Source organism: Ranitomeya imitator, chromosome 7 (genome assembly GCF_032444005.1).
Source record: "Ranitomeya imitator isolate aRanImi1 chromosome 7, aRanImi1.pri, whole genome shotgun sequence".
Lineage (NCBI taxonomy): Eukaryota > Metazoa > Chordata > Amphibia > Anura > Dendrobatidae > Ranitomeya > Ranitomeya imitator.
The window spans coordinates 166342335-166486513 of record NC_091288.1 but is presented as its reverse complement, the minus strand read 5'-3'; the positions used below and the strand labels follow the sequence as shown (position 1 = coordinate 166486513).

The 144179-nt window shown below is 43.0% G+C and overlaps 1 protein-coding gene across 5 annotated transcripts; it reads left to right on the top strand.

The window, feature by feature from the left end:
- The first annotated feature begins 79597 nt into the window (after positions 1–79597).
- On the top strand, positions 79598–139040 carry LOC138645023 (lipopolysaccharide-induced tumor necrosis factor-alpha factor homolog). 5 transcript variants are annotated; one of them, XM_069734014.1, is made up of 9 exons: positions 79598–79708; positions 85183–85253; positions 94581–94640; positions 101211–101270; positions 105908–105964; positions 116809–116868; positions 117235–117261; positions 135683–135845; positions 138128–139040. In XM_069734014.1, exons 2-9 carry the CDS (start codon positions 85199–85201, stop codon positions 138234–138236), a joined length of 591 nt encoding a protein of 196 aa, XP_069590115.1. In that variant the 5' UTR covers positions 79598–79708; positions 85183–85198; the 3' UTR covers positions 138237–139040. The 5 variants fall into 5 exon arrangements, with proteins under 5 accessions (XP_069590115.1, XP_069590118.1, XP_069590117.1 ...); XM_069734017.1 differs by lacking the exon at positions 101211–101270; XM_069734016.1 differs by lacking the exon at positions 105908–105964 and having other exon boundaries at positions 138128–138381.
- Positions 139041–144179: the final 5139 nt, after the last annotated feature.

Below are 144179 nucleotides of genomic sequence, written 5' to 3'. Positions count from 1 at the left end.
AGCTGAAGCTTCTTCCTCGAACGGGTATCTTCTCTTAAATGCTGGCGGAAGTGACCCCTTTCTTTCGGGCTTCTTCCACTCCTTCATAATCAGAGACTTGATTTTCTCCACCACAGGAAAAACCCTTCGGGATTTACGGTCTATGCCCCTGAACATAATGTCCTGAATGGAGCATTCTGGCTGAGTCTCTTCAATCCCCATGGTGTTGTTGACAGCTTTCACCAGATGATTAATCCTATCTAATGATAGACATGTTCGGCTAGACTCTACGTCCTCTGAAGATGAAGATGATGGATGAGAATCCGAGCTCACACTATCGGAATCCATCTCTGATACAGGGGATGAACCTAGTATTCTCTTCTTGGATTGTTTCTTATGAGAACTGGATTTTAAGGAGTCCCTGATCTCCTGTCTGACCATGTCCCTAAGGGTAGACGTCAGGTCAGGGGCCTCCTCTTCGATTAAGTGCTGTATGCAGGATCTGCACAGCTTCTTTTTATGCCCATCTGGGAGAGGCTCTGTACAAACGGCACACTCCCTATGTTTAGCTTTGGAAGCACATTTTTTCCCCTAAATAAGGAGAGAGGGAATACAAGGAGGGACACCAATCAGAAAGCGTACTTTCACGTAGCTCACTTACCCATCCTTGAAGTAAACGGTACCGTGATCGGGGGGTCCTCTTTGGCCGGAGAATTCCTACGGCCCGAGGATTTGGTGGACCTCTGAGCAGCTTTAGCTCCACCAGCACGACTACTGCCACTGGAACGCCGCTGGGAGCTTCTCTGAGACTTTCCTGTTTGTGGCTGCTCCAAAGGCTGCTGCTGTTCACCGCACAGCTGCGGAGTTCCCTCCGGTGACTCCATTAGGAAATGGACAGGAGCCAGGATGGGCATCTGTGCGGCTCTTAAATACATCCCCCTGGGTACAACCCCCGGATGGGGGTCAGCAGGGCTTCCTCCAGGTGTCAACGATCGGTATTAACTACCGATAGGCTCTGGCCACTGCACGCCGTGCCCCACGCTGAGCGCCAAACTCCCTGCGGCCAGTATCCTCCCCCTGCCCCTGGGCGCCGCCATTAGCCGGCGAAAGAACGCTACCGCGCATGCGCGGCCGCGCCACCGCCCGGCGCCGCTCGCTGCGTCATCCGGACACGCCCCTTCCGGTCACAGCCGCGGCGCCGAGGGCAGACGCGCCGAACAGAGGACGGCAGCGTCCTCCGGCCAAGACGAACCACCAAGGCAGGAGTGGACAGACCCCAGAGGCCACGTAGACACGGCGGCGTATACTCACAAGGTAATGTGACACCTAGAAGCTAACCCCTTGGGGTTGCTTCCTCCTGCTCTCACCGACACTAACAGTCCCCCTGCCGTGTGGTGCTACCGGCCTCCTGACTAGGCCGAGGCAGGGGACCCCCGCTACCTGATCCGGCCTGTCAGGAGTGGGAAGACTTCTTTCTTCAACCTTCTTCAAAAAAGGTCTGCCTGAAGAGGTTCCACTGTCAGGGACAGGAAACCAACTGGCGGGGGAGTGAGGTGCCGCCCTTTTTATGTCTGAGGTTTCCTGTCCCTGAAGGGCGGATCCCCTCTCTCGTTGTGCTGTCATGGCGACTGAATAAACTTAGCTTCTGCTGGGAAGACAGGTCACAAGAACGATCCAGGAGTGAACTAGACCAATACTGGAACATTGACAGGTGGCATGGAGCAAAGATCTAAGTGGAGTTAAATAGAGCAGCCAGCTAACGAATTAACCTCGTCACCTGTGGAAGGAAACTCAGAAACACCCACCAGAGGAAGTCCATGGATAGAACCAGCCGAAGTACCATTCATGACCACAGGAGGGAGCCCGACAACAGAATTCACAACATTTTTCCAAGTACTACACCATGATTGATGCAGCTTCTGTTTTATTAAGTTCCCATACAACGTTAAATCACATTAGTAATAGGAAATCATAAGGGAGAGAACTAACTGTGCTGTCAGGATGGACACATTACAGGTAGATCTAATACCATTTTTTCCAGGACGTCCCGCCTGATAGCACTATGCAAAATACCAAAGTACTGCATTCTAGGGTGGGACCACTTCCTGGAGAACCTTCTTTCCAAAAGAAGTTTGTTAGCCTGACAATACGTACCTCCAATTTATAATTTTTACAAAAGGTATTCATGCTAGCCGAGCCCTGCAAATTTATTCTACTGAGGCCCCTTCTCACTCAGCCCAGGAGGTGGCGGAATACTCTAGTTGAGTGGGATTTTAATTCCCCCGGAGAGGAATCTTCTGTGATTGTAGGCTAGAGATATTGTGGACTTGATCCACCTAGCTATAGTGGACTTGGAAGCTTTCTTTCCCCCTTATTCCTGCCCCCGTATTTAACAGATAGGTTGGTATCCTGTCTCCAATCCAGTGTAGCCTTTATGTAACTAATGACAGCCTGTCTTACATCCAAGGAATGGAAGAGGTGTGCTTTTTGGTTCCTAGGGTGTTGACAAAAGGAGAGTAAGACTACTTCCCGATTTGTGCTCTGAGTAGAGAATACTTTTGGCAAAAAAGCTGGATCGAATCTAAGGATTATCCAAGATCTGAACATATGGATCCTGAACTGACAGGGCCTGTATCTCCCCCACTCTTTTGGTGGAGGGGATGGCTACTATGGACGAAATTTAAGTCCCATGGGGGCATTAATTTTATAGTGGGCCTTCACCTCTATATTGCACTAGTAAATCTGGCCATTCCTGGGTGGGAGGCTAGGGGATGGTCGAAGAAGTCAGTTTTGAGTGTTATTTGGACTTTTAATGTGCTTGGCCTTATTAGAGTATGAGCACACGTTCAGGATTTTTCGCGTTTGGCTGTTTTCCACAGAAAAATGCTAAAAAAAAAAAAAAAAAAAAAAAAATACATAAGCATCCCATCATTTTTAATGCATTCCGCAATTTTTGTGCACATGCTGCGTTTTTTTTTTCCGCGAAAAAAAAACAAAACATCACGGTAAAAAATGCAGCATGTTCATTAATTTTGTGGATTTTTGCGTTTTTGCTGCTATATTATTGCATTGGGAAGCTCTGGAAAAAAAATACGAAAAATCCGCAAAAAACACATGTGGATTTCCTGCGGAAAAAGTCCGGATTTGCTCAGGAAAATTTTGCACACTTTCCTGAACGTGTGCACATAGCCTTAAACCAAGCCTGTAGGATATCTAGTACTTTTGGGATATCTGGTTGGGAAGTGTCTATGGAATGGAACTGCCACATTCCAAACAAACTTTTCCAAGTTTTGTTATTAATTCCAAGGTGATCGGTTTTCTGCTTGCCTGGATTGTGGATATCACCGGATCTGAAAGACCCCGTGACCTTATGATGTTCTTTTCAGGATTCATGCCAACAGAAGAACTGGACCCCAATAAAATCAGATCTCTCGGGGGGGGGGGGGGGGGGGGGGAGAAAGTGAGGCAACCAACTTCTTTTTGGCCAAAAGGGAATTACCAGAAGCACTTTTGTCTGTTCTTCCCGAGAACCCTTGGGATTAAGGCTGGAGGAAAGGCGTATGGCAGAGTCTTGCTCCAAACCAGGTTTAAGGAGTCAATCCCTTTGGGGTTGTCCATGGGTTGAGGGAGTAAAACCTGCTGACCTTCAAATTATTTCTGGTTGCGAACAGGTCTATTTGAGGAAGTCCCCAGTGCCAACAACTGCTGGAACATCTCTCCTTTCAACTTCCACAAGGTAGGCCAGATCTTCTTGCTGCTTAGGTAGTCCACCACCCTGTTCCAAGATCCTTGCAGATAAATTGCTGAAATTGATAAAACCGTTCTTTCTGCCCAGGAAAAGATTCTTGAGGCTGTACTTCTGAAGAGTACAATGTCTTGTGCCTCCCTGGTGGCATTGAAATGATACTGCTGTCATGTTGTCCAACATGATCTTTAGGTGTCGATTTTCCAAAAATGGTCGGCTCTGTCTTACAAGCTTCACATACCGCACAAAGCTTCCTGTAATTTGAAGTCTGGGGCTGGATTTCTGAAGGTCAAACCCCCTGGAATATTTTTCCCCCAGATGGGCTCCCCATCCTTCTCTGCTTTCGTCTGTCACAGGGAGAAGAAATGCATGGAATACCCAACTACTGTAGAAGTTCTTGGGGGATGGTCCACCAGACCAGAAATTAGAATAGCCCTCTGAAGATCCCTCAAATGAAACTGGCCCCATCGGACACAGGGGATGCAAGATGTTTAGGAACTTCTTTGTCGTCCTGACCGATCAGCGGTTTCTTAGAACAGTAAGGAACAGAATTCAGCTGTTTTTATCTGCCTGCCGATAAAAAGGAAGTGCTCAACCGGGAGTCTAACAGAGCCCCCCGGAATATGTTCCTGGTTCCCGGCACCAAGTCTGACTGCTCTAGATTCAGGATACATCCTAGCGTGTCCACATGAATATTTCAATTTCAACACTAAGCTCTTCCACTGAGTCGGCCACCAGCAAGAAGTCCAGGTAGGGGACTATAACTATGCCAATTTTTCTTAGATGGGCTACGATCTTTGCAATCAGTTTTGTAAAGACCCGGGGGGCTGAGGCCAGATCAAAATGGAAGATACCGAAATTGGAAGTGGCATTTCTGGTTTTGAAGTTCTACTGCAAACCTTAGGAATTTCTGAGAGCAGGCATGTATTGGTACATGGTAATATGCACTTTTTAGGTCTGATGTGCATATAACCGCATTGTTTATTAGAGGGATCATTGTTTTTATAGACTCCATCCTGAATCTTTTGCATTTTAAAAGATAACTTAATAGCTTTAAAGTTTATTATAGTGCGGGATTCAACTGAGTGTTATCCTATGGTAAAGAGGATAGTTGTTATGATAAAGTAATTCAGTAACGCAATGGACATAGAGGTCAGAGCACATACAGTGACCTGACAATAACCCAAAAACATAGAACGAGCTCTGAGACGTGGGAACTCTGCTGACCGCAATCCCTAATCCTCTCCAACCACACTAGAGGCAGCCGTGGATTGCGCCTAACGCTACCTATGCAACTCGGCACAGCCTGAGAAACTAGCTAGCCTGAAGATAGAAAATAAGCCTACCTTGCCTCAGAGAAATACCCCAAAGGAAAAGGCAGCCCCCACATATAATGACTGAGTTAAGATGAAAAGACAAACGTAGAGATGAAATAGATTAGCAAAGTGAGGCCTGACTTTCTGAACAGAGCGAGGATAGGAAAGGTAACTTTGCGGTCAACACAAAACCCTACAAAAACCACGCAAAGGGGGCAAAAAGACCCTCCGTACCGAACTAACGGCACGGAGGTACACCCTCTGCGTCACAGAGCTTCCAGCAAGCAGAAAAAAAACAAATAGACAAGCTGGACAGAAAAAACAGCAAACAAAATAGGAAAGCAGAACTTAGCTATGCAGAGCAGCAGGCCACAGGAACGATCCAGGAGGAAACAGGTCCAATACTAGAACATTGACTGGAGGCCAGGATCAAAGCACTAGGTGGAGTTAAATAGAGCAGCACCTAACGACTTCACCAAATCACCTGAGGAAGGAAACTCAGAAGCCGCAGTACCACTTTCCTCCACCAACTGAAGCTCACAGAGAGAATCAGCCGAAGTACCACTTGTGACCACAGGAGGGAGCTCTGCCACAGAATTCACAACAGTACCCCCCCTTGAGGAGGGGTCACCGAACCCTCACCAGAGCCCCCAGGACGACCAGGATGAGCCATATGAAAGGCACGAACAAGATCGGGAGCATGGACATCAGAGGCAAAGATCCAGGAATTATCTTCCTGAGCATAACCCTTCCACTTAACCAGATACTGGAGCTTCCGTCTTGAAACACGAGAATCCAAAATCTTCTCCACAATATACTCCAACTCCCCCTCCACCAAAACCGGGGCAGGAGGATCAACAGATGGAACCATAGGTGCCACGTATCTCCGCAACAATGACCTATGGAATACGTTATGTATGGAAAAAGAATCTGGAAGGGTCAGACCAAAAGACACAGGATTAAGAACCTCAGAAATCCTATACGGACCAATGAAACGAGGTTTAAACTTAGGAGAGGAAACCTTCATAGGAATATGACGAGAAGATAACCAAGCCAAATCCCCAACACGAAGTCGGGAACCCACACAGCATCTGCGATTAGCGAAACGTTGAGCCTTCTCCTGGGACAAGGTCAAATTGTCCACTACATGAGTCCAAATCTGCTGCAACCTGTCCACCACAGTATCCACACCAGGACAGTCCGAAGACTCAACCTGTCCTGAAGAGAAACGAGGATGGAACCCAGAGTTGCAGAAAAACGGCAAAACCAAGGTAGCCGAGCTGGCCCGATTATTAAGGGCGAACTCAGCCAAAGGCAAAAAGGACACCCAGTCATCCTGATCAGCAGAAACAAAGCATCTCAGATATGTTTCCAAGGTCTGATTGGTTCGTTCGGTCTGGCCATTAGTCTGAGGATGGAAAGCCGAGGAAAAAGACAAGTCAATGCCCATCCTACCACAAAAGGCTCGCCAAAACCTCGAAACAAACTGGGAACCTCTGTCAGAAACGATATTCTCTGGAATGCCATGTAAACGAACCACATGCTGGAAGAACAATGGCACCAAATCAGAGGAGGAAGGTAATTTAGACAAGGGTACCAAATGGACCATCTTAGAGAAGCGATCACAGACCACCCAAATGACTGACATCTTTTGAGAGACGGGAAGATCAGAAATAAAATCCATAGAGATATGTGTCCAAGGCCTCTTCGGGACCGGCAAGGGCAAAAGCAACCCACTGGCACGAGAACAGCAGGGCTTAGCCCGAGCACAAATCCCACAGGACTGCACAAAAGAACGCACATCCCGCGACAGAGATGGCCACCAAAAGGATCTAGCCACTAACTCTCTGGTACCAAAGATTCCAGGATGACCAGCCAACACCGAACAATGAAGCTCAGAGATAACTTTATTGGTCCACCTATCAGGGACAAACAGTTTCTCCGCTGGGCAACGATCAGGTTTATTAGCCTGAAACTTTTGCAGACTTTTCAGAGATGTCGGCTGAGTCCAATCATGGATGGCTTGGACCTTAACAGGGTCCATCTCGATAGTAGAAGGGGAAAAGATGAACCCCAAAAATGAAACCTTCTGAACACCAAAGAGACACTTTGATCCCTTCACATACAAAGAATTAGCACGCAGGACCTGGAACACCGTTCTGACCTGCTTCACATGAGACTCCCAATCATCCGAGAAGATCAAAATGTCATCCAAGTATACAATCAGGAATTTATCCAGGTACTCTCGGAAGATGTCATGCATAAAGGACTGAAACACTGATGGAGCATTGGCAAGTCCGAATGACATTACTAGATACTCAAAATGGCCCTCAGGCGTATTAAATGCAGTTTTCCATTCATCGCCTCGCTTAATACGCACAAGATTATACGCACCACGAAGATCTATCTTGGTGAACCAACTAGCCCCCTTAATCCGAGCAAACAAATCAGATAACAATGGCAAGGGGTACTGAAATTTAACAGTGATCTTATTTAGAAGGCGGTAATCTATACAAGGTCTCAGTGAACCATCCTTCTTGGCTACAAAAAAAGAACCCTGCTCCTAATGGCGACGATGACGGGCGAATATGCCCCTTCTCCAAGGACTCCTTCACATAACTCCGCATAGCGGCGTGCTCAGGCACAGATAAATTAAACAGTCGACCTTTTGGGAATTTACTACCAGGAATCAAATCGATAGCACAATCACAATCCCTATGCGGAGGTAGGGTATCGGACTTGGGCTCATCAAATACATCCCGGTAATCAGACAAGAACTCTGGAACCTCAGAAGGGGTGGATGACGAAATAGTCAGAAATGGGACATCACAATGTACCCCCTGACAACCCCAGCTGGACACAGACATGGATTTCCAATCTAATACTGGATTATGGACTTGTAGCCATGGCAACCCCAACACGACCACATCATGCAGATTATGCAACACCAGAAAGCGAACAACCTCCTGATGTGCAGGAGCCATGCACATGGTCAGCTGGGTCCAGTACTGAGGCTTATTCTTGGCCAAAGGCGTAGCATCAATTCCTCTCAATGGAATAGGACACTGCAAGGGCTCCAAGAAAAACCCACAACACACCTAGCATACTCCAAGTCCATCAAATTCAGGGCAGCGCCTGAATCCACAAATGCCATGACAGAATACGATGACAAAGAGCAGATCAAGGTAACGGACAGAAGAAATTTTGACTGTACCGTACCAATGGTGGCAGACCTAGTGAACCGCTTAGTGCGCTTAGGACAATCAGAGATAGCATGAGTGGAATCACCACAGTAGAAACACAGCCCATTCAGACGTCTGTGTTCTTGCCGTTCAACTCTGGTCAAAGTCCTATCGCACTGCATAGGCTCAGGTTTGAGCTCAGGTAATACCGCCAAATGGTGCACAGATTAACGCTCACGCAAGCGTCGACCGATCTGAATGGCCAAAGACAGACTCATTCAGACCAGCAGGCATAGGAAATCCCACCATGACATCCTTAAGGGCTTCAGAGAGACCTTTTCTGAAAATAGCTGCGAGCGCACCATCATTCCATTGAGTGAGTACGGACCACTTTCTAAATTTCTGACAATATACCTCTATCTCATCCTGACCCTGACACAGAGCCAGCAAATTTCTCTCTGCCTGATCCACTGAATTAGGTTCATCGTACAGCAATCCGAGCGCCAGGAAAAACGCATCGATATTACTTAATGCAGGATCTCCTGACGCAAGAGAAAATGCCCAGTCCTGAGGGTCGCCACGTAAAAAAGAAATAATGATCCTAACTTGTTGAACTGGATCACCAGAGGAGCGAGGTTTCAAAGCCAGAAACAGTTTAAACTATTTTTGAAACTCAGAAATTTAGTTCTATCTCCAAAAAACAAATCAGGAATAGGAATTCTCGGTTCTAACATAGAATTCTGAACCACAAAGTCTTGAATATTTTGTACTCTTGCCGTGAGCTGATCCACACATGAAGACAGACCTTTAATGTCCATCGCTACACCTGTGTCCTGAACCACCCAAATGTCTAGGGGAAAAAAAAAAAAGGCAAAACACAGTGCAGAGAAAAAAAAATGGTCTCAGAACTTCTTTTTTCCCTCTATTGAGAATCATTAGTACTTTTGGCCTCCAGTACTGTTATGATAAAGTAATTCAGTACCGCAATGGACATAGAGGTCAGAGCACATACAGTGACCTGACAATAACCCAAAAACATAGAACGAGCTCTGAGACGTGGGAACTCTGCTGACCGCAATCCCTAATCCTCTCCAACCACACTAGAGGCAGCCGTAGATTGCGCCTAACGCTACCTATGCAACTCGGCACAGCCTGAGAAACTAGCTAGCCTGAAGATAGAAAATAAGCCTACCTTGCCTCAGAGAAATACCCCAAAGGAAAAAAGGTAGCCCCCACATATAATGACTGAGTTAAGATGAAAAGACAAACGTAGAGATGAAATAGATTTAGCAAAGTGAGGCCTGACTTTCTGAACAGAGCGAGGATAGGAAAGGTAACTTTGCGGTCAACACAAAACCCTACAAAAACCACGCAAAGGGGGCAAAAAGACCCTCCGTACCGAACTAACGGCACGGAGGTACACCCTCTGTTTTTTTTCTGCTTGCTGGAAGCTCTGGGACGCAAATAGACAAGCTGGACAGAAAAAACAGCAAACAAAATAGCAAAGCAGAACTTAGCTATGCAGAGCAGCAGGCCACAGGAATGATCCAGGAGGAAACAGGTCCAATACTAGAACATTGACTGGAGGCCAGGATCAAAGCACTAGGTGGAGTTAAATAGAGCAGCACCTAAAAACTTCACCACATCACCTGAGGAAGGAAACTCAGAAGCCGCTGTACCACTTTCCTCCACCAACGGAAGCTCACAGAGAGAGAATCAGCCGAAGTACCACTTGTGACCACAGGAGGGAGCTCTGCCACAGAATTCACAACAGATAGTAGTGACCACGGCCTTCCTCTACCTAGAGAGCTAGTACCATCACTCCTGCTTTTACTAGTTCTTTTGTGTGACCACATTAGGTGAACTGGCTGTTAGAAGGGGAGGATTTATTACAAATCTTTTGTGCAGTGGCCATATAAATATTATATATCCCTTCAAGTTGGTCTTAAATGTTCACAGGTTCAGGGATATGTCCTGCCAGTTTCCTGCAAACTGCTTGAGCCACCCCCTACATGACTGGCTTCATTGTCTCCTTGGGCCTGAACCCGAGCTGAAAAGGGGAGCTCTACCCTTACCCCCTTTATGGTAGCTCCACCTACCCAACTTCCCTTCCCCCCTATAGTCCTGTCTCTGGGAAGGACGGAATCTCTGAAAGAGCCAGGTAGTTTCAGCCCTATCTTCAAGAAACACCATTTTTTCATCTGAGGCCTTCTCCAAGATCTTATCTAATACTGTCCCAAATATTCTGAACCCGAAAAAGGGAAATGTAGCAAAGTTTGATCTTGGATTAGTTATTCCCTGACCAGGTCTTCATCCAAATGGCTCGACGGGTTGCATTAGATAAAGAATAAGTCCTAGCCGCGAATCTAACGGATTCTGTGGATGCATCCACCATAAAACCTGTGGCCAAATTTCATTAACGGGAGGGAGTTAAGATATCCTCCCTAGATGTCTTGTTGCTTAAGTGCTCCTCGAGCTGCTCAATCCACAAAAACATGGATCTGGCTATGAAGGTAGGGTCTATGTTAGTTTTCATCATCACCGCTGATTCCTCCCAGGCTTTTTAGAAGGCAGTCAGCCTTCCTGTCTATCAGCTCCCTAAGGCTTGAAAAGTCTACAAAAGGAATTGATGTCTTCTTAGCCACTTGATTATTTGGAAGAAATCCCTAAGATTGATGTACCAGTTACTAATGTCCTCAGGCTGGAAGGGTAAAAGAATCCTGAATTCACAGGGTTTGACCAGCCTTTTTTCTCACGTCTTCCCATTCTCCCAGGATTGTTGCACAGATATGGTTATTCACTGGAGAAACCCTATGCTTTTGGGATCTCACATTTCATCCTGGATTTTGAGCTTCCTCCACCTGCATATTCATTTTTGACCACATGTAGGAGCTTGTCAGTGTCAGAGGAGAAGGGATATCTTTTACTCTGTTCCAGGGGTTCTAAGATTATCGCTCCCTCTTCCTTCTGATCCAATCCTAGGAATTGTAGCTCCTCTTATGATCTTAACTCAATCTCCCATCTTGGTTTCTTAGCCCGTGGACCAGGTTAGGATGTCTGGAAAAGCGAGACTGGAGATAGAGGCCTGAACCTCCTCTCGAATCATGAATCTCATTATTGATAGGAACGTTGGCTGTTTATCCCCAATGATCTTATGGGAAGCAGTTTTGTGAAGGCTGCTCCACTAAGCTTCAAGCAATTTTATTCTGCAGATGGGGCATCTTTTAGAGTTCCTTGAGGCCTTGCCAGTCCTCTTGGCACCACAGACTGAAGTAACAAGGGTTCCAGTGTCCTAAAGTTGCAACAAGAAAAGGACACCCTAAAAACACAGCACAGATGGCGAGACAACACCTTCATCCCCTACTCACGACTGCCATGCTTTGCTCCTGAATGTCTGCCCTGCCTGCTTCTTCCATCCCTGTACAAATGTGTTAGCAGTGTAGCCCCCCAAGACAAAGGCAACACTTATATTACCTTGTCTTCTTGATCATCTATGTTCTACCATGGAATGCATGCTGTGCCTGGAAGCGAGGTGCTGGCGCGCCCAGTGTTGTCACCAGAAGTGCGCCTCTCCATCATGCCACGCGGTCTGCCAGGCACAGGCAGCACACTGCTGGCGAGTGCTGGAGCTGAGAGTCCCCCATTGGAGGGCTCCACTGGTTTGTGGCTGAGGAACCCTCTTTCGGGGGGTATCAGACGGGGACCTCTTGACAGAGGGAAGGAGAGGACAAACCGTCTGATCTCCCTGAGCACGTTCAGGTAATGGCACTCTTCTTCTGATGTCTCCTTTCTTGTCGGTCTTTACAGTGGACAGGAAAAACACTGAGGGAGGTTGGTGGATGGGCCTTTTCAACCCTCATGTGGTGATGTCCGACCTGCATGGTGCCGTCAGGAGGAACGTCCTGGAAAACTACTTTTGGAGGAACAGTGCAAATCTCAGGAGAAGCACCATTTTGGAGTTCACATTTTACAGGACTGGTTTGAGGTGCAAGATCATCATAACTCCCATAATAGACCCCGTTTTAAAAACTACACCCATCAATGAATTCATATTGCAAGCTTTTTTCTATCTACTGGATAACACAGCCCAAAAGATATATACAGGTGCGTCTCACAAAATTAGAATATCAATAAGTTAATGTATTTAATTTCTTCAATACAAAAAGTGAAACTCATTATATGGTCATTACAAAGAGTGATCTATTTCAAGTGTTTATTTCTGTTAAAATGTTGATGATTAGGGCTTACAGCCAATGAAAACTCAAAAGTCATTATCTCAGTAAATTAGATTAATAAATAAAACCTGCAAAGGCTTTAAGCGTTTAAAAGGGTCCCCTAGTCTCTTTCAATAGGCTTCACAATCATGGGAAAGACTGCTCACTTGACGGATGTCCAGAAGGCATTCATTGACACACTCCACAAGGAGGGTAAGCCACAAAAGATCATTGCTAAAGAAGCTGGCTGTTCACAGAGTGCTGTATCCAAGCATATTAATGGAAAGTTGAATGGAAGGAAAAAGTGTGGTAGATAAAGGTGAACAAGCAACCGGGATAATCGCAGCCTTGAAAGGATTGTTAAGAAAAGGCCATTCAAAAATTTGAGGGGAGATTCACAAGGAGTGGACTGCTGCTGGAGTCATTGCTTTGAGAGCCACCACACACAGACGTATCCAGGAAAAGGGCTACAAGTGTTGCATTCCTTGTGTCAAGCCACTCATGATCAATAAACAATGCCAGAAGCGTCTTACCTGGGCCAAAGAGAAAGAACTGGACTGTTGCTCAGTGGTCCAAGCTGTTTTCAGTTGAAATTAAATGTTACATTTAATTTGGAAATCAAAGTCCCAGAGGCTGGAGGAAGAGTGGAGAGGCCACAATCCAAGCTGCTTGAGGTCTAGTGTGGTTTCCACAATCAGTGATGGTTTGGGGAGCCATGTCATCTGCTGGTGTAGGTCCACTGTGTTTTATCAAGACCAAGACCACGCAGCAGTCTACCAGGAAATTTTAGAGCACTTCATGCTTCCCTCTGCCGAAAAGCTTTTTGGAGATGGAAATTTCATTTTCCAGCGGACTTGGCACCTGTCCACACTGCCAAAAGTACCAATACCTGGTTTAAAAGCAACAGTATCACTGCTTGATTAGCCAGCAAACTTGCCTGACCTTAACCCCATAGAGAGTCTATGGGGTATTGACAAGAGGAAGATAAGTGACACCAGAACCAACAATGCAGATGAGCTGAAGGCTGCTATCAAAGCAACCTGGGCTTCCATAACAGCTCAGCAGTGCCACAGACTGATCACCTCCATGCCACACCAGATTGATGCAGTAATTGATTCAAAAGGAGCCCCAGCTAAGTATGGAGTGCATTTACTGAACATACATTTCAGTAGGCCAACATTTCGGATTTTAAAATCGTTTTTCACGCTGGTGTTATAAAGTATTCTCATTTACTGAGATAATGACTTTTGGGTTGTCATTGGCTGTAAGCCACAATCATCAACACTAACAGAAATAAACACGTGAAATAGATCACTCTGTTTGTAATGACTAAATAATATTTGAGTTTCAGAAGCACCTGTAGTTTCTTTGGATACTAGGAGCTCATGAGTTCTATAAATCCCTATGCTGCGAGTGCCATCTAGTGGTATGGTATACAGCCAGAATATTACATCATGACAAAAGAGAACTCCACTAGCACAGTCCGAAGAAGATCTATACTGTATTCCAGTTAACATCAATTACAAATCAGCTGGATTAGACTTTAACACCTTTACAATCTTGGGGTGTTACTTTTTTTGCTCCCCGACTTCCCAGAGTCATAGCTTTTTTTTATTTTTCAGTCGAAATGTCTGTGTGAGGGTTTATTTTTTGCGGGACGAGTTGTACTTTTCGTCAGCACCATCGTTTTACCAGATCATGTACTGGAAAAAGGGGGAAAATTTTTTTTTTTTTTTTAAGCGCAGTAAACTTGCCATTTGACTGTTAGAAGCGGTGTCAAAATCTGCTTTTCTCATTATAATGGGAAGTTTCATGATTATGAAACTGCCATTACGATCCACTTTTGGTACATTGTTTTTTTGAAGCCTTTATGGTAAGGGGAATTGGTACCTGCATCCAGTTTTAAAGAACAAGGTTTACTGAAGTAGGGTGCACTGTTAGCACATAATGAACTCCGTGCCAGTAGATCCAAGACTGAATGTTTTGGTCAGGGTTCCCGAATACCCTAGCATGCAGTTGATGGTATAGCTCAGAGGTCCCCAACTCCAGTCCTCAAGGCCCACCAACAGGTCATGTTTTCAGGATGTCCTTTGCATTGCACAGGTGATGCAATTATTACCTGGGCAAGACTAAGGAAATCCTGAAAACATGACATGTTGGTGGGCCTTGAGGACTGGAGTTGGGGACCCCTGGTATAGCTTACCCAATCCGTATAGTCCGATTACTCATCTCGAGTTCCTTCTGGTATTGGATTTTCTAGTCCATGGTGGTTGCCTCCCGATTGAACATTTCAAATTCATGTGCAAGTGTGGTTTGAGGTTAATTGGGGCTGCTTGAGCAGGACTTTAGTGCTCGCTTATTTTACATAGGAGAGGCTACAGAAGTGCCCATGTCAAGATTACCGTATCTAATACTGAAGTTCAGAGAATTGGCAGATGGAAGTCGGGTTATTTTGCTACATATCTACATCCGGAGTTAATCACGTAAAGGGTTTTCCTTTCAATGTCTTCTCGTGTTTAGATCAAAAGAGGCCAGTTTGTTTTTTGGACCGTTCAGAGAGCAGAGTGTAGATCGGGTACAGAAACCCAGGTTTCGTCTAACCTTGGCAATTTTCTGAAAGGGCACTCCCAGTTTATATTGGTTGAATGCACTTTCTAAAGCCCTAAAATTTGGCAATGGGAAGAGGAACTAGGTTGGTTAAGGCACCTGTGATTTTGGTCATTCATGTAGGAGGGACTGACCTTTTTCTTTCGCATATTGGAACCAATTACACTAATAAGAACAAACTTTGAACTGTTTCTTTCCTGGAATGGATCACTGTGTTCCAAAATAAGTCCACTTCAAACTTGGCAAGGTACCCAGGCTCTCCTCCATTTTAGTTTAGGCATAATCCACCAAGGCGAAGATCCTTTGGTCATATGACCATGATGTCACCAATGGACCTTCTACGCTTTTGACATTGGAAACTATAGTGATAATGCAGGACTGGTAGTCTCTGCACTGCTTCTTGCCTGTAAAGGCTGGGGGCCTTTCGGGGCAATTGTCCCTTCAATGCCAGGCCTGTATTTAAAGGGAACCTGTCACCCCCAAAATCGATGGTGAGGTAAGCTCACAGTCATCAGGGGCTTATTTACAGCATTCTGTAATGCTGTAGATAAGCCCACGATGTTACCTGAAAGAGGTTAGATTATACTCACCCAAGGGCGGTCCCGCTGCTGGTCTGGTCAAATGGGTGTCTCAGGTCCGCTCCGGTGCCTCCTATCTTCATTCCATGACGTCCTCTTCTGGTGTTCACGCCACGGCTCCGGCGCAGGCGTACTTTGTCTGCCCTGTTGAGGGCAGAGCAAAGTACTGCAGTGCGCAGGGCCTCTGACCTTTCCGGCGCCTGCGCACTGCAGTACTTTGCTTTTCCCTCAACAGGGCAGACAAAGTACGCCTGCACCGGTGCCGCGGCGTGAAGACAAGAAGAGGACGTCATGGAATGAAGATGGGAGGCGCTGTACCGGACCTGAGACAGCCATCGGAGAGGGACTGCCCCTGGGTGAGTAATCTAAAAAGAAATCTTTTCTCCTCTTTCAGGTAACATCAGTGGCTTATCTACAGCATTACAGAATGCTGTAGAATATAATTACATATATACATACACGCTTATTTTACACTTTGTGTCTGACATTGTTTTATAAGCAGTCTGGACCAATAAATAATTTATAACAAATTTTCTGCCAGACCAGAACCTACAAACAGTCCACTATCAAACTGTCATTAGACAACATTCAACAGGTCACTTTTACTACACTACATAAATTTTGATATTAATCAAATAAAGGAATTATACATGATAGAGACAGCCAGCACTTACCATATTGACATGTTCCGGTCTCCACAACGCAAACTGGAACAGGTTGGTTATAAATTACGGCTGGGTGACATGGAGTGGCAATTGCAGAAATTGCTAAGCAAAAAATAAAAATATAGGAGGCTGAAAGATTGGGTTATTGTATGCATTAAAACCTGATGTAGTGAAGAACTTAGAAAATCTACAGTTAGAATAACCAAAGAAATTGGTGTATGATTAATAATATCTAGAAATATATTGGGGAGAACGTGTTGGGAATGTGGGGCATGCATCTTGGCTTCTTTGAACCAAGGCGGATGCCAAACAATTCACTGTTTTCGTATATCTGCAATTAACTGACAAGTCAAGTTCTCCATCTGATATTTTATTGAAGGATTTAGGTACATACAGTTATTAAACGCAGCCATACTTAAGATTATGTACTCCGTGCTTTTCCTCCTGACAGTCTTAAAAATGTGCGCTCCGCTCGGTCAATGTTTCAGGTTTAATTCATTAAGCAGACTGGAATACCAACATGAAAAGTCCTTTGAAAAATTTACCACAACAACGAAGGATCAGGCATGCTGAAATCCAACATGTTCCACTTTATCAACTGTTTGAAAGTGATCGTGTGAACTTCTCCATTTGAATTGCGTTTGAAAAGTACAGACAGCACTCAGACCAATGATCAAAGCTGCATGTGGGATAAAAAAAAAAAAAAAACACAGTACAGACCAAAAGTTTGGACACCCCTTCCTTCTCAAAGATTTTTCTGTATTTTGATGACTATGAAAATTGTACATTCAAACTGAAGGCATCAAAACTATGAATCACATGTGGAATGATACTTAAAAAGTGTCAAACAACTGAAAACGCAGCTTACTACGCATGTCTCCTAATTTACATGCGGGCTTACCTGTCCCGCCGCCCAAAGCCCGCATCCACAGCAGTTCTCACGATAACTTATCGCGAGAACTGCCATGCACGTGACCGGGGATTATCTCCGGTCACTAGTCTGGTTCTCACAAACAGCTGATCAGCTGATGGTGAGAACGCTGCAGTGTAGGTGATCGCTGGAGAGTTATCTCCAGCGATCATCTACAAAGCTCTGCTATGTCTGGATGTCAGGCATCCAGATGTAGCAGAGCCAGACTCGTCGTGGGACACTCGTTATTAAGGACTGCGTTGGACACAGGGAGTATACTGTTGGTTAATTATTTTTCTTTTTTTCCCAGGAGACGAGGGCATCGCTTGTATTACCAGTTCAATAAAAATGTGGCAAAAAGTGTGTGGTGTTTTATTTCATTAAAATACTTTATTCTGCATGTGTCTGCAGGAGAGTGATGGGGTGCTACGCCAGATGATCTGGCCTCCACAGTCACCAGACCTGAACCCAATCGAGATGGTTTGGGGTGAGCTGGACCGCAGAGTGAAGGCAAAAGGGCCAACAAGTGCTAAGCATCTCTGCGAACTCCTTCAAGATTGTTGGAAGGCCATTCCCGGTGACTACCTCTTGAAGCTCATCAAGAGAATGCCAAGAGTGTGCAAAGCAGTCATCAAAGCAAAAGGTGGTTACTTTGAAGAACCTAGAATATAAGACATATTGTCAGTTGTTTCACACTTTGCTAAGTATATAATTCCACATGTGTTAATTCATAGTTTTGATGCCTTCAGTGTGAATTTACAATTTTGTGACAGGTCCCCCGCTGTCAGCTTCCCGCACTGACTGTGAGCGCCGGCTGTAAAGAACAGCGGTGACGTCACTGCTGTGCTTTACGGCCGGCGCTGACACAGTGGGTGCAGGAAGCTGACGGCGGGGGACGTGACAGACACCGGAATGTGAGTATGTAGTGTTTTTTTTTTTTTTTTTTTCACTTTTACAATGGTAACCAGGGTAAATATCGGGTTACTAAGCGCAGCCCTGCGCTTAGTAACCCGAGGTTTACCCTGGTTACCCGGTGACTTCGGCATCGTTGGTCGCTGGAGAGCTGTTTGTGTGACAGCTCTCCAGCGACCACACAACGATCACGGCCAGGTCGTATCGCTGGTCGTGATCGTTGGAAAGTTGCTCTGTGTGAAGGTACCTTAAGGCCAACATCCTGAGTGACATCTCCCTTCCAGTATCTTACCAGTGACCTTCTCAAATAAAAAAAATCTACATTCGATTACAATAAAAACCAAAACAGATGACCGGCAGCCATGTATGCACATAGAAGTCAATCAAGCCTTAAAATAGGACATGCAATTCATTTTTGCAGTAATGTATTCGCTCTGTATTTTGGCATTAGAATATGGCCATGGAGGATGTGATAAAAAGGGAGTTTGAGGCATCAATATGGAGGTTCATACCAGTAGCTTAGCTACTGTGTATGGCAAAGGGGGTGATCACCCCGTGCCCTGAGGGGGCCCACCTGGAGATCTGCTACTGTAACTACATCGGCATGCACAGTGCACCCATACAGTTACACTTTGCAGAAGAGCAGGGTGACTCACTCTACCTGCACTGCCACATGACCGCTATGGGGCCCCTGAGCAGGAGTGAGGGCCCGTTGCCGGTATCGGACCCCCCGTCCATCATCGCAAGTTCAACGTTATCGGCTAGATGCCAATACAGTTGACCACATTGATGAGAGTGTGAGGGGTACGCTCACTCTTCCATCATTCCCCCTCTCAGCGACTGACACCACTGATGCAGACACTCACAGCGGGTGTGATGACATCATTACTTGGCGCCCCCTGTCCCGAGATGTGCAGGCGCTCGGAGCAGCTGGGAAATGAAGAGGAGAGGATTGTATTTTATTACTTTTTTTTTATGGAGTGCATTATACTATATAGAGTCTGCCTATGTGGAGTGCATTACACTATATAGAGTCTGCCTAAGGAGGGTGCATTATATGATATGGAGGCTAGCTAGGGGTTGTCATACAGTGTGGGAATTATAGTAAGGAGGCCATCAGTTTGGGGCTACTAAGGAGTCAGTATACTGTGTGGGTGGGAGCATCATACTGTGTATAGTAGAGCTGTACGGGGGGGGGGGGGGGACTCGAGACATTAAATGTAAAGTGGGCACTTATTGTTATAGGGGAACTCAGGTTACTGTGACTGTCAAAGGGGTACACAGGGCATTACTACTTTCCAGGGGACAAAATGTGGGCACCGTTTTCTAGGTCAGTTGCATACAGCATTACTATATTATAGAGGGTTGCTTTAAAATTTAGAGGGCGCAGTGAATCACACAATAGGTGCAGTAATACGGACACATACAGCAGCAGCATTGGGGTTTCAGCACGATGAGAAGGCTGTGCAGGTTGGGAATAGATGGTGATGGCTGAAAACATGAGATGTGAAATGTGTCGGTTTCAATTTCTGCACTCAAATCATTGCTAGAAGAAGTTGTCATGTTGGTCTGGGTCAGATTGAAAAGACAGGAAAAGTGAACGATTCTATCAGGAAAAAAAAAGTAATCAGAAAGTCAATATCTGTAACTGATGTAATCTTATATGTTTCGTAGGACTGGTACTGAATATGTGGCGGTAACATCAATGTTGGTCATTGTAAAGAGATGCTCAGTAACAGCACAGTGATTTGCGGAGGTTCTCCTACATACACTATTAGGCCGGGATCACACATACGCGTGATACGGCCTAGTCTCGCAGGTGAAATACCTCCTCTGGGGCCGGCACTTGGGAGCGAGCGTGCAGCTCCATGTATTGCTGTGCGGCTGCACGCTCTGCTCCGGAGTGCCGGCACCAGAGGAGGGATTTCCCCTGAAAGACTCGGCCGTATCTCGCCTATGTGTGATCCCGGCCTTATGGTGTTTCACCCAGTTGTAATCAAGGTTACCTGGTTAGGGGCCCACTCAGAAGTTTCCATCCCCCCCACCAAAAAAAAACAAAAAACTAAAACCCTAGCTATGCCTCTGGTTCATACAATACTAAATATATAATAAAACAAAATGTGAGGGCAATCTAATAATATATAAAGGTGTGTGTGTGTGTGTGTGTGTGTGTGTGTGTGTGTGTGTGTGTGTGTGTGTGTGTGTGTGTGTGTGTGTGTGTGTGTGTGTGTGTGTGTGTGTGTGTGTGTCCGGGATTGGCATCTGCACCGTCGCAGCTACAGCCACAAAATTTTGCAGTCACACGTCTGGACCCCGAGAGCGTCATAGGCTACGTTGTGAGGCGAAATTTTAACCCCGCGCATTCCAATTCACCAAACAATTTTGCCCCCATCTACATAACGGGGAAAAAGTGAAAGGAAAAGTGTTGGAGGCAAATTGACAGCTGCCAGATGTGAACAAGGGGGACTTAAAGAATGAGAGCGATGGTGCCAAAGAGTATATACCGTACAGTTGCTAAGGTGGGGCCCCGACATGGGATACTCACCACACATGGGGTTATGAACACACACACACAAAAGGCGCCAGCACATATTTCACCACACATACACCAACCTCGCCACATAAAAGTCGAAACACAAAAGTTGCCGCTCAAAACTCGCCACGCGCAAAACTCACCACATGCAAAACTAGGCTCACGCAAAACTCGCCACACATGCAAAACTTGCACACGTGGAAAAACTGCCACATGCAAAAGTTGCCTCACACAGAACTTACACATACTCAAAAGGCACCACACATAGAACTCGCCACGCGCAAAACTCGCCATGTGCAAAACTTGCTGCACACAACTTGCTACACTAACCTGTCACATGCAACTCGACACAAAAAGTTGCTACACACGTCGCCACACAAAACTCATCTAACAAAAGTCACTACATGCATGTCGCCACATGCAACTCAGCACACACAACTTGACACATGAAACTCGCCCTAAAACACACACAAGTCTGGTATTATCCTTCAAAAATAAAAATCTGATTAATAAGCAGACAAACTACAAGAGCAACAAATGTACCATATAGGAAATACGGCAGCTGTCAGTCACATGACCTGTCTATTATGTGTGAGCCAATATATACTGCCAGGGGGGAGGGCTTCCTGTTGGCTGGGGATTTATCAGGCTGCCAATTTAGTACTATATACAGGCGCTCATGCATCTTGATATCTCTGTGGCATTGATCCATGTCCCCTGATGAACCCCCAGGATCTTCACGGGGGGGGGGGGAAACGCGTCGGGCAGAATAGGGAGGACATCCCGGCAGGAGTCTTAACGGAGCTGGATGATCGCATCACCACCCACAACGCCTCTGGGCCGCAGATGAGTAGAAGCGTTGGATACAGTATTGAACTATGGGGTGTCTTGGGATAACTTTTTTAACCGGCTTTGATGGTCCTCTGTTTTTTCTTTTTGCTGGGATGTCTCTGGTATGAGGTGGGCCACTGTCCTCTTGAGAAATCTATTTATTTGGGAGTCATTGGACTGATTTTGGATTTATTTTCTGGACTATATTTATTATTATTTTTTTGCAAGTAAAAGTATACGGGATGGAGTGGCTCGCTGATATTTTATGGATAAACGAGACATTGGTATTTGTACTTATTGGGATGTGATTTTGGAATATTTCCCTGTAAGGGACTTTTTTCCTCTGGCAGACAACAATTTTGTGTTTTTTTGCTGTGTTTATTTTTTTCATTTTTTATTTTTGTAGTTTTTTTGATTTTTTATATTCCTTTCATTTTTTGGGGGGTATTTATACTGGATATGTCCCTTTTTGGGAAACATCATTGAATGTACAGAAGCACATGGTCACCCTGAAGTATATATATGAGATGGAGTGGCCCGCTGATATCTTTCTGGATTAAAGAGACATGGGTGTTATTTCTACCCCTTTGGCAGTGACATTTTCAAATATCCCTATTTAAGGGACTCTCTGATTCGACGGATTTTCTCTGTTTTTCTGCTATGTTTATTTTTTTGATTTTTTTTCTACTTTCATTTGTGTAGTGTTTTGATTTTTTATATTTCTTTCATTTTTTCTGGGGTGGATAGATTTGGCACATCTTTTTCAGGGAATATAGGGTCTATTTAGGGCTATTAGGGCCAGTCGTCGAGGAGCGGGGGCGCCTACCGCAGAAACTTAGGGTGCCAACCTCCGCTGTCAGGTAGGGATTGAGAATAGGCTACCAGACAGGGTAAGGTAGTTTGTATCTGACTTTCATGGGTTACAACTTGAAATACCTTTGTTGCATATATTGGAACAAACTTTTTTAGCTTTAAATATTAAAAGTTATATTTTAAGGATCCTTGTTGCGTTTTGGTTTTTTGGTTGTGCTCTAGGATCCTGATACTATTTGCTTTGAGTGGTTCTTCTGTTACTATATACAGGAGGCGATGACACAGGTATATACTATATACAGGAACAGATGACACAGGTTTATACTATATACAGAAGGAGATGACAGGTATATACAGGAGGATAGGACTTACAGGTATATACACTATATACAGGAGATGACACAGGTATATAGTATATATAGAAGAGATGACACAGGTATCTACTATATACAGGAGGAGATGACACAGGTATATACTATATAAAAGAGGAGATGACACAGGTATATAGAGGAGGAGATGACATACAGCAGGTATATACTATATACAGGGGAGATGACATACAGGTATATAATATATACAGGAGATGACATACAGGTATATACTATATATAGGAGGAGATGACATACAGGTATATAGTATATATAGAAGAGATGACAGGTATATACTATATACAGGAGGAGATGACAGGTATATAGAGGAGGAGATGACACAGCAGGTATATACTATATACAGGAGATGACATACAGGTATATACTATATATAGGAGGAGATGACATACAGGTATATACTATATATAGGAGGAGATGACATACAGGTATATAGTATATATAGAAGAGATGACAGGTATATACTATATACAGGAGGAGATGACACATAGGTATATAGGGGAGGAGATGACATACAGCAGGTATATACTATTTACATGGGAGATGACACAGGTATATACTATATACAAGAGAAGACATACAGGTGTATACTATATATAAGGGAGATGACAAACATGTATATACTAAGCTGTAAATGAGGGGTGTGAGGTGAAAATGAAAAGGTGTGAGTGCAAAATGAGAGGAGTGAGGGAAAATAGTGGAGTGATCGAAAAATGACAGATGTGAGGTCGAAATGACAAGTGTTAGGGGGGAATGAGAGGAGTGAGGGGGAAAATGAGAGGTGTAAGGGAGAAAATGAGAGGCATGATGGGAAAATAAGAGACGTGAGGTGCTATAACTAACCACAGATATTTACTATGCCCAGGCAACACCGGGCTCTTCAGCTAGTAGGAAAATAAAATTCAAGACATTAAGACCACATAAGAGCCAGTTTTAGTGAAAAATACAGTACACAAGGAGGAAGCAAGATACAGTATTACACATGCAGAAGATATATATATATATATATGTGTAAAGAAATGGTAAGAATTAGAGATCAATCACCAAGTTTAATACAAGTATGAGGACTTTTGGGGAGATTAGTCAGAGGCACAAATAAAACCTTTACAGATTCCACATGAAATTCACCAATACACCACTCCGCCATGCTTAGGGGCTAAGAAAAGAAAAAAAAAAATAGAATTATTCTTACCGTTAATTCGGTTTCTAGGAACCTTCCACGACGGCATATGGAGGTTGTCTCTTTGCCCTAATGGGGAACAGGAAACACAGGTTTAAAAGGACCTCCCACCTCCCACCTGCCAGTGACTTACAACTGAAACCATAGCACTGGTTTACCTTCTGAATCCCAGAACTAGTCCAGGAATATGTATCGGGTGGGAAATTAGTGCCGTCGTGGAAGGTTCCTAGAAACCGAATTAACGGTAAGAATAATTCTATTTTCTCTAGTCACCTTCCACGACGGCATATGGAGGAATACCAACTAATTTGGCACTAGGGAGGGACAACGGCCTGGAGAACTTTACGGCCGAAGACTAAGTCCTTATTGGACAATACATCTAATCTATAATGTTTAGAGAAGGTATGGAGTGAAGACCACATTGCTGCCCTGCAGATCTGCTCCGGGGATGCACCTGCTCTTTCTGCCCAGGAGACTGACGTAGATCTTGTTGAATGGGCCTTGATCCCTACTGGAGGTATTTTGTTTTGAGCAAGGTAGGCTTCCGTTATGGCTTTTTTCATGCATGTAGCAATGGTACTTTTAGCTACTTTTTTCCCCTTATTTTGCCCAGAGAGATGGACAAAGAGGTTATGATCGATTTTGAAAGCACGGGTCTGATCTAAGTATTGTAGCAGAATACGTCGGACATCCAGAGTGTTGAATCTTCTTTCTTCCGAGTTTGCAGGATTATGGCAAAAGGTCGGTAGAACAATCTCTTGGGAACGATGAAAATCAGACTACCTTCGGAAGAAAAGAAGGATCTAGACGAAGTACTATTGAGTCATCTCTCACTAGAAGATACGGCTCTCTTATAGATAAGGCTTGTAGTTCACCCACTTTTCTAGCTGAAGTTATGGCTACCAAAAACACAGTTTTATAGGCAAGATTTTGAAGAGAGCAGGAGGACAAAGGTTCAAAAGGCGGGCCTGTAAGACCTTGGAGCACCACATTAAGATCCCATGGGGGAACTATGATCTGTTTAAAAGGATTCATCCTAGTTGCTGATGTTAAGAACCTTTTGATCCAGCGATGACCTGCTAGATCTTGATCAAAAAAGGAGCTAAGTGCCGAGACCTGGACCTTGAGAGTACTGGGTCTAAGACCCATTTCTAAGCCTTTTTGTAAAAAATCTAAAATGTTAGGTATATTGGGCTTGAGAGGGTCTGGAAGGTTAGGCAAACAAAACGACGAAAACTTTTTCCAGATTTTGTTGTAGATGGCGTTGGTTACTGGCTTTCTCGATTTTTGGAGAGTAGCTATGACAGGGTCCGATAGCCCTTTTGCTTTAAAAACTTGGGCTTCAGTAACCACGCCGCTAAGTTCCATTTCTGAGGGTCTGCGTGGAGAATAGGACCCTGAGAGAGGAGATTGTTTTTTTAGAGGTAACATTACCGGTCCATCCACTTGTAGTTGGATGATCAAGTTGAACCAACTTCTTTTGGGCCAAAAAGGAGCTATCAGGATAGTCGGAGTTCATTCTATTCGTATCTTCCTTAGAACCTTTGCAAGGATTGGGATTGGCGGAAATGCATAGGCAAGCTGGAAGTGCCAATCTTGGACTAGGGCATTCACTCCTCTGGGATTGCCTCTTGGGTTCAAGGAAAAAAAGGTTTTGACTTGCGTTCTGGTGAGAGGCAAAGAGGTCGACCTCTGGAAGACCCCACTTTTGTACTAGCATGTTAAACGTTTGAAGATCCAGGCTCCATTCGCCAGGATGAATGTCCTGGCGACTCAGGTAGTCTGCTTGAATATTTGCAGTCCCTTTTAGGTGAATTGCCATCAGGGACAGTAAGTGTTTTTCGGCCCAATAAAAAATTCGAGCGGAGATCTTTTTCAAACTGAGGAATTTTGTACTGCCCTGGTGCTTGATATGAGCCACCGTGGTCATATTGTCTGAATAGATCTGGACATGTTGACCAGAAATCTGACGGCTTGCTGCTAACAGGGCCTCTTCCACAGCTTTGAGCTCTCTGAAATTTGATGATTTCTCGCTGATTGACTGGTTCCAAAGACCTTGGTAAGGAACATGATTTATTATGGCTCCCCAGCCCCTCCTGCTGGCATCTGTCTTGATCGTGGTTAGCGGAAGCTGAATCCAGCTCACACCCTTCAGGAGGTTTCTGGAATTCATCCACCATGTTAAGGATGCTTTCACTCGACCGGGTGTGTGAATCCTTTTTGTTAGAGTGCCAGGTCGACCATCCCACCTGTCTAGAATGTGGGTTTGGAGAATTCTTGAGTGAGCTTGAGCCCAAGCCACCGATTGTATGCAGGCTGTCATGGAGCCTAAGAGAGACATTCCTTCTCGAAGAGTAGGAAATCTCGTCTCCTTGGATCTTCTGACTTTTGCTACTAATGGTAGCCTGTGATCGTCTGGGAGAAAGGACATCTGTTTTGCTGAGTCCAGAACCACACCCAAGAACTTTCTGGTTTTTGAGGGTTGAAGCTGAGATTTTTTCATATTTGGAATCCAACCCAGAGACTTCAATATCTCCAAAGTGGTTGACACATGGGACATCAGGGTCATCTCGGTGGGGGCTACTATCAGGAGATCGTCCAGGTAGGGCACTATACAGACACCTTGACTCCGGATAAATGACACTGCCTCTGCCATGATTTTGGAGAATACTCTTGGTGCTGAGGAAATGCCGAAGGGAAGGACTCCAAACGGATAGTGCTCCACTCGATGACTCCCCTGTATCGCAAACCTGAGGTATTTTCTGTGTCTCGGGTGGATAGGAATGTGAAAATATGCATCCTTTAGGTCGATGGTTGCCATAAAGGAGTGATGTCCTATCAGAGGATTTGCAGATCTTACAGACTCCATCTTGAACTTGCGATATTTCACATGTTGGTTTAGACCTTTTAGGTTTATAATAATTCGTACATCCCCTGAGGGTTTGGGTACTAAGAGCAGCCGGGAATAATGTCCTTTTCCCTGTTCCAGATGTGGAACTGGGGAGATCACATTTGATTCCATAAGATCCCTGAGACCCAATGTCAACAAACTGTGATCTCTTGAAGTCGGAAGGGTAGTAACTTAGACCCTGAGGGGGGAAGAAATTAACTCTATCAATAGGCCCTCTTTGATGACATTGAGGACCCAGTGGGAACTGGTGATATTTTCCCACTGAGCTACATATTTTGAGAGTCTCCCCCCTACCGGGTCGGAGTCATTGCTTGTCCTGTTGGGACTGTTGCTGCTGCTGCTGGGGGACAAAAATATTTTTCCTTCTACCCTTTGCGTAACTCCACCTGCCGGTTTTGCCTTTCCCTCTTGCTTGAGGGGGCTGAGACTGTGGGGCACGAAAAAAACGTTTCCTCGGTTGTTTTTGCTCCGGGAGTGCCTTTTTCTTGTCAGTAGCCTTGTCAAGAATATCGTCTAAGGCTGGACCGAAAACATAATCTCCCTTAAAGGGTATAGCACACAACTTGGCCTTTGAGGTGATATCACCGCTCCAAATTTTAAGCCAGAGGGCTCTTCTAGCAGAGTTGTAATTGTGAAGAATCCTCAAAAGGGAGTGCTGTTCTTTTGGCGACTCTAGCCACCTGCACATCAACCTTAGGAATGTCCAATTTGATCATTTCACCCTCTAGAGCAGAGGTCCCCAACCCCAGTCCTCAAGGCTCACCAACAGGTCATGTTTTCAGGATTTCCTTTGCATTGCACAGGTGATGCAATTATTACCTGGGCAAGGCTAAGGAAATCCTGAAAACATGACCTGTTGGTGGGCCTTGAGGACTGGAGTTGGGGACCTCTGCTCTAGAGGAAATCTATGCTTCATGTCTGAAGGGGTACTGAGGCGTTTCTCAGGCTGTTCCCATTCCTGGTCAATTATACTAACAATGTTAGCGTGCACTGGAAACCCCACTCTCTTCTCCGATCTGAGCCCACCAAACATCTGATCCTGTACGGACTGTGGTCATATTCCTCTTCTAGGCCCATAGTATTACGGACAGCAGATACTAGATCCTCAATGTAATCTGAGGAAAAGAGGTATTTCCTGACCTCAGCTTTAGGTGATACAGGATCTTCCCAGCCCACAGATGAAGTATGGGAGAGGTCTGAATCAGAGTCCGATTCAACCACCTGAATTTTTCTCTTTTTAGCTGGGGAATGTGGTGGCGGAGGAGTAAAAGCTGCTAACGAAGATTGCACTTCCTGTTTTACTAAGGAGCGAATTTCATCCAGCAGAGATGGTTGCTCAGCTTTTACAATCCTGTCAGTACATGGCTGGCAGAGCTTTTTATCCCAGTTAAGAGGGAATTTAGTAGAACAGACCGGGCACTTCTTTTTAATAGCGGCTTTAGGGGCAGACTTTTCTCCCTGAAACGGAAAGGGAGAGAGGAGTGAGGACACTAAACCCCCTATAGGTACTACCTCCCGGATCCTATCCCTGCAAACACTCACTGTAGCAGGGGTAGCGCTGGGCTCCGCAGACGCAGGGCACAAGGAACCATCCATACTGGGGAAATAGCCTTACCTCAGTGGTGGTTCAGCAGGGTTTAAGAATGCTGTCCGCACCTGCCTCCAGCAATCAAAAGTTCCCCCTCCAGTATCCATGTGAGGGGACGCCATTAGTCCGACACGCCGGCCGGCGAACCCGGAAGTACCAGCTTCCAGAGGTACGAAGGACCGGAAGTGACGCGCAAGACCGCCGACGTCACTTCCGGAACGCCGCGCCGAAGGGGGAGAATGCCGGGAAGCTCATGGAGGAACCCGGCGAGGGATCCCAGGCCTGCTTTGCCCTCGTGGGGGCGCGGGAAGGCCGGGAGGGGGCCCCGAGGCACCTGCAAGCAGGACGACGGGAGCAGCAAAGGAGGAGGCGGAGCGCGACCATCAGCTGCCCGGCTCAGACAGGCAAAGCCTGCATAAAGGTACTGCAGTCGCCGGCCACTACAGCGCCTGGAGACCTCTCCCTGTCCCATGGGGAACAGGAAAGACACTGGGAGGTGGGAGGTCCTTTTAAACCTCTCTGTTTCCTGTTCCCCATTAGGTCAAAGAGAACCTCCATATGCAGTTGTGGAAGGTGACTAGAGAAAGTATGCCAACCACAATATGCACTTGCCTAGACACAGATCCCTTGAAATTAGGATAATGTGTACATTTTTATATCAAGGTCATGGACTGTGCACCACCGCTCAGGCAGCTTCTGCACAGGTGTCACATGAAAGCCCTAAAGGTACCAGGCCCCCAGATGCCCATTAAAAGGAGGCTGTTCCTAAAGAAGTAGAGTGAGTGAATGCGGTTTTGGATCACAGAACTTCTGACAACACAATCTACCGTAATAACAAATGAAATCCTCTAAGAGCAGCCTGCTTTGATGGGCATAAAAGGGGCCTGGTACCTAGGTTTTCAGGTGACCTTCTTCAGAGGCTACCCAAAAGAGGTGGTGAACCTTTTACGATCACACCATCAAAATTGACAAATCCACCAATTTGCATAGGTGGAAGCCGTATACCCGGGATGCTCATGTATGTGCCACCAAGACGCTGCATGTTGTGGCTTAGTATTTTTTACTAGTTCCCAAGTATAGAGAAGTGATGTTTTCGGCAATTTCTGTGACACTGCACTTCCAGAATTCTTGGAGTCTTTATAGCGGCTGGTAAGGGGTTGTATCTGAGTCATTTGTACCCCTGACCAACTGCATACATAACTATTCCTCCTACTTTTGTACGCTTGCTGGTTCACCTCTACTTTGCCCCATTTATCTGAGCATCTATTGTATATACCTGCTGTATGTGTATTACTACAATATTCTGCTACTCCATTGTGTATGCAATACACATTGCAGCAATCCAACAAGAAAACCTGGCTGTCCTACCTTGTCTTAAGGCATCTAGTGACCTTTTTTATCTCGTGTATTTTTGCATTTTTAGCTAAAACGGATGTATGAGTTAAGGAGGACTTATTCTATAACATTTTATTATCATCCTGACATTGAGTTTTTCCATGAGTGCCAATGAACATAATATGATGAGGCTTTGACTTGAAAAGCAATCCTTATAGAGGGCGTTATGGATGGTGTAAATAAATTAGATCAAAATCTGATATCACTCTGGAAACGTGGCAACATCTCCTCTCTGACCACATTATCAAAGTTATTTAGGAGGCAACAGAGACCAAATGTTCCCTGTGAGTTTTCTCTAGAAAAAAAAATGCTAATACGGTATTTGCAGAGAAGATAATTGCCACTGAGGAAGACTGGAAGACTTCAGTCCACATCAGGGACATCATATGGATATGAAATATTGCCAAGTCATATCGATAATCTGCCATCAACTAAATCGATAAATACATCTATGATCGGGGCAGGCATAATAGCTTTTGAGGGTTCAGGCGCCCGGATTCTACAGCATTGTACATTAAACCAATTATATTTTCAGCTATGTTTGGGGTGACTAGGATGGTGGAAATATGCTCGGAAATATGGTGTTTATACGATTCCACTAAGAGGTTGCTGGGGGAAAATATAACTAATTAGATTTCATGTCCTGGTCCAGCTTTCTTTGCATACAGTTAGCAATTCTCCTCTCACCTGACCAGGAAGAGGGTGGATGAGTAAATATTTTATCCAGAAAAAAAAGAAAACAAACAAACAAAAAAAAAAAAAAAAACAGGGTCAGAATATAGGAGGACAACTAGGTTTGTAGATCGGTCCAAAATTCTGAATTCTAATCATAAGAATGAACCCGCTGTTGTACGCGCTTAGCATATTGTCCGCTCACCCATCACAATAAGCTGACAAGTGTTCGAAAAGTTCGAAGCAGGTTCCCCCTTTACAGTCACAGCAAGCAAATTGTGTTCATGACAGATTGTTTATTAATCACTACAATTATTTGCTGGGTTTTAAGCAATAGATGACGTAGAACATCTTTAAGTTAAGACCGGTATATTTGGATAGCGCTTGCACTTCATTCTGGCAGGATTATCAGACAACCTACTGTAGCTCCCAATTCCAGCAAAAATGCGTGGCTTATGCTGCATTGGGAGCACAAAGTTAGTTTCTATACCACCAACCTGTTGTAGGAAGACTGAGGAGCATAGAGTTTGATTCATAAGATGGCATAAAGCCCTTAACATTGACAAAACACTCTTACCTTGTGACGTCACGTTGGGCACTGGCTGCAAGCAATATTGTGGGGTAGACTGGTATGGCGGAACTGTTGACATAAATTTACAGTAATTTAAAAGTTAAAAATTAGTTCATTGCCAACATTAAAACACTTAGTTAAAAAACAAAACAAAATCTGTGTGGCAAAGTCAATACATACACATAAGGTCCTTAGGTTCATAGGATGAACTCTGGATATCTACAGACTTTACAGTTTTCCACAATTTTCTCAACCGATGTAAGGGCATTTGTGTGCCGCTTGACATCTGACTAGCATGTAATATGGAAAGCTATCAACTAATGTTTTGTTGGTTCTAATCAAAAACAAAAGTGTGTGGGTTTAAATCATAAGATGGCGAACTATTGATTGTGGTCAACTAGGGTAGGATCAGTAATCATTTATGATCACTGTGCTCTCGCCTCAAACTCTTGAATGGAATTCTAAGGAGTCTTATCGCAAATCAGCACTGCATATTGCTTGTCTGTAGTAGAGATGAGCGAACCTATCTAGGTTCAGTTTACCGAACATGTTTACAGAACAGTTCGACAAACGTACCCAAATGCCATTAGATTCAATGGGAAACCAAACCAAAACGTATACACAACACTTTCCGGGTGACAAAAAGCTTCCCAAACAGCTAAAATTAGGGGTAGACACCATGAAACCTGGCAACAATTGACCCACAGTAGAATCTTTTATAATGGCACAGAAGCAGTCAGCCATGGGCAATGCATGAGCTAACAGGGTCTAGGACAGCATTTACAGCTTTGAATTGAAGTTTCAATTAAGAGGAGGTGGTTAAGGGAGCGATGTAAGGCTATGTGCACACGTTTAGGATTTCTTGCAGAAATTTCCTGAGCAAAACCGGACATTTTCTGCAAGAAATCGGCATGCGTTTTTCTCACGGTTTTTTGCACATTTTTCCGGAGGTTCCCAATGCAATAATATAGTGGGAAATCCGCAAAATTAATGAACATGCTGCATTTTTTACCGCAATGCGTTTTTTTCGCGGAAAAAAAAAAACCCATCATGTGCACAAAAAATTGCGGAATGCACTCTAAATGATGGGATGCATAATGTATGCGTTTTTTTCGCGTTTTATAGTGAAAAACAAAAAAAATCTGCAATGTGTGCACACAGCCTAAGACTTCTTTGCTGGGAACCCAGATACCTCATGCAAGAGCTCATTTTTTTTTTTAGTTTCCTAGCCACACTCAGGTAGAGTACTAATATTAGGAAAAAAAAAAAAATGTAAGGATAGTAATACTGGTAGATGATAAAGCATAAGTGCAAACCTGCCGGGCTGGGAACCATACTGCAACAGCCACCACACATAAAGGACACCCGACTTGGAATTAAAATATTTCCCAAAGTTAAGGGCAGACAACAGGAAACGTGGCATCAATTTACCTACAGTAGAAATTTGATAATGGCAAAGCAGAAATCAGCCATGTGCCATGAGTGAGGCATCATGGTCTGGGCCAGCATTTAGAGCCCGGAATTGAAGTTTCAATTAAGACGTAGTGGCTAAGGGAGCGGTGTAAGCCTTCTTATCTGGGACTCTCGATACCTTATGCAACATTTTTTTTTCCAGTCACACAGATGGCACAATCATCAGTTTCATACAGTACTAGTGGTACAAAATTGTAAGGAAAGTAACAAAGTAGTTGACTGAAAGTGAGTGCAGGCCTGCCTGTCTGGGAGCCCTACTTACACAGGCAACCCACCAGATGGAGGTGCAACTTGGAGTCTCCACATTTGAAAACATGGTTTGTAACATCAGCAGCAACAGCAGGCACAGAAGACACCAATGCAATAAACGCAAGATCAATACATGACACAATTTAGCCAGATGCTTCCCCGACCTGGAAAGGGATGCACGTATGCTGGGATATTGAAATACGCTTGTAGACATTCTGAAGAGTGGGTTTTCCCCAAGACAGCAGTTAGGCACAAAGTGTGCATCCCAGTTCTAGACATCCAACCCCAGGAACGTCAAGGCGTCATTGCAAAAAACAGTAGCAGAGTAAGTGGCATAAGCAATTTCTGTGAGTCGTTTAACACATTTATTTAGGTCAGCCAGTGCACCAGCAGAACAGAGTATAAGTCTTACATGTTGTGAACGATTGGTGAGGATAGTGCAGGAGTATCTGGAGCTCAATGCCAATGCAATCAAGGGAGGGTTATACCCTTTTGTGGTTTGGTCTTCAAAAATGGAAGAGTGACCTTAACTTTCAAGCCACGACAGGTGAGCTTTGTCATGTCCGGCAGCCAGCGTTCTCTCAGAACATGTCAACAGCACTGCTGGTTGTGTCCTGATGGATAAGCGCAACTGGCTGTCCCCTAAGAGTGAAGACCACCTAACTTTCATCTAAATTAACAAGTCTTAGATCACTGACTTTTGCACAAGGCAATTGTGTAAGGTTGCCTCGGCGTAGGGCCACCAAGTTGGCACAGTTATAGTACACGACCTTCCCTGGCTCCAGATTTAGTGGAGATAGCCATTGCTCTAATTAGGCCTGCATACCTGTCCACAACTCTTGAGCTATGTGACTGCAATCTCCAAGGAATATTAATTTAAACACTGCACGATTGCAGTGAGCCATGGCTGCTCAGTATGGAGAGATTGTATCTACACTGTTGGAATGAATTTCTGATTAAGTGAGAGGTTGAGGGCACAGGTGGAGGCGGCAGAAGCATCGGAGGAAGTGTTAGATACAGAAATTTGTCCTGCAAGTCTTGGGAATTTATCGACTTGTGGAGTAGCCCTTTAACGGCCTTTCCCCACAGCTACCAGAGTCACTTATTGCTCAGTCAGTGAGTTGTAACGCCCCTCTGCCCATGTTTGCTTGTCCAGGTGTCAGTGGTAAAATGCACCCTGGCAGACATTTTTTTCTGGGACCTGGTGAGGTTGTTGGTGACATACTGGTGTAGCACAGGCACAGCTTTCTTAGAAATGTAATGGTGACTGGGCAACTGGTACTGGAAACGGCGACGGCCATCAACTTTCTGAAACAGTCTATCCACTAGGTGGAAAAGCAATATTTCCATGACCAACAGATTGGAGATGGTGGAGTTCAAGCTGTTAGCTTTGGCATGTGTAGGAGGAAACAATCTTTTATGTAACCACAACTGTGGGACCGAGGGCTGGCTGCTGTGCTGAGACAGGGCAGAGTACAAGACAAACTGCTGTAATACGAGTGAGGTGCAGGTGGAGAGGTTATGGTGGATGGAGAAAGATGTGTTCGGTAACACAAAAGCAGCAGTCATGTCCACTTCCATAACAGCTGACAGGCTGTAACTAACCCCGACTGTAGGGGATAAACATGTGTAGTTTCTGCAGCTGGAGACTTGTGGGAGAAGACTTGGAATGGTGACGAAGGAGGAAGAAGCAGTAGATGGGGTTGATGGGATGGCTGGTGGTTGACGAGGTCTGCTAGTCTGCATTTAACCCTGCTGTTCTGTTCGGTCTGGGGAGACCTATTTTGAACTTTGGTATTTTTTGGGGTGTTCAAGATGCGGTTCTGAAACTTGTGGTTGATTGACTTAAATGAGGATGGGTCGGTCGGCCACGGGTTTCAGAGCCGCATCTTGAATATTTTAAAGAATATTGAAGTTCAAAGTCGGTCATTTTTGACCAACAGAACAGCAGGGTTAAGCTCAGTGAGATTCCCACACTAAGGCATGTTGATTGCACATGTGCCGGCTCATGCATGAAGTTATCAAGTTATTGCAATTTTTGCCTCAAAGTTTTTTTTTGTGTGCAAATTTGACAGATAACATGTGTTGGGTCAGCCTTTTCAGTCTTAAAAAACATGCAGGCTAGGCAACCCTTGCCGCCCCTTAAAACTGCAGACTCGCAACCAAGGCTGGTCACAGCCAGAGTTGGGGCTGAGGATGCAGTGCTTGTCGTGGTTGCATCACTTCATGTCTATGTGGAAAGCCGCAACAATCTCCTTATCTTCCTCCTCTGCTGAGTATCTGGCCCCCTGATTTGCCACTGAAACAGTTTTAGCATAAATAAGTTGGAGTAGCAAATAGAGCTTCCAGAGAATGACATACAGTTTTAGCACATTCTACTTCGATGCTGGAAGATTGATTTCACACAGAGCAGGATTTTATCTATTTAACTGCCAAGTTCGCTTTCAGCACCAGCACAGGAGCAACCCCTCTGCACTGTGACACAGATAATGGTGCCAGCAAAACAAGATGTCTGCTTTTTATATGGCCAGGGACATGTGACTTCGGCAGCCAATCACAGAGGACCTTGTGTCATGACATTGTGGATAGTTTCTGCTCCCCGATTGGCTGACAGAATCAACACACAAGGTTAAGGAGGAGGGGAGCACGCCACGCATCCAACCTCTCCACACCCCCTCCCCTCAGACACGTCTCCCCATCCCCCCACTTATCATACGGCACCTCTATCCTAGTCCAAGTAAGAAAAGCATTAGTAGAAACACAATGATTTACCAAACTGACAGAATTTTGCAGACTGAGTAAAAATGCTCATGAAAGCGAAAACTAATTTGAATGTGCTACGTTCATGCTGTATCTTAAATTGGCAAACGTTTTCCAAACACGTTCGCTCATCTCTAGTCAGTATGACTACTACATGCCATGTTACTTTTGGTACCTTTTATGACTTATCTTGAAATACACATTCACAATTGTAAGGTGGATTACTTGACACAAACCGTATTTAAGATCTATTGATATTCTGAAAACTTTAATATGTATTATAAAAAAGTTAAAAGTGGACGTCCACTTCTGGACAATGCCAGCTTAATCATTCCAGGCCCCCTTATAAAATAAAAACACTGAACAGTCACTTCCAGCAACCACACTTCTTGCAATTTTGGTGCTACTGTTCTCGGCAGGGACGTGACGAGACTTGTGTCATGAGCTCTTTATAATGACTAAGGACCATTCTACAGTATGTCTGAAACACCATTGTTTTTGCCTTGGTGCAATATTTTTAATGTACCTGGAACATTTAAAAGGTTTACTAATAAATTGGAGAAGTTTTATACTTAGCACGCTGAAGACTGCTGCAGGCTACAGAAGATTACATTTTGAACTGAGGGAAGGGCAACTAGAAAATGCTTTACCATCATCTTTATAGCCTTCTCCTGCTTTGTGGGCCTCAATTTCATTTTTCAGAACTAGTCAACTGCTTAGAAGAACCCATAACTGCTGTTTTTTGGCACAAGGTTAGAAGAGGCTAGGTTTTTACAAAGCTGGGGAATTTCCATCACCTGGACTGAAACCTTGGTCAAAAGTTATCTGAGTACATCAATTTTCAAGGTTGCCTAAACATTTACATCAACTCTTTTTCCTTTATGTAATTTTTAAAATGCAAAAGATGAAAAATAAAAATTAGACTTAATGGTAATTTGGTTTCTGATAACCCACCACGACAGCACACAGAAGGATGTCATCTCATCCTATTAGGGACAGGAAACACAAAAGAGGTCAAATAACACTGGAGAAAGGTGGTGGGACGAGCCATCACAAAGGGCCCCAATAGTACGAAAGCTTAAAATTATATTTATTATTACTGGATCCAAATAAAATAATTGAGCAAGGAGAGGCAATTACCCGTGCTGTTGTGGTGGGTTATCAGAAACCGAATTACTGGTGAGTCTGCATTCTATTTTCTCTAATAGCACACAGAAGGAATACCAAAGACTAATGCCTAGGGATGGAGAATCTTTCTCCCAAAAGACAAATTCTTAATTGATGTCAAGGCTGTAATGCTTGGAAAAGGTGTCGACTGGTGACTAGGAAGCAGCTCTGCTTGATGGAGAAGCTGGCTTTCTTAGCCCAGGAGACTGCTGCCATTCTGGTAGAATGAGATGTGAGCTTCTGTGGGAGGTGAGAGATTCTGGACCCAGTAGGCTTCAGTAGTCACCCTTTTTATCCAGTTGGCCATCGCAGTTTTGGAAGCTGTCTTCTCATTCTGGCCATAAATGAATACATTATTGTCTTTCCTCCACTGCCTTGTCTCCTGGAGATAATAAAAGGACCACTCCTTACGTCGAGAGTGCAATTCCTCCTTGTTCCTTGGGTTCCGGCAGAAGCAAGGTAGAACTATCTCATGAGATTTATTAAAGTTTGAGACTACCTTAGGTAGAAATGATGGGTCAAGATGGAGCACCAGTCGGTCTTCCAGTATCTTCAAGAATGGCTTGTTTATTGAGGGAGCCTGTAGTTCACCCACCCGTCTGTCTGTCATGATGCCACTTGGAAGGTCGCTTTCCAGGATAGTCTGTCTAGTCTTATTGATGGCAGAAGCTCAAATGGTGAATGCATCAACCCCTTTAGTATGATATTAAAAAGGTCCCATGGGGAACCAGATTGACCGGTCTGGGGTGTAGGCTAGAGGCTGCTGTCAAATCTTTTCACTCATCGATGTTCAGCCAAGCTCTGGTTAAAGTAAGAAGTCAAACGCCTCCACCTAAATTTTTAGGGTACTGGGTCTGAGACCCTTCTCAAGGCCTTATTGCAGGAAGTCCAGAATCTTGGTGACATTTGGTTGTCGAGGATCTGGCTGTTCAGTTGCACACTACGTCTTCCAGGTCTTGTGATATATGGTGTTTGTTACTGGCTTTCTACTTTTTTAAAGGGTCTTAATGACAGAGACCTTTGGCTTAAAAAAAAAAAAAAAAAAAAAAGAAAAATTCAAAAGCCAGGCTGCTAGACAAATTCTCGATGTCTGGATGGCAGATTGGTCCTCGGTCAAATCTCCTGCACAGGTGGAAGAATTAGGAGACGATCCACACACAGGCTGGTTATGGTGTGGATCCAGCTCCTTTTTGGCCAGGGTGGTGCTATCAAAAATACTCTCGTCTGCTCGATTCTTATCTTCTGCAGGAATCGAAGGAAAGGCATATGCCAGACTGAACTCCCACTGGTTGGCAAAGGCATCCACTGGCGAACAGATACACTTCTGGATTGCTCAGGAAGTTGGCCTTTATGTTGTCTGGTCTCCATATAAGAGGAGCAGCAAAGGATAGAAGATGTTCCACAGCCCAGGAGAATATTCTTGCTGAGATTAAAGGGAGGCATGAAGACCTGAAGGGTGATAGAGGTGGGCAACTGTAGTAATATTGTCTGAATAGACTTTTACATGGGTGTCTCGAATCAAAAGAGGTTGATGCCTTGATCATTTCTACCGCTTTCAATTTCCTGAAATTGGAAGACTGCCTGCTAACTTCAGCAGACTAGCAATGCTGGAAGGAGGTCTGGGAGACCATAGCTCCCCATCATCTTTTGCTGGCATCCACCTCTATGGTTATCAGTGGGACCTGGATCCAAGGGACTCCTTTGTTCAGGTTTTTTTGTTGCTTCACCAAGATAGAGAGGCTTTTATACAGGTAGATATTGAAATCTTCCTGTTCAGGGACTTTGGGGCTCTATCCCAATTTGTCAGAACATAGGTCTGAAGGGTTCTGATGTGTGCTTGAGTCCAGGCCATTGTTGGGATGCAGGACATCAGAGAGCCAGGGACTCACATTGCAAACCTCATGGACATTGATTTTCTACTCTGCAGGATGCTTATCCTTGATTTCAACTGGATCTGCTTCTGTCTTGGAAACAAGGATGTCTGTCTGCAATAATCCAGAAGAACTCCATAGGAGTGGAGCGCATATTCATTACTTTGATGAGCGGTACCATGTGACCGCTGAACACAGGAACAAGCTGCCGGCGCCAGAGACCATCGCATCGGAGAAGCAGGGACAGCGCCAGGAGGGGGCAAGTATGACGTGGGAGGGTGAGCAATGCGATATTTACCTGTCACTGCTCCACCGCTGGGCTCCGTCTTCCGTGTCCTCTGGTTGGGACGTTCAGGTCAGAGGGCGCGATGACATGGTTAGTGCGCCCCCTCTGCCCGAAAAGTTACTGCAGAGACCCGGAAGACAGCGGCGCATGGTGGTGGAACGGGGACAGGTGAATATCGCAAGTGCCAGGGGCCTGAGCGGCGAGTATGTAATTTTTTTTTCTTTTTTTAAATTGCAGCAGCATATGGGTATTATATGCTATGGAGCATCTTATGGGGCAATCAACCTTTGTGCAGCACTATATGGGGCATAATATGCTATGGAGCATCTTATGAGGGCCATCAACCTTTGTGCAGCATTATATGGGGCATATTTTAATATGGAGCATCTTATTGGGCCCATCATGAACTTTATGGAGCATTATATGGGGCTCCTGATTCAGTATGGATATTGAAAAAACACTTAACCTATGTTAATCAATCAATTTTACTTTTATTGGTATCTATTGTTATTTTTTAAATTAACCAGTAGCTGCTGCATTTCCCCCCTAGGCTTATACTCGTGTCATTAAGTTTTCCCATTTTTTTGTGGCAAAATTAGGGGTTTCTGCTTATACACAGGTCGGTTTATACTCTAGTATATACGGTACTTATAAGCAGGACAATTCCTCATCCAATCTAGAAGTTGGATTTTAAGAAATGCTCTCATTAAAGTTTTTATTCTCTTAATCTATTGAAATTATATAGCACTGTGCACTTGCAATTTCTCATTTTGCCTTTATACCCACTTAAGTCCTCTCTTTTCCATTAAGATATTTCATCACATGATAAAAAAAAAAAAAAAAAAAAAGGACTAGCTGAATGTTCTACGCTCTATGTAGAAACAGGAAGTCTCTTTTTCTTCACTGCATGAATCTTCACTGCAAACTTCCCAGGGTGGAGGGAACAACTGGGTCAGGAGTAGAGGGGAATGAGAAGTGAAAGGAAAAAAAAAAAAAAAAAAAAAACCCACATGACTTCCTGTTTCTACATAGAGCAGAAAAAAACAAAATCAACTGGGTAGAACAGAAACAGTGCTATATAATATGATGCCTGCAATAGAGGAAGAGGGCTTATTTAAAGGATACTAAAATCACTATGGATGGAAGTTATGATATCAAACCTGAGTATAGATATTAGACTAACATTTTATACCGTACCTGAAGCCTGATAGACAGGAGGGCCATTATCCATATTGGTTGTGCTAGGGATTTTTGGGTCAAACATCCTTGATCTTCATTAGCTGAGAATACTTAGTTTTTCACCTAATACAAAAATGTAATAGTGAAATTCTATATTAACATGTATAGTTTATGCAACAAATCCAAATCAAGAAAGTAGAGACAGGTCATTAATTATCTATCCACCTTGACCCCATGGTCAAAGGAGACAAACCAAAAACATTCTTAAGACAAGATCTCTGAATCTATTAATACTTTGTAAATATTGTAAACAGTAGCAATATGGTTTTGTTCAGATTACACCTGTCAATGCCAATGTAGTTTAATTAAGGGAATGGGTAAGGAGGAGGAGATATGGTGAGCAGCTGTCCCACCTCAACTTATCAGCTGCTCACAATTAGAGCTGGAGCCAACAAGACTGAACAACCGCTCTTTGTACTGTGAACTAGAGCATTACTCCAGATTTACAGTCATGGCCAAAAGTATTGACACCCCTGCAATTCTGTCAGAGAATACTCAGTTTCTTCCTGAAAATGACTGCAAACACAAAATTATTTGGTATTATCATCTTCATTTAATTTGTCTTAAATGAAAAAACACAAAAAGAATTGTCCTAAAGCCAAATTGGATATAATTCCACACCAAACATAAAAAAGGGGGTGGACAAAAGTATTGACACTGTTCGAAAAATCATGTGATGCTTCTCTAATTTGTGTAATTAACAGCACCTGTAACTTACCTGTGGCACCTAACAGGTGTTGGCAATAACTAAATCACACTTGCAGCCAGTTGACATGGATTAAAGTTGACTCAACCTCTGTCCTGTGTCCTTGTGTGTACCACATTGAGCATGGAGAAAAGAAAGAAGACCAAAGAACTGTCTGAGGACTTGAGAAACCAAATTGTGAGGAAGCATGAGCAATCTCAAGGCTACAAGTCCATCTCCAAAGACCTGAATGTTCCTGTGTCTACCGTGCGCAGTGTCATCAGGAAGTTTAAAGCCCATGGCGCTGTGGCTAACCTCCCCAGATGTGGATGGAAAAGAAAAATTGACAAGAGATTTCAATGCAAGATTTTGCGGATGTTGGATAAAGAACCTCGTCTAACATCCAAACAAGTTCAAGCTGCCCTGCAGTCCGAGGGTACAACAGTGTCAACCCATACTATCCGTCGGCGTCTGAATGAAAAGGGACTGTATGGTAGGAGACCCAGGAAGACCTCACTTCTTACCCCGAGACATAAAAAAGACAGGCTGGAGTTTGCCAAAACTTAACTGAAAAAGCCCAAAACGTTTTGGAAGAATGTTCTCTGGTCAGATGAGACAAAAAGTAGAGCTTTTTGGGCAAAGGCATCAACATAAAGTTTACAGGAGAAAAAAAAAAAGAGGCATTCAAAGAAAAGAACACGGTCCCTACAGTTAAACATGGCGGAGGTTCCCTGATGTTTGGGGGTTGCTTTGCTGCCTCTGGCACTGGACTGCTTGACCGTGTGCATGGCATTATGAAGTCTGAAGACTACCAACAAATTTTGCAGCATAATGTAGGGCCCAGTGTAAGAAAGCTGGGTCTCCCTCAGAGGTCATGGGTCTTCCAGCAGGACAATGACCCAAAACACTTCAAAAAGCACTAGAAAATGGTTTGAGAGAAAGCACTGGAGACTTCTAAGGTGGCCAGCAATGAGTCCAGACCTGAATTCCATAGAACACCTGTTGGAGAGATCTAAAAATGGCAGTTTGGAGAAGGCACCCTTCAAATATCAGGGACCTGGAGCAGTTTGCCAAAGAAGAACGGTCTAAAATTCCAGCAGAGCATTGTAAGAAACTAATTGATGGTTACCGGAAGCGGTTGGTCGCAGTTATTTTGGCTAAAGGTTGTGCAACCAAGTATTAGGCTGAGGGTGCCAATACTTTTTTCTGGCCAATTTTTGGAGTTGTGAGTGAAATGATCAATGTTTTGCTTTTTGCTTCATTCTCTTTTGTGTTTTTTCATTTAAGACAAATTAAATGAAGATAATAATACCAAATAATTTGTGTTTGCAATCGTTTTCAGGAAGAAACTGAGTATTATCTGACAGAATTGCAGGGGTGTCAATACTTTTGGCCATGACCACAGTCAGTGGTGCAACGTGATGTTGGTGGATGGTGCGAGACATGATGTCCCAGATGTGTTCAATTGGATTCAGGTCTGGGGAATAGGCAGGCCAGTCCATACCTTCAATGTCTTCATCTTGCAGGAACTGCTGACACTAACCACATGAGGTCTGGCATTGTCCTGCATTAAGAGGAACCCTGGCCCGTCTTCTGGTAGTGCCTCCAGCCTCTGAACATTACGCTGGCAGACACAGTAAACCTTCTTGCCAGATCTCACATTGATGTGCCATCCTGGATCAGCTGCACTACCTGAGCCACTTGTCTGGGTTGTAGAGTCCGTCACATGCTACCACGAATGTGAAAGCACAATCAACATTCAAAAGTGACCAAAACATCAACCAGAAAGCATTGGTACGGAGATGTGGTCTGTGGTCTCCACCCGCAGAACCACTCCTTTATTGAGTGAGTCTTGATTATTGCCAATAATTTCCATCTGTTGTCTATTCCATTTGCACAACAGCATGTGAAATTGTCAAACAGTGTTGCTTCCTAAGTGGACAGTTTGATTTACTTGGAGTTATATTCTGTTTAAGTGTTTTTTTTTGTTTTTTTTTAGCAGTGTATATCCCATCCTCTTTAATAAAAATTCTATATAAAACGGTTCCAGGAAATGACGTATTTCTCCCAGAAGATTTGTTGCAATTACATGTTTATTTCTTTTGTGTGCACTGGAACACACTCGCAAAAAAAAGCCGAGCCGGACTTTATTTCACAGTAAAACTCCAAAAATGGTCCAGACAAAATGGTTGGCATTGGATTGGAGTAAAAAAAAGGGAAGAAGCCAGCACTGCTTATGGTCAGAACGCAATAACTGAAGTGCAATTGCACATAAATTCTAACTGTATTTCAAATATGAGACATTTAGCAAACAATTGATCAATTCTTTGAGCTACCCCGCCACTTCACGGCAATCTCATAATGGGGCAGTATTGGATTGGAGTACAAGAAATAACTGCAATAAATTGCTTCCTATAACCATCAACAAGCTTCTTACACTTCTCAACTGAAATTTTGGACCACTCTTTTGCAAACTCACCTAGATCTCATATTTAAAAGTCGCCTTTCCCCAACAGCAATTTTTAAGACCTCTCCACAAGTGTTTAATGGGATTTACAGTAGATCCAAACTCGTTGCTCTCCACTTCAGGATTCTCCAGAACTTTTTGTTTCCACCAATGGGTGTATCTTGAAGCATGTTTGAAGTCATTGTCCTGCTGGAAGACTCATGACCTAGGATGCAGCCCCAGCTTTCTTACACTTGGCACTACAAAAGGGAACCAAAATCCTTTTGTAATTTTCAGATTTCATTATGCCTTGCACACAGTCAAAGCAGTAAAGCAACTCCAAGGCATCTTTGAGCCTCCACCATATTTTACTATAGGGACTGTGTTCTCTACTTTGTAGGCCTCACTCCATTTTCGGTACAACAGTAGAATGACGTTCCTAGCCGAAAAAGTCTATCTTGGTATCATCTGTTAAAGGACACATTTTCCAGAAGGATTTTGGCTTTGTAAATTTTGGAAAACTGCAGTCTAGCTTTATGCCTCTGTCATCAGTGGAGTCATCTTGGGTCTCTTGCGACCGTGTTTTATTTCATCTAAATGTCGATTGATAGTTTGCGCTGACAATGTAACATCCTGATCCTGAAGGATAGCTAGAATTTAATTTCGAACTTATCCATCATCAGGACTATCCTGCGTTGCAACAGTTCAATTTTTCTCTGCCATCCACGTCCAGGGAGATTAGTAACAGTGCGATGGGTTGTAAACTTCTTGATTATGTTGAGCACCATGAGCAAAGGAACATCAAGATATCTGGAGATGGACATAATAATAATAATCTTTATTTTTTATATAGCGCTAACATTCCGCAGCGCTTTACAGTTTGCACACATCATTATAACATTGAGATTGTTATATTTTTTGACAATTTTGGTTCTCAAGTCCTCAGTCAGTTCTTTTCTCATTTTGTTCTCCATGCTTAGTGTGGTGTCATGATCCCAATGGCAGGGGATCACAAAAAGGACAAGCACAGATACAAACAAGCTCTAGGGCGATGGAACCTGAGCTGACCGCGACCCTGAACCTAACACACAAATAAAAGTAGCCGGGGAACGTGCCTACGATGATCCTAGACGTCTCGCTCCAGCCGAAGATCTAACTTCCCCTATCAGAAGAAACACAGACCTCTCTTGCCTCCAGAGAAATACCCCACAGCAAATAGCAGCCCCCCACATATAATGACGGTGAAATGAGAGGAAAGCACATACGTAGTATGAAAACAGTTTCAGCAAAATGAGGCCCGCTAAAGCTAGATAGCAGAGGATACAAAAGTGAACTGCGCGGTCAGCGAAAAACCCTTCAAAAAACCATCCTGAAATTACTTGAACTCATGTGCCAACTCATGGTACATGAAAAGCAATTTCAGCCCACTAGAGCAACCAGCAGCAGAGAATCACATATCTGCAGGCTGGACTAAAAACCAAATTAAGCAAAACACAAAACAGGAAAATCCAAACTTAGCTTGTCCAGAAGGTTCTAGGAGCAGGGAGCAGAGGTAACAAGACACACTGGATACATTGATAACCGGCGAGGAAATGCCAGCAAAGCCAGGTTAAATAGGAAACTCCCATATGCTGATGGAACAGGTGGAACCCAGAAACCCAGGAAAGACAAGTCACCCAGTACCATCAGTAACCACCAGAGGGAGCCCAAAAACAGAACTCACAACAGTGTGGCACACACAATGCAAAAAAATGAATCAACTTCTCCCTTTTTATCTGGTTTAAGGTGTGATTTTCATATTGCCCACTCCTGTTACTTGCCACAGGTGAATTTATAGTAGTATCACATGCTTGAAACAGTTTTTTTTTTTACCCACAATTTTGGAGAGATTCCAACAATTTTGTCCTGCCCATTTTTGGGGTTTTGTGTGAAATGATGTCCAATCCCCCCCCCTCTTTTTTTCTGTGTTGTTCCAATACACACAAAAGGAAGTAAACGTGTAATTACAATATTTCCCTGGGAGAAATGCTTAATTTCTTCTGAAACAATTTAAAGGGTGCCAACACTTTTGGCCATGACCATGTATAATGATATAACAAATATCGTAGTTACTTACCAATAACGGTATTTCTCTGATCCCATGACGGCACTAACGAGAGAGAGGGATCCGCCCTCAGGGACAGGAAACCCACAGGTTAAAAAGGCGGGACCTCTCCTCCACCTCAGTTGGTTTACAGAGCCTTGCAGGGAATTTCTGCTGTAACTTAATTGGTTATTTTTACACAACAAAATATAACTGTACAACTTATATAAGCTCATATATATATATATATATATTTTTTTTTTATGCACACCTTAATTTATAAGTAGTGTGGACACCCATACGTGAAGGGAGGGAATATACAGGTGCCGTCATGGGATCAGAGAAATACCGTTATCGGTAAGTAACTACGATATTCTCTTACCCCATGACGGCACTAACGAGAGAATTTCAAAGAATGAAAGTTTTAGGGTGGGACTACTGCCTCAAGAACTCTCCTACCAAAAGTTAAGTCTGAGGGAGAAGATAGATTAAGCGGATAGTGCTTGAAGAATGTAGAGGGGGAAGACCAAGTGGCTGCTCTACATATTTGATCTATTGATGCTCCACCACGTTCAGCCCAAGAGGTTGCCACCGACCTGGTTGAATGGGCCTTAATTGTGTCCGGAGCTTGTTCTCCGGAAGAGGTATATGACATCTTGATGGCATCTCTTACCCACCTCGCCAACGTGGCTTTCTATGCCTTGTGACCCTTATTTGGTCCCTGAAAGCAGACAAACAGAGCCCTCCCTTTCCTACACTCCCTTGTGGCTGATAGTGTGTTAGACATCTCTTTACATCTAGAGTGTGTAGAGCCTCCTCTTTTTTGTTTTTTGGATTGGGGCAAAAAGATGGTAACACTATCTCTTGAGATCTGTGGAATTTTGACGCCACTTTGGGAAGGTAAGAAGGGTCAGTTTTGAGGACTACTCTGTCATCTAATATTTGTGTTAGAGGTGGGTAGGCTGATAAGGCCTGCAGATCACTAATCCTGCAAGCTGAGGTTAGGGCCACCAATAAACAGGTTTTCCAAGATATTTTTAGTGAAGCCTGAGATAAAGGTTCGAACGGCGCCTTAGTTAGTGCTGAAAGGACTAAGTTCAGGTCCCAGGGAGGAGCGGTGAGATGTATAACTGGTCTGGACCTAGTAGATGCTCTAATAAATCTTTTTACCCAGTGATTCCCCGCCAAATCCTGATTATAAAGGGCACCCAATGCTGCAATCTGAACTTTCAGGGTGTTTGTTGCCAGGCCTTTCTCTAATCCTTTTTGCAGAAATTCTAGAATTTCCTGGATTGGCATCTGATCTGATAGAGTAACTGCTGATGTGGATAGGAACTTTTTCCAGACCTTGCCGTATGCTTTGGTAGTTACAGGTTTTCTACTAGCCAGCAGGGTAGAAATTAGATTTGAAGAAAACCCCCTTTTTGTTAACAGTTCCCTTTCAAAAGCCAGGCCGTCATATGTAAACTTTTTATTTGTGGGTGATTCACTGGTCCTTGATGCAGGAGGTCTGGGATATCTGGGAGTACCCATGGATCCGCTATGGACATTAGGCGTAGCCATGGGAACCATACTCTTTTCAGCCAGAACGGGGCTATCAATATCACTTTGGCTCTGTCCTCCCTGATTTTTTTCAAGACTAAGGGAATTAGAGCTATCGGAGGAAACACATAAGCTAGATGGAATTTCCATGGAATTAACAACGCGTCTATAGCCACTGGACTCCCCCGAGGATCTATCGAGCAGAAGGCCTCCGTTTTCCGATTTTGATTGTTTGCAAATAGATCTATATCCGGGGCCCCCCAAAGATCCACTATGCGTTTGAATATTTTTGTATTTAACTCCCATTCCCCCTGTTTTAATTGGGTTCTGCTTAGAAAATCCGCAGTTTGATTTTCTGACCCTTTTATGTGAAGGGCTGTCAGGGAGGACAAGTTGGCTTCTGCTTGTGACATGATGAAATTTGTCACTTTCATTAGGGATTGAGACCTCGTCCCTCCCTGATGATTTAAATATGCTACTACCACCCTGTTGTCCATCAGTACTCTCACGTGGTGGGAACGGAGGGATGTTAAAAAATGATTGATGGCGTACTGAACTGCTAAAAGCTCCTTCATGTTTGAAGTAAGGTCTTTTTCTTCTGACCAAGGACCTTGGGCAATTTGCCTGTTTAGGTGGGCCCCCCACCCCCAAGGACTTGAGTCTGTGGTCAGGATTATCGAGACTGGCCATACCCATGGAACCCCCCTCCTGAGATTGGACGGGTCTGTCCACCAAGCTAAGGAAGTTTTTGTCCGAGAGGATATTTTTAATTGCTTTTCTAAATTTCCTCCTGCGTGGGATACTGCCTCTAGTATTTCCCACTGGAGATCTCTCGAGTGGCTCTGAGCCCACTGTACCGCGGGGATACAGGATGTCATCGACCCCAGTATGGACATGGCTCTCCTTAGAGTGATCAGAGGAGAGATACTCAACTGATTCACTAGATGTATCATGTTGGATACTTTTTCTTCCGGCAGACGACACTCTTGCTTTGTTGAGTCTATTACTATCCCCAAGTACAACTGTACTTGAGATGGGATAAGCCTGGATTTTTCCAGGTTCAAAAACCATCCTAGATTTGATAGGGCTACCATCACTCTGTCTAGTTGCTGGCTGCAATGTAGAGAGGAACTGCCCATCACTAGGAGGTCGTCCAGATAAGGCACAATCAATATGTTTTGTTCCCTTATATGGGTCATTACTTCCGCCATTAATTTTGTGAATACTCTCGGGGCAATGGCTAGACCAAACGGAAGAGCCCTGTATTGGTAATGTTTCAGTTCCCCTTGTATCATTACTGCAACCCTGAGATATTTCCGGAAATCCGGATGGATTGGCACATGATAGTATGCGTCCTTTAAGTCTATAACAGTCATGAAACAAGACGGGATAAGGGATCTGACACATGATTTTATTGTCTCCATTTTGAATTTTTCTATTACCAGGTATCTGTTTAGTTGTTTCAAATTTATAATTACTCTGAAAGTTCCGTCCGGCTTTGTTCGAAGAAAGAGCGGAGAATAAAACCCCTTTGTCTCTGCCTGTTGCGGAACTTCCTGCAAGACTTTCTTCTCCAGAAGACTGAGAACTTCTCTCTGGATACTCAGCTGCTCGATCTCTGACTTTCTTCGTGGTGTGACCACAAACTGATTGTGTGGCATTGAGTGAAAGATTAGTCTTAGGCCCGTCTTTATGATGTTTAGGGTCCAGGCACTTCCAGAAATTTTTTCCCAGGTTGGAAGAAAGTGGGTCAGTCTCCCTCCTACCTGGGGCACACCCTCATTGTGGCTGTTTTTTATTATCCGGCTTGTTGAACATGAAACCTCCTCTTTTGAATTTTCTGTCTTCCCACCCCTCCTTTTGGTTTTTTGGGGGGCGTCTTTGTGTGAACCTCCTTCCTCGAAAGGGCCGTCTATAAGATTGATTTAGGAATCCCGGAAAGGCTTTCTTTTTATCAACCGCTTTTTCGAGGACATCATCTAGGGTGGGACCGAACAAATATTCACCTTCACACGGAATGGAACACAACTTAGCTTTAGTTTGCAGGTCCCCCGGCCAGCACTTTAGCCATAGTGCTCTCCTAGCCGCATTTGAGAAGGAAGCCGATCTTGCCGTCAGTCTAACTGAGTCTATTGAGGCATCTGCTAAATACGCAGCGGCACCTCTCATCGCTGACACAGAGTCCAGTATAGACTCTCTCGGGGTTTTATTTTTTAATTGAGTCTCTAAATGATCCAGCCAGACCATTAGTGCTCTAGCTGTACACGTAGCAGCTATCCCGGGTTTTAGCCCCCCGCTGGCGGCCTCCCAGGACCCTTTTAGGAAGACATCGGCCTTTTTATCCATAGGATCCTTGAGGGTCCCCATATCTTCAAAAGGCAGAGCGAACTTTTTAGAGGCTTTCGCGATGGCGACGTCTAATTTTGGCGCTTTTCCCCATGAGGCGCAGGCTGGGTCATCAAATGGGTATTTCCTTTTGGGTGTTAATAGTACTTTTTTGTCTGGTCTTTTCCACTCCTTTTTTATAAGGGCTTGAATTTTTTCATTTAATGGGAACACTCTGTTCCCATTAACAGGGTCTGTTCCGCAGGACTGGCGCATAGCAAATGTGGTGCCAATATTCAAAAAGGGCTCTAAAAGTGAACCTGGAAATTATAGGCCAGTAAGTCTAACCTCTATTGTTGGTAAAATATTTGAAGGGTTTCTGAGGGATGTTATTCTGGATTATCTCAATGAGAATAACTGTTTAACTCCATATCAGCATGGGTTTATGAGAAATCGCTCCTGTCAAACCAATCTAATCAGTTTTTATGAAGAGGTAAGCTATAGACTGGACCACGGTGAGTCATTGGACGTGGTATATCTCGATTTTTCCAAAGCGTTTGATACCGTGCCGCACAAGAGGTTGGTACACAAAATGAGAATGCTTGGTCTGGGGGAAAATGTGTGTAAATGGGTTAGTAACTGGCTTAGTGATAGAAAGCAGAGGGTGGTTATAAATGGTATAGTCTCTAACTGGGTCGCTGTGACCAGTGGGGTACCGCAGGGGTCAGTATTGGGACCTGTTCTCTTCAACATATTCATTAATGATCTGGTAGAAGGTTTACACAGTAAAATATCGATATTTGCAGATGATACAAAACTATGTAAAGCAGTTAATACAAGAGAAGATAGTATTCTGCTACAGATGGATCTGGATAAGTTGGAAACTTGGGCTGAAAGGTGGCAGATGAGGTTTAACAATGATAAATGTAAGGTTATACACATGGGAAGAGGGAATCAATATCACCATTACACACTGAACGGGAAACCACTGGGTAAATCTGACAGGGAGAAGGACTTGGGGATCCTAGTTAATGATAAACTTACCTGGAGCAGCCAGTGCCAGGCAGCAGCTGCCAAGGCAAACAGGATCATGGGGTGCATTAAAAGAGGTCTGGATACACATGATGAGAGCATTATACTGCCTCTGTACAAATCCCTAGTTAGACCGCACATGGAGTACTGTGTCCAGTTTTGGGCACCGGTGCTCAGGAAGGATATAATGGAACTAGAGAGAGTACAAAGGAGGGCAACAAAATTAATAAAGGGGATGGGAGAACTACAATACCCAGATAGATTAGCGAAATTAGGATTATTTAGTCTAGAAAAAAGACGACTGAGGGGCGATCTAATAACCATGTATAAGTATATAAGGGGACAATACAAATATCTCGCTGAGGATCTGTTTATACCAAGGAAGGTGACGGGCACAAGGGGGCATTCTTTGCGTCTGGAGGAGAGAAGGTTTTTCCACCAACATAGAAGAGGATTCTTTACTGTTAGGGCAGTGAGAATCTGGAATTGCTTGCCTGAGGAGGTGGTGATGGCGAACTCAGTCGAGGGGTTCAAGAGAGGCCTGGATGTCTTCCTGGAGCAGAACAATATTGTATCATACAATTATTAGGTTCTGTAGAAGGACGTAGATCTGGGTATTTATTATGATGGAATATAGGCTGAACTGGATGGACAAATGTCTTTTTTCGGCCTTACTAACTATGTTACTATGTTACTCTGTACTTCTTTTGTTCCAGGCCACTAAACATAAGATCTTGTACAGATTTTTTGGAACGAGTGTCTGCCAGACCCATTGTCGCCCTAACCATTTTTACCAGCGCATCCGTTTCATCTATTGGGAAACAGTTGCGACCGCTTTCTGAAGATGCGGAGGAGGATGATGAAGCTGTAGAGCTATCAGAATCCTCACTCGAGCTATCTCCCTCGCTGGAGCTGTAATCTGGAGATTTTTCTTTATGTTTTCTTTTACGGTTTTTTACGCTTTTTAATGCGTCCGCTACTTGGGTTTTAATTAGATCTTTTAATTCAGATGTGAAACTTGGTGTCTCCTCATCAATGGTGTTCTTAATACATGGCGCACAGAGTTTTTTAACCCATGAATCCGGCAAATCAGCTGAACAAAGCGGGCATACTCTATTTTTACTTTTCCCCTGGCATTTCTTTCCCTAGGAAACAATAAACCCCTATTAGAATTTCCACTTTCACGGAGGTCACTTACCCTCCTAATGTGAGGAAGATACCGGTTGTGGCTTTGAGGATGCCTCCTCCAGTTGAACCACCGTCTCCCTCCTGGATCCACCAGAGCCTCTGCTACGCTGGGATCCTGAGCTGCTGCGCTGCGTGGGTTTTCTTGAAGAATGGCGCTCCTTCGGGTTCTTTGTCACAGGGGCCTGTGAAATTTCTTCCACCGACTGCTCTATTCCACTCATGGTGGTAATCTCTGAGCATCGGTATGCCCCTTTCCTTCCGGATATATACCGATGGAGCGGCGCCAGGCAACTTCCGGTTTACCCAGAGGTGCCCTGCGCCGCCCCGGAAGTGACCCCCGCGCCTGCGCAGTAAGTCGCCGGACCTCGCGCGCGCGCGCTCACTACTTGCCGGCTCACAGGAGGGACGGAGCTTCTGCAGCCACTGCTGCACCCTGCGTCCTGCCGCTTGTCGGTGACCGGCGTCACCACCCCCTGTGCGCCTCATGGACCGGCGGAGGAAACCTCCAGGTAGCCGCCGCTACCTATTACCGACCACTCCATTGAAACGAGAAGAGGCAGGCTCGGTCCTCTTCACTGCCTCCCCTCCGCGCATATCCACGAGGCCCGCCGACCCCGGAACGCGCCTTCAGGGAGGAATCCACCCGTGACCGTGGCAGGGCCCCCCGCTGCCTGAACTCGGCCCGATGGTCCCTGGACGGTAAGCTGTGGGTCCCCGTCGGGGACAGGAAACCGAACTGAGGTGGAGGAGAGGTCCCGCCTTTTTAACCTGTGGGTTTCCTGTCCCTGAGGGCGGATCCCTCTCTCTCGTTAGTGCCGTCATGGGGTAAGAGAAATACTTTTTTTTCCAATTAAAATCATTATTTATTGGAATGCTCTAAAAGTAGCAGTTAAACACTTTAGGCCACGACTAGGCTTTTAATGCTTGAAGCGCTTAGGGAAAAAAAGCGTCTTTGTTTTTCACTACCGTACTTTTATTTTTAGAGCATATCAATAAATATGTAAATAAGTTTTGTGGGCAGATGCTGCATACATACATACATACATACATACATACATACTGAATTGCTTCAACTGGGACCTGACCTTCTGTGAACCGCACCCATTGTGAAAAACTACACATTCTTGTGAGCTGATGTGATTCTGTGATTTTTTTATTTTTTTTTTTAAATACCTCCTGGAATTTGACAATTTTTTATTAATACGGTTATGTGCAGATTACGTGCATTTTTTCTGTCCAACGCAATATTATGGGGAAAATCCACATTAAACCCAGGATACCTGCAAGAACGCATGACATGTTGCAGATCAATCTGCTAGGTTTCAAAATTAAGAAAAAAAAAAACAAACAAACATCGGTTATGAGATTTCTAGAAATCCCGTCCACTTTGCTAGAACTGTAAGATGCTGTGTTTTTGATGCAGCAAAAAAAATATGCAGTCAAAAAACACACCAGAAGCTCAATGTGGGAATGTAGCCAGACATTGCTTTTTTTTTTTTTTTTTTTTTGCAGAGCAAAAACAGCAGTGTCAAAAATTCAAACTCAGGACTCATACTCACTTGCGAGAAACTCGGATGAGTCTCGCATGTTAATACCCAGCACTGCACCCGGCACTCAGATCGGAGTGTGCGACCGCATAGGAATACATGGAGCCGCACGCTCCGCTCCTGAGTGCCGGGTGCAGCCGTGCGACACTCATCCGAGTTTCTCGCAAGTGAGTGAGTATGAGCCCAAAAAGAAACTTACCCTAAATGAGTGCATTGAAATGCCACCCAAGCTAAATTAACCCCTTTCTGCCATCGGATGGGATAGTGCGTCCGATGGCAGAACCCCGCTTTGTTGTGGGTTCCAGCGGTGAGCCCACATCAAAGTCGGGACATGTCAGCTGTTTTGAACAGCTAACATGTGCCCGCAATAGGCACGGATGAAATCGCCTTTCGCCCGCACCAATTAACTAGTTAAATGCCACTGTCAAACTGACAGCAGCATTTAACAAACGTTTCTGGCCAGAAATGCGCGCACCAGTAACCTCATCACGTGATCGGCACGTCGGCATGACAACCAGAGGTCTCCTTATGACCTCTAAGGTTGTTGATGCCCGATTGCTGTGAGCACTCCCTGTGGTCAGCGCTCGTAGCATTGCAGTAATTCTACTACCTCTATGTAGCAGAGCCAATCAAGTTTTGCCAGCTTCTAGCCTCCCATGGAAACGATTGAAGCATGGCAAAAGTTTAAATAAATAAAACCTACATATATTTGGTATCGCTGTGTTCATTATCGCCCCATCTATCAAATAAAAAAAGGATTAACCTGATCGTTAAACGGCGTAGCGATAAAAAAAAAAAAAAAAAAAAAGGAAAAACTCTATAATTACGTTTTTTTGGTCACTGCAATATTGCATTAAAATGCAATAACGGGCGGTCAAAAGATCGTACCTGCACCAACATGGTATCATCATAAACCTCAGCTCAGCACGCAAATAATAAGCCCTCACCCATCCCCTGATCATGAAAAATGGAGACGCTACGAGTATCGGAAAATTGCTAATTTTTTTTCAAAACTTAAACCTAGACATGTTTGGGGTCTATGAACTCCTAATGACCTGGAGAATCATAATATCAGGTCAGTTTCAGCATTTTGTGAACCTAGCAAAAAAGCCAAACAGAAAAACAAGTGTGGGATTGCACTTTTTTTGCAACTTCACCACATTTGGAATTTTTTTTCCCACTTTCTAGTACACGACATGGTAAAACCAATGGTGTCGTTCAAAAGTACAACTTTTCCCGCAAAAAATAAGCTCTCACATGGCCATATTGACGGAAAAATAAAAAAAAAAAGTTATGGCTCTGGGAAGGAGGGGAGCGAAAAATGAAAAACCGGAAAAAGCTGGGGTCATGAAGGGGTTAATACATAGGGGGCAATAAAATCCAACAAAGCTTGCTTATGCGCTAAAAGGTCCATACAGACTCCAGGCTCAGAAATACGAGCTCTGTGTATAGGGCTCAGCCATAAGGATATATTCACATTGTGCAGTCAGTTTTTTTTTTTTTTGCTGCACATTTTGTAAAATTACAACAAAACCATGGGAATTTGCCTCAGTATCGTAAACATAACAGGAAGAGCTATTTTTCTGTACTGTGTGAATATAGTATAAGGCAATATTCAGTATTTGAGTAAAAACATCCAGGGCATCTGAAAAGACAAAATAAAAAGTGCAAATTTTCTTTGGTTTGATTGAAAAATACAACAAAGGAAAAATGGCCTACAGGTCTATTCAGGCGTGGTGGTTGGATCACAGTCCTCGTCATGAGGCCACACGCTGTAGAAGAGTTTGTCCCCCTCTTTTCTCTCCCCCAATATGGTTCTGGCCCAGATCAGGGACACAACCGCTTCATCTAATTCACTTTCATTAAACATTTGTTTCCACAATTCAATTTTGGAGAAATGTTCTAATTGCAGTAACAGCTAACCGCATGGTTTGTTCTTTCTTACCCCTCAAAAAAAGCCATAAAAACACAGAAAAACAAAACGCAGAGTGTCACAGTGTGCATCGATTGTTATGTGCAACTTAACAGGGGAGAAAGGATTTAAGCTACAAATGCTTGTTACAAGAGATTTAAATGTGATCTTTAATACCGGCAGCGGAGATCTGACTCCTTCAAAATGTAAGAACTTTTGATATTCTAGAATGCACGAGTGAAGGTAATTTACATTTTGAAGTCTCTTTTGAACAACTTTCTACAAGACCACATAAATAAAAAATGTAATCAAACCTTTATACTCAGGTCCCCTGATATTCTTGAGCCCAAATTTCTTCTAACTTGTAGGGCTTCTCACAGGTGTCTAGAAGGATACTGCTCAAGTCAATTAGCCAATGGTCAGATCCACACTTGTTTGGGTGATTTTGTGTTAACCCCTTAAGCACAGAGCCCTTTTGTAGGTTAATGACCGAGTCTCATTTTTTCAATCTGACTTGTGCCCCTTTATGGCCGTGTTCACACATTCAGTATTTGATCAGTATTTTACATCAGTATTTGTAAGCCAAAACCAGGAGTGGGTGATAAATACAGAAGTGGTGACATGTTTCTATTAGGCTATGTGCACACGTATTTTTCTGCGGATTTTTCCCCAGCGGATTTGAGAAATCCGCAGGTAAAAGGCACTGCATTTTACCTGCGGATTTACAGCGGATTTTATGCGGATTCCACCTGCGGTTTTACACCTGCGGATTCCTATTATGGAGCAGGTGTAAACCGCTGCGGAATCCGCACAAATACCCGCAGCGTTTCCGCGCGTTTTTTTCCACAGCATGTGCACTGCGGATTGCGTTTTCCATAGGTTTACATTGTACTGTAAACGCAAGGAAAGCTGCGGATCCGCAGCAAAATCCGCAACGTGTGCACATAGCCTTATACTTTCCCTCTGATTGTTCCACTTTTGATTTTGGCTTATAAATACTGATGCAAAATACTGACCAAATACTGAACGTGTGAACGTACCCTTTGAGGTAATAATAACTCTGGAATGCTTGGACGGCTCCCAGTGACCGTGAGAATGTTTTCTCATAACATATTGTACTTTATGATAGTTGTAAAATTAGTTCGATATGATGCGTTTATTTGTGAAAATATTTGAAATTTTGGTGAAAATTTTATGCCTTTAAACCAATGAGTTATGTCACAAAAAATAGCTAATGAATAACATTTCCCACATATTTACTTTACATCCACATAATATTTTAAACTTTAAAAAGTTAGAAGGGTTAAAAGTTGACCAGCAATTTCTAATTTTTCCAACAAAATTTACAAAACCATTCTTTTAGGGACCACATGACATTTCAAGTGACTTTGGGGGGTCTTTATGACAGAAAATACCCAAAAGTGACAACATATCAAAAACTGTACCCTACCAGGTGCTCAAAACCACAATCAAAAAGTTTAATGCAATATGGAAGGCTGAAACGAACATTTTTTTCACAAAAATTTTGCTTTACCCACACGTTTCATTTTCACAAGTGTAAGGCCGGCCTCACACTAGCGAGTTTTACGGGCGTATGAGAGGTGCAGGAAATAAAGATTGCATACGGTACAATGATTCTCTATGGCCCAGCTCCTATCTGCCGTATTTTACTGATCCGTATTATACGGTCTTCTACGGCCGTAGAAAATCGCAGCATGCTGCGTTTGTCACAGTATTGCGCAAAAAATACGCCAATGAAAGTCTATGGGGGCGAGAAAAATACGGATTACACACGGACCAACAGTGTGACTTGTGAGAAATACGCAGCGGTGTTCTATAGAAAAGCCGGCAATTCAGTGCGGTGCGGTGTACAGTAAAACCACACTGACAGGTTAGAATAGAATAGCTAAGATAATTGTCTACACATAGTATAGGGGTATATATATATATATATATATATATGTCAGTGAGACACATATATGTATATATATTTATATTTCATACAGCGCTAGATAGCTTAAAAGCCGGTAATTCAATTGCCGGCTTATCCTATCTCCTTCTCAAACCCCACATGATATGAGACATGGTTTACATACAGTAAACCATCTCATATCCCTTTTTTTGCATATTCCACACTACTAATGTTAGTAGTGTGTATGTGCAAAATTTGGGTGCTCTAGTTATTTAATTAAAGGGTTAAATCGCGGAAAAAATTAGCATGGGCTCCCACGCAATTTTCTCCGCCAGAATGGTAAAGTCAGTGAGTGATGGGGGTCGAGTTCCTGCCTCTGCACAGGGTGAATCTCGAGCCATCTCCGCTGCGGTCTCCCATTCTTCTCCTGCCGCAGTGGAGCCTGCTCAGCGGAGGCATCGGTCCCAGCGTCATGCTCAGTCTGACACTGTGCAAAGGCTTACTGCTGTCCTTCCAGCTTCTGCCATTGTGGCCAGTACTGGTCAGCAGCGAGCAGACGTCTTTGGGACTAAGTCCTACTTTTCCCCTTCTGAGCATGCCCAGGGTAAGATCTCTCATTGGAGATCAGGGGTCACATGCTCAGGTACTGCAGCAAATCCTATTGGTCCTCTAGGAAGGTCCTGAAGGACTTCAATGTCTGTGGCACGGCCATGCGCTAGTGTCAATTTAAGTACGAGCTCAGCGCCAGTGTGGTCATGTTTGTGTGTGTATTCAGGGACCCGGATGAAATAAGCCCCTAGAATGCTGGCACCTCCGGCGAGGAGTTTGGTGTGTGTGTATTAGGGACCCGGCTGAAATAAGCCCCTAGAATGCTGGCGCCTCCGGCGAGGAGTTTCATGTTTGTATTTGATTGCATGACCACCATCTGCTCTACTAAGTAGCTGTGTTCCTCTGTGAGCCAAACAGGGCACAGCTTTATTCTTTCTAACAGACTCTGTGAAGTAACAGAGTCTGTTTATACTGCTAAATAGTACCGCCATATCTAGCTGCAGGTGCTTTCCTGCACGGTGGATCCCGGGTTGCGAACGCACCAACTTCTCCTAATAAATATATATATTCAGTGCGTTCCGCCAACCCTAACAGTACACTAGCAGCAGGATCTGGCTAGTTATGGTGGACACACAGCAATCCTTGCGGTACATCCAGCAGCTGGAGGGTTGGTTGGCGGCTCTTGAGCGCACAACCTCAGCTGTGGACGTAACCGCAGTTACTGTTCAGGCTGCTAGCGTGGCTGCAGCAACCCTGTCCACTGCCACCCCTGTTCCGACTCTATCTCGCCTCCCGCTGTCAGAAAATTTTTCTGGTGATAGTAAATCTTGTAGGGGTTTCGTGAGCCAGTGCTCTACACATCTCGAGCTTCTGGCTGCACATTTCCCCACAGAGCGGGCTAAGGTGGGATTTATTGTGTCTCTCCTGTTGGACAGGGCGTTGGAGTGGGCTACGCCGCTCTGGTAGCGTGGCGATCTTGTGGTGCAGAGTGCTCCGTTGTTCCTGAGCACTCTGAAACAGGTCTTTTTAGGACCTTGTGTCACCCATGATTCTGCGCTCCAGCTGTTGGCATTGACTCAGGGCTCGTCCTTGGTCAGCCATTTTGCCGTCCACTTTTGCACCCTAGCATCTGAGCTGGAGTGGGTGGATAAAGCCCTTATTCCGATATTTTGGAGGGGGCTGGCTGACCACGTGAAGGACGCTCTGGCCACCAGGGAGATTCCCGCCACACTGGAGGAGTTAATAACTGTATCCACTCGTATTGACCTCTGTTTTCATGAGCGGAGGTTAGAGCGAGCCCAGTGTAGGCAGAAGTTTCGGCTGGCCCCCACCTTTGCCAAACCTTTGGAATCTCCCCTCCTGGTCCCTGAGTCACATGAGGCCATGGTAGGGTCATGAGCGGGATCTAAGTCCCGGACCGCTCGTGCACTCCAGGCTTGTCATGTTTGCCAGCAGTCAGGACATCTTGCCACCAGATGTCCTCAGTGGTCGAGGGAACGTCAGCATCTAGTGGTAGTAGGTGGAGGTACACTAGACACAGCGACGTTTGCCTCCAAATTGTCCTTTAAGGGGACAATTACTATAGGCTCATTTACCCACTCGGTAGAGCTCTGCGTGGATTCTGGGGCGGAGGGCAATTTTGTGTCTTCTGCCTTCGCCCAACGTCACGCAATTCCCCTGTTGATGTTAGCTCAACCAATAACCGTACGTGTGGTAAATGGGTCGACACTGCCCTCACAGATTACACACCAGACCATCCCTTTCACTCTGTTCTTGTCGCTGTCTCATCAGGAGATTATATCTCTGCTCGTCATTCCAGAAGGAATTGATTAGGTCCTGTTAGGGATGCCTTGCCTATGGTACCACTCTCCTCATATCGAATGGTCCACAGGCAGAATTTTGGGATGGAGTAAATCCTGTGAGGGTAGATGTCAGAGGGAGAGCGTTCAGGTTGCTACAACAGAGGTACCCGCAGATCTTTCCTCTCTGCCCAAGCAGTATTGGTCCTATGCTGACGTGTTCTCCAAAAGGGCTGCGGAGACCCTTCCGCCTCACCGCCCCTATGACTGTCCTATTGACCTCTTGCCTGGTGCTGAGCCTCCCCGGGGTCGAGTATATCCGTTATCTCTCCCGGAGACGGAGGCAATGTCTCAGTACATCCAGGAAAATCTGGTAAGAGGATTCATTAGAAAGTCAGTGTCATCTGCAGGGGCTGGGTTCTTCTTCGTGCAGAAGAAGAGTGGAGAACTACGTCCATGCATAGACTACAGGGGTCTTAACGCCATCACCGTTAAGAATAAATATCCTCTGCCCCTGATATCTGAGCTTTTTGATAGGCTTCAGGGAGCAAGGGTGTTTACTAAACTAGATCGGTGGGGTGCTTACAACCTGATTCACATCCGTGAGGGTGATGAATGGAAGACGGCTTTTAACACCAGGGATGGGCACTATGAGTATCTCGTGATGCCCTTTGAGTTCTGTAATGCCCCAGCCGTTTTCCAAGACTTTGTAAATGATATCTTCCAGGATATGCTCTCCACCTCGGTCGTAGTCTAACTGGATTATATTCTCATCTACTCTCCAGATATTGACTCCCACCGGAGAGATGTTTGCAGAGTCTTCGACCTCTTACGAACTAACTCCCTCTACGCCAAGTTGGAGAAATGTGTGTTTGAGCAGGAGTCTTTACCTTTCCTGGGCTATATCATCTCCGCCCAAGGATTGGCTATGGATCCGGCCAAACTACGGGCTGTGATGGACTGGCAAGAACCCCATTCCCTTAAAGTGGTGCAGTGCTTTATGGGGTTCATTAACTATTATCGCCAGTTCATTCCCCATTTCTCAACTTTGGTAGCCCCCTTGGTTGCCCTCACCAAGAAGGGAGCAAATCCCAAATTGTGGTCTGTGGAGGTATCCAAGGCTTTCACCTCTATTAAATCTCATTTTGCTAGCGCTCCCATTCTACATCGCCCCGATGTAGATAAGCCATTTATAATGGAGGTGGATGCCTCTCCCATTGATGCTGGAGCAGTCCTCTTCCAAAAGGATGCTCAAGGTCAGAAGCATCCTTACATCTTCTTTTCTAAGGCTGGTTTCACATTGGCGTTTTATGGGGTGCGTTTTTGCGGTAAAAAACGCAAAAAAATGCATGGTGAAAAAACGCATGTAAACGCGTGTAAACGCTGCATTTTTTTGACGCATGCGTTTTTGCATGTGGTGAAAAAAACGCGGCGTTTTGACGCGTTTACATGCGTTTTTACATGCGCTTGCATTTTTTAAACGCATGCTGAGAAATGTGTGACAGCTGCCAATCATCAAAATAAAGTAAAAAACCCACTATAAACAGAAATAGTTAGGGTTAGGGGTAGGGTTAGGGGTAGGGATCATAACCCTAACCCTAAAGGGATCCTACCCCTAACCCTACCCCTAACCCTAAGGGATCCTAACCCTAACCATAAAGGGATTAGGGTTAGGGTTAGGATCCCTTAGGGTTAGGGGTAGGGTTAGGATTAGGGGTAGGGTTAGGATCCCTTAGGGTTAGGGTTAGGATCCCTTAGGGTTAGGGTTAGAGGTAGGGTTAGGGGTAGGGTTAAGTTCCCTTTATCACCTTTATGTTGGGGGGTGGCATATCAGTGTGTTTTCTGGTTTTTTTAATAAAAAAAGCATGCGTTTTTTACCGCAAAAAACGCATGCACCAAAAAACGCATGCGTCCCCATTGACTCCAATGTATTTTTTGACCCAAAAAAACGCATGCGTTTTTTTTGGTCCAAAAAACGCTTCTAAAAATACTACAAGTAGCATTTCAGAAAATGAACGCATGCAGTAAAAAAACGCATGCGTCACAAAACGCGACCAAACGCGTACACAAAAAAACGCATGCGTTTCCAATGTTAAATATAGGGAAAAAAAACGCATGCATTTTTTGAAAAAAAACGCTGCAGACAAAAACGCAAGTGTGAAACCACCCTAAAACCTTCACATCAACGAAGAGGAATTATTCCATCGGGGACAGGGAGTTGCTAGCCTTTTCAGAGTGGAGACATGTCCTGGAAGGAGCTCGTTTTCCATTTCAAGTATACACAGACCACAAGAATTTGGATTATTTACAGACCGCCCAGCGGCTAAATTCTCGCCAGGCCAGATGGTCATTGTTCTTCTCTCGGTTCCATTTCACCCTCCATTTTCTTTCCGGGGAGAAGAACATTCGAGCCGACGCTCTCTCTCGCTCCGTTGTATCATCTGAGGAGGAGGAAGAGGAGCCTCAGCTTATTGTCCCTTCCGAGAGCCTGAGAACCGTGGCCCCGGTTTCGCTACAGTCTGTGCCTCCGGGCAAGACTTTTGTACCATCCAGTTTGCGTCCGGAGGTTTTGTCTTGGGCTCACTCATCTAGGGTGGGTGGACATTTTGGGACCAAAAGGATATCTGAGCTCCTGGCGAGGACATATTGGTGGCCGCATATGGCCCGCGATTTCGCAGACTATGTTCGGGCATGTGTCTCCTGCGCCAGGAACAAGTCTCCTCGTCAACGGCCAGCTGGGTTGCTTCATCCCCTGCCAGTGGCAGACAGACCCTGGGAGATGGTCGGGATGAATTTTGTGGTGGGCTTACCCAAGTCTCGTAGCTGCACCATTATTTGGGTTATCACCGACCATTTTTCCAAAATGGTGCACTTGGTGCCTCTTCCACGGCTACCTTCTGCACGGGCTCTGGCGGCGTTATCTATCAAACACATATTTTGCCTACATGGTATGCCGGACAAAATTGTCAGTGACCGGGTCCCTGGTTTGCATCTCGGTTCTGGAGAGAGCTTTGTCGCCTACTCAGCATTGAGTTGAATCTCTCTTCAGCTTATCATCCCGAGACGAATGGGTTGGTAGAGAGGGCCAACCAGACCTTGGTCACATATCTTCGACATTTTGTCTCAGCCAGGCAGGATGAATGGGCATCCTTGCTACCGTGGGCGGAGTTTGCGCTGAATAACGCCGTAGCCGACTCCGCCAGACAGACCCCATTCCTCCTAAACTATGGACAGCATCCGTGGGTACCTGTGCCTATGCCCGTGTCTTCTGCCGACTCCAGGGTGGCAAACTGGGCTGTGGAGGCGCGGGACACTTGGGACCACACTCAGGATGCCATTCGGGCCTCCAAGGAGAGAATGAGGTCCTCCGCCTATGCACATCGGTGCCCCGCTCCGACCTTTGCTCCTGGCGACTTAGTGTGGCTCTCCGGCCGTAACATCAGGTTGCAAGTTGAGTCCACTAGGTTTGCTCCTCACTACTTGGGCCCTTTCAAGGTCCTCGAACAGGTTAACCCAGTGGTCTACCGTCTGGCCCTTCCGCCACGTCTGGGTATCACCGACACCTTTCATGTGTCCCTCTTGAAGCCCGTATACATGTCCTGGTTTTCTGAGTCATCTGCTGGGACATCGGGTTCGTCTACAGACGATTATGAGGTGAATACTATTTTGGGGTGCAAGGCGGTACGTGGCCAAAAATGTTGTTTGGTGGACTGGAAGGGTTATGGTCCTGAGGACAGGTACTGGGAGCCTGCTTGGGAATATTCGGGCTCTGCAGCTAGTTTTGAATCTGACTATATCTACTCGAATAGACTATTTCAAACTCATTGCTTATTATGGCGTCGCTATATCGATGACGTTTTTTGTTTATGGCATGGTACTAATGAAAGTCTTCTAGAATTTTTCAGTGAAATTAATGGGGTTTGGCCTGAATTATCCTTTACACTTAACTTTGATAAACATGAGATAAACTATTTAGACACAAAAATCCTACAAGATCAAGATGGGAAACTTACATTGGACCTTTATACTAAGGCCACAGACTGTAACAATCTGTTATTTTATCAAAGCTGTCATCCCAAGGCCGTTAAGAAATCTATCCCTTTGTCCCAATTTGAGAGAGTTCGGAGAATAGTAAGTAATCCTGAAGTACGTAAACAACGTCTAGATGAAATGCAACAGAAGTTTATACAAAGGGGCTACCCACCGCGTCTTCTTCAGCAAGCTCAATTGAGACCACAATCATCCTCTAAATTGTCTATATCACAGAGGATAGCCTTTGTGCATACATTTCATCCATTCATGTACAAAGTACATAGAACAATTCGCAAACACTGGCCTATTCTTCGTGAGAGTTTTCCTAACATTCCAGAGTTCCAGGCTCCCTTTTTACCTTGTTTTAGAAGGCCTAAAAATCTCAAAAACAAGATAGTTAGGGCCAATATAGGGTCTTCTTTAACCCCTTCATGACCCAGCCTATTTTGACCTTAAAGACCTTGCCGTTTTTTGCAATTCTGACCAGTGTCCCTTTATGAGGTAATAACTCAGGAACGCTTCAATGGATCCTAGCGGTTCTGAGACTGTTTTTTCGTGACATATTGGGCTTCATGTTAGTGGTAAATTTAGGTCAATAAATTCTGTGTTTATTTGTGATAAAAACGGAAATTTGGCGAAAATTTTGAAAATTTCGCAATTTTCACATTTTGAATTTTTATTCTGTTAAACCAGAGAGTTATGTGACACAAAATAGTTAATAAATAACATTTCCCACATGTCTACTTTACATCAGCACAATTTTGGAAACAAAATTTTTTTTTGCTAGGAAGTTATAAGGGTTAAAATTTGACCAGCGATTTCTCATTTTTACAACGAAATTTACAAAACCATTTTTTTTAGGGACCACCTCACATTTGAAGTCAGTTTGAGGGGTCTATATGGCTGAAAATACCCAAAAGTGACACCATTCTAAAAACTGCACCCCTCAAGGTGCACAAAACCACATTCAAGAAGTTTATTAACCCTTCAGGTGCTTCACAGCAGCAGAAGCAACATGGAAGGAAAAAATGAACATTTAACTTTTTAGTCACAAAAATGATTTTTCAGCAACAATTTTTTTATTTTCCCAATGGTAAAAGGAGAAACTGAACCACGAAAGTTGTTGTCCAATTTGTCCTGAGTACGCTGATAACTCATATGTGGGGGTAAACCACTGTTTGGGCGCACGGCAGGGCTTGGAAGGGAAGGAGCGCCATTTGACTTTTTGAATGAAAAATTGGCTGCACTCTTTAGCGGACACCATGTCACGTTTGGAGAGTCCCCGTGTGCCTAAAAACTGGAGCTCCCCCACAAGTGACCCCATTTTGGAAACTAGACGCCCCAAGGAACTTATCTAGATGCATAGTGAGCCCTTTAAACCCCCAGGTGCTTCACAAATTGATCCGTAAAAATGAAAAAGTACTTTTTTTTCACAAAAAAATTCTTTTAGCCTCAATTTTTTCATTTTCACATGGACAACAGGATAAAATGGATCCTAAAATTTGTTGGACAATTTTTCCTGAGTACATTGATACCTCACATGTGGAGGTAAACCACTGTTTGGGCACATGGTAAGGCTCGGAAGGGAAGGAGCGCCATTTGACTTTTTGAATGAAAAATTATCTCCATCGTTAGCGGACACCATGTTGCATTTGGAGAGACCCTGTGTGCCTAAACATTGGAGCTCCCCCACAAGTGACCCCATTTTGGAAACTGGACCCCCCAAGGAACTTATCTAGATGCCTAGTGAGCACTTTAAACCCTCAGGTGCTTCACAAATTGATCCGTAAAAATGAAAAAGTACTTTTTTTTCACAAAAAATTTATTTTCGCCTCAATTTTTTCATTATCACATGGGCAATAGGATAAAATGGATCATAAAATTTGTTGAGCAATTTCTCCCGAGTACGCCGATACCTCACATGTGGGGGTAAACCACTGTTTGGGCACACGGCAGGGCTCGGAAGGGAAGGCGCGCCTTTTGACTTTTTGAATGGAAAATTAGCTCCAATTGTTAGCGGACACCATGTCGCGCTTGGAGAGCCCCTGTGTGCCTATGCATTGGAGCTCCCCCACAAGTGACCCCATTTTGGAAACTAGACCCCCCAAGGAACTTATCTAGATGCATACTGAGCACTTTAAACCCCCAGGTGCTTCACAGAAGTTTATAATGCAGAGCCATGAAAATAAAAAATAATTTTTCTTTTCTCAAAAATGATTTTTTAGCCTGGAATTTCCTATTTTGCCAATGGTAATAGGAGAAATTGGACCACAAATGTTGTTGTCCAGTTTGTCCTGAGTACGCAGATACCCCATATGTGGGGGTAAACCACTGTTTGGGCGCACGGCAGGGCTCAGAAGGGAAGGCACGCCATTTGGCTTTTTAAATGGAAAATTAGCTCCAATCATTAGCGGACACCATGTCGCATTTGGAGAGCCCCTGTGTGCCTAAACATTGGAGATCCCCCACAAATGACCCCATTTTGGAAACTAGACCCCCAAAGGAACTAATCTAGATGTGTGGTGAGCACTTTGAACCTTCAAGTGCTTCACAGAAGTTTATAACGCAGAGCCATGAAAATTTAAAAAAAAAATTCTTTTCTCAAAAATGATTTTTTAGCCCGCTATTTTTTATTTTCCCAAGGGTAACAGGAGAAATTTGACCCCAAAAGTTGTTGTCCAGTTTCTCCTGAGTACGCTGATACCCCATATGTGGTGGTAAACCACTGTTTAGGCACATGCTGGGGCTCGGAAGTGAAGTAGTGACGTTTTGAAATGCAGACTTTGATGGAATGCTCTGCGGGCGTCACGTTGCGTTTGCAGAGCCCCTGATGTGGCTAAACAGTAGAAACCCCCCACAAGTGACCCCATTTTGGAAACTAGACCCCGAAAGGAACTTATCTAGATGTGAGGTGAGCACTTTGAACCCCCAAGTGCTTCACAGAAGTTCATAACACAGAGCAGTGAAAATAATAAATACGTTTTCTTTGCTCAAAAATAATTATTTAGCCCAGAATTTTTTATTTTCCCAAGGGTTACAGGAGAAATTGGACCACAAAAGTTGTTGTCCAGTTTCTCCTGAGTACGCTGATACCCCATGTGTGGGGGTAAACCACTGTTTGGGCACACGTCGGGGCTCCGAAGGGAAGTAGTGACTTTTGAAATGCAGACTTTGATGGAATGGTCTGCGGGCGTCACGTTGCGTTTGCAGAGCCCCTGGTGTGCCTAAACAGTAGAAACCCCCCACAAGTGACCCCATTTTGGAAACTAGACCCCCAAAGGAACTTATCTAGATATGTGGTGAGCACTTTCAACCCCCAAGTGCTTTACAGAAGTTCATAACACAGAGCAGTGAAAATAATAAATACATTTTCTTTCCTCAAAAATAATTATTTAGCCCAGAATTTTTTATTTTCCCAAGGGTTACAGGAGAAATTGGACCACAAAAGTTGTTGTCCAGTTTCTCCTGAGTACGCTGATACCCCATGTGTGGGGGTAAACCACTGTTTGGGCACACGTCGGGGCTCAGAAGGGAAGTAGTGACTTTTGAAATGCAGACTTTGATGGAATGGTCTGCGGACGTCACGTTGCGTTTGCAGAGCCCCTGGTGTGCCTAAACAGTAGAAACCCCCCACAAGTGACCCCATTTTAGAAACTAGACCCCGCAAGGAACTTATCTAGATATGTGGTGAGCACTTTGAACTCCCAAGTGTTTCACAGACGTTTACAACGCAGAGCCGTGAAAATAAAAAATAATTTTTCTTTCCTCAAAAATGATGTTTTAGCAAGCATTTTTTTATTTTCACAAGGGTAACAGGAGAAATTGGACCCCAGTAATTGTTGCGCAGTTTGTCCTGAGTATGCTGGTACCCCATATGTGGGGGTAAACCACTGTTTGGGCTCACGTCGGGGCTCGGAATTGAGGGAGCACCATTTGACTTTATGAATACAAGATTGGCTGGAATCAATGGTGGCGCCATGTTGCGTTTGGAGACCCCTGATGTGCCTAAACAGTGGAAACCCCTCAATTCTAACTCCAACACTAACCCCAACACACCCCTAACCCTAATCCCAACTGTAGCCATAACCCTAATCACACCCCTAACCACAACCCTAATTCCAACCCTAACCCTAAGGCTATGTGCCCACGTTGCGGATTCGTGTGAGATTTTTCAGCATCATTTTTGAAAAATCCGCGGGTAAAGGGCACTGTGTTTTACCTGCAGATTTACCGTGGATTTCCAGTGTTTTTTGTGCGGATTTCACCTGTGGATTCCTATTGAGGAACAGGTGTAAAACGCTGCGGAATCCGCACAAAGAATTGACATGCTGCGGAAAATACAACGCAGCGTTTCCGCGCGGTATTTTCCGCACCATGGGCACAGCGGATTTGGTTTTCCATGGTTATGTAAACCTGATGGAACACTGCTGCGAATCCGCAGCGGCCAATCCGCTGCGGATCCGCAGCCAAATCCGCACCGTGTGCACATAGCCTAATTCTAAAGGTATGTGCACACGCTGCGGAAAACGCTGCAGATCCGCAGCAGTTTCCCATGAGTTTACAGTTCAATGTAAACCTATGGGAAACAAATATCGCTGTGCACATGCTGCGGAAAAACTGCACGGAAACGCAGCGGTTTACATTCCGCAGCATGTCCCTTCTTTCTGCGGATTCCACAGCGGTTTTACAACTGCTCCAATAGAAAATCGCAGTTGTAAAACCGCCGTGAAATGCGCAGAAAAACCGCGGTAAATCTGCGATAAATCCACAGCGGTTTAGCACTGCGGATTTATCAAATCCGCAGTGGAAAAATCCGCAGAGGAACAGAATACGTGTGCACATACCGAAACCCTAACCCTAACCCTACCCGTACCCCTAACCCTACCCTTAACCCTAACCCTACCCCTAACCCTAACCCTACCCCTAACCCTACCCCTAACCCTAACCCTACCCCTAACCCTACCCCTAACCCTAACCCTATTCTAACCTATTCTAGTGTAAAAAAAAAAAAAAATTCTTTATTTTTTTATTGTCCCTACCTATGGGGGTGACAAAAGGGGGGGGGGGTCATTTACTATTTTTTTTATTTTGATCACTGAGATAGGTTATATCTCAGTGATCAAAACTCACTTTGGAACGAATCTGCTGGCCGGCAGATTCGGCGGGCGCACTGCGCATGCGCCCGCCATTTTGGAAGATGGCGGCGCCCAGGAAAGAAGACGGACGGATCCCGGGAGGTAAGTATAAGGGGGGGGGAGATCAGGACACGGGGGGAGCGACAGAGCACGGGGGGGGTGGATCGGAGCATGGGGGGGTGGATCGGAACACGGGGGGGTGGATTGGAGCACGGGGTGGGGGATCGCTGTGCAGGGGGGTGGATCAGAGCACGGGGGGGGGAATCGGAGCATGGGGGGGATCGCTGTGCGGGGGGGGTGATCGGAGTGCGGGGGGGTTTGATTGGAGCACGGGGGGTGTGATTGGAGCACGGGGTGGGGGATCGCTGTGCAGGGGGGTGGATCGGAGCACGGGGGATCGTAGTGCGGGGGGGTGGATCGGAGTGCGGGGGGTTTGATTGGAGCACGGGGGTGTGATTGGAGCACAGGGGGAGTGGACAGGAGGACGGGGGAGCGGAGCACAGGACGGAGGGGAGCGGACCACAGATCGGGGGCTGGGGGGGCGATCGGTGGGGTGGGGTGGGGGCACATTAGTATTTCCAGCCATGGCCGATGATATTGCAGCATCGGCCATGGCTGGATTGTAATATTTCACCAGTTTTTTAGGTGAACTATTACAAATCGCTCTGATTGGCAGTTTCACTTTCAACAGCCAATCAGAGCAATCGTAGCCACGGGGGGGTGAAGCCACCCCCCCTGGGCTAAACTACCATTCCCCCTGTCCCTGCAGGCCGGGTGAAATGGGAGTTAACCCTTTCACCGGATCTGCAGGGACGCGATCTTTCTGTGACACAGCATATGCGTCACAGGTCGGATTGGCACCGACTTTCATGACGCATACGCTGTGTCACAGGTCGGGAAGGGGTTAATCATTCCAAAACAAACATTTCTTTCCACTCCTTGTACAGGGACATTTCCATGCTTACAATGCGCGAACGTTCTTAAAGGTCCCAAAATATCTCATCCGCTAACAGGGGCCGATATACCAATTACCGTTTTTTTACCTGTAATTCTAAATCCGTAGTGTATGCCATTAAGTGCCCCTGTGGTAAAGTTTATGTGGGTGAGACCACACAAGCGATCAAAGATCGCATATCTCATCATAAGTCGGACATACGCTGCCAAAAGAACCATCTTCCCATTCTGTATCATTTTAATTCATCAGGACACACAGTAGCTCAGTTGCGTTTCTTGGTGTTGGAACAGGTCAATCTCAACAGGAGAGGTGGTGGTTTAATCAAGAAATTATTAGAAAGAGAGGCATTTTGGATACATTCACTACAAAGCATGGAACCAAGGGGTTTGAACAGGGAATTTGATGTCACGGGCTTATTCTAATTAATATTCGGTTTCTAGAAATTTATTCTATTTAGGATTACCTCTCAGTTGGTATTTCATATTTCCCTGTGCCCCTTTAATAACATCCCATTTTTCTATTTATGATAATTTATATCTCTTATTTGTGAAGGTTATAGCATCCACAGATCCTGTATATTAATAATGCGTATCTATATTTTGATATTGCCATTGGTACTTTAATTCTTTAATTCTTTCTTTTGTCCCCATTCTGTATATATGACATGTTTTTGTTTTTCCTAGGCGACTACCTGATATACTAATTAGAGATAGTTACCTCCTGCCAGCTCCAGTGATGAAGAATCCGCCTCCTGCACCGCCTCTCTCCTTCTTGTTTGCGTTCCATTTGCGTCTCACAGAGCACTTCCCGATTACTCATTTCCGGCTTTCCCCTTAGAGCACCAGGACCGCACGCACTATACGTCAGAAGGGGACGGCGGTAGTGCGTTTCATTGGCGTCGCATGTACGCTGTCACGCATTGCACATTAGAAGGGGACAGTATATTTGCGTTCCACTTGCGTCTCAGGGACGCGGCCACGTCATCTTTACCACCCGGTTTTCGTCCCAGGCACTATATATACACGGACTTTTGCACCTTTCACTCATGGCGCCGTTTTCTTTTGGTCTCTCACCTGTTCTACATAGCGCTGGGTTCCGGGACGCACTTTCAGTTGCTGGTAAGCATTATATCTCACGCTCATGATACAGCGCTGTAGCGCCCTAGATATATCATTACACTAGTAAGTGTGTTTAAAATAATTTTTTTCCCGCGGCCATGGACTTTTACATAGGGTGTTCTTATTCACAGATATTATCTTGAAAATAAACCTATTCCTAGCTGACATTGGGGTAAGATTTTTTTCTAGTTTTTTTTTGTTACTAAATCATTTAGTTTCCTATATGAACCTCTTTGTGTCACTCAGTAGATTTACAGACTGTATCTCTATGGAGAAAGTCTCAGCAAGTGGTATCTTTCTAGCACAGTTTTAGGAGCAATTGTCAAGTTTTTCTGTTGTATCGGGTATTCTCGTTGGTGGTCCATATTCATTTTTGTTGTATCTATGATGTGTCTAATATGGATGTATTTTAATCTATATTATGTAACTGTTTTTTTCTTTTTGTACATTTCAGTCTGATGAAGGTCAATGTTATGACCGAAACGTTACTACTGTCTGCTTGGAAATATATTGCTTAATAAATCTGAATAATAAATAGACTCTTTGAGTGCCAAAAGCATATTTTTTGCTTATATATTTAAGGGAGTGGTTGCCCCCTTCTTTTGAGCACCACTAAATATAAAACCAAAAACACATGGGCTACTTGCACAGTGAACAAGTCTGTAGAAACCTGTTCACACCACCAAAGAACTTGAAGACACAAAAGCGCACAGAGAGGTCAAAAAATACTCTGTTGTAAAAAAGTCACAGTAAATAAGCAAGTGCTAGTCAAAAAATGAAAAAATACAGGGTATTTAGTTAATACGTTTTTTTGCAAAAAAAAGTATGTTAAGCTGCTCCCTGTGTGAACAGGGCTCAGAGAGAAAATATCCATGGATATATCCATGCAGAACTTGCAAGATGAAACAGCTACAATGCAAATGACCCACAGAGGAGTGGTGGACTCCCTAGTCTGAGCCCTGTTCACACAGGTACTATACCGATGATCAGGTTTTTAAATACATCAGATAGGGATTATATACATTAGACAGGACTGCTCTATTATGGATATACCTTGGCGATTGGTGGAGCAGCTTAACATACTTTTTTTGCAAAAAAACGTATTAACTAAATACCCTGTATTTTTTCATTTTTTGACTAGCACTTGCTTATTTACTGTGACTTTTTTACAACAGAGTATTTTTTGACCTCTCTGTGCGCTTTTGTGTCTTGCACCACTAAATATAAAGAGGAGTGACGTGTCATTACTATATTATAGGTCCTGGGAGCCTGCTGGGAATATTCAGGCTCTGCAGCTCATTGCTGCCTTCGAGCATGGTGGGGTCCAGGGGGGGGGGGGGCTGGGGGGTGGTATTGGTTAGGGGTCAAGTTCCTGCCACTGCACAGGGGGGATTCTCGAGCCATCTCCACTGCGGTCTCCCATTTTTCTCCCGCCGCAGTGGAGCCTGCTCAGCGAAAGCGTCAGTCCCAGCGTCATGCTCAGTCTCACACTGTGTGAAGGCTTACTGCTGTCCTTCCAGCTTCTGCCATTGTGGCCAGTACTGGTCAGCAGAGAGCAGACGTCTTTGGGACTAAGTCCTACTTTTCCCCTTCTGAGCATGCCCAGAGTAAGATCTCTCATTGGAGATCAGGGGTCACATGCTCAGGTACTGCAGCAAATCCTATTGGTCCTCTAGGAAGGTCCTGAAGGTCTTCAACGTCTGTGGCAGTATCTCATTGGTCCTTCTAGGAAGGCCCTGTACTTGCTGCAGCTATAAGAGGTGCGCGTGACCGCACGGCCATGCGCTTGTGTCAATTTAAGTACGAGCTCAGCGCCAGTGTGGTCATGTTTGTGTGTGTATTCAGGGACCCGGATGAAATAAGCCCCTAGAATGCTGGCACCTCCGGCGAGGAGTTTCATGTTTGTATTTGATTGCATGACCACCATCTGCTCTACTAAGTAGCTGTGTTCCTCCGTGAGCCAAACAGGGCACAGCGTTATCCTTTCTAACAGACTCTGTGAAGTAACAGAGTCTGTTTATACTGCTAAATAGTACCGCCATATCTAGCTGCAGGTGCTTTCTGGCACGGTGGATCCCAGGTTGCGAACACACCAACTTCTCCTAATAAATATATATATTCGGTGCATTCCGCCAACCCTACACTGAGGGCAGATATTAATACTTTTCAGAATATTTTCCCAGGCTCGAGTTCATATGAGGACATCCAGCAGAGGGCGCAACACCGCAACTCGAGGTAACTACAGGTCATTCACCTACATTCCATTCATTCGCTGGGTTTTTACAGGCAGGGGCGGCTGCATTAGCAGGCTTCTGCTTGTAAAATTAGTTAACCCTTTCAGATGGATTTACAGCGTGGGACGTGACTGATCATCGGAAGGTATGGAATTTTGTTGTTTGTTTGTTTTACATTTGTTCCAGGTGACAAGGGTCTTCAGGTGGATTACCAGTATAATAAAATATTACAACAACCTGTGTATTTATTTCATTAAAATTCTTTGTAATAATGTGTGTGTTTTTTTAACCATTTCATACTATTGGATTAATAATGGATAGGTGTCATAATTGACACCTCTCCATTATTAATCTGGCTTAATGTCACCTTACAACAGCAAGGTGACATTAACCCTTCATTACCCCATATCCCACCACTACACGGGAATGGGAAGAGAGTGGCCAAGTGCCAGAATAGGCACATCTTCCAGATGTGCCTTTTGTGGGGTGGCTGAGGGCAGATGTTTTTAGCCGGGGGGGGGCCAATAACCATGGACCCTCTCCAGGCTATTAATATCTGCACTCAGTCACTGGCTTTACTATTCTGGCGGAGAAAATTGCATGGGAGTCCACGCCAATTTTTTCCGTGATTTAACCCTTTAATTTAATAGCTAGAGCGCCCAAATTTTGTACATACACACTACTAACATTAGTAGTGTGGAATATGCAAAAAAAAGGGATATGAGATGGTTTACTGTATGTAAACCATGTCTCATATCATGTTGGGTTTGAGAATGAGATAGGAAAAGCCGGCAATTGAATTACCGGCTTTTAAGCTATCTGGCGCTGTATGATATATATATATATATATATATATATATATATATATATATATATATATGTGTCTCACTGACACATATATACAGTATATATGTTTTTATGATAATTTGAGCCCATGGATCCATTGTATGTCCATATGTCGGTTTTGTATGCCTGCGAGAAAATCTCGCAGTACGGATGCCATACGGATTACATACGGAGGATGCCATGCGCAAAATACGCTGACACACCCTGCCTACGGATGACTTACAGATCACTATTTTGGGGCCTTTTCTGCATATTAAGGCCGTAAATAACGGACCATATTTTTATACGCTGAGTATGAGGCCGGCCTAACAGAAGAAAATTGAACCTGAACTTTGTTATACAATTTCTCCTGAGAATGCTGATACCCCATATGGATATGAAAACTGTTTATACGCATGGCAGGGCTCAGAAGGGAAGGAGGACCGTTTGACTTTTTTAACACAAAAATGGCTGTAATCGAGAGCAGACACCATGTCGCATTTGGAGAGCTCTTGATGTGCCTAAACAGTGGAAACACCCCAAAAGTAAACTAGAAAAGTAGAAACTATTCATCTCAAGAAATGTATCTAAATGTGTGGTGAGCACCTTGAACCTCTAGGTGCTTCGTAGAAGATGATAATGCAGAGTTGTGAAAATAAAAAATCTATTTTACCTACAAAAATAATCCACATTTTTTTTATTTTACAAGGGTAACAGGAGAAAGTGGACCAAATGGAGTGCCATTTGACTTTTGGAGTGCAAAATGGTCTGAAATCAATAACGGATGTGCCATGTCACATTTAGAGAGTCCCTGATGTGCCTGAACACTGTGACTTCCCACAAGTGACCCCATTTTGCAAATTACATCTCTTCCTCTAGTGGTGTAGTGAACATTTTAAACCAAAAGGTATTTTACAGAATTGTATAACATTGGGCTGTTAAAATGAAAAGTTAAATTTTTTACCCTAAAATGTTTTTTTACACCCAAGCTTTTAATTTTCAAAAGATCTGACAGAAACAAAATGACCACAAAATTTGTTACACAATGTCAGCTGAGTACGCCAGTGCCCGATATTTGGTCAAAAACTACTTTTTTGGCACAGTGCAAAGCTCAGAAGGGAAGAAGTGCTATATTGGAGTACAGATTTTGATGGAATGATTTGCGAGTGCCATGTCCTTTTGGCAAAGACCCAAAAGTGTTAAAACAGCAGGACCCTCATAAGTTACAGCATTTTACAAACTACACCTCTTAATGATTTCATCTAGCGATGCAGTGATCAGGTTGACAAGACGTGTGTTTCACAAAATTTATACCATTGAGCGGTGAGGAAAAATAACATTTTTTACAACTATAATGTTGTTTTGGCCCCAAATTTTACATTTTCACAATGGGAAATAGGTAAAAATGACTACATTATTTAATACACAATTTTTTGTGAACGTGGCAATACCCCATATGTGGCTGTTTGGCAAGACTCGGGAGGGAAGGAGTGCTGGATTTCTTTTAGTGGGAGCCATGTCACTGTCACAACTCGGCTGTCATGTGACCCGGGAACAGGGACTCCTACCCTGTCCCTAACTCTAAGGGGCGCTCTAGCTCGCCCTATTCCCTGGGCTACTTCTGGAGCTGAAGATGCTGAGGCCACTAACCTTGCCTTATCTCCTGTATCTGCCCTCCGTTTGTTCCCTTCCTCCTCCCAGGGCAGAGGGGAGCAACCATGCACCACAGTACACCAACCAGATGAACAAGGACAACTGAAAATACCAAGCAAACAAATATTCACTCACATATAACAGAGGAATGCATCGGGGAGTAGAGGATTGGGAAAAACCAACGTTAGAGGAGGAAAGGGAATTGCCACACTAAAGGTACCGTCACACTAGACGATATCGCTAGCGATCCGTGACGTTGCAGCGTCCTCGCTAGCGATATCGTACAGTGTGACAGGCAGCAGCGATCAGGCCCCTGCTGTGCTGTCGCTGGTCGGGGAAGAAAGTCCAGAACTTTATTTGGTCGCTGGACTCCCCGTAGACATCGCTGAATCGGCGTGTGTGACACCGATTCAGCGATGTCTTCGCTGGTAACCAGGGTAAACATCAGGTTACTAAGCCCAGGGCCGCGCTTAGTAACCCGATGTTTACCCTGGTTACCATCGTTAAAGTAAAAAAAACAACCGCTACATACTTACCTTCCGCTGTCTGTCCTCGGCGCTCTGCTTCTCTGGTCTGGCTGTGAGCACAGCGGCCGGAAAGCAGAGCGGTGACGTCACCGCTCTGCTTTCCGGCTGCCCGGCGCTCACAGCCAGACCAGAGAAGCAGAGCGCAGAGGACAGACAGCGGTAGGTAAGTATGTAGCGTTTGTTTTTTTACTTTTTAGGATGGTAACCAGGGTAAACATCGGGTTACTAAGCGCGGCCCTGCGCTTAGTAACCCGATGTTTACCCTGGTTACCGGGGACCTCGGGATCGTTGGTCGCTGGAGAGCTGTCTGTGTGACAGCTCTCCAGCGACCAAACAGCGACGCTGCAGCGATCCGGATCGTTGTCGGTATCACTGCAGCGTCGCTTAGTGTGACGGTACCTTTACAAACCCTAGCAACTGTCACAGATAAATCCATCAAACTCCATCTCATATAACCACCAAATAACTCCTTCAAGCCATGCAGCATAAACTAGCTCCAACGATGTGTTTCAATCCGGACCCAGATTATTATGCGGACTTCTGACGCCTCTCTGTTGCGTTAACCCTGTGACTTTTCCAGAGCCTTTGTGACACCAGTAATATTTCTATTAACAGATAACGGACCTGACACCTTGATTTGTGGGTTGAGTAGAAGCTTTAATTGGTGTCATTTTGGAATAAAGAACATTTTGGATCACATTTATCCTGTACTATATGCTCAGCACTTACATTGGGGTTTCCATCTAAAGCTACAAAATACGTCATTCGGATGAAACGCCAAGGGATCCATTCCCTTATGAGGAAACAGAGTTACCCTGGAATCAACCTGGCCTCTGTTCAGTGGTGTCCTTCGTTTCAAAAGTGCACAAAACTGTGGTCAACCATGCTTTTATGCATGCCTAAAAAAATGGGCACTGCCAGATCATAGACCAGATGGCATTTACAGTGACTCCATCTGCTTCGTTATAGGGAATCTTCCACCAGGGGTTCCGTCTGAATCACGTATTTCAGAGATTTACACGGAAGCCTCGGTATAAGGCTGCCGTCACACTAGCAGTATTTAGTCAGTATTTTACACCAGTATTTGTAGCCAAAACCAGGAGTGGGTGATAAATACAGAAGTGGTGCATATGTTTCTATTATACTTTTCCTCTAATTGTTCCACTCCTGGTTTTGGCTTACAAATACTGATGTAAAATACAGACCAAATACTGCTAGTGTGACGGCAGCCTTAGTGCTCTGCGTAGAGCACAGGATAAATTTGAGCCCAGCCACACTGCAATCTTTGGGAGACAAAATGAAAAAATCAACAGCAGGTGAAGAATTCGTTTTATTTATTTTTCACACTATTCCTTGTGAAATCTAAGTGATTAGGCGACTTCATCATTTGGGTCGGTGCGATTACAGTGATAAAAGATTTATATCTTTTTTTATGTTTGGCTGCTATCACACACTAAAAGGTGCTTTTTTTTAAAAAAAAAAACAGTATTTGCATTTCATTAAGCGATAATTTCTTATATTTCTTCTGACAGAGTCATGTGAGGGTTTGCTTTTTTGCAGGGCAAGTCAACGTTTTTATTGATACTATTCTTGAGCACATGATATTTTTTGAGGGCTTTCTATTCCAATTTTTGGAAGCAGAATCAACAATAAACCAGCAACTTAGAGATTGTTTTTTATTTGTTTGTTGGCCTTTGTCTGATAAAAATGATAAGATACATTCTTCGGGTCAGTACAATTACAGTGATACCAAATGTTTATGATTTTTTTTATGTTTTTAATGCTTTTACAGAATAAAAATTATTTTATTGAAAAAAAATATTGTTTTTGCACTGCTTTATTATGAGAGCTGTAGCTTTTCTATTTTTACACTAATGGAGCTGTATGGCAGCTTGTTTTTTGCGGGGCAAGATGATGTTTTCGGAGATACAATTTTTATTTACATTTGTCATTTTGATTGCGTTTTATTCTACTTTTTTCGTAGCAATATGATGAAAAAACCACAGTTTTGCCACTTTTTTTTCATGACGTCCACTCTAGGAGTTAACGAGTGTGACAGCTTTATAGATCAGGTCGTTCCAGACGCAGCAATACCAAATATGTGTACTTTTTTTTTCTTCTTACAAATGCATATGTATAGGTATAATTTGTTTATTTCTTATTATTTTGTGATTTTTTTCATTTTTTTTTTAAAGTAAACGTTTTAAAAATATTTTACTTATTCCATCTATGGGATTTTCACTTTTTTCACTTTGATGGCTGGTAGAAAGCCGTGGACAGCATGAATCAGAGCCTAGATGTACGATGGCAACCAGGTATATTCTTCTAATAAAAAAGCTCTGACGTTTCAGAGAAAAAGTTATTTTACAGATCTGGCCGGGGACCATAGCTAGAGATGAGACTAAATGGATGATGCCCCTAGTCAACTCTTCCCAGTGCTGTTGCAGGTGATTGATAGGTCTCTCCCTCATATATACATAGCGAGGCACCTGTCATTCACCTGCTCCAGCAATGGCATTATTTAAATGCTGATGTTAGTAATTGACAGCAATAGGTTACACTTCAGCAATCGCATCATCTGTCTGAAGGCCTGTGCTTCATACAGCCCTTAGCAAACTATGATAGAAATGTAGGTCATGGGTTGATATGAGGTTAATCATGTTTCAAAATGGCAGCTGGGTATAATATAACAAGGATGACTAGTTGAAGGGGCAGGATCCTGGTGGCTTCTCCAGTTGATTTTCAGTACTCTCAGTATACTTTATTTTTGACTTTAACTCTTTTTACATGTTTGGCAAAAGATTGCAAAAACGTTTGATGTATATAAAATCACTTAGTAAGGGAGTACATTTACAAAAAAAAAACTGACTTTCTGAAAAGTTGGAAATTATGACTCAGGTGAAATCGTCTGGAAAGTCTAAACTGAACACAAAAAAAGTGGCTTTAATAAATATGCAAATGTAAAGATAAAAATGGCACAAATCAAAAGCTAGGTAAAAATATATATAACTACAGGGTGGGCCCTTTATATAGATACACCTGGGTGGGCCATTTATATGGATGCACCTTAATAAAATAGGAATGGTTGATGATATCAACTTCCTGTTTGTGGCACATTAGTATATGGGAGGGGAAAACTTTTCAAGATGGGTGGTGACCATGGCGGCCATTTTGAAGTCGGCCATTTTTAAATGCCATTTTTAAATCTATATATATAATTGTCTAAGGGTTTTTCCGTCTGTCTGTCTGTCTGTCTGTCTGTCTGTCCTGGAAATCCCGGCTCTCTGATTGGTCGAGGCCGCTAGGCCTCGACCAATCAGAGACCGGCACAGCATCGACGTAGAAATCCCGCGTCTCTGATTGGTCGAGGCCGCCAGGCCTCGACCAATCAGCAACGGGCACAGCGATGATGATGTCATAAAGGACGTAGAAATCCAGCGTCTGATTGGTCGAGGCCGCTAGGCCTCGACCAATCAGCAACGGGCACAGCGACGATGATGTCATAAAGGACGTAGACATCTCACGTTTCTGATTCAGCGACGGGCACAGTATCGACATAGATGTCATAATGGTTGCCATGGCGACGATGATGTCATAAAGGTTGCCTCGACCAATCAGCGACGGGCACAGTCTGCCGCGAATTCTGGAATCATCATTGTCCATATACTACGGGGACATGCATATTCTAGAATACCCGATGCGTTAGAATCGGGCCACAATCTAGTATCCATATAAATGGCCCACTCTGTATACAAGTAAAAGATGCAAAAGCAAGGATGAATTGGCCCCTTTATATCTGTTTTTATTAATTTCCTAGTCTCCGTTGCTACTTTAGAAGAGGAGGAGGCATGGGAGTAATTGCTGCGGATATTGATGAGAAAGTAGAGCCCTGCCGGTACTGTTGAGAAAGAGGAGGTACGGCAAAGAGAGAAGGGAACAGGGAAGGGCGAACCATTCAGGGAAAGAATAGGAGGCACGGAAGTTACTGCTTTATTTCACAGATGCCTTAGAGCAACAAGACAACTTACTGAAAACTCTATGCAAATTTACTTTCCCTTGCACTCCTCTTGTTTGACCTGTTTTCCATCGATACCACATTCCTTTGTTTTAAAGTTGAAGCTTTAGTTCACTGTTGCCACTACAAGAAACTACAGCAGCAAGAATTAGTCTTTGCAGGTATTCATATTGGGCTTTTCATGCGACTTACTTTGAAGACTTCAATTTTTGCTTTTTTAAAATTTAGTATTTATTTTGTTTGCCTTTGTTGAGGGGGTTTGGAAGACACAAATGCTTTTGTACTGATTGTTCCTAAATGTTGTTTTGTTATATGATAAAGCATATGGGAAACTAGGTGAGGGTTGAATCGTCTCTCTAATTTTGGTATGTACAAGCTCCTCTGCCCATTCTTAGGGTGTAGAAAGACTACCTTGCTTTAGTTTCTACTAGTTTATTTTAGTTGATTTCTTAAAGTAAGGGCCATTGTGAATACCTCTCCCATGATTTAACCTGTTATATCTGACAGAGCTTTATTAAATAATCTGTTATTATTTCTTTCCTTTTTGTGATTGATGGGGCTTGATTACATATTTAATGTAACAAAAATGCTAATTATTGGGATCAATACAATTTATAATGATGCTCAATGCTAAAGCGTTGGTGTTTTATTCCTTGTGGCTTACATGATCGATAAATATTATTTTAATAAGTGGCTTCCATATCATATTGTTGTTATATCACAGTAGTATTGCGGAATTTTCTGTAAATATGACTGCTCAGCTAATGGCTACAAATTGGATTCACGTTGTACTTGCCATGCAGGGGTAAGTTATCCCTACGGACAATTTGTAATTATCATGTTTCATTTGCAACACATTGCTGGGGTGATATGTTAAGATCAGTGTTTTTTTTGATAGGTCATGTTTTTCCTTTTCATATATTTTGGAATATTTTTTATGCCGGTCTTAATAAAAAGCCCCTTGGAGTGTGAGGTCCCTAATTTAGTAAGAGGTTAATGCTTCTTAGGCTACTTTCACACTGGCGTTTTTTTGAATACGTCGCAATGCGTCGTTTAGGGGAAAAAACGCATCCTGCAAAGTTGTTTGCAGGATGCGTTTTTGCCCCATAGAGTAACATTACCAATGCATTGCGACATATTGACACACGTCGCAACCGTCGTGCGACGGTTGCGCCGTGTTGTGGCAGACCGCCGGGAGCAAAAAACGTTAAATGTAACGTTTTTTGCTGCCGACAGACCGCTTTTTCCGACCGCGCATGCGCGGCCGGAACTCCACCCCCACCTCCCCGCACCTCACAATGGGGCAGCGGATGCGCCGGAGAAATGCATCCGCTGCACCCATTGTGCGGCGCATCAAACGCTAGCGTCAGAATCTCGGCCCGACGCAATGCGACGGGCCGAATCCAACGCTAGTGTGAAAGTAGCCTTAGTAAGCTGTGCATCTGCAGGAAAATCAGATCTAGATCAGCAGTGGATTGGAGTAGATTTGCACTACTGTATAGCAATTTTCATCAAATTCTAGAGTCATTTTTAGGATATTTGTCAGGCCATGTGTTGTCTGAAACCCTTACATTAAGCCCGATTCATTTTTTAGAAATATTTTGTAAGAGGGGGAAAATAGTAAAAAAAAAAGTGACTAATTAATAGACAAATATGGAATGAAGCAAAATGTACAGCTTTTTAAAGTTAGAAAACCGGGATAGGGTACAGTTTTATTTCTGCCAACTGCCAGGGCTCATTTGGATCAAAACTGGTAATGCAAGTCTATGGGTCCATGAAAAAAATCGAACCACACTCGAATTGCATCCATGTGCGATCCATTTTTCATGGACTGCCAGAATGGAAAAGGTTGAGAAGTTTTTTTAAAATTTCTACATGTTTCACAAAAGACACTCAAACCACATTCTGATCACACTCTCATCAAAGTCTGATCAGAATAATTTTTCCTCATAGTTGGAAAAATCAGAAGTGTGAGTGAGCCCTCCCCTCACAGTATAAGGTTTTAAAGGGGTTGCCTAGGTTTGGCACATCTTCACAATCCTCACATCATGCACAGCGCATGCTATTAGTACTCCATGGTGCCGATGCTGAGAGCAAGCAGTCATTTGAAGTATGCTATATGCACACGCCCGGCCACACTCTGACTAGACATGTGGTGCCTCACCAGATTCACTTGTATAGAGCAAAGCCTCACACGTCTAGTTGGAATGTGGTTACAGATATGCATGTTGCATACAGTCATATGAATGCCAATGTCTCGTCGCCTGCATGCTGTGCACGAGTAAATTGACTGCAGCCTTTTGTACTAAATCCGGACACCCCCCTTTAAGGCTGCTTTCACACTAGCGTTTTTTGTAATCCGTCGCAAACCATCGTTTTGGGCAAAAAATGGATCCTACAAATGTGCTCGCAGGATGCGTTTTTTGCCCATAGACTTGTATTAGGGACGGATCGTGACGGATGGCCACGCGTTGCGTCCGTCGTGCAACAGATCCGTCATATTTTGGCGGATCGTCGTCACGAAAAAACGTTCAAGGGAACGTTTTTTCGTACGTCGCGTCCATTTTCTACCGCGCATGTGCGGCCGCAACTCCGCCCCTTCCTCCCCGGACTTCAGAATGGGCAGCGGATGCGTTGAAAAACTGCATCCGCCGCCCACGTCGTGCACAAATTTTACAACGTGCGTCGGTACGTCGGCCCGACGCTTAGCGACGGACTCGTACTGACACAAGTGTGAAAGGAGAAATATAAAGCTAGGATCTTATCTCCATCTTGAGCATTGAATTTCTCCACAAAATTATTTTCCCTTTGTACTTAAAAATGATGATAATTTTGCCCACATCTTTTCCAGCACATGTTAGCTGATTTCAGCAGTTGGCATGAAAACCCGGGGTCTGCAGGAGACCCCTGTGCTTGTCATATCTGGATAGCTATGAGTGCCACCCAGTACTCTTAGCAAGTGAGCATTGTTGCAACACAGTAGTACGAGCGAACGGATGATCGCAGCTTCTAGACTCCCATGGAGACTATTGAAGCAAGAGTAAAGTAAAAAAAAAGTTTTTAAAAATATAAAAAAAATAAAAAATATTATAAACATTTAAATCACCCCCGATCCGCCACATTCAAAATAAAACAATAAAAAATAAAATACACATATTTGATATCGCCGGGTTCAGAATCGCCCGATCTATCAATATATAAAAAGAATTTATCTGATCGATAAACAGTGTAATGAGAAAAAAAAGTAAAAATGCCAGAATTACGTTTTTTTGGTCGCAACAAAATTGCATTAAAATGTAATAACGCGTGATCACAAGATCATATCTGGACCATAATGATATCAATAAAAGCATCAGCTCGGCGAGCAAGCAAATGAGCTCTCACCCAGCCCCAGATCACAAAAAATGGACAAGTTACGGATATTGGAAAATGGCACTTTTTTTTTTTAAACAAACTTTGGATTTTTTTTCCACCACTTAAATAAAACTTATACATATTTGGCATCTACAAACTCATAATGACCTGGGGAATCCTAATGGCAGGTCAGTTTCAGAATTTGGTGAACATGGTAAAAAAAGACCCAAAAACAATTGTGGTATAGCACTTTTTTGCAATTTCACAGCACTCGGAATTTTTTTCCCATTTTCGAGTATGCGACATGGTAAAACCAATGGTGTCGTTCAAAAGTACAACTCATCCCACAAAAAAACAAGCCCTCACATGGCCAATTTAACCAAAAAATAAAAAAGTTATGGCTCTGGGAAGAAGGGGAGCAAAAAATGAAAATGCTAAACTAAAAATATCTCTGGTCATTACGGAGTTAAATTAGGTAACTTTGGGGGTTTTTGTTTACATTTTTGTGTGCATTTTTTATTAAATGTGCTTTTATAGTGTTTTTGATGCTGCGCCTTTGTCTCTTTTTGGTGTATTCCTTTAAATAAAGCTGCTTTGTTTTTGATACTACCTGGTTTTTGGCTATGACAAAACCTTATTGATACACTTAGGCCGGCGTCACACTAGAGAGTTTTACGGACATATGAGAGGCGCAAAAACAACGCATTGCACACGGACAAATGTTTCTCTATGGGGCAGCTCCTATCTGCCGTATATTTCTCAGCTGTATTTTACGGGCTGAGAAAATCGCAGCATGCTGCGTTTGTCAGCGTATTGCGCAAAAAATCCGCCAATGAAAGTTAATGGGGGCGAGAAAAATACGGATTACACACGGACCATGCATGTGACTTGCGAGAAATACGCAGCGGTGTTCTGGAGAAAAGCCGGTAATTCAGTGCGGAGTACAGTAAAATCACACTGACAGGTTACAATAGAATAAAACAAATAAAGGTCTACACATAGAATAGGTATATATATATATATATATATATATATATATATATATATATATATATATCATAAACGCCGGTAATTTAATTACCGGCTTTTCCTATCTCCTTATCAAACCCGACAGGATATGAGAGATAGTTTACATACAGTAAACCTTTTCATATCCCTTTTTTTTTGCATATTCCTCACTACTAATGTTAGTAGTGTGTATGTGTAAAATTTGTGGGCTCTAGCTGTTAAAATAAAAGGTTCATTCAGGGAAAAAACTGGTGTGAGTTCCCGCGCAGTTTTCTCCGCCAGAGTGGGAAAGCCAGTGACTGAGGGCAGATATTAATAGCCTGGAGAGGGTCCACGGTTATTGGCCCCCCCCCCTGGCTAAAAACATCTGCCCCCAGCCACCCCAGAAAAGGCACATCTGGAAGATGCACCTATTCTGGCACTTGGCCACTCTCTTCCCATTCCCGTGTAGCGGTGGGATATGGGGTAATGAAGGGTTAATGCCACCTTGCTATTGTAAGGTGACATTAAGCCTAATTAATAATGGAGAGGTGTCAATAAGACACCTATCCATTATTAATCCAATAGTAGTAAATGGTTAACAAAACACACGCACATCAGGAAAAATGTATTTTATTGAAATAAAGACACAGGCTGTTGTAATAGTTTATTATACTCTTAATCCAAATGACAACCCTCGTTCTGTAAAAGAAAAAAAAGAAAAAAGCAACAATATCCCATACCGTTCCGCTGTTACAGTCATGTCCCACGCTGTAAATCCATCTGAAAGGGTTAAAAAAAATTACAGCCAGGAGCCTTTCTAATGCAGCTGTGCTCCTGACTGTAAAATCTGGGGTATTAATTGAGAGCTGGGGAACGTAGCATCGTAGACTTGCGGTGCTGCGCCCCCTGCTGGTATAAACTCATATGAACTCTAGAGTGAGAAAATATTCAGAAAAATTCCCACGTTCGAGTTCATATGAGGTTATGCCAGCAGGGGGGCAAAGCACCGCAAGTCTACAATGCTACATTCCCCTGCTTTCAATTCAATAGGGGATTATACAGGTGCTGTCCAACCAAGATAGCTTTTAAGAGATATTAGTTTTAAATTGTGTTCACCATAATTTACTCATCATTGGTCCTAGTAAAATCATATCGCTATTTTCTAACAATTTCATTATGTTCTATATCAATTATAAATAGTGCTAAGTGACATTATAAATTTGGGCTGATACTTTGCTATCTGTTACAATGGGATGACGATTTTTGAAAATCTTATTTTTCTTCCATGCAGATGAAAATAAATAATCATGTATGAGCATGGAAAGGGATACCCACCATCCGCTCCAGTCTACTCACAACCAGGTGGGTTTATCAGTCGTTACTATTTCCAGCATTTATTTCAGATCTAATATTTTACGCACATTTTTGGGTTAAGAAGGTGTGAATTGTGATAAAGTGTGTCCTCATTGGTTTTGCAGTCATAAAAGCCTATTTTGAATCAGAGACTAAACATTTTGGCTAGATGTCTGCAAATTGAGATTCTGGTTTGGCTTTTATCTTAAGTCATGTGACAAGGCTCGTTAAAGAGTCGACATTGACTGTTAGGATTGCTACTTCCAATAGGTGGCACTAAAGTTCTAGTCCTCTTCCTCTCTGAAGAGACAATTTGCATATTTCCCAGAGGAGCATTGCGGCTTTAAGTCTCCTCACCTCAACATGCTTAACATGTCACTCTCCACAAGGAGAAACGATACTTCTTGGATCCTGGCTAGATTTAAAAAAACTCTAATCAACATTCTTCCTGTTAGGGTTGGCGGAACGCACCGAATATATATATATATATATATATATATATATATACGTTCGCAACCCGGGGTCCACCGTGCAGGAGAGGAACCTGCTGCTGGCAAATGGCGGCACTATATGGCGGTATAAGCGAACTCTGTTAACTCCACAGAGTCGCTAGAAATAAGATGCAGTACCCTGTTAGCGTCACAGGGGAACACAGCTAACTGCTGAGCTGGAGGCAGTCAGTGGTCACGCACCCAGAAAAGCATACAAACACTCCTCCCCGGAGGAGCCGGTATTCTAGGGGCTTATTTCAGCCGGGTCCTTGAACACACACATACAGGCGTAACCACTATTAACAAGCTCATGACATGAGGTGATACTAGCGCATGGCCGTGTGGCCGTGCAAACCTTTTTTTAGCTGCAGCAGCTTCAGGACCTTCCTAGGGAACCAATGGAAGTTTGCTACAGTACCTGAGCAACTTCAGGACCTTCCTAGAGGACCAATGATAGCTGCTGCAGTACCTGAGCATGTGACTCCTGACCTCCAAAGAGAGGTCTTACCCTGGGCATGCTCAGTGTGTGCACAGCTGGACTTAGTCACAGAAAAGCCTGCTCGCCGCTGACCAATGCAGGCTGCAACAGCAGAGCCTGGAAAGGCAGCAGTAACCCTTTGCACAGTTTCATGCTGAGTGAGATGCTGGGACCGATGTCTCCGCTGAGCAGGCTCCACTGCGGCTGATGCAGAATGGGAGACCGCAGCAGACACGACTCAAGATTCCCCCTGTGCAGCGGCGGGAACTCAACTCCTAACACTTCCAACTTCAAGACACTCACGTTTCTAAGAAGCTGATATATGGAGGTAATTTTGCTGCATCTCCGAAAACTGAAGATCATCTTTAGTTTGTTTTTTGTTTTGTTTTTGTACTTACTGACAAAAAAATGATTGACAAGGTCAAAAGACAATTAATGGTGGTCTTCAAGGCAACTTTGTTAGTAGTCGAAGAAATATAGCACTGGTCCATTGGGGCTCAATCGGGAAGGGGACCAGTGTTATTTTCTAACAATCCTTCTACTGACTTTTAGACTGTATTTAAAGATTGAGCTCTCCTATCATGTCTGTTCTAACAAATATTGAAAATAGCAATACTGGAGACCTGTAGTTTGTTGTTGATGTAGTTTTGCTTTATTATGACGTAACAACAGTATATAAATGTCTCCTAGATGTCTTCTAAATGGTATCTTAAAGGTAATAAAAGCTAAACTTGGTAAATGGCTAGGTATGGGACCTCTAGAAAAAAGAGTGACTGATCAGAAAATTCAAAAGATCTCGCATCTTTATGCTCATTAAGATAAGCGTATAAACAATCCATGTGCTGTCCATGTGCACTACAGACTACGCACAAAGAGCACACGGACAGTCTCGATGTCAAAAATTGGAGCATGCATTCCCTTTTTGGTCCATTTATGAATCAGAAAAATGCATGCAACATAATGACAGCTCCTGCATGCGTTTGCAATACAGACACGCACACAAAGCTAGTAGATGCATCTTAAATTTGGGGTTGTGACTGTCCTGATTTCCAACACAGCCAACTAAACTCAACCTTAGGGGAAAAAGACAGAATGGAGGGTATTCTAGGCAGGATATTGTAGCAACATTGAGGTGTTATGGTTCCACATTTCAGTGTGTCTGGGATGCAGATACTGACAGCTCAGCCATCCAATCTGGTACAGGGGCAAGCTGCGCTTTCAGTATGTTGATTGATAGCTCCACTATTAAATCTGAGACTGGGAGGTGCTGGCTGTCTCCAAGTGTTCATTGTCCCAGGGTTACCCAGGCTGTTACTCCCAGACCTCTGCCAGATGTACATTCAGCTGCTGTGTGGTTTGTCTCTCGGTGCCTTGCATTCTGTTTGTAGATCTTTTGTTGACTGACTTTGGACCTCATTCTGACCATTCATCTGTTTAACCCCTTCTGCTCTAATCTGCTATCCACCTCGTATTCTGACCTCTGAACATTGCCTGACTACGCCTCTGTATCTTCTTTCTGTATTTGTACCTTTCTGGCTTCTTACCTCGGACTCCTTGACTATCCCATCTCATGACTTGGTCATGAGAAGTGACTTAGCGTCAAATGAAGCATATGTAGTGAGTGTATTAGGCAGGGCATCATAAGAGGAGAATAAATGATGATTGGCATAATTGAAGTAGATTTTTGGTTGCTAGCAATAAATATTGCAGAGTTTTCATCTATGAAGAATCCATCCATCCTAGATTTAAATCCATCCATCCTAGAGGGACTTTTTTTTTTCCTAGATTGGATAAATGTTTGGCCACGGATTAAAAAAGGTGAAATTAAGTTCATGACATTGGAAGTTCAAAGACTTCCAAATGCAGAAAAGAGATGTTCACTCCATAAATTCTTTACCAGAACCTACCCACAACTCCACAAAATGTGTAACATGTCTCCAGAATCACTCCACCGCATGAAACAAGAAGAGATGTAGTTGAGTATTTCGTTTTCTGTCCACAAGGAAACAAAGTGCCATCTCATGAAAACTTTATAAGCTAATTCTAAGGCGTTCACATTAACTGAGACTTTGGATATACACTGACAAGCAAAAGGGTAACAATGTTTTTAATGTTTGACCTTCAGGCTTCATATCTCACTATCCACTACAGCTTTGAACATGAAAGGTTGTTACTGTTCTGCTCCTGTGGTAGAAAAATACTTTTCTTCCTGTATACTTCAAAATACAACCTGTTCTGACATTCCCTAATAGCTCAGTGTGTTATTAGGTTGATTCCCAAGAAAAAGGTGACTGGTTTGTATTGAGTAACAGCCATGAAGACGATTTCCCAAGAAAAAAGAAATGGCATCACCCAGCTCATCGATAGCAGTCTTTTGTCGAAGAAAATTGACAAACTGCATCATGTGATTGCCATTACAATTGGAAGAATACAAAATGAAGTCCAGCCATCCATTTAAAAGCCAAGAGGTGGACATCAGGGCAACATATATGAGTCAACAAATCGGCCCATCACAAGATCTATCAGTTCTGGCGTGGAAAACACGACAGTGGAGGTGGCTCGTATGTTTCATAAAAGTGAGTTAACAGATGTCCGTGAAAGCACTGTGTGATGCATGTTACACGAGTCTGAAATGGTGGCCTGAAAAAAGGTGAAGAAGCTTCATCTTCAGTATCGTTATAACAAGTGTCAGCTTAAGTTTGCAAAAAAGTAAGAAAAGTGGACAGTAGAAGATTAGAAATGTGTGATTGGAGCAATGAGATGAACGTCAATAGACTAGGTCCTGATGGATGTAAATGGATCTGGAAGAAACAAGGGAAAAAAGGGCTCATGGATTGAGAAATTGAAGGAACTGTCCAGTTCAGTTGGTGAAGCCTGATGATATGGGATTACCGTATTTCACAGCCAAATGCTTTGGATACTTGACCAAGTATCATGTTTGGATCTGAAGGATTCAGGCAGTGTTGAAAGCCAAAAGTGGATTTACAAAATGCAAGCAAAATAATACAAATTAAAATTTAGATTTTTAAAAGCAAAATAGTAACAGTGCAGTGACATAACAAAAATATGCACAACTAATCATAATAGTTGCAAGTCAAATTTATGCATGAGATACCCAAGATGATTGTCTATAATATGATGGAAGTCTCACGTTCAAAGCTGCAGTGAATGGTGAGCTATGGAGCCTGAAAGACATTGTTACCCAATTATCAGTGTAGTTATCACATTTTGGCTCAGTTTTAAGGGTTACTGTTCTATACATTATCTTCATCCAATATGCAGACTTAGGTTTGCTAAGTATAGTGCTAGGGTTTGTAAGCAACTGGGGCAAATTGCATACTTGCAGTCAAGTGACCGACTTTTTTCACCATCAAAACTGGATAATCCTAACGGTGTGAGTAACTGGAGACTTTCATCGGAAGACTGGGCAACCCCTGTTAAGCTATTGGACTAACTGTATAATGAGTGCAAAGTCAGCGTAAGGAGACTTATAGGCTGAGTTGGAACTCTCCATGAAGATAAGTTTACCTTTTACACAAAAGATGGCTTGATCAACCTCCAATTTACATTGCAAAGAAGGTATTGGGTGCTTATTCTAATGGAGCAGTCCACATTACTCCTTACTTTGTCAGAAAATGAATATTGTATAAGGAAGTAGCACACCTGGAATAGGCACAAAATGGAATGTTTTTTGAATGCTTTTAATTTTCTACCCTCATTAAAAAAAAGTTAATACACCGCAGAGTGAAGAATAGCAACATTTAATGTAATGTACCCTTCATCAGGCTGAGAATAACGTATGTGTGGAATGCCTTTCTTAGAAGAAAAAATAATGCAGAATATCCTCTTGTACCAGTATAAGAAGCGATGGAATAACTGGTCTGTTTAAGGATTCAGAGAGAGAATGGAAATGACTGCTGTCCATAGGAGAAGGGACTCAGTGGTACAACATGAAGTGGTTATACTGTAGAGAAATGCGGTGTGAATGGAATGTGGATATTCTACTTTTTTTCTTCCAAAAAAGACTTGTGTATGTGGAAAACACATGCTCTATTCACGGTCTGACGAAGGGTACATTACTCGAAACGTTGCTATACTTCACTTTGTGGTATAATAACTTTTCTTTTGATATGAGGGTAGAAAATTAAAAGCATTAAATTAAATTTCCGCTTTGTGCCAATTCTTGTGTGCTATTCTGTTATACAATACTACATTTACCCTTTAGACTCCCTGTCAGAAGCCTCTCATTCAAATGCTAAGTCAGGCCAAGTCAACATAGGGAGACTTATAGGTTGACTTAGCACTCTAAAGGTACCTTCACACATAACGATATCGTTAACGATATCGTTGCTTTTTGTGATGTAGCAACGATATCGTTAAGGAAATCGTTATGTGTGACAGCGACCAACGATCAGGCCCCTGCTGGGAGATCGTTGGTCGCTGAACAAAGTCCAGAACTTTATTTCGTCACTGGATCTCCCTTGGACATCGCTGGATCAGCGTGTGTGACACCGATCCAGCGATGTCTTCACTGGTAACCAGGGTAAACATCGGGTTACTAAGCGCAGGGCCGCGCTTAGTAACCCGATGTTTACCCTGGTTACCAGCGTAAAAGTAAAAAAAAACAAACACTACATACTTACCTACCGCTGTCTGTCCCCGGCGCTCTGCTTCTCTGCACTCCTCCTGTACTGGCTGTGAGCGTCGGTCAGCCGGAAAGCAGAGCGGTGACGTCACCGCTCTGCTTTCCGGCCGCTGTGCTCACAGCCAGTACAGGAGGAGTGCAGAGAAGCAGAGCGCCGGGGACAGACAGCGGTAGGTAAGTATGTAGTGTTTTTTTTTTTTTTTACTTTTATGCTGGTAACCAGGGTAAACATCGGGTTACTAAGCGCGGCCCTGCGCTTAGTAACCTGATGTTTACCCTGGTTACCGGCATCGTTGGTCGCTGGAGAGCTGTCTGTGTGACAGCTCTCCAGCGACCAAACAGCGACGCTGCAGCGATCCGGATCGTTGTCGGTATCGCTGCAGCGTCGCTTAATGTGAAGGGGCCTTAAGCAAAGCTAAATATCACCCTTTAAATCCCCTGTCAGAAGCCCCTCTTATCTTAAATCATGAGGAAGGGCTTGGTGTAACGCGGTGTAACGCAGTCCGTTAATGCTGCCATTAAGCCCTATCTCAGATGCATCGCTAGCGCACGCCCAAAATGGGCGTGCGCTAGTGATGTGCCGTCATTGAGTGATGGATCCTGTGACATGGGCTGCAGCGTTTCCGGGTCCGTCACCACTAGCGCAGATAGAGCATCTGCTAGCTCTATCTGTGCTAGCGTGATCACATTTTGGCACTTGTGATAACACAGCCCGTTTAACGCATGTGTTGAATGGGTTGCATTAACGCAATGTGAACCTAGCCTTAGCCGTATACATGGGCATGCAGGTCATTGAATAAAGGGACACTTTGTTATCTGCGATACTATGACTTATTCCATAGAAATCCATATTTTGCTTATTTGTAAATGAGCTGTTCAGGACTATGGGCTGGGCACTGATCTGCATAAGACTCTGCTTCTATAGCTTATTTTAAATAAAAGGGGGGGGGTTATGTAGAACAGTGTATGACTATATCTGACACATCTGCAGGTTCTGCTCTGTGCTTGCTTCCGCTTCCATCTAACAGGCATCCAGTGTTCCAATAGTTTTGCATTGCAGCAGAGCTGTGAGAGCTGCAGCTGCTAACGTGTTTGGTATGAAACAAAGTTCAGTTCTACTGTTCTGTGCTGGTTACATATCTCACACTGGTAATAATGCCCCCTTTCATTTAAAATAAGCCCTGGAGGCAGATTCTCAGGGAGATTAGTGTCCCGCCCCATAGCCTGGACCAGCTAATTTACATAGAAGAAAAAAATGGATTTGTCAGGAATATATTGCATTTTTTGGACTATAAGATGGACCGGACCATAAGATGCACCACAAATTTTCAGAAGGAAAATAGGGAAAAAAAATTAATGTGTCAAATGAAATTATAGGCCAGTAAGCTTAAGCTCTACTGTGGGTAAAATCCTGGAGGGCATTCTAAGGGATGCTATACTGGAGTATCTGAGGAGGAATAACCTCATGACCCAATATCAACATGGGTTTACTAGGGACCGTTCCTGTCAGACAAATCTGATCAATTTTTATGAAGAGGTAAGTTTCGGACTGGACCAAGGGAACGCAGTGGACATAGGGAAGCCTACAGCCTGCACTGACCCCGCTGCCTCCTCATCACTACCGAAGCTACCGCCTCACCAACGCCGGAGCTCCTGCAACCCCTAACCTACTGTCTCCTTCCCCATAATCCTGTAGAATGTAAGCCCGCAAGGGCAGTGTTCTCGCCCCATCTGTATCAGTCCGTCACTGTTAGTTTGTTTACTGTAAGTGATATCTGTAACTTGTATGTAACCCCTTCTCATGTACAGCACCATGGAATCAATGGTGCTATAGAAATAAATAATAATAACAATAATAGTGTATATGGACTTTTCAAAAGCTTTTGATATCGTGCCACACAAACGGTTGATACATAAAATGAGAATAATGGGGATAGGGGAAAATATGTGTAAGTGGGTTAAGAGCTGGCTCAGGGATAGGAAACAAAGGGTGGTTATTAATGGAGCACACTCGGACTGGGTCACGGTTAGCAGTGGGGTATCACAGGGGTCAGTATTGGGCCCTCTTCTTTTTAACATATTTATTAATGATCTTGTAGGGGGCATACAGAGCAAAATTTCAATATTTGCAGATGACACTAAACTCTGCAGGGTAATCAATACAGAGGAGGAAAATTTTATATTACAGGATGATTTATGTAAACAAGAAGCTTGGGCTGATAAATGGCAAATGAGCTTTAATGGGGATAAATGTAAGGTCATGCACTTGGGTAGAAGTAATAAGATGTATAACTATGTGCTTAATTCTAAAACTCTGGGCAAAACCGTCAATGAAAAAGACCTGGGTGTATGGGAGGATGACAAACTCATATTTAATGTCAGGCAGCTGCTACAAAGGCAAATACAATAATGGGATGCATTAAAAGAGGCATAGATGCACATGAGGAGAACATAATTTTACCTCTATACAAGTCACTAGTGCGACCACACTTAGAATACTGTGCACAGTTCTGGTCTCCGGTGTATAAGAAAGACATAGCTGAACTGGAGCGGGTGCAGAGAAGAGCGACCAAGGTCATTAGAGGACTGGGGGGTCTGCAATAACAAGATAGGTTATTACACTTGGGGCTATTTAGTTTGGAAAAACGATGTCTAAGGGGTGATCTTATTTTAATGTATAAATATATGAGGGGACAGTACAAAGACCTTTCTGATGATCTTTTTAATCATAGACCTGAGACAGGGACAAGGGGGCATCCGCTACGTCTGGAGGAAAGAAGGTTTAAGCATAACAACAGATGCGGATTCTTTACTGTAAGGGCAGTGAGACTATGGAACTCTCTGCCGTATGATGTTGTAATGAGTGATTCATTACTTAAATTTAAGAGGGGACTGGATGCCTTTCTTGAAAAGTATAATGTTACAGGTTATATATATTAGATTTCTTGTTAGGGTGTTGATCCAGGGAACTAGTCTGATTGCCGTATGTGGAGTCGGGAATGAATTTTTTTTCCCCAATGTGGAGCTTACTCTTTGCCACATGGGTTTTTTTTTGCCTTCCTCTGGATCAACATGTTAGGGCATGTTAGGTTTGGCTATGGGTTGAACTAGATGGACTTAAAGTCTTCCTTCAACCTTAATAACTATGTTACTATGTTACTATGTAAATGGGGGTCTTTCTTACAGTCCGAATTCAATTTACTGAGGGGGGTAATCAGCAGCACTGGTGGAGCGTGGTCACAGGTGGTGTTCGGTGGTCCGGTGATATGACTCCCATCTCAGATTGGTGCAGCAGGTTTGGCAGTGCTCTGTGGTGCGGGGACGGCGCCGGCATTTTGTGCAAGCCCGGAGGCCCCCATACATCCATTGCTGCGATGCGGTGGCCTCTGGGAAATCCCATCCAAGGCTGGTTCGGCAGTGTTCTGTGGTTGCCAAGATCTCAATCTGAGCATGCGCCGTCCCCGCAGCCATTTTCCAGGAGGCCAATGCATCGCAGCAATGGATGTGTGGGGACCTCCACAAATTGCTGTTGGAGCCCCCCGCACCACAGAGCACCGCCGAAAGTGCCGCACCAGCCTGGGAAGGGAGTGTGATCATTGCCCTGCAGCGTCGGACTGGGACCGCCAGAGAATCGCCTGCTGCCACACTACTTGTAAGTATATTCTGACTATAAGACACACACCCATTTTAAATATCCCTTTCATTTTTGTTTTTTTTAACAGATTTTGGAGGAGCTCTTCCACCCCCACCACCATATGGAGTTGGAGGGGCAAAGCCCACAGGTATAGTGCAGTCATTACATGTACATACAGTATATGCATAATTTTTCTTTTGGTGTCCTGCACAGAATATGGCTCCCTAAACAAAACCCAATTTAGTGCTCTACCCTAATAATATATACAGTGGGGCAAAAAAGTATTTAGTCAGTCAGCAATAGTGCAAGTTCCACCAGTTAAAAAGATGAGAGGCGTCTGTAATTTACATCATAGGTAGACCTCAACTATGGGAGACAAACTGAGAAAAAAAAATCCAGAAAATCACATTGTCTGTTTTTTTAACAATTTATTTGCATATTATGGTGGAAAATAAGTATTTGGTCAGAAACAAAATTTCATCTCAATACTTTGTAATATATCCTTTGTTGGCAATGACAGAGGTCAAACGTTTTCTGTAAGTCTTCACAAGGTTGCCACACACTGTTGTTGGTATGTTGGCCCATTCCTCCATGCAGATCTCCTCTAGAGCAGTGATGTTTTTGGCTTTTCGCTTGGCAACACGGACTTTCAACTCCCTCCAAAGGTTTTCTATAGGGTTGAGATCTGGAGACTGGCTAGGCCACTCCAGGACCTTGAAATGCTTCTTACGAAGCCACTCCTTCGTTGCTCTGGCGGTGTGCTTTGGATCATTGTCATGTTGAAAGACCCAGCCACGTTTCATCTTCAATGCCCTTGCTGATGGAAGGAGGTTTGCACTCAAAATCTCACGATACATGGCCTCATTCATTCTTTCATGTACCCGGATCAGTCGTCCTGGCCCCTTTGCAGAGAAACAGCCCCAAAGCATGATGTTTCCACCACCATGCTTTACAGTAGCTATGGTGTTTGATGGATGCAACTCAGTATTCCTTTTCCTCCAAACACGACAAGTTGTGTTTCTACCAAACAGTTCCAGTTTGGTTTCATCAGACCATAGGACATTCTCCCAAAACTCCTCTGGATCATCCAAATGCTCTCTAGCAAACTTCAGACGGGCCCGGACATGTACTGGCTTAAGCAGTGGGACACGTCTGGCACTGCAGGATCTGAGTCCATGGTGGCGTAGTGTGTTACTTATGGTAGGCCTTGTTACATTGGTCCCAGCTCTCTGCAGTTCATTCACTAGGTCCCCCCGCGTGGTTCTGGGATTTTTGCTCACCGTTCTTGTGATCATTCTGACCCCACGGGGTGGGATTTTGCGTGGAGCCCCAGATCGAGGGAGATTATCAGTGGTCTTGTATGTCTTCCATTTTCTAATTATTGCTCCCACTGTTGATTTCTTCACTCCAAGCTGGTTGGCTATTGCAGTCTTCCCAGCCTGGTGCAGGGCTACAATTTTGTTTCTGGTGTCCTTTGACAGCTCTTTGGTCTTCACCATAGTGGAGTTTGGAGTCAGACTGTTTGAGGGTGTGCACAGGTGTCTTTTTATACTGATAACAAGTTTAAACAGGTGCCATTACTACAGGTAATGAGTGGAGGAAAGAGGAGACTCTTAAAGAAGAAGTTACAGGTCTGTGAGAGCCAGAAATCTTGATTGTTTGTTTCTGACCAAATACTTATTTTCCACCATAATATGCAAATAAATTGTTAAAAAACAGACAATGTGATTTTCTGGATTTTTTTTTTCTCAGTTTGTCTCCCATAGTTGAGGTCTACCTATGATGTAAATTACAGACGCCTCTCATCTTTTTAAGTGGTGGAACTTGCACTATTGCTGACTGACTAAATACTTTTTTGCCCCAGTGTATATTTGCTATAAATTTCCATAGATATGTATAAGGTTTTGCTGTAGGTCTGAATATCTTGGATCTCATAAGAATCATAAAAAAAAGAAAATTTTCCATGGCATTCAATAAGTAACATGGTGGGTGAAAATCTCTCCCATATATGTCATCATCTGCCATTGGCTCTGTCATTTGTATCAGGATTTTGGCGTAGTTTTTCATTTCAGCTATGGTGCATTAGTAAGCTGAAAAATGTATGCCACTACATGCTATACTTATAATGGCTTTATTCATATGTTTTGCTAAAGAAGCAGTTTTCACATCAATTTTTCTCAAAAATGCAAATTTTCCCTTTTTAAAGTCAAGAGGAAAAGAAATGAAGGCCACGCTGACAGCTAAACTTACATTCAAAACATTTTTCCAAAAATAATGTTTTTTAAATGAGTCAATATAATGTTCAAATCATGAAGAGTTAGAGTATTAATCACATTTTATTGGACAAATCTTCCAATGATAACAGTATTTTTTTTTTCAAAGATAATACAAACTCAAAATGCACTGAACCAGAATTTTATACACAACAGTTTCCAAACCTTTTATATGCTGCAAAGAACTGAAAATTGTAATTTCTTGAATTTGAAGCATTAACCCTTGTCAGGCTGCATAATTTTACAACCTTAACAGGCTGCATAGGTACAATTGTACCTTCACATATACCTCCACTGTGGGAAGACTTTACTTGGTTTCAGAAACTAAAGTTCATTCAGCTACAAATGTTATGATGATATCTATTGTTCAGTGTTGTTACTGGTCACTTATGTTGCTGTCAATTAAGTTAATTCAAACTGGGAGTGGCTTCTACTTGTCTTCCTGCCTCCCTCCTCTCATTAGCCATTTTGCTGTTCATCTCATTGCTGTGAGCACACATTTCTAGGCTTGTGAAGTCTTCAATTTCTTGGAAACGAAGGTAGGAAAGTCTCACAGCATCTAACAGCCAGTTATACCTTTATTCTCATTATGTGGGGACAGAACAGTCAAATTGTCTTTCAGCCTGGACTTGGCTTACATATATTTTGTATGAAACTTATCACTATAGGTATAATTTTTATACGAAAAATGGATAATAATTAGTATCTACATATTGTTTTACGATGTTTTATTTATATTCAGCACAAAATACGAAGCCAAAATTCATCTAGCAAGTCATCATGAGTGATAGTAATGCTGGATCTAGTTTCCGCCATAATCCAAGAAAACGTGTTTGCAGGTTAGTATAATTTTGTGAAAAGCCAATAATGTAGTATTTCGGAAAATTATTTATTTTACATTTTTTCATATTTACAGATTTACGTCTGACGAAATAATGCGAATGCTAGATGAATCTGATTCTGAGCATGAGGATGAACCATATGTTCCATCTGATGATGAAAACTATGTACCACAAGTGGATGTTACTGAAGAAGATTCAGACATTGAACAAGAAATGGTCATAGAGCATGAAAATGAATACGAATCAGACGAAAGTGTTGAGGATGATTCTGTGCCTCAAAGTGCAGGCGACATTTGGACTGCTAAGGATGAAACTCAATGGTGCAGTAATCCACTGCCAAATGCACAAACAAAATCTCGTAATGTCCTACGACAAAGAGGTGGCCCTGCAGCAATCAGCAACCTATATACAGCAAAAGAGCTATTCAAGTCCATCATGACTCCCGAGATGTGTGACATCATATTACGGGAAACGAATCGAAAGGCCAAGAGAGTTTGTGATGCTTACAACAACGAACTGGTACAACGTTTTCCTGATTCTTCCAAACGGCCACCACAAAAAACATTCAAGCAATTTACTGAAACTGAACTTCATGCATTTTTGGGCATACTGATTGCTGCTGGTGTGCACAGAGCCAACAAAGAGAATCTGGAGGAAATGTGGAATGTTGCTGCTCTGCCACGGGTATGCAGCGGCTAACGACACCGGGGACAGACAGTGGAGGTGGTCCAGGTGCTACTCCAGGATTGACCTTGGGTAGATGGCAGCTGACCCCTAGGAATGGGTAGCTGGGGGGGCCCAAAGGAAAGTCCAACAGTTGCAGGCAGGCACGGTGGCGTAGTGGTTAGCACAGCAGCCTTGCAGCGCTGGAGTCCTGGGTTCAAACCCCACCAAGGACAACATCTGCAAAGAGTTTGTATGTTCTCTCCGTGTTTGCGTGGGTTTCCTCCGGGCACTCCGGTTTCCTCCCACATTCCAAAGACATACTGATAGGGAATTTAGATTGTGAGCCCCATCTGGGACAGTGATGATAATGTGTGCTAAATGTAAAGCGCTGCGGAATATGTTAGCGCTATATAAAAATAAAGATTATTATTATTATTATTATTATACGTGCAGCCATGTCTCGTGACCGCTTCAAGATGATACTCAGATTTATCAGGTTTGACAACGAAAATACACGTGCAGAACGTGTGCAAACAGATAAAGCTGCACCAATACGGGACATCTGGACAATGCTGAACAGTAATCTGGAGAGAGCCTACAAGCCATATCATTGTATCACCGTCGACGAGCAATTATTTCCATTTAGAGGTCATACTAAATTTACCCAGTATATACCTTCAAAACCAGCTAAATATGGCATAAAGATTTTCTGGGCTTGTGACTCATCAAATGCCTACCCTTTACAAGGTCAGCTCTACACTGGGAAACCAACTGATGGTCCTCGACAAGTAAACATTGGAGAACGAACAGTATTGGACCTAGTGAGCTCGTATAAAGGCTCTGGAAGAAATGTCACCACCGATAACTTCTTTACAACCATGGAACTAGCTAAGGTATTGAACTCCTGGAACATGACACTAGTTGGTACAGTGAGAAAAAACAAAAGGTTCCTACCTAACAACATGCAGCCTGCCAAAGAAAGGCCTGTATACTCGACAAATTTTGCCTACAATCATGATGCAACAGTCTGTTCATATGTACCAAAGAAGAACAAATCAGTCGTGCTTCTATCATCTATGCACATGACGGGAGAAGTTGAAGAGACACTAGCAGCCAAGCCAGAGATAATAAAATACTACAACATAACAAAAGGTGGCGTTGATGTTATGGATAAAATGTTGGGAGAGTACTCTGTGAAACGACGAACATCACGTTGGACTTTGGCATTTTTCTACAATATGATTGATGTCAGTGGGTTAGCATCCTACATCATCTACAGAGAACACAATCCAAGCTTCAGGGCAAAGGATCAACGAAGAAAGTTCCTGAAAGATCTCGCAAATCAGCTGTGTATGATTGCAATTGAAGATCGTAGTACAAACAAAATGATAATGAGAAACCATTTTCTTCGAGGTGCAGTAGAAATGGTGCTTGGACGATGCATTGTGGTAGCATCGCAGCCAGCAGCTGGCCCCAAAATACCTCATGGTAGTCGTGGACCCTCCCCTGTTGTTGGTAGTTGCTATGTCTGCAGAGACCTGAGGCGAAAACAACGCAAGACTAGAAAGTCTTGTGTGGTTTGTGTGAAACCCATTTGCGATGAACACTCTGTAGCAAAGCCAACATGCATTACTTGCAAAGAAAATCAATAAAAAAAAGTTTCTTACATTTTCTTTTATAATGTAAATGAACAGTTTTTTACTTGTTTATAATAGTTAAATAGCATTATCATTAAAAAAAAATTTATGCTTTTTCCCTTGCATTATCTTCATTCAAAATATATGAGGTACATTTGTACCTATGCAGCTTGTTATGGATGCAAAAAGATCTCGACCCCTTATCTCGGAAGCGGGTGGAGATATTTTATTGAAATTTGGCCAATATATTCTGGACCAAAAATGTAGAGATGTCACGAAATTTCAGCCCTCTACGTCTTTTCAAAAAAAAGTTATTGCAATTTTAAAACGGAATAGTTACAATTGTACCTATTCAGCCGGATAAGGGTTAAGAGATCACATTTACTGAAATCAAAAGCATTTTCAAGTAAAAACATCGTAACAGGCCAAGTTGCATGTTAACATATGACCCATTCTTTGATATCATCTTCACAATTCTTGAATCCATTGATTTTTTTGGAGTCTTTGGATAGTCTCTCCTTGAATTTCTTTGCAGGATGTCAGAATAGCCTCCCAGAGCTGCTCTTTTGATGGGAACAGCCTCCTATACTTTGCAGAGGTCATTTACACACCTTCAGGAACCATAAAGGGGCCTGCTAGCATCGCTCCCCATGATTCCAGCCCAAACAGTCTGCCACCTCCTTACTGATATCACAGCCTTGTTGGGACATGGTGGCCATTCACCAACCATCCACTACGCCATCCTTCTGGACCATTCATGGCTGCACGGCCCTCATCACTAAACACAACTGTTTTAAAAATCTTGTGGATCCGGTTTGTTGAACTCCACAGGTTGCAGCAACGTTCAATACCTATTTGCTTCTTTGTAATGGTATTTTAGCATCTGATCTCTTAATTTGATTAATTTGCCTGGACAAAATCTTCGTCATTATGCCTTTATCTGCATGAACACATCTGTGCTCTGAATCAGCCACAAATGTTTTCTATGTACGGCGATAACGCTTAAATTTGTGTGAAATATCTTATGTTTTCATACCTTTTCTAAGGCATTCCTCTATTTGTAGAATTTATATTTTTTATTCCTAAATATTAAAGTCAGTGCTTTTTCTATCACGGTACTTTTTGCTGCAGAACTAAGAGGTAAAGGCCATCTGGACCTAATGATTTGTCTATTTTAGTGTTTTTGGGTAAAGTAGGTGACATTAAGTGGGAATTTATAGTATCCCCAAACATGTCCTCTCAGCATACATATCCCTAGTTGCCCTGTCTTCTGAAACATTTCATTTTTATTGTTTCTCAGATTTAGGAAGAGGATATCAAACCTCACCGCCTTCTGGATTTGGAGGGTTTCAACACCCAGGTAGAGCCTAATAGTTCCTTATTTGTTTGCTATTGTCATAATATACCACATTGTAGTCAAATATTAGAAATCAGTTGTGATGGTTTGGATTTGGGACTCGATCCGATAACCTTTTGCTGTGTGGTTTGTTTCCCTCTCTATTGAGCCACAGCCCACTTTGTCTTTGTCCAAATGATGATGGTTCTTTTGTCCTTGCTTACCTTTTCTTGGTTTGCTTCTTTTGAGTTGTTTTCTAGTTTCTCTTTTGGTTTTGTCCTATCACATTTTTGCATGGGCTTTATAAAATCATCTCATAATGACTTTCTTTCCTGGCTATACTTCTATGTAGATGGTGGTAGGAGTTCCATCTGCTCAACTAGGGACTATCTTGCTCGATTAAACCCATTTGCTTTTCCAATGGTCTGTCTGTGAGTCCTCCTTCCCACCACCCTTCCCTTTCTTTTATGTTTCTGGGTCAGGTTTTTTTTCCAGTCAGTCTGTTTATTTGTTGGTACTCTGAATTTATTATAATCTGTGTTTAGTTTCTTACTCTGGGTTCTTGTGTCTCACTTCATGCTCCACTTTTCCTTTGTAGGAGTTGGGTTGTGGCCTCCCCTCTGGTTCCTCAGGAGTAATGAGAAACCCCTGGACTACCTTTTAGGGAGCCGGATTTGAGGAGGTGTTTTGTAGTTGTGTGGTTAGGGACCTTCCTACTTTGTACAGGGACCAGATGGGTGCTGGTACATTGTCTATCTTTTCAAGTTCTTTCCTTCAACCATTAGTATGAGTGTGTGAATGTGTTCACAACATCAGTAACCAAAAATATCATACTGTGCCCATATAATATGCCGTACTGTAATCAAATCATATGCTATAACAAGCAGTCATAATACAGCAATATTGTGTCTTACTTTCCATAGATGTGGATAAATATTAATGCAGTTGTTACGGATATGATTCTATTTTATCTGAAAGGGGTTTTACCATGAACAAATGTAATTTTAATCAACATTTTAATCAATTCAACTTTGAATAATAAGTTCCATAATTGGATGTGTTTGAAAAAAATGTTCCTGTGCTGAGATAATCTTATAAATGTGCCCCTGCTGTGTACTGTGTAATGGCTGTGTCTGACAGTGCAAAAACATGGTCTGATCATACCACATCTCCAGGGCAGGGGAGGAAGCAAAACACAATCTGCAGACAGGACAGCAAAGGGTTCACTGATAATTCTTTCTTTGAGGTAAAATATTGATTAAAAACAGGCAGAGAAATGTTTTGCCCCACAAAAAGAAGCAGCTGTGATCCCATGCTGCCCTGTCTGTATACTCTTTTGCTTCCTCCCCTGCCCAGGAGCTGTGGTATATCAGATCATGTTCCTGCACTGTCAGACACAGCCATTACACAGTACACAGCAGGGGAACATTTATAAGATTATCTCAGTACAAGAACATTTTATTTTAAACATCCAATTGTGGAAATTATTTTTATTCCAAGATCTATTAGTTAAAATGTAATTTAGTTGTGAGAAAACCCCTTTAAGTATCGTTTTTTTGGCTACTCTTCTTTAAAATCTTGTTTTTTTCATACAGGTCTAGAATAAGCTTACCCCATAGGACCAAAGTCCATAGATACAGTGGGGCAAAAAAGTATTTAGTCAGTCAGCAATAGTGCAAGTTCCACCACTTAAAAAGATGAGAGGCGTCTGTAATTTACATCATAGGTAGACCTCAACTATGGGAGACAAATTGAGAAAAAAAAATCCAGAAAATCACATTGTCTGTTTTTTTAACAATTTATTTGCATATTATGGTGGAAAATAAGTATTTGGTCAGAAACAAAATTTCATCTCAATACTTTGTAATATATCCTTTGTTGGCAATGACAGAGGTCAAACGTTTTCTGTAAGTCTTCACAAGGTTGCCACACACTGTTGTTGGTATGTTGGCCCATTCCTCCATGTAGATCTCCTCTAGAACAGTGATGTTTTTGGCTTTTCGCTTGGCAACACGGACTTTCAACTCCCTCCAAAGGTTTTCTATAGGGTTGAGATCTGGAGACTGGCTAGGCCACTCCAGGACCTTGAAATGCTTCTTACGAAGCCACTCCTTCGTTGCCCTGGTGGTGTGCTTTGGATCATTGTCATGTTGAAAGACCCAACCACGTTTCATCTTCAATGCCCTTGCTGATGGAAGGAGGTTTGCACTCAAAATCTCACGATACATGGCCCCATTCATTCTTTCATGTACCCGGATCAGTCGTCCTGGCCCCTTTGCAGAGAAACAGCCCCAAAGCATGATGTTTCCACCACCATGCTTTACAGTAGGTATGGTGTTTGATGGATGCAACTCAGTATTCTTTTTCCTCCAAACACGACAAGTTGTGTTTCTACCAAACAGTTCCAGTTTGGTTTCATCAGACCATAGGACATTCTCCGAAAACTCCTCTGGATCATCCAAATGCTCTCTAGCAAACTTCAGACGGGCCCGGACATGTACTGGCTTAAGCAGTGGGTCACGTCTGGCACTGCAGGATCTGAGTCCATGGTGGCGTAGTGTGTTACTTATGGTAGGCCTTGTTACATTGGTCCCAGCTCTCTGCAGTTCATTCACTAGGTCCCCCCACGTGGTTCTGGGATTTTTGCTCACCGTTCTTGTGATCATTCTGACCCCACGGGGTGGGATTTTGCGTGGAGCCCCAGATCGAGGGAGATTATCAGTGGTCTTGTATGTCTTCCATTTTCTAATTATTGCTCCCACTGTTGATTTCTTCACTCCAAGCAGCTTGCCTATTGCAGATTCAGTCTTCCCAGCCTGGTGCAGGGCTACAATTTTGTTTCTGGTGTCCTTTGACAGCTCTTTGGTCTTCACCATAGTGGAGTTTGGAGTCAGACTGTTTGAGGGTGTGCACAGGTGTCTTTTTATACTGATAACAAGTTTAAACAGGTGCCATTACTACAGGTAATGAGTGGAGGAAAGAGGAGACTCTTAAAGAAGAAGTTACAGGTCTGTGAGAGCCAGAAATCTTGATTGTTTGTTTCTGACCAAATACTTATTTTCCACCATAATATGCAAATAAATTGTTAAAAAAACAGACAATGTGATTTTCTGGATTTTTTTTTTCTCAGTTTGTCTCACTTAGTTGAGGTCTACCTATGATGTAAATTACAGACGCCTCTCATCTTTTTAAGTGGTGGAACTTGCACTATTGCTGACTGACTAAATACTTTTTTGCCCCACTGTATAGTCCTACAAAATGGGTGTAGAATTATTTTTTGTTTGAGGGGAGTATAAAATAAAGATTTATTGAGTAAATATTCAATGCTGTATAACACTTGATAGTTTGACGTATCATAATTAGTGTTCCCATGTGATGAGCCATAAGATCTTGGACTATATTTCCATAATGGATCAAACTGTCTACTGTAAATGCACCTTGCTTTAGTCCTTTTGCTTATGTAATTAAAAAAATATATTTTTACTCTTTTGAAAATGGAATATGACTTATTGTAGATTGGTGTGGCTTAAAGGGACTCTGTCGACATAGAATGACTGTATAAACTATGTCCCACATTCATGAAGGGTCAATCAATTATATACACCTTCCCACCTGCTTGTTTTCTCCCAATCTCCTCATCCTCTTCTTTGATTGACAGCTCTGGCTTCATAGAGCCGGAGAAGGAAGAAGATAGATGGAAACCAAGCAGGTGGGAAGGTGATTTGAAATAATTGGCTGGTCATGGAGCACCGAGCGCCTGTGCAAGGTTTGAACAGACATCCTGTGCTGACAAAGTCCCTTTAAGATATACCAATATATTTAAAATTTGGATGCAAAAATTGGCCTAAAAGTAAGTGAACCAATAGGTGGAGTAAAGTTAGATCAAACAAACAATGAAACCATAGTTGTATCCAACAGGTAATTATGGAGGTTGGACCATGACATTTGTGCGCAGGAGGTTGTAGACCAGCACTCAGGGTCACTGTGGTGTCCTACTATGGAGTCCTCGGCAAGTTACATGGTTCCCTATTCAAAGCTGTATATAGTGACCCCATCCCACCGAAAGAAGGGAAGATGTGTTCTCTTACCAACGCTGTGTCCGAGACTATGTGTAAAAAGGTTCCCTAGCCATAAAGAAAACATCTAGCAATGACCTTTCTGTCTGCCAAGTACAGGAGCCTAATCGATCCTTCCTCTGCTTATCAGTATAAGGTGTTAATCATAAGTTAGTATTTTTTCATCAAAATTTGTAAGTCAAAACCAGAATAAGCTCCAAAATTCAGAAAAGTTGGGACTCTTTCAGTCATAGTTTCTTTCTATAAGTTCTACTCTTGATTTGGGCTAACATATAATACTGATGCAAAAACGTATTCATATCAAGTATGCCCCTGATGGAGCATTTGTGCTCCGTTTATGCTCTTTTATCATCTTTATATTCTTGTGCCCAGCTAAGGTTGACATGCCCACTATACAGGTCAAACTTACAGGAGGACCCAGGGATTTATACATTTTAGTGTTTTCGAGGCTGTACTGCATTGCTTCCTAGAATAAGATGGAGACATTTAATGGGAATTTTACAGCATCGCTAAACACGTCATGTCAGCATGAGTATCCCCTGTAGTCCAGTCTTCTTGAAATTGTCACTTTTATTTTTTATAAAGGAGTTGGAGGTTATCAAACTTCACCACCATATGCAGTTGGAGGGGCACAGAATCCAGGTATGTAATAATTATACCATATTGTACCAAAATAATAGTACTCAGTTCCCCATCATGCTCAGATAATGTACCACAAATTCAAATGATCATCTAAATATTAAGTCATAACGAACACAGATAACATGATATTCTTTGTCAAAATAAAATGCAATGCAGTGCACAAATAATAAACCAATTGTTACATGGACATAATGCTGTCTCATAATAAATCTTTGCAAAACAAGTATCCTTTTTGATCTGCCTTGAGTGAGTGACAAAGGCAGATCATGCTGCAGGCTTCAGCAAATATATTATACTTCAATGCTGGATTCACAGCCACATGGCTCAGTACTCTTATACTGAGCTGCTGCTGCTTCCGATTACAGAGAAGGAAGATCGGGATTCCTTTCTCTCTATGTGAGCTGTGTGATGGATATATCAGCAGCTAGTTTCCCCCCACTAATTAAGAGACAACGGAAACTCAGAGACGGAGCTTGTGGAGGAGAAAACTGGTGATAACAGCAGGACACATGTCATATAATTGCCAGAAATAGTGATATTTCTCATGTAAAAACATGACAGCTTATTTTTAAAAGTAACCTGAAAGACCTGGTCCACTTTAAATACAGGAATGCAAGACTATTTTCTACCTGGCTATCTATATGTTTTATATAGTTTTCAATTCTTTCAAGTTAGCCATAACTTTTTTTAATGTTTCCAAAAAATAACAAAATGAGGGCTTGATATTTGTGGGATGAGTAGTAGTTTTTAACAACACCACTTATGTTACCACACAATGAATTTAAAACTGGAACAAAAAATTGCAAGTAGGGTGAAATGGTAAAAAATAATAATAATTGCGCCAACAGTTTTTTAGCTTTGTTTTTACAACTTTCACTTGTGAAGTAAAAATAACCTGGCAACATGATTCCCCAGGTTGGTACATATACAGCCTCACCAAACTTAAGGCTTTATTTTTTTACATTTAAAAAAAAAAATTATTAACATAAAAAAAAAAAAGATTGTGTCACCATTTTCTGAGACCTATAACTTTTTGTTTTCCCGCCCACATGAACCTGATTGAGAGCTAGTTTTATACATTCTTAGCTGTGGTTTTTATTGATATAATTTTGGGGTACATAAATCATTTTGATTTCTTTTTTTTTGTATTTTTAGGGAAGTGCAGCGACTATACTGTAATTCTGATATTTTGTTTTTTTTCTCTTTGATGTTAACCATATGTTTTAACATAGATTGGACTTTTTTGCACATGGCAATACCAAATATGTTTATTTTTTTCATCTTTTCAGTTTATTTTTGATTGGGAAAAGGTGGTAATTAAAAGGGATGTCCACTACTAAGACAACCTCATCTTGATCAAAATGCTTGGCCCCCACAAAATAATAAAGCTTATACTCACCTCCCGTACCGACACTGTTCCCACAGTGTTGGCACTCACAGTCCCGGGGTTCTCATACGGTTGGTGTGACACGTGATGCCAGTGCCCAATCAGCGCTGGCATTACCAGCGCCATCTTCGAGCAAATCGAATATCGAAGAGGAAGTCCATGCTGCAGATGATCTCTGACTTCCTCTTCATACTCAAATAGACAGGAGGCGGTGTCAGTGATGCCAGTGCTGATTGGGCACCTGGCTCACGTGTCACAACAACAATGTGGGAGCCCCGGGAGACCGAGTGCCGACACCACGGGAACGGCACCAGCACAAGAGGCAAGTATAGGCTTTATTATTATATGGGGGCCAAGTGAAGGGTATGAAAAGAAGTTGTCCAAGTAGTGGACTAGAGATGGGCGGACACCTGTATGTTCAGGTTTGGCGGGTTCGTCCGAACAGTTACAAAATGTTCGGGTTCAGGTACCAGAACAGTGCCCGGTCCCCATTCACTTAAACATCCACTGTTTGCTATCATGTCATGTGCATGCGGAGATAACCTCGATGACGTCACCGCTGGTCACAGAGGCTGCGTTCTCAGCAGTTCAGTCACCAGTGGTTCTCAGCCTGGACAGTTGCATCGTGGCATCTGGGATATTTTCTGTCTTATAGACCCCTCAAAGTCACTTAAAATGTGATGTGGTCTCTAAAAAAAATGGTTTTGTAAATTTTGTTGGAAAAATGAGAAATCGCTGGTCAACTTTTATCCCTTATAACATCCTAACAAAAAAAATTACAGTGTGTTTCCAAAATTGTGCTGATATAAAGTTGACATGTGGGAAATATTATTTATTAACTATTTTGTGTGACATAACTCAGTGATTTAAGGGCACAAAAATTAAAAGTTTGAAAATTGCAAAATTTTCAAAATTTTTGCTAAATTTCCATTTTTTTTCATAAATAAACGCAAGTGATAGTGAAGAAATTTTACCACTAACATGAAGTTTAATATGTCGCAAAAAGGTCATTCCCAGTATCTCTGGGATCTGTTGACGCGTTCCATAGTTATAACGTTATAAAATGACAGTGGTCAGAATTGTAAAAATAGGCTTGGTCATTATGGACAAAATTGGTTCTGTCACTAAGGGGTGAACAGACAGAGCCTAAGATAAACACAAAATGAGCATATAACCTGTAGTAAGTAAGTGAATAGTCATAGTACATATAAATAAAACAGATTACTTAAAAAAGGCATAAATGCCATCCTACCGTGTACCCAATCTGGACAGTTAGTATCTCTTGTTGGTCATCTCACTATGTCTCAGCACACAGCAGACGTACAAGTAGATAAAGGCAGAGCAGGGCAGGGTCCCAACTGTGTGCCACCTATCCATGGAAATCTATATTAACAAAATGGATGACCCAAAATGCTAATGATATGCAAACAGGTTAGGGTGGATCGTTTGAAATTCAAATTTGCTAGGTACTCCAAATTTTCCCCCAAAATTGATTTGTGAATCACTATATAAATGAATAACACTGAGGTCTTCTGGGTATTTTGGTGCCATGTAAAAAAATAATATAGGACTACTACAACAAGGAAATGTGCAAAAAAATATATATATATTTATTTTTTACAATGTGCAGACTTTGTAAGTTAAATAGTTATTTTAAAATTTATGAATTATGGGGATTTATCTTTACAATATAAAAATTAATGTTTGCCCATCTCACAATGCAGGAATCACACTTTCTGTAACACACAAGCCTTGGATTCAAGATTTTGTTTTAGTATTAAAATTAGCACTGAAGGGTTTAACCCTTGTCAGGCTGCATAATTTTACAACCTTAACAGGCTGCATAGGTACAATTGTACCTTCACATATACCTCCACTGTGGGAAGACTTTACTTGGTTTCAGAAACTAAAGTTCATTCAGCTACAAATGTTATGCTGATATCTATTGTTCAGTGTTGTTACTGGTCACTTATGTTGCTGTCAATTAAGTTAATTCAAACTGGGAGTGGCTTCTACTTGTCTTCCTGCCTCCCTCCTCTCATTAGCCATTTTGCTGTTCATCTCATTGCTGTGAGCACACATTTCTAGGCTTGTGAAGTCTTCAATTTCTTGGAAACGAAGGTAGGAAAGTCTCACAGCATCTAACAGCCAGTTATACCTTTATTCTCATTATGTGGGGACAGAACAGTCAAATTGTCTTTCAGCCTGGACTTGGCTTACATATATTTTGTATGAAACTTATCACTATAGGTATAATTTTTATACGAAAAATGGATAATAATTAGTATCTACATATTGTTTTACGATGTTTTATTTATATTCAGCACAAAATACGAAGCCAAAATTCATCTAGCAAGTCATCATGAGTGATAGTAATGCTGGATCTAGTTTCCGCCATAATCCAAGAAAACGTGTTTGCAGGTTAGTATAATTTTGTGAAAAGCCAATAATGTAGTATTTCGGAAAATTATTTATTTTACATTTTTTCATATTTACAGATTTACGTCTGACGAAATAATGCGAATGCTAGAAGAATCTGATTCTGAGCATGAGGATGAACCATATGTTCCATCTGATGATGAAAACTATGTACCACAAGTGGATGTTACTGAAGAAGATTCAGACATTGAACAAGAAATGGTCATAGAGCATGAAAATGAATACGAATCAGACGAAAGTGTTGAGGATGATTCTGTGCCTCAAAGTGCAGGCGACATTTGGACTGCTAAGGATGAAACTCAATGGTGCAGTAATCCACTGCCAAATGCACAAACAAAATCTCGTAATGTCCTACGACAAAGAGGTGGCCCTGCAGCAATCAGCAACCTATATACAGCAAAAGAGCTATTCAAGTCCATCATGACTCCCGAGATGTGTGACATCATATTACGGGAAACGAATCGAAAGGCCAAGAGAGTTTGTGATGCTTACAACAACGAACTGGTACAACGTTTTCCTGATTCTTCCAAACGGCCACCACAAAAAACATTCAAGCAATTTACTGAAACTGAACTTCATGCATTTTTGGGCATACTGATTGCTGCTGGTGTGCACAGAGCCAACAAAGAGAATCTGGAGGAAATGTGGAATGTTGCTGCTCTGCCTCTTATACGTGCAGCCATGTCTCGTGACCGCTTCAAGATGATACTCAGATTTATCAGGTTTGACAACGAAAATACACGTGCAGAACGTGTGCAAACAGATAAAGCTGCACCAATACGGGACATCTGGACAATGCTGAACAGTAATCTGGAGAGAGCCTACAAGCCATATCATTGTATCACCGTCGACGAGCAATTATTTCCATTTAGAGGTCATACTAAATTTACCCAGTATATACCTTCAAAACCAGCTAAATATGGCATAAAGATTTTCTGGGCTTGTGACTCATCAAATGCCTACCCTTTACAAGGTCAGCTCTACACTGGGAAACCAACTGATGGTCCTCGACAAGTAAACATTGGAGAACGAACAGTATTGGACCTAGTGAGCTCGTATAAAGGCTCTGGAAGAAATGTCACCACCGATAACTTCTTTACAACCATGGAACTAGCTAAGGTATTGAACTCCTGGAACATGACACTAGTTGGTACAGTGAGAAAAAACAAAAGGTTCCTACCTAACAACATGCAGCCTGCCAAAGAAAGGCCTGTATACTCGACAAATTTTGCCTACAATCATGATGCAACAGTCTGTTCATATGTACCAAAGAAGAACAAATCAGTCGTGCTTCTATCATCTATGCACATGACGGGAGAAGTTGAAGAGACACTAGCAGCCAAGCCAGAGATAATAAAATACTACAACATAACAAAAGGTGGCGTTGATGTTATGGATAAAATTTTGGGAGAGTACACTGTGAAACGACGAACATCACGTTGGACTTTGGCATTTTTCTACAATATGATTGATGTCAGTGGGTTAGCATCCTACATCATCTACAGAGAACACAATCCAAGCTTCAGGGCAAAGGATCAACGAAGAAAGTTCCTGAAAGATCTCGCAAATCAGCTGTGTATGATTGCAATTGAAGATCGTAGTACAAACAAAATGATAATGAGAAACCATTTTCTTCGAGGTGCAGTAGAAATGGTGCTTGGACGATGCATTGTGGTAGCATCGCAGCCAGCAGCTGGCCCCAAAATACCTCATGGTAGTCGTGGACCCTCCCCTGTTGTTGGTAGTTGCTATGTCTGCAGAGACCTGAGGCGAAAACAACGCAAGACTAGAAAGTCTTGTGTGGTTTGTGTGAAACCCATTTGCGATGAACACTCTGTAGCAAAGCCAACATGCATTACTTGCAAAGAAAATCAATAAAAAAAAGTTTCTTACATTTTCTTTTATAATGTAAATGAACAGTTTTTTACTTGTTTATAATAGTTAAATAGCATTATCATTAAAAAAAAATTTATGCTTTTTCCCTTGCATTATCTTCATTCAAAATATATGAAGTACATTTGTACCTATGCAGCTTGTTATGGATGCAAAAAGATCTCGACCCCTTATCTCGGAAGCGGGTGGAGATATTTTATTGAAATTTGGCCAATATATTCTGGACCAAAAATGTAGAGATGTCACGAAATTTCAGCCCTCTACGTCTTTTCAAAAAAAAGTTATTGCAATTTTAAAACGGAATAGTTACAATTGTACCTATTCAGCCGGATAAGGGTTAATACTGCCCTATTTGTTTGCAGTGTGAGGAGAAAAAGAAAAAGTCTGTTATTAGATATATCACTTGAATCTTTGGATTATTATTCACAGAATGGACTTGCACTCCATTCACATTAGAACATTTTCTATTCCTATGTGAAATGAACTGTGCACTCTGACATACTATCCCTGCACTAGAAAATCCTACAGTGGTGCTGATTGGCTGAGTTTAATAGTCCACCCTGATTGGCTAGGCTACACCATGTGATGTGATAGCTGCATGGCATTGTGGGGAAGTCCACGCAGCCGCGCATGATGTCATTAGACTGCTCAATAAGATGTACCTAGCTTGTGAAATTGTATCAGGCATTTTTTTTTCTGGGCTGATCCTGTTGACTAAAACCACAGAATGTTTAAATTCACAGGGACCTTCAAATTTTAGGAGATTCTACTCAAAATCAATCCTCCTCGTATCAATCCGCTAATCTGTAATGCAAATCATGAAAAATACAAACAACATTTTCAAAACATCTCTACAGTATTTATTCAGTATTGAGTATGAGTGCCAAACACATCTCATGCTATCAATGAGGTTATTGATTGTTGTCTGAGGAATATTCTGCCAATTGGACATGCAAATAATTAAGATCCTCTGCTGGCAGCTCTCTTGGAAATTGCTAACCAACGGCGTTCTAGATGAGCTTGATGAGTGGGTCCCGAGAGGCTGCAAAGCATGGTAGCACACATAGGCCACTCAGGTTGCACATAGTAGCATGAGCAAGGTCTGGCCTGGTATTGTCGTGTTGAAAAATAGCTTTTGGGACACTTTCACACTTTCACTTGCACTCGCGAAAGCCTCTTCATGGCGTTGGCCACGTAGTCTCCAGACAAATCTAAGATTAACGCTGCACAAAAAATAAAAGTGGGACTCTTTGCTGTAAAGGAAAGCCCTCAATGCAAGCTTGCTCTGCACCATGATAGCTTTTGAGAGTAGTGGTGTGAGGTCAAAGAAAAACCTGTTACTGCACATCTGGCTCATTGCCCAATGCCAGGCAAACTCCTTCAGATGGTTTGAGAACACACTGTTTTATGACTTAGACCGGGGTCACACTTGCGAGTGCCATGCGAGAAACTCGCACGAGTCTTTTGCATCAATACCCGACACTCCCGCCGGCACTCGGGACCAGAGCGTTCAGCTGCATATATTTCTATGCAGCCACACTATCCGGTCTCGAGTGCCAGCGGCAGTGTCAGGTGTTGATGCGAGAGACTCGTGCAAGTTTCTCGCATGGCACTCGCAAGTGTGACCCCGTCCTTACGCTTGCTATGTGTTGTCTAATTTCACTTGCAATTGCAAAAAAAAAAGAGCAATTCCACAATATGTTTTCTTTTTTTGTATTTACCATGTTCACTATATGGTAAACCTGACCTGGCAATATAAATTCTCCAGCTCAGTATGATTATGCAGATAACAAACATGTACAGTTTTATTTTTTATTTAAGTGGTGAAAACAAATTCAGAAATTTGTATGAAAAAAGTTTTTGCGTTTGTCGCCATTTTCTGAGACCAGTAACGTTCTAATGTTTAGTGATCAAGGGCTGAGTGAAGGCTTATTTTTTGCTCCCCAAACTGACGTTTTTATTGATACCATTTTTAGGTAGACTCAATATTTTGATCGACTGTTAATACATTTTATTGCAAAACGTAATTCTGGCATTTTAATTTTTTTTTCTCGTTGCGCCGTTTGCCGATCAGATTAATTTACTTTATATTTTGATAGATCAGAGATTTCTGAAGTCAGAGATACCAAGTATGTGTATTTTTCATTTTTTTTATTGTTCTATTTTTAATGGGGCCAAAGGAGGATGATTTAAAATTTTGTTTTTCTTTTCTTTTTTAATACTTTTTTCACTTGTTACTGTATTTAATAATCCCCTTATGAGGCTTGAAGCAGCGATCGTCTGATAGCCTGTGCTATACATAGCAGTGCTTCAGCCTGGATCTCGGATTCAGCTGAAGCTGTTCAAGGTGTCTAATAAATCAACCATACAGTGCAGCGAATGATGCGGGCTCAGCGCCAGAGCCAGCATCAAAGGCAGGGATAACAATGATGACTAAAATATGCATAATTGATCGTGAAGAGGTTAATAACCTCATTAATAGTGTGCATTTCTGCACTTGGCCCTCATACTCAATACTGAATAAATCGAAATATTTTGAAAATGTTACTTTCCATTTTATCATATTTTGTATATTGTGAAGACGCCTATCAATCCTATGATTTCCATTACCTTTCCTTCTTGGTGTTGCAATTTTAATGTTGAGATGTACATATTTAATAGACTAGAATATAGTGTTCAGTGCACACATGGCTAAAAAAGCAAACAATCAACAGCAACGGAATAAAGAAACCAGCAGGGAACCAGAAATCATTGAACCGGAGTGGTGGGATTGACTGTAGCAAGTAAAGCAAACAAAGATCAGCAGGGAGCACCGGAGCTTCGATGCTGGGGTGATGGCGATCTTACTTGTTAGCATAGATTCTCTCATTATTTCAGAACATTTCTCCCATTTGTCCAATTTGCCTGCTGAACTTGAAAAACTCCTTTCAGATCTTGAGTCAAATTATGAGATAGAACTAAGAACTGTAGTTAAAGGGAACCAGTCACTAGTTTTGGCCGATATAAGATACAGCCATCACCTTTCAGGGCTGATATATAGCATTCCATAATGCTGTATATAAGCCCCAAATCCGACCTGTAAGAAAAGAAAAATAACTTTTATTATACTCACCTGCGGGGTGGTCTGGTATGAGGGGTGTCGGTCTTCTTGGTCCGGCGCTTCCCATCTTCTTGTGATGCCGTCCTCCTGCTTGCTTCATGTGGATGACACATCCCTGCATCATCCACACAGTCTCCTCTACACCATGCTCCTGCCCAGGCGTACTTATCTGCCCTGTTGAGGGCAGAGCAAAGTACTGCAGTGCGCAGGCGCCGGGAAAGGTCAGAGAGGCCCACCGCCTGCGCATTGCAGTACTTTGCTCTGCCCTCAACAGGGCAGGTAAGTACGCCAGCGCAGGAGCGCTGTGCCGAGGAGATGCAGGGTCACGTCATCCAAAAGAAGCAAGCAGGAGGGCAGCATCACAAGAAGATGGGAAGCGCCGGACCAAGAAGACCGACACCCCTCATACCAGACCGCCCCACTGGTGAGTATAATAAAAGTTATTTTTCTTCTCTTACAGAATTATAGAATGCTGTAGATAAGCCCTGAAAGGAGGTGGCCATAACTGGTATCGGCCAAACCTGGTGACTGGTTCCCTTTAAAAATAGAATTATTGCTGGGTTTCCAGAACATTTCTAAAAAGATTTCTAGAACGTTCCATTTAAATCAAGCATTAAACCAACAGTGAGCTCTAAGAGATAATTATTAGTGATGAGCGAACATGCTTGGATAAGGTGTAATCCCAGCATGCCTGGGTGTTATCCGAGTGTCTTCGGCGTGCTCGAATAATTATGTTTGAGTCCCCGCAGCTGCGTGTGTCGTGAGTGTTCGACAGCCTGTTCGACAGCCTGTTTTTTAGGTAATCCCTGCATGTGATGTGCCTTGTGAACAGCCGTGAGACATGCAGGCGCGGGGCCTCGAACATATCATTCGAGCATGCTGAAGACCTTGAGTTAGCCCCGCGTATGCTCAGATAGCACCTTATCCAAGAACGTTCGCTCATCACAAACAATTATATAAGGACAAGGAGTTGTGTGTAGGAGTCTGTATAGCGGCAGTGAGCAGATAAGTATCCCTTGTCATCCTTCATTTTAATATGTTACATGGCTGGAGAAGCTTATAAAATTTCATCATCGTATGGAGATGGAGGGGCGCAGCTCCGTGTATAGTGCAATAATTACTTGTACATATATAATCTGATTCTTTTCTAAATTTAGTATTAAGTAATGTACACAACAGTAGAAGGCCAGGTTCTGGCAGGCCATCACATGTGACAACGGGTGTTGTCGCCTCCTCCTAATTCATTCATTATTCTGCAACCTACCAAAGATGGACCAGAATAGTGCACGCTGCGATTGGTGACATCAATATCCAGCGGAATGTGCACTTGCACATTGGTTAATACAGTAAATACTATATGGGTAGAAATATTTGAACACCTACATATTCCACCTACAGGGGCTTTTTAACATCTGATTCTAAATCCATAGCCATTAATGTGGAATAAAAACAGGCTGTGCTTTACTCACCCTCCCTGGGCACAGCGCCGAATCTCCGATGTCTGTCATTGCCTGCAGTGCTGACAGCGGCGCACATGCCAATATCTCGGGCAGAGCTACTGACAGCCTGCAGGGCCAACAATGTGACCTCAGCGCTGCAGACAATAACAGACACCAGGATCAGTGGCAGTCATTCACAACTGGAACCAGGGAGGGTAGGAAAACACAGGATTAATCCAGGAACCAGAAATCCCATCCCCTTTAGAATGCTATTGTTGCTACACAATGTGTCTACAATTACACCAGACCCTGCAGGTTGTGATGGGTAAAGGTTGATTTTTACATACAGTAAGATTGGGGGTCGTATATTAAGTGTAAGAAATGATCCAACAATTTTACAGGAATAAATTAAACTTCTATATATTTGTTTTTTTTTTTTAAAACATGGATGGTACGAGCGATTAGTCCGTTATAATGCTTAGCGGTGCTGCTAGGCTATATCTACTGATAATTTAGGAATGAATACCCCATTAACTTTGGATTGTTATAAGGTTGTGCTAAACTTTCCTTTTGGTTTTCTATATAGGCGTTGGAGGAGCTTATCCACCCCCACCATCATACGGACTTGGAGGGGTACAGCCATTAGGTATGGTGCAATAATTACCTGCACATACACGAAGGTTTTTTTTTTTTTTAAAGAGAACCTGTCTTGAATATAGAAATAAAATAAAAATTAATAAAGACTTGAATATAAAAATATCAATCATAGGACATATAAAGCGTATAGAGAACATCATATGTCATCATTTCACAAATAATGCAGTACACAAGGTCTTCACAATACACCATACTAAGCAATAATAACAAGGCATACAGTACTCTGCCATGATGGGAATATATTAACATTTATATGACTTTGATGCCATCTCATATTCAGTTAATCCTCACATGTCGGTGTATTAATTCCTTGTTTGCAGTCTTCTTTAAACTGTTGTATATATTTTTTATACAGGTGTTGGAGGAGGGCCACAGACCACAGGTAAAGTAAAATAACTACAGTACATCTACATGTATGAACCATTTTAACACATAAGATTGTAGTTTACACTTAGTAATCCAGAGTGACCATCTTGCGTTAGTCCTAAAAAAAAATTAGATCCAAAAAGAATCATCACTGGGACTAAAAACGCTTCCATAAAGTGAAATGCCATTGCAAACAAACAATTAACCAAAAGTTGGTTATAAAGTAAAGTATTGTATGTAAGGACAAGGATAAAGTCCCCTGCCGAGCTGTGTGCAGTAGGCTGTATTGTGGTACTGTAAGGAGATGGACATATTGCCATTTCCCCCTTGAAGACATAAATAATGTAAAGTCTGATATTGTGATGTGGTGTATTGTAATGTTTTGCACAATAGTGTTGGGAAGCTGATTTCTGTCCAGCGAAAGAGTAAGTAAGGTAAGACATAGTTACGTGTTGGGACTAGCCCATAGAAGGAGGGGTTAAGTAACAGGATCAGAGAGGACTTCCCGGTAGTGACTCAGACAGGGGCTTACTTTCAGCTAGAGCAGACATTTGATCTGAATGCTCAGCAAGACCACATGCAGTGGGTGGTCTGTGGCAAGAGAGAGAGAGAAGATCGGGACAGAGGTAGCGTGATCCTGAGGAACGAACACAGAGAGTTACAGAGATGAAGGATAGAGAGAAGGACAGTGACAGCTCAGAGGACTGACCAGAGAGCAGAGTGACCAAGCGAGAACAGTCTGGAGAAAATACATCTAACACTAGTGCAGCGCCCCAGAGACCTGGTCTTTGCAGTATGACACTCTGCCGCTAAGGGGAGTGATGGTACGTCTGATGGCACTGAAGGAATTCTACTGACCAGGTATCACCAGCACACATTACACTTCACACTGCGGCCACTAGGGGGAGAAAAAGGCTTTATTTATTGGGCCACTCCTCACACTGGTAAAACTAGGGGTTGGATAGGAAGTTAGTCAGAAGCTGACTGGGTTGGATTCAAGCAACATCCCGTGGCAGGGGGTGTTGCAGGGAGAAGATTCAGGGGGGTGCCTGTCAGGCGTGGGAACCTGGCAGGTACCTAGCGCACAGAACAGAACGTTAAGGAACCGCGTCTGCACTACCCGCGGCGGTATCCTAAGAAAGAGACACAAAGCGAAGGATATTGTGGAACAGTGAGAAACGAGATCAAGCACAAAGGAGAGCCAGTAGGAGTCGTGCCCCGAGAATGGCAACATCCTACTGAGGCGCGTAGCCAGTGGCCGGAACACCGAGGAAGTAACTGACTCCATGCCTTACTTCAAACTCCACAGGACAGTTAATTATAGGTTGGCTGTCTACCTTAAATTTCCTACAAAGACATAGGGGGCAACGCGTGGAGAGGGGCGTCTCTAGGGTCCCGGAAGAGCTCCGAGCCTTCCCGTCATACGGGTGCGTCTGTTGTGAGTTCTGTTTTTGGGCTCCCTCTGGTGGTTACTGATGGTACTGGGTGACTTGTGTTCTCTGCGGTCTCTGGTGTCCACCTGTTCCATCAGGTTATGGGAGTTTCCTATTTAACCTGGCTTTTTTGTCATTTCCTCGCCGACTATCAATGTAATCAGCGTGTCTTTTTACCTCTGCTCCCTGCATCTGTTATCTTCAGGACAAGCTAAGTTTTGATTTTCCTGTTCCACGTTTTGCTTAATTTTTGTCTCAGTCCAGCTTTCAGATATGTGATTCCTTGCTGCTGGTTGCTCTAGTGGGCTGAAATTACTCCTCATGTTCCATGAGTTGCCACATGAGTTCAAGTAATTTCAGGATGGTTTTTTTGAAGGGTTTTTCGCTGACCGCGCAGTTCACTTTTGTATCCTCTGCTATCTAGCTTTAGCGGGCCTCATTTTTGCTGATTCTATTTTCATAACTACGTATGTGCTTTCCTCTCATTTCACCGTTATTACATGTGGGGGGCTGCTATTTCTGTGGGGTGTTTCTCTGGAGGCAAGTGAGGTCTGTGTTTCTTCTAATAGGGGAAGTTAATCCTTCGGCTGGCGCGAGACGTCTAGGAATCATCGTAGGCACGTTCCCCGGCTACTGCTAGTTGTGTGTTTAGGTTCAGGATCGCGGTCAGCTCAGGTTCCATCACCCTAGAGCTTGTTTTGTTTTTGTGCTTGTCCTTTTGTGATCCCCTGCCATTGGGATCATGACAGTATAGCCGGCCTGAAAAAATTGGTCATCGTTTTGGCTGAAGTAGGAGGAAAAGTAGTCTGAGGAAGTTTTTTTTTTTTTTTCCCCTCCTCAGTGTTTGCTGCCTAGCCTTAATTGCAGCTTGACTGCTTCTTTCCTCCTCTTAATCCTTGAATGGCTCTGACCTCAGCTGTTTATCATGGACGTCCAGAGTTTGGCTTCCAGCCTGAATAATCTTGCTGCTAAGGTTCAAAATATACAAGATTTTGTTGTACATACGCCTATGTCTGAACCTAGAATTCCTGTCCCAGAGTTTTTTTCTGGAGACAGATCTAATTTTCTGAATTTTAGGAACAATTGCAAGTTGTTGCTTTCCTTGAAATCTCGCTCCTCTGGAGACCCTGCTCAGCAGGTCAAGATTGTTATATCTTTCCTGCGGGGTGACCCTCAGAATTGGGCATTTGCATTGGCACCAGGGGATCCTGCGTTGCTTAATGTGTATGCAATTTTTCTGGCATTGGGTTTGCTCTATGAGGAACCTAACCTAGAGATTCAGGCTGAAAAAGCTTTATTGGCTCTCTCTCAGGGGCAAGATGAAGCAGAAATATATTGTCAGAAATTTCGGAAATGGTCGGTGCTTACTCAGTGGAATGAGTGCGCTCTGGCTGCAAAATTCAGAGATGGCCTTTCTGAGGCCATTAAAGATGTTATGGTGGGGTTCCCGGCGCCTACAGGTCTGAATGAGTCCATGACTATGGCTATTCAGATTGATCAGCGTTTACGGGAGCGCAAACCTGTGCACCATTTGGCGGTGTCTTCTGAACAGGCACCTGAGATAATGCAATGTGATAGAATTCAGTCCAGAAGTGAACGGCAAAATTATAGGCGGAAAAATGGATTGTGTTTTTATTGTGGTGATTCAGCTCATGTTATATCAGCATGCTCTAAACGCACAAAAAAGGTTGATAAGTCTGTTGCCATTGGTACTTTACAGTCTAAGTTCATTCTGTCTGTGACGCTGATTTGTTCATTATCATCCATTTCCGTCGATGCCTATGTGGATTCAGGCGCTGCCCTGAGTCTTATGGATTGGTCATTTGCCAATCGCTGTGGGTTTAGTCTGGAACCTCTGGAAGTTCCTATTCCTTTGAAAGGAATTGACTCTACACCTTTGGCTATGAATAAACCTCAGTACTGGACACAAGTGACCATGCATATGACTCCCGTTCATCAGGAGGTGATTCGCTTCCTGGTACTGTATAATTTACATGATGTCTTAGTGCTTGGTCTGCCATGGTTACAAACTCATAACCCAGTCCTGGACTGGAAAACAATGTCTGTGTTAAGCTGGGGATGTCAGGGGGTTCATGATGATGCATCTCCGATTTCTATCGCTTCATCTACTCCTTCTGAGGTTCCGGTATTTTTGTCTGATTATCGGGAGGTTTTTGAGGAGCCTAAGCTCAGTTCGCTTCCTCCTCACAGGGATTGCGATTGTGCTATAGATTTGATTCCTGGCAGTAAATTCCCTAAAGGTCGTTTGTTCAATCTGTCAGTGCCAGAGCATACTGCTATGCGGAATTATGTTAAGGAGTCCTTGGAAAAGGGACATATCCGTCCATCTTCGTCCCCTTTGGGAGCAGGTTTTTTTTTTGTGGCCAAAAAAGATGGTTCCTTGAGGCCTTGCATAGATTATCGTCTTTTGAATAAGATTACAGTCAAATATCAGTATCCTTTGCCATTGTTGACTGATTTGTTCGCTCGCATTAAGGGGGCTAAATGGTTCACTAAGATTGATCTTCGGGGTGCGTATAATCTTGTGCAGATAAGGCAGGGTGATGAGTGGAAAACCGCATTTAATACGCCTGAGGGCCATTTCGAGTATTTGGTGATGCCTTTTGGACTTTCTAATGCTCCTTCTGTCTTCCAGTCTTTTATGCACGATATTTTCCGTGATCTGGATAAATTTATTATCGTGTATTTGGATGATGTTTTGGTATTTTCTGATGACTGGGAGTCTCATGTTCAGCAGGTCAGGAAGGTGTTTCAGGTCCTGCGGGCCAATTCTTTGTTTGTAAAGAGTTCTAAATGTCTCTTTGGAGTCCAGAAGATTTCTTTTTTGGGGTATATTTTTTCCCCTTCTACTATTGAGATGGATCCCGTCAAGGTTCAGGCTATTTGTGACTGGACACAGCCTACATCTCTTAAGAGTCTACAGAAGTTCTTGGGCTTTGCTAATTTTTATCGTCGCTTCATAACTAATTTTTCTAGTGTTGTTAAGCCTTTGACGGATTTGACTAAAAAGGGTGCTGATGTTACTGATTGGTCTCCTGCGGCTGTGGAGGCCTTTCAGGAACTTAAGCGCCGGTTTTCTTCTGCTCCTGTGTTGCGTCAGCCAGATACGTCGCTTCCTTTTCAGGTTGAGGTTGATGCTTCCGAGATCGGAGCGGGGGCGGTTTTGTCACAGAGAAGCTCCGATGGCTCAGTGATGAAGCCATGTGCGTTCTTTTCTAGAAAATTTTCGCCCGCTGAACGGAATTATGATGTTGGTAATCGGGAGCTTTTGGCCATGAAGTGGGCATTTGAGGAGTGGCGTCATTGGCTTGAGGGTGCTAGACATCGTGTGGTGGTCTTGACTGATCACAAAAATCTGATGTACCTTGAGTCTGCCAAGCGTCTGAATCCTAGACAGGCTCGTTGGTCACTGTTTTTCTCCCGTTTCAATTTTGTGGTTTCATACCTGCCAGGTTCAAAGAATGTGAAGGCGGATGCTCTTTCTAGGAGCTTTGTGCCTGACTCCCCTGGAAATTCTGAGCCCACTGGTATCCTTAGGGATGGGGTGATTTTGTCGGCTGTCTCCCCAGACTTGCGACGTGCTTTGCAGGAGTTTCAGGCGGATAAACCTGATCGTTGTCCGCCGGAAAGACTGTTTGTTCCGGATAATTGGACCAGTAGAGTCATCTCCGAGGTCCATTCTTCTGTGTTGGCAGGTCATCCTGGAATATTTGGTACTAGAGACTTGGTGGCCAGGTCTTTTTGGTGGCCTTCCTTGTCGAGGGATGTGCGTTCTTTCGTGCAGTCTTGTGGAGTTTGCGCTCGGGCTAAGCCTTGCTGTTCTCGGGCCAGTGGATTGTTGTCACCTTTGCCTATCCCGAAGAGGCCTTGGACGCACATTTCCATGGACTTTATTTCGGATCTCCCTGTCTCTCAAAAAATGTCCGTCATATGGGTTGTGTGTGACCGCTTTTCTAAGATGGTTCATCTGGTACCCTTGCCTAAGTTACCTTCCTCCTCTGAGTTGGTCCCTCTGTTTTTTCAAAACGTGGTCCGTTTGCATGGCATTCCGGAGAACATCGTTTCTGACAGGGGATCCCAGTTTGTGTCTAGATTTTGGCGGACGTTCTGTGCTAAGATGGGCATTGATTTGTCCTTTTCGTCTGCATTCCATCCCCAGACGAATGGCCAGACGGAACGAACTAATCAGACTTTAGAAACTTATTTAAGGTGTTTTGTTTCTGCTGATCAAGATGACTGGGTTTCCTTTTTGCCGCTTGCCGAGTTTGCCCTTAATAATCGGGCTAGTTCTGCTACCTTGGTTTCTCCTTTCTTTTGTAATTCGGGGTTTCATCCTCGTTTTTCCTCTGGTCAGGTGGAGCCTTCTGATTGTCCTGGAGTGGACATGGTGGTGGATAGGTTGCATCGGATTTGGAGTCATGTGGTGGACAATTTGAAGTTGTCCCAGGAGAGGGCTCAGCAGTTTGCTAATCGCCGTCACCGCGTGGGTCCTCGCCTTCTTGTTGGGGACTTGGTGTGGTTGTCTTCTCGTTTTGTTCCTATGAAGGTCTCTTCTCCTAAGTTCAAGCCTCGGTTCATCGGTCCCTATAGGATCTTGGAAATTCTTAACCCTGTGTTGTTTCGTTTGGATCTCCCGGCATCGTTTGCTATTCATAATGTGTTCCATCGGTCGTTGTTGCGGAAGTATGAGGTACCGGTCGTTCCTTTGCTTGAGCCTCCTGCTCCGGTGCTGGTGGAGGGTGAATTGGAGTATGTTGTGGAGAAGATCTTGGATTCTCGTGTTTCCAGACGGAAACTCCAGTATTTGGTCAAGTGGAAGGGTTATGGTCAGGAGGATAATTCTTGGGTGATTGCCTCTGATGTTCATGCTGCCGATTTGGTCCGTGCTTTTCATAGGGCTCATCCTGGTCGCCCTGGTGGTTCTCGTGAGGGTTCGGTGACCCCTCCTTAAGGGGGGGGTACTGTTGTGAGTTCTGTTTTTGGGCTCCCTCTGGTGGTTACTGATGGTACTGGGTGACTTGTGTTCTCTGCGGTCTCTGGTGTCCACCTGTTCCATCAGGTTATGGGAGTTTCCTATTTAACCTGGCTTTTTTGTCATTTCCTCGCCGGCTATCAATGTAATCAGCGTGTCTTTTTACCTCTGCTCCCTGCGTCTGTTATCTTCAGGACAAGCTAAGTTTTGATTTTCCTGTTCCACATTTTGCTTAATTTTTGTCTTAGTCCAGCTTTCAGATATGTGATTCCTTGCTGCTGGTTGCTCTAGTGGGCTGAAATTACTCCTCATGTTCCATGAGTTGCCACATGAGTTCAAGTAATTTCAGGATGGTTTTTTTGAAGGGTTTTTCGCTGACCGCGCAGTTCACTTTTGTATCCTCTGCTATCTAGCTTTAGCGGGCCTCATTTTTGCTGATTCTATTTTCATAACTACGTATGTGCTTTCCTCTCATTTCACCGTTATTACATGTGGGGGGCTGCTATTTCTGTGGGGTGTTTCTCTGGAGGCAAGTGAGGTCTGTGTTTCTTCTAATAGGGGAAGTTAATCCTTCGGCTGGCGCGAGACGTCTAGGAATCATCGTAGGCACGTTCCCCGGCTACTGCTAGTTGTGTGTTTAGGTTCAGGATCGCGGTCAGCTCAGGTTCCATCACCCTAGAGCTTGTTTTGTTTTTGTGCTTGTCCTTTTGTGATCCCCTGCCATTGGGATCATGACATGCGTCCTAGCCATAACATACCTGGGGGACGAGAAACTAGTAACATCTGGGATGAAATAGAAAGAAAGAGAAAGAACTAGAAAGAACGAACGAACGAACTAGAACAGAAGTTGTGAGGACTATACCGAATGCTCAGCAGGGTAGCACTACAACACACAGGCGCTATTGGTAGGCAACGATTTCCACCTGTAAAGGGAACTCTGGATGTGCCATCGGACCGGCCGGTCTCAGACAGCCCTGTTAACTGTGCTCTGGATTGAGGATCCTGAAGTCTTCAGTAAAGAGGTAAAGAGACTGCAACCCTGTGTCCTCTTTATTGTCTGCACCTCAAACCATCACCATCCACCTTACTGGGAAGCCCTGGGGACATACTGCACCTGTGAGAAGCTATACCATCTAGCTGCCATTCCATCACCCCAGCGGACCCCAAGCAGCATCGGTCACCCTGACCGAACACCACAGGTGGCGTCACGAAACCTTGACAGACTCCTATCACCTTTTATTGGACGCCCCTTAGCAGGGTCACGGACAGGGTCCAGCCACCATGACAACCCCAGAACTGAGACAGAAAGGACCGGTACCGAGTAACCTGTGGCCCTGTGTCTGGGGGCGCTCCACTAAGGCCCAGAGTAGCTTACAGCTCTTAAAGGTAACTGGCCAGGATGGAATAGAACATGTGATGAACTGAGAGTACAGTAAGCATCAGAGAGCTTAAGAGTCAGGCCATATTGGCAAACACTCTTATCTACGAGGACATTCAGATGTGGAACTGCAGGAAATGACTTTCACGGACTGTACTGTGGTGCTAGGCTGGTTGGTGGTGAAAAAAATGAGACCAGTGGAGGCAGGAATGTGTGAGGTTGAGGAAATAACAAGACTGTGTATTAACCCCTTAATCCCATATGATGTACTATCCCATCGAGGTGACCTGGGACTTAATTCCCATGGACAGGATAGTACATCATAGGCGATCGGCTGCGCTCACAGAGGGAGCGCATCCGATCGCGCCTGGTGTCAGCTGACTATCGCAACTGACATCCGGCACCGTCATAGACCGCTCCTGGCACATTAACCTTCGGCACACTGCGATCAAACATGATCGCAGTGTTCCGGCAGCATAGGGAAGCATCGCGCAGGGAGGGGGCTCCCTGCGTGCTTCCCTGAGACCCTCAGAGCAAGTGCTTACAAGCATCCCTGCTGTGCCGGTCAGATCACTGATCTAACACAGTGCTCTACAAAGTGTCAGATCAGCAATCTGACCCTATAGCATGATGCCCCCCCGGGGCAATGTTATAAAGTAAAAAAAAAATATTCACATATGTAAAAAGAAAAAATTTCCTAAATAAAGAAAAAAAAATTGTTCCGATAAATACATTTCTTTATCTAAAAAACAAACAAACAATAAAAGTACACATAATTAGTATCGCCGCGTCCGTAACGACCCGACCTATAAAACTGTCGCACTAGTTAAACCATTCAGTGATCACTCTAAAAAAAAAGAAAAAAAAAAACAAGGCAAAAAACAGCTTTATTATCATACCGCTGAACAAAACGTGGAATAACACATGATCAAAAATATGGATATAAATAACCATGGTACCGATGAAAACGTCATCTTGTCCTGCAAAAAACGAGCCGTGATACAGCATCATCAGTAAAAAAATAAAAAAGTTATAGTCCTCAGAATAAAGCGATGCAAAAATAATTATTTTTTATATAAAAAGCGCCAAAACATAAAAAATGATATAAATGAGGTATCGCTGCAATCGTACTGACCCGAAGAATAAAAAGGCTTTGTCAATTTTACCAAATGTGGAACGGTATAAACGTCCCCCAAAAAAGAAATTCATGAATAGCTGGCTTTGGTCATTCTGCCTCACCAAAATCGGAATAAAAAGTGATCAAAAAATGTCACATGCCCGAAATTGGTACCAATGAAAATGTCAACTCGTCCCACAAAAAACAACACCTCACATGACTCTGTGGACCAAAATATGGAAAAATTATAGCTCTCAAAATGTGGAGACACAAAAACTATTTTTTGCAATAAAAAGCATCTTTTAGTGTGTGACAGCTGCCTATCACAAAAATCTGCTAAAAAACCCGCTATAAAAGTAAATCAAATCCCCCATCATTACCCCATTAGTTAGGGAAAAATAATAAAATTAAAAAAATGTATTGATTTCCATTTGTCCATTAGGGTTAGGGTTGGGGCTAGGGTTAGGGTTGGGGCTTGGGTTGGGCTAGGGTTAGGGCTAGGGCTAAGGTTAGGGTTGATGATAGGGTTAGGGTTGGGGCTAGGGTTGGGGTTAGGGCTACAGTTAGGGTTGGGGCTAAAGTTAGGGTTAGGGCTAAAGTTAGGGTTAGAGTTGGGGCTAAAGTTAGGGTTTGGATTACATTTACGGTTGGGATTAGGGTTAGGGGTGTGTCAGGGTTGGGATTAGGGTTGGGGTGTGTTGGAGTTAGGGGTGTGGTTAGGGTTGGGATTAGGGTTAGGGGGTCTGTTGGGGCTAGGGGTGTGTTGGGGTTAGTGGTGTGGTTGTGGTTAGGGGCATGTTCGGGTTAGGGGTGTGGTTAGGGTTATTGGTAGAGTTGGGATTAGGGTTAGAGGTGTGTTTGAGTTAGGGTTTCAGTTAGAATTGGGGGCTTTCACTGTTTAGGCACATCAAGGGCTCTCCAAACGTGACATGGAGTCCGATCTCAATTCCAGCCAATTCTGCGTTGAAAAAGTAAAACAGTGCTCCTTCCCTTCCGAGCTCTCCCATGCGCCCAAACAGGGGTTTACCCTAACATTTGGGGTATCAGCGTATTCAGGACTAATTGGACAACTTTTGGGGTCCAATTTATCTTGTTACCCTTGGGAAAAAAATTATTATTTATTTTCATGGCTCTGTGTTATAAACTGTAGTGAAACACTTTGGGGTTCAAAGTTCTCACAAAACATCTAGATAAGTTCCTTGGGGGGTCTATTTTCCAATATGGGGTCACTTGTGGGGGTTTTCTACTGTTTAGGTACATTAGGGGCTCTGCAAACGCAATGTGATGCCTGCAGACCATTCCATCTAAGTCTGGATTCCAAACGGCGCTCTTTCCCTTCCGAGCTCTGCCATGCGCCCAAACAGTGGTTCCCCCCCACATATGGGGTATCAGCGTACTCAGGAAAAATTGGACAACAACTTTTGGGGTCCAATTTCTCCTGCTTGTCTTGGGAAAATACAAAACTGGGGTATAAAAATAATTTTTGTGAAAAAAAAAAGAATTTTTATTTTCACGGCTCTGCGTTATAAACTGTAGTGACTTGGGGGATCAAAGCTCTCACAACACATCTAGATACGTTCCTTAGGGGGTCTACTTTCCAAAATGGTGTCACCTGTGGAGGGTTTCAATGCTTAGGCACATCAAGGGCTCTCCAAACGCAACATGGCGTCCCATCTCACTTCCAGTGAATTTTGCATTGAAAAGTCAAATGGCGCTCCTTCCTTTCCGAGCTCTGCCATGCACCCAAACAGTGGTATACCCCCACATATGGGGTATTAGCGCACTCAGGGCAAATTTCACAACAATGTTTGGGGTCTAATTTCTTCTATTACCCTTCAGAAAATAAAAACTTGGGGGTGAAAAGATCATTTTTGTGAAAAAATATTATTTTTTATTTTTACGGCTCTGCATTATAAACTTCTGTGAAGCACTTGGTGGGTCAAAGTGCTCACCACACATCTAGATAAGTTCCTTAGGGGGTCTACTTTCCAAAATGGTGTCACTTGTGGAGGGTTTCAATGTTTAGGCACAGCAGGGGCTCTCCAAACGCAACATGGCGTCCCATCTCAATTCCAGTCAATTTTGCATTGAAAAGTCAAACGGCGCTCATTCCCTTCCGAGCTCTGCCATGCGCCCAAACAGTGGTTTACCCCCACATATTGGGTATCGGCGTACTCAGGACAAATTGTACAACAACTTTTGGGGTCCATTTTCTCCTGTTACCCTTGGTAAAATAAAACAAACTGGAGCTGAAATTTTTTGTGAAAAAAGTTAAATGTTCGGTTTTTTTTTTAAACATTCCAAAAATTCCTGTGAAACACCTGAAGGGATAATAAACTTCTTGAATGTGGTTTTGAGCACCTTGAGGTGTGCAGTTCTTAGAATGGTGTCACACTTGGTTATTTTCTATCACATATACCCCTCAAAATGACTTCAAATGTGATGTGGTCCCTAATAAAAATGGTGTTGTAAAAATGAGACTTTTAACCCTTATAACTCCCTAAAAAAAAATTGGGTTCCAAAATTGTACTCATGTAAAGTAGACATGTGGTAAATGTTACTTATTAAGTATTTTATGTGACATACATATGTGATTTAAGGGCATAAAAATTCAAAGTTGGAAAATTGCAAATTTTTCAAAATTTTGCCAATTTTCTGTTTTTTTTCACAAATAAATACAGGTAATATCAAAGAAAATTTACCACCATCATGAAGTACAATATGTCACGAGAAAACTTTGTCAGAATCATCAAGATCCGTTGAAGCTTTCCAGAGTTATAACCTCATAAAGGGACAGTGGTCAGAATTGTAAAAAAAAATTGGCCTGGTCATTAACGTGCAAACAACCCTTGGGGGTTAAGCGGTTAAAATGCTCTGTATTAATGGATAAAACTGCGTGAAGTTGTGTACATTTTAAACCGGAGTTGTCCGGTTTAAGATGACATATCTGCACTTATTCCATGCGACTGCAGACTTGAGAATCCTCTCAGCGCACACTGCTCGCCGTAAGAATTGTCAGCTGTCAGCATCGGGAACAGCGGCCACGTGCCCGCAAGTATGCGGTATGCAAACCCCTGGCCAGAACCTGACTAAACTGTTTCCAGCCTTGTGCAATATACTAACATTGAGCGTGCCAAATACAGTCTAGTCAGGTTCTGGCTAGGAGTTTCTATAATGCATACTTGAGGTCATGTGATCGCTGTTCCCAGCACTGACACCGGAGAATCCTCACAGGTCTAAGTGCATGCACTGGTAGGATTCACAAGTGTGCAGTCACACATAGTGACTGCAGACTTGTCATTTTAGACCAGACAACACCTTTAACCCTTTCAAAATATATAAGGTACTTATATTTGTTGATAATGAAAAACGTCCTCAATTGTAGACATTGTTCTAATAAATGTCAAGGTCGGCTCGTGACTTTGTCCAAGTTTTTAAATTTGACCCTTTGTGTATTTGAGTTTGACATCCATGGTCTAAAACAACTAGTAACATAGTAACATAGTTAGTAAGGCCGAAAAAAGACATTTGTCCATCCAGTTCAGCCTATATTCCATCATAATAAATCCCCAGATCTACGTCCTTCTACAGAACCTAATAATTGTATGATACAATATTGTTCTGCTCCAGGAAGACATCCAGGCCTCTCTTGAACCCCTCGACTGAGTTCGCCATCACCACCTCCTCAGGCAAGCAATTCCAGATTCTCACTGCCCTAACAGTAAAGAATCCTCTTCTATGTTGGTGGAAAAACCTTCTCTCCTCCAGACGCAAAGAATGCCCCCTTGTGCCCGTCACCTTCCTTGGTATAAACAGATCCTCAGCGAGATATTTGTATTGTCCCCTTATATACTTATACATGGTTATTAGATCGCCCCTCAGTCGTCTTTTTTCTAGACTAAATAATCCTAATTTCGCTAATCTATCTGGGTATTGTAGTTCTCCCATCCCCTTTATTAATTTTGTTGCCCTCCTTTGTACTCTCTCTAGTTCCATTATATCCTTCATGAGCACCGGTGCCCAAAACTGGACACAGTACTCCATGTGCGGTCTAACTAGGGATTTGTACAGAGGCAGTATAATGCTCTCATCATGTGTATCCAGACCTCTTTTAATGCACCCCATGATCCTGTTTGCCTTGGCAGCTGCTGCCTGGCACTGGCTGCTCCAGGTAAGTTTATCATTAACTAGGATCCCCAAGTCCTTCTCCCTGTCAGATTTACCCAGTGGTTTCCCATTCAGTGTGTAATGGTGATATTGATTCCTTCTTCCCATGTGTATAACCTTACATTTATCATTGTTAAACCTCATCTGCCACCTTTCAGCCCAAGTTTCCAACTTATCCAGATCCATCTGTAGCAGAATACTATCTTCTCTTGTATTAACTGCTTTACATAGTTTTGTATCATCTGCAAATATCGATATTTTACTGTGTAAACCCTCTACCAGATCATTAATGAATATGTTGAAGAGAACAGGTCCCAATACCGACCCCTGCGGAACCCCACTGGTCACAGCGACCCAGTTAGAGACTATACCATTTATAACCACCCTCTGCTTTCTATCACTAAGCCAGTTACTAACCCATTTACACACATTTTCCCCCAGACCAAGCATTCTCATTTTGTGTACCAACCTCTTGTGCGGCACGGTATCAAACGCTTTGGAAAAATCCTACTCCTACTTATCCAGATATGAAAGACTTTATCTTCTAACACTGGGGGAGGGGGGAATTGGATTGGCCAAAATAGGAAACACAGAGGAAGATAATGGTAAGATATAAGAACATACCATGAATACAACAGGCAAGAGTGGCCCGAATCGTGCGGAGTAGCTGTCAAGGGGATATTTACAAAGCTTTGCTCGATACCAACCATTGCATTCCTATTATCATTCCTAAACTAGTCCAAGATTCTAGACAGGTAAGAGGCTATATAATGAGATCTGAAATCAGGCAAGGCTATAACCCCTGAGGACTTTGAATTATAAATTATGGTTTAGCTGATATGGGAGAGTTTACCAGACCGTATGAACTTGGTTTGGACCGAAATAAGAATCCTGAAGAAGGACATGGGGACAGCAACTAGGAGGGCTTGAAAGATATACAAAATCCGCCAGAGAATGTTCATTTTAAAGAATGTGCTTCTAGCAGAGAGAGCTTGAGAGGGAAGTGAGACTGCATTCACAGAGAAGCACCACAGAGCAGCAGCATAGGCGCCACCAAGTGGTGAGAGAGTGGTCAAACAAGCCGAGTCAAAAAAGAACAATAGGAAGAAGTACTAAAGGGTTCAGCAATACATGTGGTCAGGAGCAAGCCAGGAGGTTCAGCAACGGTCAGAAGTGGATAAGACGAAGGCAGAAGAGAGTTCGAATACAAGCCAAGTCAGAAGCCAGAGATTCAAAACTGAAACACAGGGAAACGCTGGGAAAAGGGCAGATAGAGCGAGTCAACAGATACGGGACAAGTCAGGGATCACAGCAGGACAAACCAAGAGCTACCAGAGTCAGGTTCACATGCCGAAGGCAGAACTATAGCTGACACCGCCAGCAGGATGCATGAGAGCTAAATAGCAAACCTGAACCCAGAATGAGGCAGAGCAAAGTTAACCGTTGACATGATCCGCCTGTTAAAAGGGCAGACAGGATTAAACCCTGGAACGGATCATGACACATCCTTAATCCATCTTGAACAGCTCTCGTGTACTGAGTGGAGGAATTTAGGGAAATTAAGGGAGTATGTCAAATCTATGTCTCTCGGTAATAGTATATTTAGATATTTTATTGCTGAATTGGCCATTTTGAGCTTTTAGGGGCACCAAGATAGATGGGGATGTGTTGATGTTCAGGGTCTCTGATTTGGAGAAGTGGATTTTAAATTAGATAGGCCTTTGTATGCATGGAGTTCTGCCATTAAATTTGGGAGTGAAGTGGCCAGGTTATTGTTGAAAAAAGCAGATTGTCTGCATAGGCCGCAATCTTGCAATGAGACCCTCGAATACAAGGGCCATTATGTTCCTGTTGGTACGAATCCTTCTGAGGAAAGGCTCCAGTGTGAGTATGAAAATTAAAGGAGATAATGGGAATCCTTGATCCGTACCATTGCATATAACGAACTCCTGAGATAAGACCCTATTCACCTTTATGCTGGCTGTCGGCTTTGTGTATAGGGCGGATATCCTAAATAGCATGTTAGATTTTAGGCCTACACCTGAAATTGTCTGACATTGAGTAGAGATGATTTTGTCCATAGTAAAAGAAGCGATATACAATGGGAATGTGAGAAATTGTTTTATAAAGTTAGAGGACAATGTAGTTATCCTGCGTATCTGAGATAAGTATTCCTACATTTGCATGGGCATCAGTGGCCTACTGATTGGGTTTCTCTGTTGCTTATTGTTGTTTCTCTGTGTTTGCAATGTCTCTCTTTTATTCCTCTCCTCCTCCCTCCTTCCCACCATATCATTGATCAGATTTATGCTCACCTCAGGTTGAGGGTAGTTGAATTTAGTGTGATTTAGGAGAATCGGGCATATTTTAGGGGCATAAAAGAAGTGAAGAGTTAGGTGGTTGTTAGTAGATGTGAAGATTGTTAAACTAGTAAGGCAGTAGATGGCAGTCTTGTGCTGTGAATAGATCAAAATAGACAATAATGTAGAATTTCCTCTTCTGGAAAATATGACCCGGAGGAAGCATGCTGAAGAAATACATTGTAGTCATGTCCCATGCAGAGTCTGTAAGGGACAGGATTTGCTGGAGGTTACTTCTGAGTCCTGATATACCCTTCTACAGTACCCCTGAGTGTGAGTGTTTTGTGGGGGTTTGCTGCTTACCCCTTTTCAAGCCACAAGTGTTATGATGGAATGGGGACCTTAAATTCATGTGAGCAGGGAGACCAACAAGAGATTTCACATGTCTGTACTTTATGTCCTTATATGGTCCATTTTTTAAGGACTGCAAATATGGACATACGCACAGCTATTGTATTCAATGGTTGTGTGCACTTGTCAGGTTTTTCACACATACTGTGTGTGAAAAGCAACAGATGTCCTTATTTTTGTGCAGCATGGAAAAAAGCGTGTATCATCCATGTGCCATGTACTGGCGCCTGGGAAAAAGCTGTACAATAACCTCTGTTACCAGGTGCCGGGTGCTGAAGGGAGCTCTGATCATTGTTGCCTGGTCTTCCTGAGATCAGTGTGACCAGGCGACAGTAATGGGGGTTGCAATCAGCACCCGCTGTGTACATCGTGTATAAAATAAATGACCAACGATCAGAAGAACAACTTCGGCATCGTTGAAACTGTCTTCAACGATGCCGAAGTCCCCGGGTAACCAGGGTAAACATCGGGTTACTAAGTGCAGGGCCAACGATCAGGCCCCTGCTGGGAGATCGTTGGTCGTGGGGAATGATCAGGACCTTTTTTTGGTCGCTGATCACCCCGCTGTCATCGCTAGATCGGCGTGTGTGACGCCGATCTAGCGATGTGTTCACCTGTAACCAGGGTAAATATCGGGTTACTAAGCGCAGGGCCGCGCTTAGTAACCCGATATTTACCCTGGTTACCATTGGAAAAGTAAAAAAAAAACACTACATACTCACATTCCCGATGTCTGTCACGTCCCCCGGCGTCAGCTTCCCTGCACTGTGTAAGTGCCGGCCGTAAAGCAGAGCGGTGACGTCACCGCTGTTCTCTGCTTTACGGCCGGCGCTCTGACAGTCAGTGCAGGGAAGCTGACGCCGGGGGGTGTGACAGACATCGGAATGTGAGTATGTACTGTTTTTTTTTTTTTTTTACTTTTACAATGGTAACCAGGGTAAATATCAGGTTACTAAGCGCGGCCCTGCGCTTAGTAACCCGATATTTACCCTGGTTACAGGTGAACACATCGCTAGATCGGCGTCACACACGCCGATCTAGCGATGACAGCGGGGTGATCAGCGACCAAAAAAAGGTCCTGATCATTCCCCACGACCAACGATCTCCCAGCAGGGGCCTGATCGTTGGTCGCTGTCACACATAAAGATATCGTTAGCGGGATCGTTGCTACGTCACAAAAAGCGTGACGTTGCAACGATATCGTTAACGAAATCGTTATGTGTGAAGGTACCTTTACAATTGCTCATTTTGCCCTTCTACCCAGTTAATTCTTCTCTTTTCTCTGCTCTATGCAGAAACAGGAAGTGTTTTTTCCCTGCATGAGTCATCCCCCTTTTCTACTCCTGACCTAGTTGCTCCACTCCTCCCCTGCTATGGATGTTTGCAATGATGACTCATGCAGGGAAAGGAGACTTCCTGTTTTCTACATAGAGCTTAGAAGGATTCAGCTAGTCAGTTTTTAATCAGGTGATGTCATAGACCTAATGGAAAAGAGAAGAATTAGCTGGGTAGAAAGGCAAAATGAGCAATTGTAAGTACACAGGGATTTATAATATGATTACTGTAATATATCAAAAGGATACAAATAATTTTAATGGGAGTGTTTCTTTAAATATGTTAAGCTGCCTGTACAAGAAGTAACTGTCAGCTTAATGTTCCTCTAGCCGACAGCTGTCTCTCCAGACTCCCTGATGCACATGAGCACTCAGCTCGGACAATCTTTTATTTCTCTTCAAGGGTTGAGAAGATCAAGTCTTCATTGGCATTTTAGACTATGATACTGATACCCAGTATGCACTTCAGACAATTGCTCCTTGTCCTTTGGAGCATAGTTTTACATATCGCTCAGATAGTTGTAGAAATCATTCAGACAACCGTTTATTTAATTCTGGAATATATAGTTCTGATCCTAGGCAGGGACGCTCGTTGTGTGTCTACATCCACTGGTAGCTCTGCCTGATATACAAATCGCAATGATGACTTTTGCTAATTAGGCATTCTTATCATTCTATCATTCATTCTATCATTGATGGGTGCATGCACTCCCTATTATATTCGCTAGCTAATGCCCTGGCTGCTTGATATGAGCATGCATATTCTCCCAAGTGCATGCGCATATTCTGCAAAGTGCATGCGCACAGCCGTATGACACTTTATGACCATAACAATAGTAGGTGCTCCTTTCCGAGATCAAGATAATTGTTAAGTGCTTTTATCTTTTTTTTTTCAGTGTAATTTATTGTGTTTCACAGTTTTGATTCTGATGCATTTTTAATTGTTTATTGGGCTGTACTGGCTCCTTTTTTGTGAATATTTAAAGCCCACTAGCTTAGGGAACATTTACCCTTATCTTTAAGTTGATTAAGGAGTCTTGAAATGTCTTGTGTGGTTGATTCATCAATTACAGCATCTTTTTCATCTGTACCACTTTGGTTTCTAGTGGATTTTGCTGGATTGTTCTCTTACTTAGGTCCACACACTTTGGGGTGTTCTTGTCTGCTCTTCCTTATGACTACTGAATTCCTTATCTTACTAATATAATGCAATGGTGGCTTGAGCTAGCTTTGTGTTCCTGCAATTATTCTTTCTATGTACAAAGTTATTTCATCTTTATATTTTTTTATCCATTCTTTCACAGTAGTTACAGCTCCTGTCACTTCAATTGTGATCATCAGAACATCATTTGCTGATACGCCAGTAACATGCTCCTGTCCTGTGTGTCATCAGAGCATAGTGACACGTACAGAACCTAAATCAGGACTCTTGACATGGCTTATCGCTGGCAGTCTAATTTTACTTGGGTAAGTACTAAAATAAAAGGACTACAATAAATAATCCTGGAAGACTGCAAGCAGGAGGAGTTGAATAAGGCAGTTAGTTGTCCATGCGCTCGGCCATTTTATTGTAGTCTCTGATACTGAAAGTACCAGATGATAGCTTATATATTTTTTTTTAATCACAAACGTTAATAGATAGGAAAGTCACATGTGTGACTAGCCCCTCAATTAAATTCCTCCTGTCCATAGTCTAGTGGCCATAGGACATAAGTTCTGACAATTGTAGGTGATAACATTTGACATATCCCAGTGATTCTGAGATTATTTTTTTCGTGACATGTTGTACTTTATATTAGTAATAAATGTAGGTCAATATGATTTGCATTTATGAAAATATAAAAAAGTTGACAAAAAAATTGAAAATCTTGCCATTTTCAAACTTTGAATTTTGATGCCCTTAAACTTGATAGTTATACCACACAAAATAGATAATAAATATCATATCCCACATGTCTACTTCACATCAGCATCATTTTTTTAAACATTTTTTTTTTCAAAAGGAAGTTAGAAGGGTTAAAAGTTTAGAAGCAATTTCTAATTTTTCCAACAAATTTTACAAAACCCATATATGGTGGAAAACTATTGTTTAGGTACACGTCAGGGCTCAGGAAAGGAAGGAGAACCCTTCGTCTTTTGGATTGCAAAATTGGCTGGAATGAACAGCGGATGCCATGTCACGTTTGCAGAGCCCCTGATGTGCCTAAACAGTGGAAACCGCCCACAAATAAACCAATTTTGGAAACTACACCTTTTAAGGAACTTACCTAAATGTGTGGTGAGCACCTTGAACCTGCAGGTGCTTCACAGAATTTTGTATCGTTGACCCGTGAAAATAAAATAAACATATTATTTCCACAAAAATGTTGGTTTAGCCCCAAAATATTCATTTTCAAAAGGGTAACTGCAGAAAATGGACCATACAATTTTTTTGTGCTATTTCTCCTGATTACACTGATATCCTCACTTGTGGTGAAAAACTACAGTTTGGGCACACAGCAGAGCCCCTAATGTGAATTTTATAACATTGAGTCATTAAAATGAAAATAATGTATTTTTCCTGCAAAAAATTTGCTTCAGGCCCATATTATTCATTTTCACACAGGCAACAGGAGAAAATGGACCATGCAATTTGTTGTGCAATTTATGTAGTACACCGATACCCCCAAATGTGGTGGAAAACTACTGTTTTGGTGCACAACAGGGCTTGGAAGGGAAAGAGCATTATTTGACTTTTGGAGTGCAAAATTGGAATAGATAGCAGATGCCATGTCAGGTTTGCAGATTCTCTGATGTGCCTAAACAGTGGAATCCTCCCACAAGTAACCCCATATTACTACACCCCTCAAGCAACTTATCTAGCGATTCTGTGAGCACCATAAACCCACAGTTGCTGCATAGAATTTTCCAGTGTTGAGCAATGAAAATGAAAAAAATACATTTTTCCCACAAAAATGTTGCTTTAGCCCCAGATGATTCCTTTTCACAAGGGTAACAGTAAAAAATGAACCCCAAAATATGTTGTGCGACTTCTCCTTTTACACAATAAAAACTATTTTATTGAAAAAAACTATTGTTTTTGCACCACTGTATACTGAGAGCTAGAACTTTTTTTTCTCCACTGACAAGAGCTTGTTTTTTGAAATGATACAATATCATTGCATTTGTCAAAGTCCAAACTATTAAAATATGGCATTAATTAACCCGATCAGTAAATGCCATAAGGAAAAAAAATCAAAATGCCAAAATTGCGGTTTTCTTGGTCACCTCAAAAATGTAATACTAAGCAATCAAAACAAGCCCTAACTTAGCCCCATCAATAGAAAAATAAAAAATATTATGGGTCTTGGAAAATGGAGACACAAAGCAAAAACTTTTTTTTACAATACTCTACATTTTTTTCATCATTTAAATAGAAAAAAATTGATGCATGCTTGGTATCTCCATAATTGTATTCACCTTGACAATCATGTTTCTAGAGAATATGTACAATATAATAAATGCCATAAAAACTAAACTCAAAAAACAATTGCAGAACTTAATTTTTTTCACCAATCCAGCACACTTGGATTTTTTCCCCTGTGTTTCAGTGAAGTAGAAACACCCTATAACAATATCACTGTGTGTCTGATCAACAATAAGTATCATGTTCAAACCATGAGAGGAATGAACCCTCACCCAGGATCTGTATCACCTGTTCTCGGTGTATGATGGATTCATGTATTATCTTATTCTGTTGTCTTCTTCAGTTGCTGGTTAGGATGTTGCCTGATTCCTTTCTTTGTGGATGGCTGTAAGGATGTGGACCATTACTGTCCCAGCTGCAATCATCATATATCAAAATACAAAAGGATTTGAAGAAGTGAAGAATTACTATTTGTACAAGAATATAAAGCTGGGGATATATGTCGATTTGGCAAAAGTACAAGTCACAAGGCCAAAGATCTCCCCAAGGTCGTTACTACTCTGTGGCATAATCCAGGTGAATGGGGCACACAAAGTGCCATGATTGTTGAAAAAAAAGCCAGCACTAAGCTGCTATATAGCAGCAGTATAGAGTTATATTTGGACTCGTGATTTGTGTTGTGGATGAAGAATTCATGTAGCACTAGCCTAAAGGTTTTATGTCATTGTATGGTCAATATATAAATTATACTTGCCAGCTTTCTGAGCCAGGATATCTCACAGGGGTTCCATCTAAACACAAGGAATCTTGCGATCTTGTGGAAACACTGCTTTCCGTGAGTTTTCGGTAGAGATGGGTCAATTTTATTCTGGTCATGTTCCTGTGACCTGCATTGAGCAGAGGGTTAGACACGATGACCCTGGGAATCCCTTCCAACTCTAACATTCTATGGTTCTATGATTTGACAATTCTTCTGGAAGTCCTCCTCATTTTACATTTTCTGAAGTTTCAGGAGAGATGGAATCATGATAAAAATAATCGCTTTGTATGAGCACTTAAGAATATGTGATCGGTTTTACTAATCAAATGCTTTGTAAAATGTCTTTGTTTAGATTTCTTTATATGTTCTTTGGAAAATTTAAATCACTGGCTAAACCGCGCCAAAATATTGTTGAAGAGAATTCTGCAAATACTTATATTGATTCTGAAGTAATTAAAGGATTATAATTAAACAATATAGATACCTTCTGATGAAAGTTGTCTTTATTTATTTGCATTTATTGTTGGCTGAAAATAATTTTTGCAATTGGATTTCATAAAAAAAAATCATGCATCATTTGACTTCTATTGCCCGTGTCTTGTACAGGCTGCAAAATGAGAAAAAGGGTTTGTCTCAGCTTCATTCTTCAGAAGCACATCGCTCTCCTCCCTCCAGGGCTGGACTGGCCATCTGGCAATTCTGGGAAATGCCAGAAGGGCCTGTCTGGTTGTGGGCTGCCTTTTCTGCAATGTTGTTAACAGAATCGGTGTTCTCAAGACACTCATACTGTTAAGAGTTGTGACGGAGCACAAAGTCGCTGACTCAGTCACTTACCCCAACAGGCCACCGTTATCATTAGAAATATTGGTGTTGTAGTAAATCTTGCTTTCCGCTATCCAGGGTAATATTAGTAATACATCCCATCTAGTGCTTGAGACGGGGACAGAATGGGCCTGTGTGATTTCAAACGCCAGGGCTGAATTTCATTCTCAGTCCGTACCTGCCTCCCTCTGAGCTCCCTGCCTGCCAGAGATGGTGCGCACCTAAAGATCTACAGTGTGGTTGCGCCACTCGTTCAAACTGAGCGCTCTACCATGGTGATGACAGAAGCAGCTTTGCCTGTGCAGCATGGGAAAATTTAGGGACACTAAGATTGTTCAGATCCAGGCAAAGTTCAGAATAACACGAGCAGGCTGTAAGCTATAAAGTATGCCCTTCAAGTGCCACACACTACTTGTCCGGGTAGCAGACTGCTCTAAAACTGCTTATTTTTATGAGACCACCTCTTTAAGTGAGAATCTACAAGAAAGTTGGCTCTGATGGGAGCGTCCATAACTCTTTCTTTCCTTCCTCTGAGCTCCTCTCTAGTGATGCGCCGTCCAGCTCTTTTTGGTCATCTGGCTCACTTGGACCTGCTCCCTAAATGGATCCCACGTGAACACATATTTAAGATAAAGCTATGTGCACACATTGGGTTTTACCTGCGGATTTCCTGTGGTCTTTGTGTGGATTCCACCTGCGGTTTTACACATGTGGATTCCTATTGAGGAGCAGATGTAAACTGCTGAGGAATCCGCACAAAGATCCGCAGCCAAATCCGCAACGTGTGCACATAGCCTTAGCAAATTAAATTGATGAGAGGATAAGAGTTGGTTTGGATGGAATGGTTTTTGTCCTTGGAACACGGTAATTTTATGCCCAGTGAGAGCCATTAAGAGAATTTGGTGGCTCTCATGGTAGTGCCAGCTCCCATCGTTCACAGCAGAGAGACGGCTATTTGCCTCAGTTCGTTCACGAACAACTCATCACTACTCTTCTCCGCTGAATTGTTAGGAGCAAAAAGTTTAACCCAATTTTCATATTTTATAATACCTATACAACGTGAAATTTAGCTACAAGACAAGAATAGTGGACTTTATAAAAAACCAAAGATAGAAAAAAAGAGCCCTGCAGACATAAAGTGAGGAATACTTATGATTCAGATAAAGTTTATATATTTTTTGAGGGGCCGTGTGTTAAGTCATCTGTTCTGGTAACTTGTGGTACTGTTGAGTATTGGAAGATAACAGGCACCCCTGAAGAGATTTGCCCTGTGATGTAACACTGTATTTGTGTGTTGCTGCACGATATACGGTGTGTGACGCTAGTCACTTCTCACGGACATGCTGTGAGGTGGAGAAGTCAAGGATGTCAAAGTCAAAAGCCAAGAAGGTACGTCCTAAACAGAGGATAGAACCAAAGATGGAGTAAAGCTACAGTCCAGGGTCAGAATTCCAAGAAGGTAGTGCATCAAGACAAAGGGGATAGGCAAATGTTGGTGGTCAAAGGCAAATCCAAGATTGGTCAACAAAGATCAAAGAACACAGCAATCACACACACCACTTGAGCAGAGCTACAACTGGCAGAGATAAGAGGAAGACAGCCAGCTAGATAGGCTGGGAATCATTCTGAACAGGAGATACCTGTAGGAAACCCAGCACTCCCCGTCAATGATTGGGTGACTGTACTGTACCCAGCACACTGATGTCATGGCTTGGCTCGATACAGTGATCTCTGGCTGTGGATTTGTTTCCCTCTTTATTTTACCGTAGATTGTTTTTGTATCTGTCCAACTGCTGATAAGGTTCTTGCCTTTGCTTTGCTGGTTGCTTTTATACATGTGTTTTGATTGGGGAAGAATTAATATGTGACTCAGCAGTCTGACCTTCACCAATAAGTAAGTAATACTTCATACCAGCATTATGACTTTACTGACTTACGTGGGACAATCCCTGATATAAAATAATGTCATGTATCAACAGCTCCCCTACACCCCTGACTTTATTCCCTTGTATTCCCAGTCTCTTGTGATAGCATTGATGTATATTACTTGCTTTGCCACTGGGTGGTGCTTTAGAACCTCCTGAGAATAGAGAGTTATAAAAATGTATGAAAGTGTATCGAAAATCAGAATACAATCTTAACTTTGTATTAGAAGTAATTTCCTGTTAAAAGAAAAAATGAAGTTCAAAATCCTCAAAGCCATCAGAACCGTCACCATCAGATAAACAGGACTTGTAGCCGTGAGCTTGCCAAATGTGAAGCTTAACTTTTGCACCTTTTCTGAAAACAGTCCATAGGTGTTTAGCTCATTCTTCCAGAATGAAAAGACAATTCCATACTATGGCTGTGAAAATATATGGAGTAAAAAAAGAAGCTGTCCCCAGAAAAAAAGGAAATTAGAATTACAAAATGGGCAGCTGAGATGTAGACTTAGGTTGTATGAGCTGACGAGACTAAATACTACATATTTGAGAAGCAAGAACATTTCAAACCTTGGGTACAATCCCAAGAGGAGCATGGAGGAAGATCAGTTCAGGTCCAGAGAACAAGGATCTTGTAGACTTACAGTAAAAGAGTTAGGGACCATTAGCTGTGACTTACGGGCAATCACAGTTGTGATCACAAGATGGTAGAGAGGGATCGGAGCGGCGCCAGAAACTGTATAAGACGGACACTGGTAAGTATTTTACTATTCACAGGAAAAAATAAGTCGCCCGCAAGGGCTGTGGGGTAACCAGTACCGGGTCCGTTGTTCACAGGGGGATGTCATGGTGGCGGCGACCCGGTCCGTGGCCCTAGGCGCCCATGTAAAAGGGGAAAGTCTTTAAAGGGATTTGGTGAATAGAGTTTGTTCGTGACGCCACTTGTAGTGAGTGGGGACCGATGCTGCTTTTATGGGTCCTCTGGGGTGATGTTATGGCAGCTAGATGGTATAACTTCCCACAGGTGAAGTATATCCCCAGGGCTCCCGGTGTGTAAATGGAAGATGGTGAATGGTGCAGTAAAGAACGAGGACACAGGTTTGCAGTCTCTTTACCTGGTTTACTGAAGACTTCAGGCAGCCGCAGTCCAGGGTACCAGATCACAGGTACAGACAGGGTCGTGCCGGCTTGGAAGCGAATCCAGAGTTCCCCTTTACCAGGTGGAGTTAAAAACCTTCCCCTAGCGCAGTGGTGTTGTAGTCGCTATCGCCTATTGCTTCTGATAAGGTCCTCACTGTTCTTCTCTGCCCCCCATATAGGATAGGACACAAATACGTGTAGCAGGTGACTCGAGCCTTTTTATAGGGACTCCATCATGCCCCGGGCTCTATGCGTTACTGTGCCTCCCCCACATATTAGGTATCAGCGTACTCAGGACAAATTGCACAACAACTTTTGGGATGCAATTTCTCCTGTTACCATTGGGAAAATACAACACTGGTTGGCTAAAAAATAATTTTTGTGGGAAAAAAAAAGATTTTTTTATTTTCACAGCTCTGCGTTATAAACTGTAGTTAAACAGTTGGGGGTTCAAAGTTCTCACACCACATCTAGATAAGTTCCTTGGGGTGTCTAGTTTCCAGTATGGGGTCACTTGTGTGGGGTTTCTACTGTTTAGGTACATCAGGGGCTCTGCAAATGCAACGTTACGCCTGCAGACCAATCCATCTAAGTCTGCATTCCAAATGGCACTCCTTCACTTCCGAGCTCTCCCATGCGCCCAAATGGTGGTTCCCCCCCACATATGGGGTATCAGGGTACTCAGGACAAACTGGACAACAACTTTTGGGTTCCAATTTCTCCTGTTACACTTGGGAAAATACAAAACTGGGGGCTAAAAAATAATTTTTGTGGGAAAAAAAGATTTTTTATTTTCACGGCTCTGCGTTATAAACTGCAGTGAAACACATCGGGGTTCAAAGTTCTCACAACACATCTAGATAAGTTCCTTAGGGGGTCTAAGTTCGAAAATGGTGTCACTTGTGGGGGGTTTCCACTGTTTAGGCACATCAGGGGCTCTCAAACGGCGCTCCTTCCCTTCCGAGCCCTGCCGTGCGCCCAAACAGTGGGTTGCACCCACATACAGTACAGACCAAAAGTTTGGACACACCTTCTCATTTAAACAGTCTATTCAGTAGAACTATCCGCTGTGTATCCACCAGATTTCTGCTCAGCCCAACTGATGGCCCCAACCCCATCTATAAAGCAAGAAATCCCACTTGTTAAACCTGACAGGGCACACCTGTGAAGTGAAAACCATTTCCAGTGACTACCTCTTGAAGCTCATTAAGAGAACGCCAAGAGTGTGCAAAGCAGTCATCAAAGCAAAAGGTGGCTACTTTGAAGAACCTAGAATATAAGACATATTTTCAGTTCTTTCACACTTTTTTGTTAAGTATATGATTCACATGTGTTAATTCATAGTTTTCATGCCTTCAGTGTGAATTTACAATTTTCAAAGTCATTAAAATACAGAAAAATCTTTAAATGAGAAGGTGTGTCCAAACTTTTGGTCTGTACTGTATCTCTGTGATTAAAGGGCATAAAAATTCAAAGTTGGAAAATTGTGAAATTTTCAAAAACTTCGCCAAATTTACATATTTTTTCCACAAATAAACACAGGTAATATCAAAGAAATTTTACCACTACCATGAAGTACAATATGTCATGAGAAAACATTGTCAGAATCATCAGAATCCGTTGAAGCGTTCCAAAGATATAATCTCATAAAGGGACAGTGGTTAGAATTGTAAAAATTGGACAGTCATTAACGTGCAAACCACCCTTGGGGGTTAAAGGGAATCTGTCACCTACTTTTTCGTATATAAGAT

Coding starts and splice junctions, on each gene's coding strand:
- LOC138645023 (XM_069734014.1), top strand. CDS start 85,199: ATGTATGAGCATGGAAAGGGATACCCACCATCCGCTCCAGTCTACTCA. Junction 94,641..101,210: donor TGGAGGGGCAAAGCCCACAG/GTATAGTGCAGT, acceptor ATTGTTTCTCAG/ATTTAGGAAGAGGATATCAA. Junction 101,271..105,907: donor TGGAGGGTTTCAACACCCAG/GTAGAGCCTAAT, acceptor TTTTTTATAAAG/GAGTTGGAGGTTATCAAACT.